This window comes from Hevea brasiliensis, chromosome 7 (assembly GCF_030052815.1).
Source record: "Hevea brasiliensis isolate MT/VB/25A 57/8 chromosome 7, ASM3005281v1, whole genome shotgun sequence".
In the NCBI taxonomy this organism is placed as follows: Eukaryota; Viridiplantae; Streptophyta; class Magnoliopsida; order Malpighiales; family Euphorbiaceae; genus Hevea; species Hevea brasiliensis.
The window spans coordinates 57740722-57884900 of NC_079499.1; the positions used below are offsets into that span (position 1 = coordinate 57740722).

Consider the following 144179-nt stretch of genomic DNA (forward strand, 5'->3'; position numbering starts at 1 on the left):
TGAAGTTGGCGAGAAGGTATTTCTCAAAGTATCACCGTGGAAGAAAGTGTTGAGATTCGGGAAAAAAGGAAAATTAAGCCCTAGGTTCATTGGCCCATATGAAGTTATTGAACGTGTGGGACCAGTAGCCTACCGATTAGACTTACCAACTGAGTTGGACAAGATACATAATGTGTTCCATGTCTCGATGCTCAGAAGATACAGATGAGATCCTTCACATGTCATCTCAGCAGAAGAAATTGTGATACAATCTGACTTGACATATAAAGAAGAACCAATTAAAATCTTGGCACGAGAGGTAAAAGAGCTCAGAAACAAGACAATTCCGCTAGTAAAAATCCTATGGAGACACCACAACAAGGAAGAGGCAACATGGGAGAGCGAGGAGACAATGAGGCAACAGTTCCCTCAGCTCTTCACATCAGGTAAATTTCGAGGACGAAATTTTAATTTAGAAGGGAAGAGTTGTAACATCCCCACTGTACGTATTCTGTACGTTCTATTCCTCCAGTGGCCAAATAACAATCCAGGCATGTCAAAATGTCTGGAACTACACTTCGGTGATAATGAACAGACATATAATGATGAAATAAATGAGAAGAAAATGCAAGAAAAATCAAAGACAAATGAAAGAGAGAAAATGAAGCTAAGTTAAACGAGCCAACACCGCAGCGATGGGTGACCGCACTGGGAAGGCCGTTGCCGACCCCAGGACCGCGGGGAACCCTCAGAATTTAATTCCGAGACGTAAGTAAAGGTCTATTGAAATATAATTGACACTAGAATTATTAAATAAAAAAATTAATAAATTAGAACAAAGAAAAATGAAAAATTAAGAAACAAACAAAAATCGGTATTACTGAAAAATCGGGAATATAGCTCGAAGTGGGGTATTTTGGTCATTTGACACCTAGAGTTGTCTTTTGACCTCAATTTCCATTAAAAATAAATGATATTACACTTTATAAATGTCATGAAAAATTAAATGGTGGTACATTATGTAAATAGTGAAGGAAATGAGATAAATGTGCAAATTAGGAAAATTGGAATAATTAAACATTAAGTTAAAGTGAGTGCTCCACTAACTCAAGTCTTGGGACACTTAATTAAGTCATTTTGGACAGAAATTCATTCCATCATCTTCCTCCCAAATGACCAGCCGAATTGACCTTCCCAAAACCTCCATGGAAGTCCACCATGGCCAAACTCCCTCCATCACCATGCAACCATGTTCAAGCCCTCATTTCACCATAGTTTCTTCATCAAAGCTTGCACACACACCTTGGGCAGTATGTTGGAAGCAAAAAAGAAGAGGATTTGATGAAGTTTTGGTGAAGCTCAAAAAAGGTTAGTGCTAGTTTTTCATCCCTTGCTTCATTAAAGTTGGTATTAAGGTTGAGATGAGTTGGATGGTGAAGAAATTTGAAGGATTCGATGAGTTATTGATATATTCAATTTTGGACAGCCATAAAGTTTATTGTAGTTGAGTTTTTCTTACCTGTAATGGATGGAAATTAAGGTTGATTAACTTAAATGGAAGTGGTAGTAAGTTAATATCCAATGATGTGCATGTTAGTGCTTGAATTAAGGGTTTAAATATGGGTCTTGATGCTTTGGCAAACTGTCATGTTTGGTAGCCTATTAAATCATGAATTTATGTGTGAATATGTAGTTTATTAATGAAATATGCGAGTATTAAATTGTGGGCAGTATGTGTAAGTGATATTGAAGTATGATTATGTTGAAGTGTATGTGTAATATTAACATTGAGATATGTTGAATTTTGGTGGAAGTGAATGTTGAACTTAATGGTGAATTGTGTGCATTGAGCACTTGAATATTCTGCCCAAAATTGTTGCTAGAATTGTGTACCATATATATATGGAAGTGTCATTGATTGAATATTGAAGTAATGAGGAGGAGAAGGAATATCAAATTGGAAGTGTATGTGCTTTATGCAGGTTGTGTATTGAAGGCAGTACTTAAATTAGGCCATAAGTGCCAAACTGTGAACCCAATTGGTATGAGGCCAATGGAGGGTGAAACTAGATACCAAATAGGCCAACTTTCATGTAGAAATGTTGCCAAAATTCTGCCTAGAAACTGACCTTAAAAATGACCAAATCTAGAAAAGCAACCTTGCAACCCAGATTTTTGACCATATGAATAGTAGTGCTTGGGATGACCATAACTCACTCAAAATAGGTCTAATTGACCTAAACTTTTTACCATTGTTAGTTTAGACATAGATCTACAATTCTTATGAAGACACCAAAGCCCAGAAATGGCCAGAACCAAGTAAAATGGCTTGCACAAGTTCAGGTACAAAAACTGCCGAACCAAAAGTGACCTAAAATTGACCAAAATTTGCACCAAAGGTGCAATCTGTCCAGCATTGGTAAATTGACCATATCTTGGTCTACACAACTTAGAATGACCTGAAATTTTGCCCCGCGTGCAATAAGACATAGACCTACAAGTTTATAGTTTGGACCAAAACCCAAAAACCGAGAAAACTAGGTCGTCCGGCTAGGTCAAAATAATACACCGAAATCCAGTAAATTGCAACAAAATGCAATACACTTGGAAATGAAATTGGTAACATATACCAACATTAAAGGGCTATAAAATGTGACATATTGGTAACATTAGAATTAGCTCACGTAGAGTGCATCAAAGTTCAACATTATAGGTTGACTAATGAAATGAATTGAAGGGAATAGTACCAAGAGAAATAGGACTTTAAGCTAGACAAATCTAGCACACAAAAAATTGAGAAATTGACCAAATTTTGCTCCAAAGGTGCAATCTGTCCAGCTTTAGTAAATTGACCATAACTTGGTCTATACAACTCGGAATGACCTGAAATTTTGCCTCGAGTGCAATAAAACATAGAGCTACAATTTTGCTTCTTTGAACAGAAGCTAAAAACCAAGGAAAATAGGACTTCAAGCTAGACCAATCTAGCATACTAAAATTGCAAATTGGTAATTACATAAAATGATGCTTGAAGTGATTTGGCAATGAATGCCAACTTGTGAAAAGGGTAAATTGCATTATATTGACAACATATTGAATTGTAAATTGTGACATGTTGATGCTAGAATCAACCTATCCTTGATGCATAAAAAGGTCAATGATTTTATTGACCAGTGAAAGGCATAAAGATGTATAAACCCTATGAATAAAGAATTAAATATGTAACATTGTAATATGCCCTAATTTGCCTAGTTGACTAGTTTGGATAGGTTGGCATGCCAATAGGATTCTGACAGCTGTTCTGTAAATGACTTTACATCATATTGTGTTTTATGGCTTATTATGCCATACTATGATTTTAATAGCCTATGGCTATACAGACTGTGTTATTATACTCGGCTTAATGACTGATTGATTATATGGCTTTTTAGCCACACTGTTTGCACACCGGGAGATACTTTGTGACCGATGGTGTGACGGCCCGAGGTACTAGGTTCCCAGTGCTAATATATCCGTTTATCTAGTCTAGTCAGTGTATAGGCTACATGGGCAGTCAATTAAAACATTATTCAATTCAGGCAGTTAAGTTAAGTATATGAAAATTTCAGTACAATTAAATTAAGCATTGAATGAAATGAGTAAAAGAGATTAGCAACAGAAACATAACAAAGATACAATTCGCAGAACCTTAGAGACTTAAAATACAATACAGTTAGAATAATTGATTCCTGGATATCCAAATTATGAGTTATTTCTTTCTTTATTTGTATATATTATTTCTTGTTATACTATTACACCACTAAGCAGAAATGCTTAGCGCGATGGAATTGCTTCCTCAGCAGTCTTGAAAGGTAAAACCGATGGTATCATTGAGATTTTTGGAGTCCAGATCTGCAGAAGTGTCAGAAGAGTTCAAGATTGTCACCTCCTCAACCATGCATGTATTTAGGGCACATAATTATACATGTTATGTATTTTGTTCATTTTAAGTATATTGTAATTTCATTTGTATATCCTGTACTTGACAAATTTATGTACTTAATTGGAAAATTATATAAGTTAATAAAATGTAAGAATTCTGAAGTCTGAATTGATTGTCTAATCATAATGATTCTGAATGAGATTGAGTTTAAGAAATTTTGAGAAACTGATGAGATATTATTGAGATAAATTGAGCTATGAATTTGAATATGTTGTGAATTGTCTTTGGCAGGTTCAAAAAAACTGTTAGTCCAAATTACAGCCGACTCTTTGTCGGATTATCATTAAAATTTTTGAAATTTTCAAATTAGTCAGATTTTGATAAACAGTAAAAATAGCCTAAACCTTAGATAAAGCTTTTAAATGAGTAATCAAGAACTATAATGAAATCAGATAAGATCAGGTGCTCCGGCACGCCGTGTAGCATGCCTTGCTCGGCTACACTGTAGACGGGTGAGGGGTGTTACATCCTGAATAAGTTACACAAGGAGATTTCCCTCCGTTAGTTCATATTCATGATGTAATGCACTGTATGTAACAATTATGGACATTGAGCAGTTGTACTTAACAAGAACAACACAAATTCTCAAGTTAAAACATACTTCAAAAATTTTGCTCTGATACCACTAAAACATGTCACACCTTACCCCTCTGTAAGGTGTCGCAAGGTGTTTTGCGGTCCGCCTTGAAACGAAGGACGCTTCGCTAAAATGCAATCGGGTCGAAATAATACCCGAGTTTAAATGAGGTTGAGCCTGGAAAATGGGAGTGGAACTAAAGAAAATAATGAGCTGAAAATGAGAGCACCACAGGATAATGAACAAACTGAAAATAGAGAGTTTCAGTATTCAAGAATCCCTTTTGCAAGAAAACAATTTAGAAAACTGGTTTCAAAAGTTTTTCTTATGAACGCTAAAAAAAATAGCAGAGTAATGAACTGAATTAAGTTTCAGAGTTCTTCCACTATAGTCACTGCCCTCTTTTTTTCGTCCCCCTTTGAACAGTTTTTCATGTAACACCCCTAAGTTCGGTAGTGCGTTCTGCTGTTCCAATGACCAGTGCTGTCCGGACAGCTAGGATGCCTAGAACTACACTTCAATATGAGTGAGGAGACATAAAATAATGAAATACAAGAAAAGAAAATATAAGAAAAAAAAAGGAAAAATAATAGCAAAGAAGAGTAACCAAGTTAAGCGAGCCGAGAATCCTAGCGATGGGTGACCGCACCGGGAAGTCGCGGCGTGGACCGTTGACTAGCCCTAGACTGTGGGGAACCCTAGAAAATATTTTTTGGACTTAAAGAGACATCAATTGAAGTATAAATATCATTAGAAATAACAAAGAAAAATTAAATAATTAGTACAAAGAAAAGTGAGAAATCGAAAAACAGACAAAACCCGGTGTTACCGAAAAATCAGGAATGCAACCCGAACAAGGGCATTATGGTCATTTGACATCTCGAATTGTCTTTTGACCTAAATGTCCATTAAAAATAAATAGTATTACACTTAGAAAATAAAATGAAAAATTAATTTGGTGGTACCTAAAGTAAATAACTAAAATCATGGGTTAATGTGGAATAAATGAACAATTAACTTATAATATGAATTAATTAAGTAAGTGGTCCACTAATGAATAAAATAAACATGAAGTGGGACATGTGTACACGTAATATGCAGCTGAATACTTCATCTTCTCCATTTCCATAAAACCAGCCGAATTGAAGGTGAGAGGAAACCTTCATGGGCGTGTTCATGCAACCTTCATCCACTCCCTCATTTCACCTCTAAACACTTAGATAGCTTCATGAAAAATTGTCTACACATCACAAGGAAGGGTTTGATACTAAAATCAAGAAGTTTGGTGAAGGTTTAGCAAGTTCCAACCATAAGGTAAGTTAGCATTTTTGAAGATAGCTTTGTTAAACCTTGTGTGCATGTTATGGGTGTTGAATTTGTGAAGAAAATTTTTAAGTTGAAGAGTTATTGAGATATCCATTTTTGGGCAGCCATGTAGTCATGTATTTGATGAGATAATTGTGCATATATTTGATGGGAAATGATGTTGGTTATGGTGATTTAATAACTTAGTGAATTACTTCATATGTATATGGTGATTTTGCATGTAGAATGGAAATTGATGAATTGTAGGACACTTTGGTGTTGAGGAACATTTTCGGCAGCCTTGGGACACTTGGATAAATGTGTGTGTTCATGAAGATGTTGGCAGAATATTGACATAGAGAATTGATGGATATGTGTATAGATTGATTGTGTAAGTGTATGTAAAAACTAGTAATGTTTATGTGTATATGTAATTGTATTTGGACTTTGGAAATTAGAATTATATTTGGTGTGTTGAGGATAATTGTAATCTGCCCAAAGTAATGTTAATGTAAAGTGGAATATGTTTTTGGTAATGTACCAAAACAGATTTGGTAGGGAAGTAAACATATTTGCAAGGTAAGTGTGTGATTGATGTGTGTTTAAGCAAGGTAACTAAGGGCAGTGTACATTTTAGCCAATAAGTTTAAATGTGTAACCTCAATTGGTATGAGACCAATTGGAGGTGGAACTAGGCACAAAATGTGCCAACTTTCATTGAGAAAACATACCAAAATTCTGCTTGCAAGGTGACCTAAGAAAATGACCAATTCGGATTAGGTACAATTAGGACCTGAAAAATAACCAATTGGGCAGCAGTACGTTTTTAGGCCATAACTCACTCAAAACAGGTCCAATTGACCTGAAATTTTAACCATGAATATTTAAGACCCATACCTACAAGTCTTATGAAGACACCAAAGCCCAAAAATGACCAGAAGTGAGTCAAAAAGCTTGCACAAGTTCGGGTCCAAAAACTGGCCGAACCAAAGTTGACCAAATTGACCTAAAATTGACCTAATTTGATGCCATTTGACCAGCAATAGTATAATGACCATAACTTGGTCTACTTAACTTGGATTGACCTAAAATTTTGCACCGCGTGCAATAAGACATAGATCTACAAGTTTGTAGTTTTGACCGAAACCCGAAAACCGAGGAAACTAGATCGTCCGGCTAGGTCAAACTAGTATCCCGAAATCCAGCAATTTGCAATGAAATGCAAGAAAACGCAATATACATAGAATTGAGTTTGGTAACACGTACCAATCCTAAAACATTATCGAATGTGACATATTAAGGACACAAAAACCTAATTTACCTAAAACGCATCGAGGGTCAGTATATTAGGTGATTGAGCAAATAATAGCCTCAGTGAATTACTTATCGAACATTATTGTTAGAGACAGTTTAATGTAGTACTGAAACACTTCAAATTGTGTTTCTCAGTTAACAAGGACTCAGCAAAAGGGAAAGAAATACTGAGTCAAGACCAGGAGATAAATATCAGAGGTTTGTGCACAACAACTATTTCTTTTGAATTATTTTCAATTGAAATAAATATTGACTATTTGTATATTATTGTTTTAAATTGTGGAAATGTATTTGAATGAATATTTATTGCTTGAAAAGCACTGTAAATGATTTGAAACTGTGAGAAATTGTTTGAATGACATTGATGGATACTTATTGATTTAAAAGCATTGGAAATGGTTTAAAACCACAGCTATCATATATATTGATTGTATTCCTCATTAGCTTGTCTAGTGGGACGAATTGAATTCCCTCTCTGGATGAAGTGTTGAGGTGTGTGCCTGTTGAGGACAAATTGGATGAGTACTCATATTTTTGCTAGCTAGCTATGTTATTCCTCATTAGTCATCGACTTTTGGGACGAATTGAATACCTCATTAGCCATTGGCTTTTGGGACGAATTGAACTATGGATCATGATTAAGCTGTGTGTGATTTATTGATATGTATTGTGAGATTGTGAAATGGATTTAAACTCTCATTGACATATATTGTCTTTTGAATTCAAACATGATCTAACTTATGAAAATTATTGTGATATTGACAAATGGAGTTTAAATTCTTGTTGACAATTACTGTCTTCAATTTAACTATGATTTTAAGTATCCACTATTTACATGACTTATGAATTGTGATTTAAATTGTATTTGGTTAATGTTGTGCACCACTGAGACATTGTCTCGGCGATAGCTTTTTATTGCTGTCGCAGATAGACAGACAGACAGGGCAGCAGACAAGGCTGCTAGTACCGCCAGCGAGAGATTTTTGGGTATAGTGAGTATACCACATTTGGCATTTTGTACTGTAATGTATATTCACTGTATGTATATTTTGTTTTCAATTTTGAGCAGTTATGAATTCAAATTGTACCTTGAAGTTGTAAATTAATTATGAGTTATTTGACTTGTAAAAATTATATTATATTTCCTTATCTCAGACTTTGAAAAATTTCTATGGAATTGAGTTGATAAATTGTTGTGTTGAGAAATGTATTGGAGTTGAGATTTGGAAAATTATTGAAGTTTCTTTTTACAGGTTTTCTGAAGAACTGTGTTATCCAAAATACAGATGGCACTCTGCCAAAATTTTTACAGAAATTCCAAATAATCCAAATGAGTTAGTTGTTTCACTTCAGTTCACAAAAGTTTTTAACACCTGTAAATAGTGCTCACCACTGTAAAAGAAGTAAGAAAAGTTTTTAAAATCCCTTGTAGTGTATTTAATGGATTATCAGTAGACGGAGTTGGTAATTCATTAGGTATACTACGGGATCATGTTATGCCTTACAGAGGGGTAGGGTGTGACATGTTTTAGTGGTATCAGAGCAAGGTTTTTAAATTTTGTTTTCACCTGTTATTTGATTATTCTTTCTTCATAGTACAACTGCTCAATATCATTGTTTGATACATACAGTACATTACATTATAAATATGCACTAACGGGAGGAAATCTCCTTGTGTTATTGGTTCAGGAGATCTAAAATCCTCACACTGACTATGGAAGAGGGTGATCGTTCAGTCGATCAATCTATTGAGGCTGAGGTGCAAGGGGATGCCCCAGGCCTACAAAATGTTAGTGGTTCACAAGACTGCCCTGCGCAGCATCGCAGCTTCGCTCGGCCACAGATGGTCGCAATGTTCCAACAAATGGCTGGTAATGTGCCTACTCAAGTCCCAATACAGATACCAGTGGTACAACCACAGTCTCCTACTAGGCAGTATGATAAATTGATGAAGTATGGGGCTACAGAGTTTAAGGGGACAGTAGATTCTCTAAAAGCTGAATAGTGGTTAGAAAGGATGGATAGGGTATTCAAGAAATTGCATTGCACGGAGGAGCTCAGATTCGAATACTCTGTATCTTTGTTACAGGGGGATGCTTATGACTGGTGGAAAACCATTCCCCACGGTCTGGTAGAACCAGCAGTATTAACATGGAATGACTTTCTTAGGGAATTCAGACAGAAATATGTCCCTGATGCTTATGTAGACCAGAAGCTGCAAGAGTTCCTAAGTTTGAAACAGGGGGGCAGATCAGTGGCTGAGTATGAAAGGGAATTTTCCCGCCTGAGCCATTATGCAGTAAGTTTGCTTGCTACCAGCAGGGAGAGATGCAAGAAGTTTGAAACTGGCTTGAAGCCCAGTATCAGAGTACAAGTGGTTGGCTTTAAACACACTAACTTCTCTGAACTTATTTCTCAAGCCCTAGAGTTGGAAAGAATTGAGATTGAGACTGCTCCTGAGAGAAAGAAATCAGAGAAGACAGAGAAAGAGGGAAAGTCAGTAGAACAGAGTTCCAGTGGTCATACTGGGAAGAGGAAGTACTATGGGGGACATGGCAGAGGTGGCAAGAAATCTGGTAGGGGAAGATATTCAGGACAGAAGCCTCCCCTATCTTGTCAGCAGAGTACCAGAGGTTCCTACCCTCCCCGCCGATGTGAAACTTGTGGAAAAAATCATGGTGGGATATGCTATAAGGCTATTGGAGCCTGTTATAATTGTGGAGGCACCGGACACTTTGCCAAGGACTGCACCAGTAGTCGTAGAGTTGGACCACCTCCTACTACTGCAGAAGGGTCAGTTCAGAGCCCTATCACCAGAAGTTCACAACCACCCAGCAGAGGTAGAGGCAGGGGTAGAGGTAACCCAGCAGGCAGCCAAGGCACAGTGAAACAATCGGAGCAAGACAGTGCTCCAATCAGAATGTATGCAATGAGACAGAGGGAAGAGGCCGAAACATCTGATGTTGTGGCTGGTACCTTCTCAACTTTTAACCAAAATGTATTTGTGTTATTTGATCCGGGCTCTACCCATTCTTATGTGAGTGCTAGCATCATTGATTGCATTGTTGTTCCATGTACAAAAATGGACTTTGAGGTGCTAGTAACAAGTCCACTAGGACAGGAAGTCAGGGTTAATAGGATGTATAGAGATTGTCCTTTGGTGATCCAAGGACACACTTTTCTGTCTGATTTCATTGAAATGCCCTTCAGAGATTATGATATCATCTTGGGCATGGATTGGTTAGCTAGGCATCATGCCATGATTGATCAGAGGCAAGACGATCACTTTTGGTCTCCTCGATGCAGTGATGTGGTAATACAAGGGAGAGGCGATTATTGCCATCAAACATCATTTCAATGCACTAGCGGAAAAATGATCGAAAAGGGTGTGAAGCCTACTTGGCATATGTGGTAGACACCCAAGTGGGAGTCCGGCATTGAAGGACATCCCTACGGATATGACTTTCGGATGTGTTTCTGATGAATTGCTAGGATTACCTCGGAAGAGAAGTGCGATTTGAAATTAATGTTATGCACAGTGTGGATCCAATCTCCATAACGCCATACAGAATGGCACCAGCGGAGTTGAAGGAGTTGAAGATACAGTTGCAAGAATTACTTGAAAAGGGCTTCATCCGCCTAGTGTGTCACCTTGGGGAGCACCAGTGTTGTTTATTAAGAAGAAGGATGGTACTTTCCGCTTATGCATTGACTACCGGCAGTTGAATAAGGTGACAATAAAGAACAGATATCCATTGCCTCGCATTGATGATCTGTTTGATCAGTTGAAGGGTGCAGCTATATTCTCCAAAATTGATTTGCGATCTGGTTATTATCAATTGAAGGTGCAAGAGCAGAGTATTCCAAAAACTGCTTTCAGAACTTGATATGGCCACTATGAGTTTCTAGTAATGCCATTCGGATTAACAAATGCTCCAGTTGCTTTTATGGATCTGATGAACACTATCTTCAGACCATATCTTGATCAATTTGTGGTGGTGTTTATTGATGACATTTTGATATATTCAAGGAATGCAGAGGAGCATGACAGACATCTGCGGATTGTACTGCAGACTTTAAGGGAGAAACAGTTATACGCCAAATTGTCGAAATGTGAATTTTGGCTGAAAGAAATCTCCTTTTTGGGACATGTTGTGTCAGCTGAAGGGATCAAGGTAGATTCCAGCAAGGTAGAAGCTATCCTTAATTGGAAACCGCCCAGGAACATCATAGAAATTCACAGTTTCTGGGTTTAGCTGGATATTACCGTCGGTTTGTGAAGGGATTTTCTATGTTATCTTCTCCACTGACTAAGCTGCTTTGAAAAGATGTAAAATTTCAGTGGACAGATAAATGTCAGCAGAGTTTTGATGAGTTGAAGAGGTGTTTGACTGAAGCTCTAGTTCTCACTTTACCTACTCCGGGTAAAGAATACACAGTTTATAGCGATGCTTCTCACAATGGGTTAAGCTGTGTACTGATGCAAGATCGAAATGTCATTGCTTATGCATCACGCCAGCTGAAACCGCATGAGAGGAACTACCCAACACATGATCTGGAGTTAGCAGCTATTGTTTTTGCTCTGAAGATCTAGAGACACTATTTGTATGGGGAGAAATACTACATTTACACAGATCACAAGAGCTTGAAGTACTTAGGTACCCAGAAGGAATTGAATTTGAGGCAGAGGAAATGGTTAGAACTCATCAAAGATTATGATTGCTTAATAGACTATCAGCCGGGGAAAGCAAATGTGGTGGCTGACGCCTTAAGTCACAAGACTATGGCAAGTCTTAGAGTTTCTCCTTTATCCATGGTATATGAATTGAAAGCCAAACATGCGGTTTAGAGATTGATGATGAGGGAATGACGGTAGTTGCATGGCATGTACGGCCGGTGTTGATTGATCAAATCGTAATGGTGCTCGAGTGATGAAAAGTATCGGAAGCTCTTGAAAGAAGTCAGCAGGCAAGAAACACGAATTCTCTGTGAGAGAGGATGGTTTATTGCTACATCGAAGCGAGAATGTGCGTTCCTAGTGATGTGGAATTGAGACAGATCATTATGAAAGAAGCACATGAGTCTCCATTTGCTATGCACCCTGGTGGAACTAAAATGTACAGAGGGATGAAAGAGCATTACTGGTGGATGGGCATGAAAAGAGATATAGCTGAATTTGTTTCCAAATGCCTAACTTGTCAGCAAGTAAAGGCAGAACATCAAGTTCCAGCTAGTTTGTTACATCCTTTGTCAGTACCAGAGTGGAAATAGGAACGAATAACTATGGATTTTGTTACAGGACTTCCAAGGACACAGAGTAGTCATGATGCAGTATGGGTTATAGTTGACAGATTGACCAAGTCTGCTCACTTTTGCGATTCGGATTGACTATAGCCTGGAAAGATTGGCCAGATTGTACATATATGAGATTGTAAAATTGCATGGAGTGCCAGTATCAATTGTGTCTGACAGAGATCCTAGGTTCACTTCTAGATTCTGGGGTAGTCTTCAGAGAGCCCTAGGAACTAGATTGAACTTCAGCATAGCATTCCACCCACAGACAGATGGCCAGTCTGAAAGGGTCATTCAGATATTGGAGGATATGCTACGGGCTTGTGTGATTGAATTTGAAGGTAGTTGGGATACACACTTGCCTTTGATTGAGTTTGCTTATAACAACAGCTACCAATCAAGCATTGGGATGCCTCCATATGAAGCTTTGTACGGCAGAAAGTGTAGAACTCCCCTATGTTGGGATGAGGTAGGTGAAAGGAAGATGATTGGGCCAGAAATTGTTCAGCAGACAGAGGAAAAGATCAGATTGATTTGAGATAGACTCAAGGCTGCATCAGACCGTCAGAAGTCCTATGTTGATTTGAAAAGAAAGATATTGAATATGCAGTGGGTGATAAGGTACTAATCAAAGTTTCTCCTTGGAAGAGGATTATGAGATTTGGCAGAAAGGGGAAACTGAGTCCTCGTTTCATCGGACCATATGAGGTTCTGGAAAGAGTGGGTCCTTTGGCATATCGGTTGGCATTACCTCAAGAGCTAGCAAGGATACACAGTGTCTTCCATGTGTCCATGTTAAGGAGGTACAGATCTGACCCATCTCATGTACTATCAGTTGAAGAGATTGAGGTAAATCCTGACCTCTCATATGAGGAAGAACCCATAAAAATTCTGCCATATGAGGTGAAGCAACTGAGGAACAAACAGATACACCTGGTTAAAGTGCTGTGGAACCATCATTCAAGCCAGGAGGCTACTTGGGAACGTGAAGAGGATATGAGGAGACAGCACCCACAGTTATTCAGAGGCTAATGCCTGGTAAAATTTCGAGACGAAATTTATTTAAGAGGGGGAGAATTGTAACACCCCTAAGTTCGGTAGTGCGTTCTGCTGTTCCGGTGACCAGTGCTGTCCGGACAGCTAGGATGCCTAGAACTACACTTCAATATGAGTCAGGAGACATAAAATAATGAAATACAAGAAAAGAAAATACAAGAAAAACAAAGGAAAAATAATAGCAAAGAAGAGTAACCAAGTTAAGCGAGCCGGGAATCCTAGCGATGGGTGACCGCACCGGGAAGTCGCGGCGTGGACCGTTGACTAGCCCTGGACTGCGGGGAACCCTAGAAAATATTTTTTGGACTTAAAGAGACATCAATTGAAGTATAAATATCATTAGAAATAACAAAGAAAAATTAAATAATTAGTACAAAGAAAAGTGAGAAATCGAAAAACAGACAAAACCCGGTGTTACCGAAAAATCAGGAATGCAACCCGAACAAGGGCATTATGGTCATTTGACATCCCGAATTGTCTTTTGACCTAAATTTCCATTAAAAATAAATAGTATTACACTTAGAAAATAAAATGAAAAATTAATTTGGTGGTACCTAAAGTAAATAGCTAAAATCATGGGTTAATGTGGAATAAATGAACAATTAACTTATAATATGAATTAATTAAGTAAGTGGTCCACTAATGAATAAAATAAACATGAAGTGGGACATGTGTACACCTAATATGCAGTTGAATACTTCATCTTCTCCATTTCCATAAAACCAGCCGAATTGAAGGTGAGAGGAAACCTCCATGGGCGTGTTCATGCAACCTTCATCCACTCCCTCATTTCACCTCTAAACACTTAGATAGCTTCATGAAAAATTGTCTACACATCACAAGGAAGGGTTTGATACTAAAATCAAGAAGTTTGGTGAAGGTTTAGCAAGTTCCAACCATAAGGTAAGTTAGCATTTTTGAAGATAGCTTTGTTAAACCTTGTGTGCATGTTATGGGTGTTGAATTTGTGAAGAAAATTTTTAAGTTGAAGAGTTATTGAGATATCCATTTTTGGGCAGCCATGTAGTCATGTATTTGATGAGATAATTGTGCATATATTTGACGGGAAATGATGTTGGTTATGGTGATTTAATAACTTAGTGAATTACTTCATATGTATATGGTGATTTTGCATTTAGAATGGAAATTGATGAATTGTAGGACACTTTGGTGTTGAGGAACATTTTTGGCAGCCTTGGGACACTTGGATAAATGTGTGTGTTCATGAAGATGTTGGCAGAACATTGACATAGAGAATTGATGGATATGTGTATAGATTGATTGTGTAAGTGTATGTAAAAACTAGTAATGTTTATGTGTATATGTAATTGTATTTGGACTTTGGAAATTAGAATTATATTTGGTGTGTTGAGGATAATTGTAATCTTCCCAAAGTAATGTAAATGTAAAGTGGAATATGTTTTTGGTAATGTACCAAAACAGATTTGGTAGGGAAGTAAACATATTTGCAAGGTAAGTGTGTGATTGATGTGTGTTTAAGCAAGGTAACTAAGGGCAGTGTACATTTTAGCCAATAAGTTTAAATGTGTAACCTCAATTGGTATGAGACCAATTGGAGGTGGAACTAGGCACAAAATGTGCCAACTTTCATTGAGAAAACATACCAAAATTCTGCTTGCAAGGTGACCTAAGAAAATGACCAATTCGGATTAGGTACAATTAGGACCTGAAAAATGACCAATTGGGCAGCAGTGAGTGTTTAGGCCATAACTCACTCAAAACAGGTCCAATTGACCTGAAATTTTAACCATGAATATTTAAGACCCATACCTACAAGTCTTATGAAGACACCAAAGCCCAAAAATGACCAGAAGTGAGTCAAAAAGCTTGCACAAGTTCGGGTCCAAAAACTGGCCGAACCAAAGTTGACCAAATTGACCTAAAATTGACCTAATTTGATGCCATTTGACCAGCAATAGTATAATGACCATAACTTGGTCTACTTAACTCGGATTGACCTAAAATTTTGCACCGCGTGCAATAAGACATAGATCTACAAGTTTGTAGTTTTGACCGAAACCCGAAAACCGAGGGAACTAGATCGTCCGGCTAGGTCAAACTAGTATCCCGAAATCCAGCAATTTGCAATGAAATGCAAGCATAATATACATAGAATTGAGTTTGGTAACACGTACCAATCCTAAAACATTATCGAATGTGACATATTAAGGACACCAAAACCTAATTTACCTAAAACGCATCGAGGGTCGGTATATTAGGTGATTGAGCAAATAATAGCCTCAGTGAATTACTTATCGAACATTATCGTTAGAGACAGTTTAATGTAGTACTGAAACACTTCAAATTGTGTTTCTCAGTTAACAAGGACTCAGCAAAAGGGAAAGAAATACTGAGTCAAGACCAGGAGACAAATATCAGAGGTTTGTGCACAACAACTATTTCTTTTGAATTATTTTTAATTGAAATAAATATTGACTATTTGTATATTATTGTTTTAAATTGTGGAAATGTATTTGAATGAATATTTATTGCTTGAAAAGCACTGTAAATGATTTGAAACTGTGAGAAATTGTTTGAATGACATTGATGGATACTTATTGATTTAAAAGCATTGGAAATGGTTTGAAATGTAACACCCCCGTTGTATAGCCTGGTATATTTCGCTGTTCCGGTGACCGGTGTCGGTCCGGACAAATAAAGAGATTAGAGTCACACCTAAGACAACTTGAGAAGCCATAAACATAAATAATTAGTAATGTTTAATTAGTTAACTACAAATAAGAAAAACAGAACATAAGAGGTTAAACGAGCCGAGAGTCACAGCGATGAGTGACCTCCTCGGGAACGACTGCGAAGTCGTTTTAAACTCAAATTTCGAACCGTAAAAAGTGACGCTGCGGTCCTTAGGACCCTTATGAACACAGTGAAAAAGAGAAAATCATGAAAAAGAACTATTAAGCCAGTCAAATAATTAGGTCCGGGAGCCGAAAGAAATATGGAATTATTTGCAAACCGGGATGAACCGGCGAGGGGCAATTTGGTCAATTGACCCCGAAAGCTGACTCCTGACCTAACTGTCAAATAAAATCGGAGAAAAGAAAATTTCGGAATCGAGAATTAAATTAAAGAACTAATAGAAAAAAAAAAGAGATGGAAAAAGTCAAAGGTGACGACATCATGAATGATGTCATAAACAAATTAATTAAATTATTTCTTTAAAATGAATTTTTGGTCTTCAAAAAGGGATAAGGATAAAAAGAAAACAAAAAAAAAAAAGAATTGTCTTCTTCTTCCTTCCATCTTGCCGCCCACCTTCTCCCTCTCATCTCTATGGAGGTCCACCATTAAAGCTTGCTTCAAGCTTTTAAACATCCATTTGATCTTACCTTACCCCAAATTCACCCATAAAAACTTGTTTTAGTCACTTGACAAGGAGATTGATCAACAAAGAAAGAAGGAAAGAGGAGAGAAACTAGAGAATTTAAATTCAAGTGAGGTAAGCACATTAATTTGTAAGTTTGAAATTTAGTAGTTGTGTTTATAGCTTGAATTACTTGTAATATGTTTAAAATGAAAAGAAATTAATTGTGGGAGGATTAAAGCAAAATTCATCCAGCTAGGGTTTTGATGTGTGTGCATGAATTTGATGGACTTAAAGGTGTGTATGAGTTTGATAGAGTTAAAGAAGCATGTATATAGCCATTGAATTGGTTAAATGCATGAAATTGATGAGTTAGGGTTTTGAATGCTAGGGTTTGGAACCAAATTTTTGAAAAATGCATAAATGATGACTTTGGTCTATTGTGAGATGAAAAATGGTAAATAATGACCAAAAGAGGTGTGTGGGAATTGTTGGAATGAAAACTAAATTCGTAGGTCCAGCAGCATGACCAAACCCACTTTGAAGGACCAAAACTCAAATTTTACAAGTCCAATTGATATGCCACAAATTGGGGATGAAAATAGACATAAAAGAGCACAATTTTCATTAAGGAACCATGCCCAAAAACTGACCAAAACTTGGTGAAACAATTGACCAAAGTGAGTTGATAGCAGGCTGCCACTGCACTAAACTGACTAAATGAACAGTAACTGTTCATTTGGTCATAACTTGAGCTAGGTAGGTCAAATTGACCTGAAATTTTACCAGAAATTAGATATGATATAGACCTAAAACTTTCATGAAGAACACCAACCCAAATTATGCCATTAACTCATTCAAATCATTGAACAAAGTTAAAATTTCTGTACTGAAATTCTGCAGATTTTTAGTTGAGCAGCAATGTTTGGATAGCTATAACTCTCTCTAAAAAACTCGGATTTAGGCGATTCTTGAACCGATGGAAACCTAAGACATAGTACAACATTTCATATGAAGAAAGTGAGACCAAATTATGAACTTAACTTGATCAAACAATTGACCAAAGTTGAACCAAAAATCTGACAGCACCTAAATTGCAGTATGAGCGATTGCACGTAAACAAGAAACTTATTTTGGCCATAACTTGAGCTACAAAACTCCGATTGAGGTGATCCAAAAATGAGAATACACTTAAGACAATAAGGAACATTTTCTATGAAGGAAGTTTTGTCAAATTCCAACAGTAGATCGACCAATGGAATAGTGCAACTTCGGAAAACCAAAACCGAAAATTGGCAATTTTGCCAAAATGACCTAAGCTTTAAACAAATGACCAAAACCAACAAGTTTGGTGACCAAAATGTGGTATGTGGGTGAAGTTGGAGTTCCCATACCTATTAAGCCTTAGAAAGTCAATAATTTGACTTGAATAGTGCAGTGAATAGTAACCAAACACAAAATTTCGAGAACGTCGAATTTAACACGTTAGAGTTAGGTAAATGTGAAGCTAAGTTTATTTTGAATTTATTTTAAGTTCTAGTACTAAAACATTGTAAAATTGTGTGTTTCAGTTGAAAAGAATATCGGAAGGAACTCGAGGAACCGAGTCGAGGCTAAAGGGCGACTCGTTTGAGGTTTGTGCACAATATTACTATGCTTTAAAAAATTCATTGATTAAATGAATGTAATATGCATTTTATTGTTGCTTTGAATTGTTGAAATTATTGTGACCTTACTTATGATGTTTTGATTCAAATTGTGAAATTTATTGTGTATATTTGAAATGACAATGTTTAGCAAATTGTTAAGATAAGTTTTAAAAACACAGATCATGACCATATGTTTGAACACCTCACTAGCACGACTTGTGGGGTAATTAGTTTCAATTTTGATTCCTTCTCCGGAGAAGTGTTGAGGTGTGCCAAGATGCAGAGGATGTGAATGGATATCCATATATTTGAGCTAGCTAGCCTTGTGACATGATTTCTCTTTAGCCTCCGGCTATCGAGATTCATGTGATTTCTCTTAGCCTGGCTATTGAGATTCTATTTGTTTGAATGGCATGATTTAACTTTTGGTTTTATGAAATGTTTTTTGATACTTTGAAATAAACTTTGTTTACATGTAAAATCTTACAATGCATGATTGTATTTAATTTTCATGTTTAGTCAAATTTTTGAATGAATGTGCTTTAAGTTTTGCATAAAGATTATTTTAGTATATTGTGCACCACTGAGTCTTAGTACTCAGCGATAGCTTTTATTGCTGTCGCAGATACAGAGATTAAAGGAGCAGCAGACTGAGCTGCTGAGGTGTGTGAAGTCATCAGCTTGAAGTCTTGGTATAATTTATACCCTAATCAGAATATTTCTTTTGATGTATATATTGCACATAAATGTATGGACATGTACATGGGTCTTGAGCTTTTGTACAAAGTTTGTATAAAAGTTGTAATAAATTTTAGTTTGGACTTCTGAATGTAAATTTTAGTATGATGAATATATAAATTGTTTATCTTGAATGGAATATGAATAAATGATATTGATGGACAGTATTTTGAAGAAATTATTGAACTTGTGAATTTGAGAAATTGTTTGAGATTGAGTTTGAAATTGAAGTAGTGGTTGAGAAAAACTTTTAGAAGTGCTTTTTACAGGTATTCGAAGAACGGTTTTCTCAAAATACAGAGGAAACTCTGTCAAAATTTTTATAAAATTTGCGGAAAACTAAAATGGCCAAAAATATTAATTAGTTTTAATTTCAACTAAATGTTTTAAATACTTATTTGAAATGCTCACCACTTGTCAAAGATAAGAAAATTGTTTTAAAATCCCTTGTAGGGTACTTAATGAGTTATCGGTAGGTGAAGTTCGGTAGTTCATTAGGTATTCTACGGGATCATGTTATGCCTTACAGAGGGGTAAGGTGTGACATGTTTTAGTGGTATCAGAGCAAGTTTTTGAATTATGTTTTCAATTGTGAATTTGTGTCTTTTCTTTGTTAAGTACAACTGCTCAATGTCCATATTTGTTACATACAGTGCATTACATCATGAATATGAACTAACGGAGGGAAATCTCCTTGTGTTACTTGTTCAGGAGATACCCTAACTTCAGCCTGAAATGGAAGAAGGGGATCGCTCAGTTGAGCAGTCTGTTGAAGCTGAGGCACAAGGGGAAGCCCCAGCTTTACCGAATGTCAGTGGGTCAGCAGCACCAGCCCCACAAATGCCGCAAATTCCTGCACAGTTCGCACAGCAGATAGCGGCAATGTTTCAACAAATGGCTGGGGGTATGCCTGCTCAAGCTCCACCCCAACCACCTGTGGCACAACCACTGCCTCCAGCCAGACAGTTTGATAAATTGCTAAAGTATGGGGCTGCAGAATTTAAGGGTACAGTGGACCCTTTAGAGGCAGAGCAATGGCTTGAAAGAATGGACAGAGTGTTTAAGAAACTGTACTGTCAAGATGAGCTGAAGTTGGAATATTCCGTGTCGCCATCGCAAGGGATGCGTATGATTGGTGGAAGACCATCCCCACGGCAGGTGAACCACGATCTTGACACAGGATGACTTCATCAGAGAGTTCAGACAGAAATACATCCCAGATGCATATGTTGACCAGAAATTGCAAGAATTTTTGAGTTTGAAACAAGGGAACCGAACTGTAGCAGAGTATGAAAGAGATTTCTCAAGGCTAAGCCACTATGCTGGAAGCTTAGTCTCCACCCCCAGAGACAGATGCAAGAGGTTTGAGTCCGGGCTAAGGCAGTCCGAGAATGCAAGTTGTGGGTTTCAGACATCAGAATTTTTTCGAATTGATCTCACAAGCCTTGGAATTAGAAAGGATAGAATCGAAGGGCAGTGAGGAAGGGTTCATAAGAGAAATCAGAAAAAGACAAGGGGGAAAAATCAGTTGAACAGAGTTCTGGTGCTACCTCTGGAAAGAGAAAGAAGTTTAGTGGACCCAGCAGGGGTCGGGGTGGAAGATTTAGTAGAGGCAGATTTTCCGGACAAAGACCCCCTAGGTCTGGCCAGCAGTCAAGCAGGGGTTCACAGTCTGCCCGCCCCTGTGAGACTTGTGGCAAGATTCATGGGGGGGAGTGTTATTGGGCCACTGGAGCCTGTTTTAACTGCGGAGGCAAGGGTCATTTAGCAAGAGACTGTACTAATGCTCCGAGATATGGTCCAGCTCCTACTACTGCCGAGGGATCTATTCAGAGTCCTGCTCCCAGAGGTTCACAGTCAGTTGGCAGAGGAAGAGGCAGAGGTAGAGGCACTGCTTGCAGCGATGGGCACAATTGGTCGATCGAGACAAGGAAGTGCTTCAACCAGAATCTACGCAATGAAACAGCGAGAAGAGGCTGAGACTTCTGATGTGGTAGCTGGTACATTCTCTATCTCTGATCAAGAAGTATTTGTATTGTTTGATCCGGGTTCAACCCATTCATATGTTAGTGCTAGCATAGTTTGTTCACTTGCTGTTCCATGTGTGCAAATGGGTTTTGAAGTGCTAGTAACTAGTCCGTTAGGACAAGAGGTCCGGGTCAACAGAATCTATAGAGACTGTCCTTTGGTGATCCAAGGACATATTTTCCTGTCAGACTTAATTGAAATGCCCTTGAGAGTATGATATTATCTTGGGCATGGATTGGTTAGCGGGCATCATGCTATGATTGACTGTAGATCAAGATCACTTTTGGTCTCCCTTTGTACGGTGATGTGGTAATACACGGGGAGAGGCATTTACTGCCATCAAACATCATTTCGGCTGCACTAGCCAGAAGGATGATTAAAAAGGGGTGTGAAGCATACTTGGCACATGTGATAGACACCCAGGTGGGGAGTCCAGCACTAAGGGACATCCCTACGGTATGTGACTTTCCGGATGTATTTCCTGATGAATTGCCAGGATTACCTCCAGAAAGAGAGGTGCAGTTTGAAATTGATGTTATGCCTGGTGTGGACCCAATCTCCATAACGCCATATAGAATGGCACCTGCAGAATTGAAAGAGTTGAAAGTGCAGTTGCAAGAGTTGCTTGACAAGGGCTTTATCCGCCTAGTGTGTCACCTTGGGGAGCGCCAAGATTGTTTGTAAAGAAGAAGGATGGCACTCTCCGGTTATGCATTGATTATCGGCAGTTGAATAAGGTGACAATAAAGAATAGATATCCATTACCCCGCATTGATGACTTGTTTGATCAGTTGAGGGGTGCAGCTGTGTTCTTCAAAATTGACATGAGATTAGGTTATTATCAGCTGAAAGTACAAGAGCAAAGTATTTCTAAAACTGCCTTCAGAACCCGCTATGGCCATTATGAGTTCTTGGTCATGCCATTCGGGTTAACTAATGCTCATTTGCTTTTATGGATCGATGAACACTATTTTCAGACCATACCTCGACCGGTTGTTGTGGTATTCATAGATGATATATTGGTCTATTCGAGGAATGCGAAGAGCATGATAGACATCTGCGGATTATCTGCAGACTTTGAGAGAGAAAGCGACTATATGCCAAATTGTCGAAGTGTGAATTTTGGCTGAAAGAAATATCTTTTTTGGGGCATGTAGTATCAGAAGAGGGCATTAAGGTAGATCCAAGTAAGATTGAAGCTGTCCTTAATTGGAGGCCACCCAGAAATGTCACAGAGATTCGTAGTTTTCTGGGTTTAGCTGGATACTATCGTAGATTTGTGAAGGGATTTTCCATGTTGGCATCTCCATTGACCAAGCTGCTTAGAAAAGATGTAAAATTTCATGGGACGGATAAATGCCAGTGAGTTTTGATGAATTGAAGAGATGTTTGGTGAAGCTCAGTCCTAACTTTACCTACTCCGGGTAAAGAGTACACAGTTTATAGCGATGCTTCTCACAATGGGTTAGGTTGTGTGTTGATGCAAGATCGAAATGTTATTGCCTATACATCACGCCAGCTAAAACCGCATGAGAGGAATTATCCGACACATGATTTGGAGCTTGCAGCCATTGTGTTTGCTCTTAAGATCTGGAGACATTATTTGTATGGGGAGAAGTGCTACATCTACACAGATCATAAGAGTTTAAAGTATTTGGGCTCCCGAAGAGCTGAATTTGAGACAGAGGAGATGGTTAGAGTTGATAAAAGACTATGATTGTGCGATAGACTATCGGCCGAGGAAGGCTAATGTTGTGGCTGATGCCTTAAGTCGCAAGACTATGGCAAGTCTACGGGTTACTCCTTTGTCTTTGGTACATGAGTTGAGATCATTGCATGCCAGCTTAGAGATTAACGATGATGGGCAGACAACGGTTGCATGGCATGTACAGCCAGTGTTGATTGATCAGATTAGAATGGCTGCTCAGAATGATCAGAAGTATCAGAAGTTGATGGAGGAAGTCCGACAGGGCAAGAAACCAGAATTCTCACTCAGAGATGATGGTCTATTGCTACACCAGGCGAATGTGTGTTCCTAATGATGTTGAATTGAGGAGGATCATTTTAAAGGAAGCACATGAGTCTCCTTTACCATGCACCACAGTGGTACAAAAATGTATAGAGGGCTAAAGGAGCATTACTTGTTGATGTGTATGAAAAGAGATGTGGCGGAATTTGTATCCAAATGCCTAACTTGTCAGCAAGTGAAGGCAGAGCATCAAGTACCCACTGGGTTGTTACATCCACTACCAGTACCAAAGTGGAAATGGGAGAGAATAACGATGGATTTTGTGATGGGACTTCCGAGGACACAGAAGAGTCATGATGCAGTATGGGTCATTATTGTGATTGACTAAATCGCTCATTTTCTGCCGATCGGATGGACTACGATTTAGAAAGATTGGCCAAGTTATACATCGATGAGATTGTGAGATTGCATGGAGTGCCGGTATCTATCGTATCGCAGAGATCCTAGGTTCACTTCTAGATTAGGGTAGTCTTGAGAGAGCCCTAGGAACTAAATTGAACTTGATGCGGCATTCCACCCACAGACAGATGGCCAATCTGAGAGGGTAATTCAGATCTTGGAGGATATGCTACGGGCTTGTGTGATTGAGTTTGAGGGCAGTTGGGATACACACTTGCCTTTGATTGAGTTTGCTTACAACAACAGCTACCAATCAAGCATTGGGATGCCTCCATATGAAGCTTTGTATGGCAGAAAATGTAGAAACCCGTTGTGTTGGGATGACGTGGGTGAAAGAAAGATGATTGGACTCGAAATTATTCAACAGACTGAAGAGAAAATCCGGGTGATCAGAGATCGACTTAAAGCTGCATCAGATCGTCAGAAGTCCTACATTGATTTGAAGAGAAGGGATATTGAGTATGCAGTGGGTGAGAAAGTTTTCCTCAAAGTTTCTCCTTGGAAGAGAATTATGAGATTCGGCAGAAAGGGGAAACTAAGTCCTCGTTTCATTGGGCCATATGAGGTTCTGGAGAGAGTGGGTCCTTTGGCATATCGGTTGGCACTACCTCCAGAGTTGGAGAAGATACATAATGTCTTCCATGTGTCTATGTTGAGGAGGTATCGATCAGACCCATCTCATGTACTACCAGTAGAGGAAGTTGAAGTAAATCCAGACCTCACATATGAAGAAGAACCCATAAAGATTCTGGCTTATGAGGTGAAGCAGCTACGGAATAAGCAGATACCGTTGGTAAAAGTGCTGTGGAACCATCATTCAGGCCAAGAAGCTACTTGGGAACGAGAGGAGGACATGAGGAGACAACACCCACAGCTATTCAGAGATTGATACCAGGTAAAATTTCGAGACGAAATTTATTTAAGGGGGGGAGAATTGTAACACCCCCGTTGTATAGCCTGGTATATTTCACTGTTCCAGTGACCAGTGTCGGTCCGGACAAATAAAGAGATTAGAGTCACACCTAAGACAACTTGAGAAGCCATAAACATAAATAATTAGTAATGTTTAATTAGTTAACTACAAATAAGAAAAACAGAACATAAGAGGTTAAACGAGCCGAGAGTCACAGCGATGAGTGACCTCCTCGGGAACGACTGCGAAGTCGTTTTATACTCAAATTTCGAACCGTAAAAAGTGACGCTGCGGTCCTTAGGACCCTTATGAACACAGTGAAAAAGAGAAAATCATGAAAAAGAACTGTTAAGCCAGTCAAATAATTAGGTCCGGGAGCCGAAAGAAATATGGAATTATTTGCAAACCGGGATGAACCGGCGAGGGGCAATTTGGTCAATTGACCCGGTGACTCACTCGACCTAATCACAAATAAAATCGGAGAAAAGAAAATTTCGGAATCGAGAATTAAATTAAAGAACTAATAGAAAAAAAAAAGAGATGGAAAAAGTCAAAGGTGACGACATCATGAATGATGTCATAAACAAATTAATTAAATTATTTTTTTAAAATGAATTTTTGGTCTTCAAAAGGGATAAGGATAAAAGAAAACAAAAAAAAAGAGAATAGTCTTCTTCTTCCTTCCATCTTGCCGCCCACCTTCTCCCTCTCATCTCTATGGAGGTCCACCATTAAAGCTTGCTTCAAGCTTTTAAACATCCATTTGATCTTACCTTACCCCAAATTCACCCATAAAAACTTGTTTTAGTCACTTGACAAGGAGATTGATCAACAAAGAAAGAAGGAAAGAGGAGAGAAACTAGAGAATTTAAATTCAAGTGAGGTAAGCACATTAATTTGTAAGTTTGAAATTTAGTAGTTGTGTTTATAGCTTGAATTACTTGTAATATGTTTAAAATGAAAAGAAATTAATTGTGGGAGGATTAAAGCAAAATTCATCCAGCTAGGGTTTTGATGTGTGTGCATGAATTTGATGGACTTAAAGGTGTGTATGAGTTTGATAGAGTTAAAGAAGCATGTATATAGCCATTGAATTGGTTAAATGCATGAAATTGATGAGTTAGGGTTTTGAATGCTAGGGTTTGGAACCAAATTTTTGAAAAATGCATAAATGATGACTTTGGTCTATTGTGAGATGAAAAATGGTAAATAATGACCAAAAGAGGTGTGTGGGAATTGTTGGAATGAAAACTAAATTCGTAGGTCCAGCAGCATGACCAAACCCACTTTGAAGGACCAAAACTCAAATTTTACAAGTCCAATTGATATGCCACAAATTGGGGATGAAAATAGACATAAAAGAGCACAATTTTCATTAAGGAACCATGCCCAAAAACTGACCAAAACTTGGTGAAACAATTGACCAAAGTGAGTTGATAGCAGGCTGCCACTGCACTAAACTGACCAAATGAACAGTAACTGTTCATTTGGTCATAACTTGAGCTAGGTAGGTCAAATTGACCTGAAATTTTACCAGCAATTAGATATGATATAGACCTAAAACTTTTATGAAGAACACCAACCCAAATTATGCCATTAACTCATTCAAATCATTGAGCAAAGTTAAAATTTCTGTACTGAAATTCTGCAGATTTTTAGTTGAGCAGCAATGTTTGGATAGCTATAACTCTCTCTAGAAAACTCGGATTTAGGCGATTCTTGAACCGATGGAAACCTAAGACATAGTACAACATTTCATATGAAGAAAGTGAGACCAAATTATGAACTTAACTTGATCAAACAATTGACCAAAGTTGAACCAAAAATCTGACAGCACCTAAATTGCAGTATGAGCGATTACGTGAACAGTAAACTTATTTTGGCCATAACTTGAGCTACAAAACTCCGATTGAGGTGATCCAAAAATGAGAATACACTTAAGACAATAAGGAACATTTTCTATGAAGGAAGTTTTATCAAATTCCAACAGTAGATCGACCAATGGAATAGTGAAACTTCGGAAAATCAAAACCGAAAATTGGCAATTTTGCCAAAATGACCTAAGCTTTAAACAAATGACCAAAACCAACAAGTTTGGTGACCAAAATGTGGTATGTGGGTGAAGTTGGAGTTCCCATACCTATTAAGCCTTAGAAAGTCAATAATTTGACTTGAATAGTGCAGTGAATAGTAACCCAAAACACAAAATTTCGAGAACGTCGAATTTAACATGTTAGAGTTAGGTAAATGTGAAGCTAAGTTTATTTTGAATTTATTTTAAGTTCTAGTACTGAAACATTGTAAAATTGTGTGTTTCAGTTGAAAAGAATATCGGGAAGGAACCCGAGGAACCGAGTCGAGGCTAAAGGATGACTCGTTTGAGGTTTGTGCACAACATTACTATGCTTTAAAAATTCATTGATTAAATGAATGAAATATGCATTTTATTGTTGCTTTGAATTGTTGAAAGTATTGTGACCTTACTTATGATGTTTTGATTCAAATTGTGAAATTTATTGTGTATATTTGAAATGACAATGTTTAGCAAATTGTTAAGATAAGTTTTAAAACCACAGTATCATGACCATATGTTTGAACACCTCACTAGCACGACTTGTGGGGTAATTAGTTTCAATTTTGATTCCTTCTCCGAGAAGTGTTGAGGTGTGCCAGTAGAAGAGGATGTGAATGGATATCCATATATTTGAGCTAGCTAGCCTTGTGACATGATTTCTCTTTAGCCTCCTGCTATGGAGATTCATTTGATTTCTCTTTGCCTCTGGGTATTTAGATTATATTTGTTTAGAATGGCATGATTTAACTGTGGGTTTTATGAAATGTGTTTTGATACTTTGAAATAAACTTTGTTTACATGTAAAATCTTACAATGCATGATTGTTTTTAATTTTCATGTTTAGTCAAATTTTTGAATGAATGTTCTTTAAGTTTTGCATAAATATTATTTTAGTATATTGTGCACCATCGAGTCTTAGTACTCGATAGCTTTATTCTTTGTCGCAGATACAGAGATTAGAGGAGCAGTGATGAAAGTCTTGAGGTGTGTGAAGTCATCGGCTTGAAGTCTTCGGTATAATTTATACCCTAGCGTAAATATTTCTTTTGATGTATATATTGCACATAAATGTATGGACATGTACATGGGTCTTGAAGAGCTTGTACAAAGTTTGTATAAAAGTTGTAATAAATTTTAGTTTGGACTTCCTGAATGTAAATTTTAGTATGATGAATATATAAATTGTTTATCTTGAATGGAATATGAATAAATGATATTGATGGACAGTATTTTGAAGAAATTATTGAACTTGTGAATTTGAGAAATTGTTTGAGATTGAGTTTGAAATTGAAGTAGTGGTTGAGAAAAACTTTTAGAAGTGCTTTTTACAGGTATTCGAAGAACGGTTTTCTCAAAATACAGAGGAAACTCTGTCAAAATTTTTATAAAATTTGCGGAAAACTAAAATGGCCAAAAATATTAATTAGTTTTAATTTCAACTAAATGTTTTAAATACTTATTTGAAATGCTCACCACTTGTCAAAGATAAGAAAATTGTTTTAAAATCCCTTGTAAGGTACTTAATGAGTTATCGGTAGGTGAAGTTCGGTAGTTCATTAGGTATTCTACGGGATCATGTTATGCCTTACAGAGGGGTAAGGTGTGACATGAAACCATAGCTATCATGTATATTGATTGTATTCCTCATTAGCTTGTCTAGTGGGACGAATTGAATTCCCTCTCTGGCTGAAGTGTTGAGGTGTGTGCCTGTTGAGGACGAATTGGATGAGTACTCATATTTTTGCTAGCTAGCTATGTTATTCCTCATTAGTCATCGACTTTTGGGACGAATTGAATACCTCATTAGCCATTGGCTTTTGGGACGAATTGAACTATGGATCATGATTAAGCTGTGTGTGATTTATTGATAAGTATTGTGAGATTGTGAAATGGATTTAAACTCTCATTGACATATATTGTCTTTTGAATTCAAACATGATCTAACTTATGAAAATTATTGTGATATTGACAAATGGAGTTTAAATTCTTGTTGACAATTATTGTCTTCAATTTAACTATGATTTTAAGTATCCACTATTTACATGACTTATGAATTATAATTTAAATTGTATTTGGTTAATGTTGTGCACCACTGAGACATTGTCTCAGCGATAGCTTTTTATTGCTGTCGCAGGTAGACAGACAAATAGGGCAGCAGACTAGGCTGCTAGTACCGCCAGCGAGAGATTTTTGGGTATAGTGAGTATACCACATTTGGCATTTTGTACTGTAATGTATATTCATTGTATGTATATTTTGTTTTTGGTTTTGAGCAGTTGTAAATTCAAATTGTACCTTGAAGTTGTAAATTAATTATGAGTTATTTGACTTGTAAAAATTGTATTATATTTCCTTATCTCAAACTTTGAAAAATTTCTATGGAATTGAGTTGATAAATTATTGTGTTGAGAAATGTATTGGAGTTGAGATTTGGAAAATTATTGAAGTGTCTTTTTACAGGTTTTCTGAAGAACTGTGTTATCCAAAATACAGATGGCACTGTGCCAAAATTTTTACAGAAATTCCAAATAATCCAAATGAGTTAGCTGTTTCACTTCAGTTCACAAAAGTTTTTAACACCTGTAAATAGTGCTCACCACTGTAAAAGAAGTAAGAAAAGTTTTTAAAATCCCTTATAGTGTATTTAATGGATTATCAGTAGACGGAGTTGGTAATTCATTAGGTATACTACGGGATCATGTTATGCCTTACAGAGGGGTAGGGTGTGACATTTCATGCAGGTATTTGTAGGAACCGGGTGCTCCCCATGGAGGGTCAGGATCTGTTTTGAGGGTGATGGAGGGTTAAGATTTTGAAGGACATGATTTAAGGGCTCGGGAATTAAAGAGAATCAGAACGGACTACTGGGATCTCTTCCGGAGTATTTGTCCTTTTCTCTCTTCTAATCTGACGGCCCAAAATTTCTTGTCAAGAGTGATCCGAGGGCTAGGAGTGAAAGGCGCTGATCTTGTCTTTTTCTTCTTCGATCCGAGGGCTCCGAGCTCGTCCTTACAAGTAAGATCAATGGTGGAGATTAGGATGTACAGCGTTGTCCTGACATACTCTGGCACATGTCGATGTCACGGCGATTCTGGGCGTGCGGTTGAGATTTCACCGCAACGCTTTAACTACCTCGGCTCGATTATGATGATAATCGGCGAGTCATCTTATTCTCTTTGTCTTCCGACCTCCCCTCCTTTCCGGTCTTTTCAATGTGATCCTTTTCCGATCTCTCATACCGGGTTCCTCTCTTCCGATCTCTCCTGACACGCTCTCTTTCGATCTTTCATGCCGGTCTCCCTTCTACCGATCTTTACCACACCAGTCTTCCTTTTTATCGGGTTTGGTCCAGTTAAAGCATTTATTTCCCTCAATTCTCGAGGCGTCCGCTTCGTTTTCTGCTTGCAATAAATGCTCAAATTTTCCTATATATATACCTTCAATCAGGAAGCCCTACCTCATTTGACTTTCTCCCCTATTCTCCTCATTTTCCTTGTTCTAACTGCTCTGGCAACAATCCCGGACAAAATGACCGCTTTTAATCTTTTTCCGGTTGTCCTCTTTGTTCCTTGCCTGAAAATTTATGATCCCGGTGATCGAAAAATCATGATGACCTTATCTGATGACAGTGAGAGAACTGGACTAATTAACCGATCTGGATCGAGGACCCCGATCGTGCCGATCTCGAATCGTTCGCCCGATATAATCGACGAACTGGTTTCGGGCGAGAAGACTGCTAATATTCCCCTCAACACCGATGACTGCTCTTTGGCTTTCATCTGGCTCCTCTCCACACTGGGTGTTTCGACAGCGGCTCAGTTTTGAGCGGTAACTTTGATGACGACCTCTCTCATTCTCATGAGAGTCATAGTCCCCCCAGCCGGTCTCCTGGTCAAACACATCTTCTGACTCAGCCACGAGACTAGGCTTTAACATAGGCCTTTTAGATAAGATGTTCCACCGGTCTCTAAAGATCGCCCTTATGATGTAATCAGACCTTTAATGTAATCCGATCTTTAGAGATCGCCCAAATGATGTAATTAGACCTTTAATGTAATCCGATCTCCAGAGATCGCCCGAATGATGTAATCAGATCTTTTCGGAAATAAAATTTATTTTGACAACTGTCATTTTATTATTATTGCATTGATTATTTTTCGATCTCTGAAGTATTTATCCGATCCGACTCTTAATTTGAATGACACTTATCCGATCCATAATTCAAAATACCTTAATCTGCCGCTCTATAGTTAACCGATCTCTTTATGGAATCTCCGGAATATTCGTGAAACGTGTCAGAACAGCTGGCGAGTCCCGCTATCCGATGCACTACCTGGAACATCGTGAGCATTAAATGTTCGGACGAGTATAAATAGGGGTGGGGTTAGCCAGTTGCTCCTTTATGTCATTTTCAGTCTCTCGCGAACAACTTCCAAATTCTCTCATTTTCTCAAGTTCCTCCGACACCGATCAAGCTCCGGTAAGGGATTTGATCTTTCTTTTAGTTTAAATTCTATGTTTCCTTTGAAAATGAGCGGTGCCGAGGGTCAGAAAGCAGTAAGCCCCCCTTCCATTCAGTTCTCGTGGTCGTCCGATAAGGTAGAGGTGGTCGGACCAAGCGCGCAGCCTGAACTTCCTAGGGTCTCCGTTCCAGCTCGGGGACAACCAGCACCATCAAGGCATGTGCCTTCTTCGGGGAGGGAAAATCTTCCCATGGACAAGCTGCCATCAATCTTGCAAGAAGCCGACCTGCAGTCGTTCAGCCAGGAGTACAACATCCGGCCTGATTCGTACGAACTCATCCGGTGTCATGGCGACCTTCGAGCAGATCACTTCTTTGAGAGGAACTGTGACACCCCTTACCCGTGTACAGTATATCCGAGTAAGCAATGTCACACGGTGTATCGGCACCCTCTATTTTAACTTAATCAATTTTTGTCATAGTTTTGAATATAGTTTATGAAATATAATTTATTTAAGCCATTTATCGAAATTATAATTTATTTGAGGTTCCGAATATTTTATAGAAAATCCAGCGGAGTACCGGCTAAAAATGGAGAAAACAGTTCTTCAGAACCTGTGAAAAACACTTCCAATATTCATATCTCATCACTCTCAAACTCCAATATCAGAATCTCAATATTTTTCAATTTCATTTCTCAATCATTCATCTCGTGTGATATCATGTATAATCACAGATAAACATTCTGTTTTCCATTCACAAACACAATTTTCATTATTTACATGAAAATCAAAATACATTACATAAGTTTCATTTACACAAAGGAAAATAAAAATCAATTACAAAATACCAAAATGAAGCCTAGTGTCCTACCAATGCACTGTAGGTGGTGAGGTGACACGGACACTGTGCAGAGTCAGCAGATGGACTCACCCATCTGCAGCTCATCGGGCTCACGATCAGTATCTCCAGAACCTACGCGTGGCAAAAGCAACGCGCTAAGCAATGATGCTTAGTGGCGCAATAATAAAATAAAAGAAAATAGCAGAAAATAAATATGTATTGAATGTATATGTCTTATTTGTTTTGTATTTGTTATATTCATTTATTTCTTTAACTTTGTCCATTTTCATTCATTTGGTTGCCCAAGTAACCTATCTTTGGACGATCGATGAATAAACGGGTAAACTGGCACTGGGTATCAAGTACCTCGTGCCGTCACACCATCGGTCACATATGTATCTCCCGATGTGCAACAGAATAGCTAACAAGCTGTAAATAATATTAGGCACGAGGCCAAGTCTCAACACAATATCGTAATGGCTAAAAGCCATAAAATCACAGAATGGCATAATTCCATGTGCAGTACTGCTAACCGAACCCTATTGGCATGCCAAACTATCCAAACCAATCTTGTTAGGTATACTAGGGCATTTGATACTTTTGAATTCTTCAAATTTTGAATTTCAAATTTTGGTGTCACTATTCACCTCATTGGTCAACAAAAATGTTGACTTTTTGATAGAAAATAAGTACATTGGTTTTGACACTCCCAACATACCACATTTTGCATTCAAAACTTGTTGGCATTAAGCATTAATACCATTTCTAAGTTTAAACCAAGGGAAGCAGAATTTTCAGTTTTTGTAACCCAACTTTATTGTTCCATTGGTGACTGTTACAGTGAAAATTTGAGGAAATGGTAAACATGAAAGTTGTTCCTTATTTTGTCTAGTTGAATTTATTTTTTTGAATCACTCCATTTGGAGTTTTGTAGCTCCAGATATGGTCCAAAAACCACAGCTGGCCGGATTGTAAAACTGTAGAATTTACCAAATCTATAGTACAATGAACAGTGACTGCCACTGCCTTGTTGGATAGGTTCTGGTCATAATTTGGGGTAGGTTTCTTCATAAAAGTTGTTTGTCTATGCCTTAACTTGTTTCTGTAAAAATTTCAGGTCAATTGACCATATCTACAGTGAGTTATGGCCAAATGAACAGTTACTGTTCATTTGGTCATTCTGCAGAACCTGTTTGCAGGGTATCCGGATTGGGGCCAATTTTTGGTCCACTTGCTTTGGTCTTTTGGACATGGTTTCTTCAGAAAAATTGTGCCATTATAAGTCTAGTTTCATGTCCAATTGGCCAAACACCAAATGGACCTACACAGCCAAAGGTATGGCAGTCCAAACAGGCTGGACTCACAGCCTCATTGCTGCTGTCTCTAGGCAGCCTTCCCATTTCAATTTGCCATGCATTAGCTCACTCCAAATTATGGTCAACTTACCTTAAATGGTCACTAATTGACCATTAGAATGTTCACTAATCATTTCATAAGCCAAGTCAAGTTTTCACTTCCAAAACCCTAATTTCCCATTTCAATTCACCCATACACCTTAGATACACACTTTCATTCATTATATATGTGTATATACACTTTAAACATAATCTCTAATTCATTCTAAGTCTATTAAAACAATCAAACTCATTCCTTCCTTAGGGCCGAAATTCATGGTATATATACACATGAGTTTTAATCCATTTAATTTACAATTTCATACTAAATTCAAGTCCCTAACATGGAAATAAAGGGTTTTAGGTATATAGGTGCACTAACCTCTTGTAGGGCAGATTTTTCCAAGCTTAAACTTCACTTCCTTTCCTTTTATTGGCTGTCAAAAGGTTATGCAAGGTGCAAGGATGAATTTTAGTGAAAGGAGTAGGAGGATTTCTAGTGAAACAAAGAGAGAAATGAAGCTTTTGAAGGTGCTAATGGAAGTTTGGTGCTAAGCAAGGTTTCGGCTGGTTGGGGAAGATGAAGATGGCTGCTGTTGCTTTTAATTTTTTTTTGGTCTCAATTATCTCTTTTTATTAATTAATTAAATAATTGTTTAAATGTGATTGGTAGAAGCTTTTAAATGACATCATCATATGTCATAAATGAGCCTTTTATCTCATTTTCTATTCTTTACTTCTCTACTTATTTTCAATTTAATTTTTAGCAATATTTATTCACATTTTATGTTATAATAATTATTTACTCAACTGGACAAGTCGTCCAAAAATCACCTCTGAAGGCGAAATGACCAAAATGCCCTCCATTTGGCTTAATGGGTCAAAATTGTCTGTACCGATTGAAAAATTTTTCTAAATATTTTCTTGGCATTCTAATGCCATAGGAACCTCAATGACCCTTCTTTGGAGTCCCAAAAATTATTTTATGAATTTTTACCCGGGTCTAGGGCTCCTAGTTGCGAGAACCGCAACTTCTTACTAGGTTACCCATCGCTTGGGCACCGACTCATTTAACTTGGTTGTATTTTATTTCTAAAATTTTTACTAAATTTTTCTTATTAATATTTGAGTTAATTATGGTTCCTGACTTTAGTTTAAATATTTTTTCGGACGTTCTAGCTATCCGGACCGACACCGGTCACCGGAACAGTAGAATGTACGGAGTTGCTACCGGGAGGGTGTTACAGGAACGATATGATCATGGTGCATGAAGAACAGTTAAAAGCCGGGCTGCGGTTCCCTCTTGACGACTTCTTTAAAGAAGTTTTAAAATATCACCAAGTGTGCATCGCCCAAGTTCACCCGGACCAGAGCGGATCTTAGTAGCCTTCGAGGCCTATGCCGAGCTAAGGGCTCCACCTACTGACTAAGGTGTTCACGAATCGCATAGGCTAACTCGTCGAAAGGACAACGAGTATTGGTTCTTCCAGGCGAAACCCCATTGTGGGCTTTTTACCGACCTGCCTTCCTCCTTGAAGAATTGGATGTCACACCCTACCCCTCTGTAAGGCATAACATGATCCCGTAGTATACCTAATGAATTACCAACTCCGTCTACTGATAACCCATTAAATATACTACAAGGGATTTTAAAAACTTTTCTTACTTCTTTTACAGTGGTGAGCACTATTTACAGGTGTTAAAAACTTTTGTGAACTGAAGTGAAACTGCCAACTCGTTTGGATTATTTGGAATTTCTGTAAAAATTTTGGCAGAGTGCCATCTGTATTTTGGATAAAACAGTTCTTCAGAAAACCTGTAAAAAGCACTTCAATAGATTTCCAAATCTCAACTCAAATCCACAGTGATTTTTTTCAAAGACTGAGGTAAAAGAAATATAATATAATTTTTACAAGCCAAAAAAACTCATAATTATTTTACAACTTCAATGTACAATTTTTATTTACAACTGCTCAAAACCAACAACAATATGTACATACAGTGAACATACATTACATTACAAAATACAAAATATTGGTATACTCATTATACCCGGTAGTCTCTCGCTGGAGGTACTAGCAAATTATTCTCACGCTCTGTCTGTCTGCCTACACTGCGACAAAGAATAAAGCTATCACGAGACAATGTCTCAGTGGTGCACAACATTAACCAAATACAAATTTAAATCACAATTCATAATTCAAATAAATAGTGGATATTTAAAAACCATAGTTAAATTCAAGACAATACTGTCATAAGGAATTTAACACAATATCACAATAAATCTCAGTAATCAAAACATAGTTAAATTCAAAAGACAGTAAATGTCAATAAGAATTTAAACTTCATTTCACAAATTATCAAATCGCATAACAACACAATTTAGTTGAATAATTTAAGAATACAGTGTTGCCAATTCATTCACAACTTAAGCCATGACACGAATTTCTGATCAATGCCGCGTTGTACACCACGATAAAGCAATCACAACCCCACTTATCGAAATCAATGAGGAAGGGAGCTAGCTATATAATGAGTACTCATCCGATCACCTCAACTGGTAAACCAGAGAGGGAGAACAATAAACGATCACGACTCCATAACTGGAGAAGGAAAATAAACGATCACAACCCCATAAATGGAGAAGGAATGATATGATACTGTCATGCTAAGTGTGAACATAAAATCAATTCCAAATATTTTATTCAAATGATTCGTGAGAATCCAATAAATTTCCAAAGTTATAATTTCATTCACAAAATGGCAACACAATTCATAATTATCTTTAATTTCCACAAAAACCATTTACAGTACTTTTCAATCAATAGTATCCATCAAATCATTTACAATGCTTTTCAAGCAATAAATATCCATTCAAACACATTTCCACAATTTAAAACAATAATGTACAAATAGTCATAATTCATTTCAATTGAAAAATTCAAAAGAAATACTATTGTGCACAAACACAATTTAAATCAATAACATACAATTAATCATATGAAATCTTATTCAGAGTAAAATCAGTTGAAAACTAGTTGTGCACAAACCTCCGATGGTGTCTCTGATCTGGACTCAGTGTTTCCTTCCCTTTTCCTGAGTCTTTGGTAACTGAGAAACACAATTTGAAGTGTTTCAGTACTAAATTAAATTGTCTCTAACAATAATGTTCGATAAGTAATTCACTGAAGGCTATTATTTGCTTAATCACCTAATATACCGTCCTTCGATGCGTTTTAGGTAAATTAGGTTTTTGTATCATTAATATGTCACATTCGATAGGGTTTTAGGGTTGGTACGTTTTACCAAACTCATTTCCTTGTTTAGTGCATTTTAATGCAACTTGCTGGATTCCGGGATACTAGTTTGACCTAGCCGGACGACCTAGTTCCCTCGGTTTTCGAGTTTCGATCAAAACTACAAACTTGTAGATCTATGTCTTATTGCACATGGGGCAAAATTTCAGGTCATTCTAAGTTATGTAGACCAAGTTATGGTCATTTTACTATTGCTGGTCAAATGGCATCAAATTAGGTCATTTTAGGTCAATTTGGTCAACTTTGGTTCGGCCAGTTTTTGAACCCGAACTTGTGCAAGCTGTTTGACTTACTTCTGGTCATTTCTGGGCTTTGGTGTCTTCATAAGACTTGTAGGTATGGGTCTTAACTATTCATGGTTAAAATTTCAGGTCAATTGAACCTGTTTTGAGTGAGTTATGGCCTAAACACTAACTGCTGCCCAAATGGTCAGTTTTCAGGCCTCACTTGCACTTAATCCGAATTGGTCATTTTTCATGTCACCTTGCAAGCAGAATTTTGGTATGCTTTCTCAATGAAAGTTGGCACATTTTGTGCCTAGTTTCACCTCCAATTGGTCTCATACCCATTGAGGTTACACATTTAAAGTTATAGGCTAAAATGCATACTGCCCTTAATTACCTTGCTTAAACATACCTCAATTACACACTTACATTACTATATGTCCACTTCCCTTACCAATTCTGTTTTGGTTCATTACCAAAACCATATTCCACTTTACATTAACATCACTTTGGGCAGATTACAAACATCCTTAATACACCAATTAAAACTCACATTTACAAAGTCTAAGTACAATCACATATACACCTAACATTACAAATTCTTACATACACTTTACACAATCACGCTATATACATATCCATCAATCCTCAATGTCAATATTCTGCCAATACCTTCATGAACACATACATTTATCCAAGAGTTCCAAGGCTGCCGAAAATGTTCCTCAATGCCAAAGTATCATACAATTCATCAATTTCCATCCCAAGTGCAAAATTCACCATATACATATGGAATAATTTACTAGGACATTAAATCACCATAACCAACATAATTTCTCATCAAATATATGCACAATTATTTCATCAAATACATAACTCCATGGCTGTCCAAAATGGACATCTCAATAACTCTTCAAACTTGAAAATTTTCTTCACAAAACCAACACCCATAACATGAACACAAAGTTTAACAAAGCAATCTTCCAAAATACAAACTTACCTTATGGTTGGAACTTGCCAAACCTTGATTAAACTTCTTGATTTTGGTATCAAGCTCTTCCTTATGATGTGTAGACAATCTTTAATGAAGGAACCTAAGTGTTTAGAAGTGAAGTGAGGGGTTAGATGAAGCTTGAATGAAAACGGCAATGGAGGTTTTCTTGGTTCTTCAATTCGGCATGGATGAGGAACCTTGAAGAAATGAGTTTGCAGATTGTATATTAGGTATACACCTGCCCCATTATGTTTTTATTTTATTCCTTTAGTGGCCCACTCACTCAATTAATCATATAATATGTTAAATTCTCACTTATTCCACATTAAACCCTTAATTCTTGTTATTTACTTTAGGTACCACCAAATTAATTTTTCATTTTATTTTCTAAGTGTAATATTATTTATTTTTAATGGACATTTAGGTCAAAAGACAATTTGGGATGTCAAATGACCATAATGCCCCTATTCGGGTTGCATTCCTGATTTTTCGGTAACACCGGGTTTTGTCTGTTTTTCGATTTCTCACTTTTCTTTGTACTAATTATTTAATTTTTCTTTGATCTTTCTAATAAGATTTATTCTTCAATAAGGGTCTATTTAAGTCCTAAAAATATTTTCCAGGGTTTCCCGCAATCCAGGGCCAGTCAACGGTCCACGCCGTGACTTCCCGGTGCGGTCACCCATCGCTAGGGTTCCCGGCTCACTTAACTTGATCACATTTCTTTGCTATTATTTTTCCTTTGTTTTTCTTGTATTTTCTTTTCTTGTATTTCATTATTTTATGTCTTCTCACTCATATTGAAGTGTAGTTCTAGGCATCCTAGCTGTCCGGACAACACTGGTCACCGGAACAGTAGAACGCACTACCAAACTTAGGGGTGTTACAATTCTCCCCCCTTAAAATAAATTTCGTCTCGAAATTTTACCCAATAGCCATCTTACAATAGTCATACGTTTATTTTCTCCTTTCTATATGATCGTATAATCTTTTTTTTTTCTCAAATTTGTATAAGACTTTTAATAATCTAATACAATGTTTAATTTGTTTGGATAACACCAATCTCCTCTTACTATTATGCTGTCTAATATTTTGGTTCACGTTGCTTCTTGAATGACCCTTGAGGTCATGTTAGAATCATTCATCAGTCATTGGTCCTCTGACCATTCTGGTCCATAGTCTTCCTCACATTCGTAATATTTCTTTGTTATATATGAATCAACTATTCAAATCTCTACTTCCATAACTCTTTTTATCTGTCAATATTTTATAACTTACTTTCTTTTGTACCGAACTATAACCTTTCGATATTCTAACTTTTGAGTTTTAGATCCCTAAGTAGGATTTTCAAACTTATTTTTAACAATTAAATTATGTCCTGGCATAACTATAAAAAAACAGATGCCGTTGGCAACTATCCTCATCTAAGTGTACTATCAGGTAGTACGTAGCTCTACACAATAATCTCAAGTTAGTACTATAATCCGCAGTTTACAGTATAAGCAATCAAGAACATTGCATAGTTACTACAATACATCCCAATAGATCAAACTTTCCTATCCTTTGTCCTTTTCGAATTCACTGATATCCGAACTTATTCTGATTACAATATCCATTAACAATTACTAACAGTAACATCTCTGCCTTCATCTAGAGCAATTCTATTATCAGAACTTACTTTTACGTCCTCTTGCTTTACATTAAATAGGCTCGCCAATTAGCTTTATAATTTATGGTGTGTCAGGAAATACTTTTCGCCGATAAACTCTTCCAAAACTAATTTCACTTATTATCACAATCCCTATCCTAAAGGACTAATCACTAATGCATCAAAATTTATTTCCCTGACCTCCTGTCCTAGCGGACTTGTTACTAGGACCTCAAAGTCCATTTTTGTACATGGAACAGCAATGCAATCAATGATGCTAGCACTCACATAAGAATGGGTAGAACCCGGATCAAATAACACAAACACATCTTGGTTAAAAGTTGAGATGGTACCAACCACAACGTTAGATGTCTCGGCCTCTTCCCTCTGTCTTATTGCATAGACTCTAACCGGAGCACTATCTTGCTCTGAATGTTTCATTGTACCTTGGCTGCCTGCTGGGCTACCTCTACCCCTGCCTCTACCTCTGCTGGGTGGTTGTGAACTTCTAGTGACAGGGCTCTGGACTGACCCTTCTGCAGTAGTAGGAGGTGGTCCAACTCTACGACTCATCGGTGCGCCCTTGGCAATGTGTCCTGTGCATCCACAGATATAAAAGGCTCAAATAGCCTGATAGAATATCCCACCATGATATCTTCCACAATTTTCACATTGGCGTGAATGGTAGGACCCTCCTACTCTGTGACTGATAGAGGAGGTTTCATCCCGAATGTCTTCCCTACTGCACTTCTTGCCACCTCTGCTGTGTCCCTCATAGTTCTTCCTCTTTCCAGTAGGACCACTGGAACTCTGTTCTACAGATTTTCCCTCTTTCTCTGTCTTCTCTAATCTCTTTTTCTCAGGAGCGGCTTCAAACTCAATTCTTTCCAACTCTAGGGCTTGAGAAACAAGTTCAGAGAAGTTAGTGTGTTTGAAGTCGACTACTTGTAATCTGATATTGGGCTTCAAGCTAGTTTCAAACCTCTGCATCTCTCCCTGCTGGTAGAGAGTAGACTCACTACATAATGGCTAAGGCGAGAAAATTCCCTTTCATACTCAGCCACTGATCTGTTCCCCTGTTTCAGACTTAGGAATTCTTATAACTTCTGGTCTACATAAGCATCAGGGACATATTTCTGTCTGAATTCCCTGAGAAAGTCATTCCATGTTAGCACTGCAGGTTCTACTAGACTGTGGGGAATGGTTTTCCACTAGTCATAAGCATCCCCCTGTAGTAAGGACACTAAGTATTCAAATCTGGGCTCCTCTGTACAATGTAGCTTCTTGAACACCCTATCCATCCTCTCTAACCATTGTTCAGCTTCTAGAGGATCTACTGTCCCCTTAAACTCTGTAGCCCCATACTTCATCAATTTGTCATACTGCCTAGTAGGAGACTGTGGTTGTACCACTGGTGTCTGTATTGGGACTTGAGTAGGTACATTACCAGCCATTTGTTAAAATATTGCAGCCATCTCACGAGAGAATCGAGCAGAAATCGCGCAGATCGCAAGGGCCGGTGTCTTGAACCATCGACATTTTGTAGGCCTAGGGCATCCCCTTGCACCTCAGCCTCAATAGATTGATCGACTAAAGGATCACCCTCTTCCACGACTCACGTCAGGTTTGTGCACAATAAACCTTATTTGAACCTTTTGTCATTGAAAATTTGATTTAGTGTGATTTATGAAAATTTGAAGTTAATTATGAATTGTGTTGCCATCTTGTGAATGAAATTATGACTTTGGAAATTTATTAGATTTCTCAGAAATCATTTGAATAAAATGTTTGAAACTGATTTTAGATTCACACTTAGCATGACAGTGCCTTATTATTCCTCCTCCATTTATGGGATGAGATCGATTATTTTCCTCCCTCTCTGGTTTACCAGTTGAGGTTGTAGATTGAATGAATACTCATTAGCTAGCTAGCCACCTTCCTCATTGATTTTGATTAGTGAGGTTGTAGATTGCTTTGTCGTGGTGTACAACGCAGCATTGTTCGAAAATTTTGTGTCATAGCCTAAGTTGTGTTATTGATTGGCAACACTATCTTTATTGAATTATTTGATCAAAGTTGTGTTGTGTTAAGCTTTGAAAATTATGATTTGTTATAAATGTGATTTGAAAATTTGAAATATGATTGTGAAATATTTGAATTATGAATTGTTCATGAATGTTTTAAATTATACATTTTATGTTTTATTGTGTACCACTGAGTATCTTTATACTCAGCGATAGCTTCAACTTGCTGTCACAGATAGAGAAAAGGACATAGCAGTAGAGTGAGCTGCTACAGTCAGAGAGGAGCACGGTTGAAGAAATTCTGTACGGGTATTGTCTATACCCTGGTAGTTTAGTTTGATGTAAATATGATAGTATGCATATGTATCTCTGTAGTTTGAGCAGTTGTACAGATAAAATTGTAATAATATTATTTTTGAGATTTTGTGTTTGTAAATTAAATAGTGAATGTAAATTAAATATTTAAAATGCAATGTGCATGAGTTTATGAAATGTTTTGAGTAATTAATTTTTGATTTGAAATTTGGATTTTGAGTTGAAGTGTTGCCAGGGTTGTTGATTTGAAGTTTGGTGGTTGCAAATGAAGTTGTGATTGAGTAATATATTGGAAGTGTTTTTATTTTCAGGTTTTGAAGAACTGTTTTCTCAAAATACAGACGGCACTCTGCCGAAATTTTTGTAAAAATTGCGGAGATTTTAAATATCCAAAAATTTGATTTGTGTTTGGACTTTAAATAAAGGTTTTTAATAATTGAAAAAAAATTTTACCCACCAATTCCATAATGAACGAAAATTGTTTTAAAAATCCCTTGTAGTATATTTAATGGGTTACCGGTAGGTGAAGTACGGTAATTCATTAGGTGTACTACGGGAACATGTTACATCTTACGAGGAGTAGGGTGTGACACTCCTAGGCGCATTTCAAAAATTTCAGTTTTTGTAACCTAAGTTCGCTGTTACATTAGGCTAATCTGCAGTAGAAATTTGGCCAACCTCTCTTCATCAAAGTTATTCCTTAAGGTCTTAACTTTAAATCCCTTTTTGAATCACTCAATTTGGAGTTTTGTAGCCCAATTTATGGTATTTTTACCTTAATTGGTTGGGTTAGTCAATGTCCAGAATTTTCTAGGTAGTTTTGATTCTGGTAGTTTTGTTAAGCTAACTTTGGTTAGCGATTTGACTAGGTTAAGGTCAGAATTAGGATTTCTATTCTTAATGAAAAATGTTCTACTATGTCTTACCTTTCCAATGGTTCAAGAATCAGATCATTCTGACCTCCCTAGAGTAAGTTATGGCCATTTGAACATTTACTGTTTATATGGTTATTTTTCCAAGTCCAGTATGTAGTTACCCAGAGTCAAGCCAATTTAAGTTACTTTGTGTTTAGTTTCTGGGCAGGGTCTCTTCATGAGAAATGTGGCATTATGTCCCTAGTTTCACCTCCGATTAGCCTCACACCAATTGAAGCTATACAACTTTACTTATGGCTACCCAAACCTACTGGACTCAAAGTCTAGAATTTTAGCACAAAGGAGCACTTCTCCTTTGAGCATTTCAATTCCACAGCTAACTCTATTTTAAGGTCAAACCACATCAAATAGTCATTAATTGACCTTAATAACATCAATTCAACAACAATTTAACAAACCCCCAATTTTTGGTTTAAAACCCTAACTTCCAATGTCTTAATTCCCTACCACACATGGAAATTAAAGTTCAAATCCATATATGCTTATCAAAGACCATCACTAAGCAATTTTAATTCAAATAAAATCATCAAATACTCCCCTTACTCATGGCTACCGAAATTCATGCATGGTCCTACATGTATGTTTTATTTCATTTTTCAATAAATTCTAACTCAAATCAATTTCCTAACAAAGAGTAAAGAGAGAAGTGAGTGAGTATTTGCACTAACCTCTCTTGCCCCAATTGTGACTTTGCCTAAACTTCACTTTCCTTCAATTTCTTAGCTACCAAACACTTCTTCAAGGCCTAATTACTAATTTTTGTGTTGGAGTTTATAGGTTTTGTGGTGAAATATGCTAGGAATTTAAGCTAGCATGAAGAAAAATGGAGGAGCTCTCTCTCTCTAATGGAGTTTCTGCCAAGGATGATGGGAGGTAGAAGATGAAGCAAATTTTGTTTTTATTTATTTTCTTTTATCCTTTTATAAGTGGTTGTCTTATGTTAATTGGTTAAAAAATTTTAATTGCATCATTATGACATCATGCACATGTCATAATTATAATTTAATTTAATTTGTTTTTAGTTTCTTTTTTTTTCTTTCTTTTACTCATTTCTAATTAAATTTTTTATCAATATTTCTTCATATTTTATTACATAGTTCTCACTTGATTAAATGGACATATTGATCAAAAATCATCTTTGAGGGTGAAATGACCAAAATGCCCTTTGTTGTGTTCATCGAGTTATAATTGTATTTATCGATTGACATAAATTTTTTCGTATTTTCTTGGCATTTTATTGTCATCTAAACCTCATAAATTCCTTCAATTACATCTCAAATAATTATTTCACAGGGTTCCTCACGGGTCTAGAGTTAACAACTGTATTCACAGTCGATTCCCATTAGGATCACCCATCGCCGGAGCTTCGGCTCATTTAACCTCTTGCATTTCTTTTTTTTAATTTCTCTTTAATTTTTCGTAGTCATTATTTAGGTTATTTATGGCTCCTCACTTTAGTTTAAGTCTAGTTCTAAACATTCTGACTGTTCGAACAAACGTTAGTCACCGGAATAGTAGAATGTACGGACTACCTAAAGTTGGGGCATTACAGTAACAACTCATATAATTGATTAGATGTGGAGATAACACTTGTAAAGGTCATCTTATTAGTGAGAGACAACTAATCTCCACTAACTATCTTTAAGAGTTAGAAATATCTAAAGTTTAGAGAATTCTGTCCACTTTAGAAATATGGAAATCTTTAAAGTATAAAAGCCATCATCCATATTCATTTGGGGATTTTTTTTTTTTTTTTTTAAAAAAGAAAGAAAGTTGCTTCCTTTTTCTCTTCATCTTTTCTCTCAAGTCAAACACCATAGACTAACTCTTTTCTTCTAAGAATTCAAGAGACCTTAAAAGTTTAACTCTTGAATTGAAATTGGAGAAATTGTTTCCCTAATTATCTAAAAAAGCAAAAATAATTTATTCTCTTGTTGCCAGCTTGGCCAAAGCTTAAGGAGTGCACCAAGAGGGTTTCAGCTCAAGGGTTGATTTGTCTTGATTGCTTGTTCATCTGGACGGACATGAGGATCGACATTTGGTGGTTTAAGCTTCCTGAATTGGAGGTTGAATGTGATTTTACGCCTATTCAAATAAGAAATCCTTAACCTAGTTTGGGAATTCTCTTTTTAAGTTTGCTAAAAGCAAAATAGGCTAAAATTTATGTTACAAGAGTTGTAACATATAGTTTGGCATTTTAATAGTTAACATGGAAATGAAAATTGTTGCATAAGTTGCATGAAACGTAGGATGTTAATAATTTTAAAAATTATCTGATTGCCCAACCCCATGCTTCCGCACCATCAAAAGGATGGTGCCATGCTAGTCAAACCATAGAAATGGTAAAACAGTGACTGATGAGTGCATGTATGGCAATAGTGAAGGTGTTGAGGTGAGCAAGGTTACAGCGCACAGCAAACCCAAGGACAATAACGATAAGCAATTGCCAGTCGAGAAATTAAGATACAAAAGAAAACTCAAAGTCAAAGTGTGAGGCAAAAGAATATTGAGAAGTGAGGTGAGAGAGAGAGGGATAGAGCCAAGGTGAGAATTTGAGGGGGCTCCACGTTTGAGTGGGTAGGGGCAGTCGACTAGGATTGAAGTGAGGCAGCAAATAAAAGACTTATTAAATGTTTAAATATTTATAAACAAATCTGAACAATGTAATATGTTATTTTCATTTAATTCAATTAATTTATTTATTTTATTGAATTTAACAGAATTGAAAAAATAATTTTTTTTTAAATGATAATAAATAATAAAATTAAATTAAATTGATTTAATTTGATTTTTCCATTAATATTAAAATATGACCAAGCCATGGTTTTTTTCCATAAAGACAAGTTGGCTTTAGTGCGCCTTCGGCTTGCTAAGCTCAATGTGACCCAATTAATTAATTAGCTGACCAGCAATGGGCCATGGCTAGTTCATTGAACACTGAAATTTACCATTTGTTGGTCGAATTTCGCTTATATTTGAGCATTTTCAGCTCCAAAACCGAAGGGGATTTCTGGGTTCTGATATCACACAAATCAATACTAAGCATCTCTCGCTTTTTGAGGGTTCATTTAATGGGCATATTCCTAGTTTTGTAACATAAAATTTATTTTTAGTGATTCAGGTATTAAATTCCCCGCCAAACCTACTAATTAATCAAATTAAACTACTAATCCCAAATATTAGCATCTCCACAATTTCATTTACTTACCCAACAAAACGAATATGGAATATATTCCACTTTCCCATTATAAAGCGGGTCACTAATCTTAGCAGTGAGGCTGCTAAATGCTCATGTTTGATTAGAAATGGATTCCTCTAAAATCCAGCACCATTGGGAAACCAGGAGGACTGCTGGGACATTACTACATTAGTAATATTTGCAGTCTATTTTGGAATCAACTGCTTAAATTATATACATTGGATTACCCATCTGAAATTAAATAAAAAATTATTTAAATTTGATTCATTATAAATAAATATGTAGGTTTTACGTATTTTACATAAAATCATTCTTATCATATATGTTTTATGTTTTAAGTATGATGAACTGATAAAATTTTCTTGAATTAAATATAATTATTTATGAGTAATTCAATAATATGATATTTGTGAATTCTCCCTTTACCTTTATTTAAAAAAAGTATACATTAATTATAAAACACACACATATATGGGCATGATCGAACTATTTGAAGTTCTGCCAAAAGTTGACACATGCAGATGCAGTACCTGTGGGTGGATCAGATTAAGCAATTCACATGCATCGGCAGTCGTGAGCCTGAGGAGAGTTCTGCAACCACAATCCAAGCTTGTCCTCTGCAAAGTTGACACTAGCCACCATTTTGCAGCACATGAACTAACTGTTCGTATCTTTTTTCTTTTATCACTGAACCTTCTGCATCTCTGTTGGCCTGACTTGGTATATAATTCAAGTCCTACGTTTTCACTACTCTTCACTCTTCACCCTCTTAACTCTCCTGGAACCTACGTCTTAATTAAGAGGCTTTCATTGACTCATATAGGTCTTACACTTTCAATGCAATAAAAAAGATTTCAAAAAAGAAAAAAATAAAAGAAATATGTGGTTAACTTTTGTGCTAGTATTTGGACCAAATGAGATTTGAAAGTCTCGTCTCGTTTACAGGGAAAAGGAGGTGAGAGACAGCGTGCAAGATTTTTGTTCGTTGGTGAAGATGTATTTCCAATTTTCAACTTGGTTGGTGGTGCAAATTTGTCTTTGAATTTTAACTAACATAATCATCTAGCTGTTGTGCTAAACTCTTTTTTATTTATGCCTGTTTATTCAACCATTTTTCATGTATTTCTCCTGCCTATGACACAATCACACCTAATTCTAACAAACTATGCATAAATTTCTAGTCTACCTTCATTGGATTCCAGTGACTAAAAGCCTACTAGTTGAGGCATTGAATCACAAGGCCTAGCTATAAGTGGTTGGCCACCGAATGCATGAAGATATACCAACGAATTATGTAAACTATGATAGTGCAAGCTATACTTATATAATTAAGTATCAACTATTGGTAGCTCAACTGTCAAGTTTTGAAATTTCTCTCGATGGTAAGTCCGTGAATTTTGATGTTATCCTTAAGGTGGGTTTTCTTATACCCTGTTACATAGATCTTTTTGTACTTAGAAAAATCGGATTAGATCTTAAAACTTTTTGATATGATTTATTCGGCATTCAATATCTACTTCTATGATAATTAGTTTCCCTTTAATTTAATTTTTGTTAGAAGAAAGGAAGAGGATGGTCCTTTCATGGAGAATCTTTTTTTTTTTTTAAATGCCATAGAATTGCAGAATCAAGCAGAAGCCCCCTGGGCATCATTACATGCATAGGAATAAGCTCACAGGGTAAATAAAACAACCTGTTACAAGGAAGAGAACCCCTAGAGCATAGTTTTGCAATATAATCAGCAGCTCTATTTGCAAGTCTCTTAACATGAACAAAAGCTATAGGAGGAACAAAGACAACAATGGCTTTAATAGCCAAAATAATGGATTTAATTTCCCACGGGGGACTAGCACCACTTTCATTCAGAGCTGAAATCACTACTTTTGAGTCAGATTGCCCAATGAAGGACTGAGCACCTATATCTTTTGCTAGCTTCATTGCTTCCAATGCAGTAAAAGCTTCACCTGCCAAAGGAGAGTCACACCTAAATTGCTTGGCACCACCATCTATTATCTTTCCACAAAAGTTCCTTACCACAACAGCTATTGCAGCAAGATTTTTATCCGCTTGCCAAGCAATATCTGTATTAAACTTCAAGACTCCTTGGGGAGGAGGGACCCAACTAACATGATTTTGAATTTGCTGCGTGCTCTGAGCAACGACTTGACTGACTTCCTCCAGCTGGAAGTTCTCATTCAGAAGAACTGCAATACGATTGCTAGTTTGCAAAGGATCAGGTTGACAGTGATCAAATATATCCCTATAACGTTCTTTCCAAATGACCCAACAAAAATGGCAATAACATCAAGCATTTTGGAATCACTTTTAAATTCTTGGTCATACATGCAGTCCTCGTATTTATAGGGGAAGCTTTTTGTTTAGGGTCACTCTTGTGGGTTGAGGACACAGGATCAAAAGGTAAAAGATGGGACGTATTTCAAGGGGTTTGATGATTATGCAATTGAAGTGATACTATAGATACATAAAAATATGTTCTTAAATATAAATGTTCCTTCAACCCTTTCAAGTACTTTAAAAGATATCCATAATTTCATGTTGCACTCTTGTGGGTAATACATGAGAGGCCATCTTGCAACCTTAGATGTAGCATATAAGGCCGCTTTGACAGGTTTTATCCATCTAGCGATTTATTCATCAGAATCAATGTTTGCCCCTCTACTGTACTGTAAAAAGCAAGACAACTGAATTAACTAGACATAATGCAACAGATAAAATAATACTACACTATCCTCTTAATTGGCCAATGTAAAAGTTGAATTCAACATGCTATTGAGAGGATCCCAATGAATTGATTAGCTGATCACGCTGGCTTTAGAGTTTCTCCATTAAGAACATTCAAGGAATCATGTGTCCGTAGAATGCATTCCATCGGAGCCACTATAAAGAAAGATCAAGAACAAGAGAATTGAGAGATTTCTTTGATTGTATCTACTAATAATATTTAAATATACCAGCCTTATCTTTCTTTTGAGACTTTCTGTTCTTGAATTAATAATTCAAAAACCAAAAACAAGAAAATACGTACTGTAGTGAAAATTCTCGAAGCAAAACCAAAACCAGCATATATATATATATATATATATATATATATATATATATATATATATATATATATACCTGCCATTAAATAAATTAATTTGCCCTTTTCTTTATGTTGGCAATAGACAACTAAATTAAACAAAACAGTCAATAAAAGGACAGTTTAATTAAAGCAGAGCAAAAAAGCTGGGTAGCCCAAATGGTCAACCTAAAGCCCTTTTTTTGGCATTCCATTTTGGCATGATTTGTTTATTTGGAATAATAATGTTTTTATTCTGAGGAATATTATTCACTTAGAACAAAATAATTCTCTAGGGGCCTTAGAGTAAAAAATTTGTCAAAAGTTACAAATAAGTAGTCATTTAAGTCGGTGTCATGGAATGATTCATGAAATTAATTAATCTCAACATATCCCATTCTTCAGACACAAAATCAGGCACTGTGTATTCCTCCTGCTTCATAACTTCTTTAACTATAGGGTAATTAGTAAAGCCTGTCGCTTGCAAGAAAAGCAGAACAGGTAAAGTAATCGTCAATATAGGTAATATCCGCTACGTCCCTTAATGTTCTGTCCCAGTGAGACCATACGCTGGGGACATAGAATCTTGCATAAATGAAGTGAAATGGGCACATATTGCGTACTTGCATGGTAAAAAGGGATCATATTCATGTATCACACACCAAACTCTCCTAAACTTGGATCTCCCAGCATTGAGCTATCAAAATTCTCATAAAATTGGCATCCATAATCGTGAAAATTAAAGATAATTAATCTCTATATCTTATTACCTACCCACGAAACTTATAATTAGTGCGGTAAGTTTGATGCACAAGTAAATCTATTTTGGATATTGCCAAATCTAGAAGTAGGAGATATATAGATGATAACCTATTTGTGGATGCTAAAGTTTCGATCAAAATAATGCAGTTAGGCATCTGCCTGTCTACAACTGGAAGGTCCTTTTGGCAGCACATATAGCTGCTACAACCACTAAGACAAGAAGATAGCGTGGGGGCAACTTTCATATGCGTGCTTGAAATTGCAATCATTCGTTTCATGATGCAATAAAGAATACCATGCATCCTTTTGAACTGTGAACAAAAAACTTAAATCAATACCAAAATTTTCGTTTTTTTTTTTCATTAAAGTTCCTCTAATCAGCTTTTCTATATAAGTAGTACTTCATTATCTCATATTTCTAATATTCTTTCATTGTTAATTTATGAAAAAAAATTATAGTCGCTATCACATGGAAAAGAAAGAATTATTTACATCATCATCACTCTATATTAGATAAATTAATTATTAAATATTAAATGATTTTTACTGTTTAAAATTTTAAAATTTAAATGATTTTATGTTATATTTTTAAATTAAAAAACATTATTATTACGATCCATAAAATTCAAGGGAAACTTTTAAAATTTATCTTCAGAAATTATTTTTAATACTCCCTCATTAAAGAAAATGACTTAATTTGCCATAAAAAAACGGTGACTATCCACTCATTAAAGAAAATGACTTAATTTGCCATAAAAAAAGGGTGACAATCCACTCATTTGCATTTTGAGCCAGTAATATCTACTTAAACTTTAATTTCAACAATCAGACGTCTCTGATTCTCTCTTCAGCATGATTCAAATTCCATGATGAAACTATATTTAAAGAAGATATTTTCTTGTTTCACGAATTTATTTTAAATTTTGTATTATGGTAATTTTATAATTATGATATGTTGGTCCATCAACTTTATTCAGACTAAATCTTTACGGTCTGTATCCTGTTATATGTGATATTTAAATATAAATTGTATAAATTAAGATTAAATATTAATAATAATTATCTTACTTATTTTCATGGTAAACTCTTCCATAAATTTTTCTAAAATTTTTTTGTCTCATTTCTCCTTCTAAAAGTTTCCCTCTTGGATGCTTTTACCCAAACAACAGCCTGACTATACTTACCCTATGTGGCAGGATTTCCAAGATCCAGTGGAAGAAGAAGAACAAGTTATTAAGAGTGTTGAAAAGAATAAATCAGCCTCAATTTGTTCAAATTGAGGCTGATCTAGTTTAAAAGAAACAAATACCATCTGATCATAACCTTCTTGCCTCTCCATGAAATTATAACTCATTTTCTTCCTTCTATCCACTCCAATAACTGGGGCTTGATAAAGCTGGAGCCATTTATAATCCTTGAGATGAATTAGTAAAACTCATTCCTATGGAATAGCTTACTAATTATGAAACTCGATTTTTTTATAAGTACAAAAATTATTAAGATTAAAAAGTATCCTAGAAAAATCTGCATAAACACGTCCATTTAAACTCTGGATAATAGAACTCCCTCATACAAGGGTAAAGTCAGAAAATTGACTCAATGGTGTTAAAAAAATTTTATTTTATTTACTGTATACAATAGTAAATTATCTACCAAATGAAAAAAAAATATATATATATAATTAATAAAAATAATAATTTATTGAAATAATAATTTATTGAAATAATAATATTTGTTATAATTTTAAATTTGCAATTATATTCCATGAGATTTTATTTTTTTATTAGTGTTGCATGATTCTTATTTGCTTCATTTTTAATACTATTGAAGATTTTATTTTTTTCAATATATGTAATCAAATAATCATTTCACAACTAATCTCACATTATATTTCAACAAGTCTTTATAATTTTCATTGCGGAAAATATCTTTTCAGTAGAATAATAGAATATGAATTATAAAATAAAAAAATAAAAATTTAACTTATAAAATTAAATTTGTCTACTATAGTTTTGTTAACATATATAAAAATGAAAAGGAAAAAATATAAAGTCAATTATTAGAGAATGAGAGAAAAATAATAATAATAATAATAATAATAATAATAATAATAATAGAAGGGAGAAGGAAGAAATTATGATTCTATAGATATAATATTTAAAGAGAAGACATAAAAGTTAAGAAAATTTAGGGTAAAAAAAATTATTTTAATGGCTCATATAAATAATTCTATACATAATATATGTGAAACAAATAATTTGTATTTTAAAAATTGAGTGGGTCAATTGACCCCACTTGACAACAAATGGATCCTCTCCTACTTAGGGCCTGTTTGGATTAACTGTTGAATACAATTCGATAGCGATAATGATGATATATATTAAGTGTTTGGTAAAATTATATTTAGCTGTTGCTGTTAACATGTGAAATGACTAATAAGGGTATATGTCATATAATTTATTTTATTATTTAAATAAATATAAAATTATAAATTTATTACATTATATTATTTATTTTATTATTAAATTAAATATATAATTATTAAATTAATATATTATATTATTTAAATAAATATATAAATATATAATTATTAATCTTTTATATTATATCATTTATTTTATTATTGAAATAAGAAAATAATTATTTTTTAAGATAATTAAATAATTTTAAAAATATAGATAAAATAATAAAATAATTATTATTGTTAATAGAAAAATTTATAATTAATTTTAAGTTTTTGGATATAAATAAATATTTTATATTTTATGTTATTAATAAAAAATATTTTAACAAAGTTGAAATATGTTAATTAAAATGTTAAAATTACAAATAAAGAAATAAAAATATTAATAATATTAATTTTCAAGTTAAATAAAAAATAATAATATGGTCAAAATAAAAAATAAAAACAGATCTAAAAATAGAGTGATACAAACTGCAGTGATGGGTATCATATCTGCCCATCCTATTTTTAAGCTTGCCAAACACCACAATTTATCTATTTGGGTGTCTATCAGCTATCAGCTGCACCCAACAGGTAAACCAAACACCCCCTTAAGACACAACATGCTAAGTAAAAAAACTTGAAAGACAAAAGCAAAATAGAAACCAACTCAAGAACCAAGCTGTACAAGACAATTAAATCAAGCAAAAACAGCAACAACCTAAACTCAAGCAAAAAGTGAAAATCAACAAAGCTTAAGCGCCAAGCATAAAAAACCCATAGACCAATAAAAACCCCACAAAATATAATCCTACCACAACCAATTCAAAACACGCGGTTAACATCCTCAAAACTAATCCAGAAGAGCATAGGTTGCCAGAGTAAGAGACCCCAACAGAAGTAACATGACAAAGCAGAAAAAAGGACCTCAAATGGCATGGTACCCAAGTCAACATGAATCAACGTAAAGCAGCACTCATGCAAAGGATACTTAAAGAATGCTTTTAGCCACACAAAAAGCACTAGATTTTATAGAAAAGCAACAAAATCTGAACTCATTCTTTTACTATGCAATCTATGTTGCCATTTGCATCTCACATAACATTATAACTCGATTTTATATGAGAATAAGTTTAATAACCATTAGATCATATATTTACATCTAGATTCATGAAATCATTAATTATTATCTAGTTCCTAAATTTTACCACTAATAACAATTTAGTCCCTATATTTTGAAAATTAAACTATTTAGTCTCTTAATTTTCACTCCGCTAAATTTCAAAGTCCTTTCGTCCAATGTAGCAATTAGTCTCATTAGTCCAAGGAGAGAGAAAACTTTAAATGACTATATTACCCTTCTTCATTATGTCTTTTCCTCTCCCCCTACCATTTCTATAACATCCCCACTGTACGTAGTCCACACATTCTGTTGCTCTGGTGACCTAATGTCAGTCCGGGCAAGTCAAGATGTCTGGAACTACACTTCGGTAATAGTGAACAGATATATAATGATGAAATAAATAAAAAGAAAATACAAAAAAAAATTTAAAAAAAATAAAAGAGAGAAAATAAAACTAAGTTAAACGAGCCGGTACTGTAGCGATGGGTGACCGCACCGAGAAGTTACAGCGAAGGCAATTGCAGACTTTAGGACCGCGAGAAACCCTCAAAATTAAATTTCGGGACATAATTAAAGGTTTATCGAAATGTAATTGACACTAGAAATATCAAAGAAAAATTAATAAATTAGTACAAAGAAAAACAAAAAATAAAGAAACCGACAAAAATCGGTGTTACCGAAAAATCGAAAATACAATCCACAAAAGGGTATTTTGGTCATTTGACACCTAGAGTTACCTTTTGACCTCAATGTCCATTAAAAATAAATGATATCACACTTTGAAAATGTCATAAAAAATTAAAATGAGGTACATTATATTAATAGTGAAAGAAATAAGGCATAAAATGTAAATTGTAAAACTTTGAATAATTAAACAATAAAAGTAACCTAAGTGCTCCACTAACTCATGATTTAGGACACATATATGGGACTTTGGGACAGCAGATCCCACTAACTTCATCTTCTTTTTCTTCATTCTTCTTCTTGCCGAATGGAGCTCTCAACCAAAACCTCTATGGCCGCACACCCTGTAAGCTTCATCAACCCATCATCAAGCCATGATTCTCACACTTCTCTTCACTAAACCTCGTCTACACACCTTGGGCAGCATACTTAGAGTAAAAAGAAGGAAGTTTAGTGAGGTTTGAGCAAGCTACAAAAATAGGTAAGTGTCCAAATCCCCTCCCTCTCTTTAGTAAACTTCATGTTTAGGTTGAGGTGAGTTGAATGGTGAAGAGAATGGAAGAATTTATTGAGTTATTGAATTGTTCAATTTCGGCAGCCATGAGAACCTATGTTGCTTGAGTTTTTGTTACCTCTAATGGATGGAAAGTAATATTGATTTAGTCAATTTAAAGTTGTAGTAAATTAGTTTCCATGTATATGTATATTGAGTACTTGAATTTAAGGGTTTGGAAAGCCATTTGAATACCTTAGCAAACTGTCACTTTTGGCAGCCTTTAAATTCATAAATTAGTGTTTGATTTCATGAATTTCATGGATGAATTATGGTGAAGATGAATTGTGGGCAGTTTATGTGAAGTAATAGTTGGGAAGTGTATGTAATAATTAAGTGATTTCATGTATATGTTATGTTGAATTTAACTTTGTGAATTAGGGTTGTATAATGTAAATGGAGCACTTGTATATTCTGCCCAAATGGACATGATTGAGATATGTTGAATGGTATAAAAGTATTATGAATGTATAATTGTAGTTTTGGGAGGAGGAGAAATGTCATTTAGGAGTGTTCTTTTATGTGCAGATTATGTATTGTGAAGGCAGTAGGCAAATTAAACCATAAGTGAAAATTGGTGACCCCAATTGTCACACCCTACTCCTCGTAAGATGTAACATGCTCTCGTAGTACACCTAATGAATTACCGTACTTCGCCTACTGGTAACCCAATAAATATACTACAAGGGATTTTAAAACAATTTCATATCATTTTTAAATTAGTGGGTAAAATTTTTTTCAGATATTAAAAACCTTTATTTAAAGTCCAAACATAAATCAAATTTTTAGATATTTAAAATCTCTATAATTTTTACAAAAATTTCGGCAGAGTGTTGTCTGTATTTTGAGAAAATAGTTCTTCAAAACCTGAAAATAAAGATACTCCTAATATATTTCTCAATCATAACTCCATTAATCAATTTCATTTCACAAATCAGCACAAGCAACTCAATACACAGTTTAAATTAAATCAAACATTGAAATATCTCATTAAGGTAATAAAATTAATATTTACATTCATGGGAGCATTAGAAATTTAGTAATACAAAACTTTATAAGTACATAAAATCTCAAAATAATATTTCAATAATTTGTATTTGATTACAGTCCAAAAATATATTACAAAAGAGTTGATACAACTGCTCAAATGAAATTACATACATAAAATTACAAAATTATATCAAAATCTAATGTACAAGGGTATACCTATGATATACCCGAAGATAGTTTCACAGTGTCTTTCAGTAATCTCGCTCAGCTGCTTTATATTTTCTTTCACCTGCGACAGTATACAAAGCTATCGCTGAGTGATGAACTCAGTGATGCACAAACTAATAATTTAAAACTTAATACAAGTTATGCTTGATAATTCATATGTCACACCCTACCCCCCTGTAAGGCATAACATGATCCCGTAGTATACCTAATGAATTACCAACTTCGTCTACTGATAACCCATTAAATACACTACAAGGGATTTTAAAACTTTTCTTACTTCTTTTTATAGTGGTGAGCACTATTTACAGGTGTTAAAAACCTTTTTGAACTGAAGTGAAATAGCTAACACATTTGGACTATTAATAATTTCTGTAAAAATTTTGGCAGAGTGCCATCTGTATTTTAGACAAAACAGTTCTTCAAAAACCTATAAAAAGCACTTCAATATGTTTCTCAATCTCAACTCCAAAATTTAATCAACACAATTTATTTTTTCAACTCAAATCCACAATAAATTTTCATAAACTGAGATAAAAGAAATATAATATAATTTTTTTTTTTACAAGTCAAAATACTCATAATTTACTTTACAACTTCAATGTACAATTTTAATTTACAACTGCTCAAGACAAAAAACAATATATACATACAGTGAACATACATTACAGTACAAAATGCAAAATGTGGTATACTCAAAATACCCGACGATCTCTCGCTGAATGCACTAGCAGCCTAATCTGCTGCCTTGTCAGTTTGTCTACCTGCGACAGCAATGAAAAGCTATCGTTGAGTAAAATTTACTCAGTGGTGCACAATAACAATTTGAAATGCGATACATAAATCTTTTATTGACAATTCACAAATCAAATAGTTCACAATTCCATTTCACAATTTACAAAATTCATATAACATAAATTTGATCAAATAATTGAGTAACACAGTTTTGCCAATCAATAACACAATTTGATCAAATAACTGAATAACACGATTTTGCCAATCCATAACACAATTTGATCAAATTACTGAATAATACGGTTTTGCCAATCCATAACACAATTTAATCAAATAACTGAATAATACAGTGTTGCCAATTAATAACACATTTTAGGCCATAACATAGTTTTTCCACACATGCTGTGTTGTACACCACGACAAGACACACTCACCCTAATAATCGAAATCAATGAGGGAGGAAGCTAACTATATAATGAGTACTCATCCACACTCACCTCAGACTGGCAAGTCAAAGAGGGAGGAACATAATCACACTCACCCCAGACTGATAAGTCAAAGAGGGAGGAATAATCACACTCACCCCATAAATGGAGGAGGAACATAGTAACAGTGTCATGCCAATTGTGAATCAAAACAATTCCAAATCACAATATTTCATACAATTCCCAAATAACATTTTATCTCAAAATTTCCATTTGCAAAGTAGGCAACACAATAATTTTCAAATAATATTCCCAAAGCCAAAATAATCAAAAACTATTCATAACTCATTTCTCCAAATAAATTTGCTAGTAAAAGCAGTTAATATAAAAGTATTGTGTACGGACACAATTTAAAACTATAATGTTCAATTAAATTTTTAAGTAGAAAATGAAAAGTCAAAATTATTTTGCACAAACATAATTTAAAATAATGACATACAAATAATCATAATTTATTTCAATTGAAAAATTCAAAAGAAATAGCTATTGTGCACAAACCTCTAATATATGCCTCTTGGCTCTGACTTAGTATTTCCTTCCCCTTCCCTGAGTCTTTGCTAACTAAGAAACATAATTTGAAGTGTTTCAGTACTCATTTAAACTGTTTCTAACAATAATGCTTAATAAGTAATTCACTGAATTCTATTATTTACTTAGTCAACCTAATATGTCGACCCTCGGTGCATTCTAGGTAATTTAGGTTTTAATGTTACTAATATGTCACATTCGATAGTCTTTTAGGGTTGGTACATGTTACCAAACTCATTTCCATATATATTGCATTTTCTTGTAATTTGCTGAATTCCGGGATACTAGTTTGACCTAGCCGGACTACCTAGTTCCCTCGGTTTTCGGGTTTCGGTCAAAACTATAAACTTGTAGATCTATGTCTTATTGCACGCGGGGAAAAATTTCAGGTCATTCTGAGTTATGTAGACCAAGTTATGGTCATTTTACTAGTGCTGGTCAAAGTGCATCAAAATTGGTCACTTTAGGTCATTTTAGGTCACTTTTGGTTCGGCCAGTTTTTGGACCCGAACTTGTGCAAGCTGTTTGACTTGTTTATGATCATTTCTGGGTTTTGGTGTCTTCATAAGACTTGTAGATATGGGTCTTAACTATTCATGGTCAAAATTTCAGGTCAATTGGACCTGTTTTGAGTGAGTTATGGCCTAAACACTAACTGCTGCACAAATGGTCAATTTTCAGGCCTTATTTGCACTTAATCCGGATTTGGTCATTTTTCAAGCTACCTTACAAGCAGAATTTTGGCAAGCTTCCTTCATGAAAGTTGGCACATTTTGTGCCTAATTTCACCTCCAATTGGTTTCATGCCAATTGGAGCCATACACTTAAGGTTCTAAGCCCAAAATGCAAACTGCCCTATTGCATTTCCTTCATACACATCAAGGATCACTTTTAACACTTACCAAACTCAACATTCAAGCCAATTCTGGTTGTACCATAACCTAAACATATTTTACCACATATTTTTTATCATTTTGGCAGCTTATAATCACATTCAACATACACCATAAAGTGCAGAATTTGTCAAATTTAATTACAATAATTTAACTACCTATTCATGCTCATTTACATGCCCAACTTCACACCATCACACATATACCCAAACTGCCATCACAACTAACACAATTCAACATTAATATTCCATCATCCAAACATGAAATAACATCCTTATGGTTCACCCAACCAAGCTGCCAATTCATGCATTACATTCCATTAATTCCCAAGCTTCAAATTTCAAATACTCATCCACATATACTAAGTATACATCACCCAAATAATTTCCCACACACATATACATTTAATCAATCCTTTAATCTACCATTTAGAAGCAAGAATAAACTATCCTCAAGGAGTTTCCATGGCTGCCAAAAATAAACATCTCCCTTAGAACATCAAACTCCAAAATTCTTTCCACAATTCAAGTACCCATAACCTCCTTACAAACTTTAATGAAACAATAATAAAAAACACAAACTTACCATTTTGGAAATTCTTCAAAACTCCACAAAAACTTTCTTTTCTTGCTGCCTATCTACTGCCCATGGTGTGAGGATCATTTTTCATGAAGACTCTTGCAAGAAATCAAGGCTTGATCATGGAGGACTTGAGCTCCATGCATGGTGCGGCCATGGAGTTTCTTTGGGAGAAATTCTTTACTTCGACAATGGTTTGAGAGGAGGTTGAAGATGAACTCATTTCTGCCCATTTTAGCTCTTAAGTGTCCCACAATTCTAAGTTAGTGGAGCACTAACCATTATTTAAGATTTAATAATACAAAGTTTCACAATTCACTCATTTTACCTCATTTCTTTTACTATTCCTATAATATACCTCAAATTTAATTTTCATGATATTTTCTGTGACACCCCTTACCCGTCTACAGTATATCCGAGTAAGATATGTCACACGGTGTACTGGAGCACTCTATTCTATCTCAATCATTTTTATTCTTCCTTAATTTATTTTTATCATAGTTTTGAATATAATTTATGAAATATAATTCATTTAAGTCATTTATTGAAATTATAATTTATTTGAGGTTCCGAAAATTTTATAGAAAATCCGACAGAGTACCGGCTAAAAATGGAGAAAACAGTTCTTCGGAACCTGTGAAAAACACTTCCAATAATCATATTCAATCATCTCAAACTCCAATATCAAAATCTCAATATCTTTTAATTTCATTTCTCAATCATTCATCTCATGCGATAATCATATACAAGTCACAGATAAATATTCACTTTTCCATTCACCAACACAATTTTCATTATTTACATGAAAATCAAAATACATTACATAAGTTCAATTACATATGAGAAAATAAAAGTTAGTTACAAAATACCAAAATGAATCCTAGTGTCCTACCAATGCACTGTGGATGGTGAGGTGACACGGACACTATACAGAGCTGCAAGACGGTCTCACCCAGTCTGCGGTCTACTGGGCTCTCGATCACTATCTCCAGAACCTACGCGTGGCAAAAGCAACGCGCTAAGCAATAATGCTTAGTGGTGCAATAATAAAATAACAGGAAATAGCAGAAAATAAATATGTATTGAATGTATGTCTTATTTGTTTGTTTTTGTTATATTCATTTATTTTGTTAACTTTGTCCACTTTCATTCTTTTGGTTGCCCAAGTAACCTATATCTTGAGCATCGGACTGGATAAAGCGGGTAAACCGCACCTTTGGGTATCTAGTACCTCGCCGTCACACCATCGGTCACATATGCATCTCCGGTGTGCAACAAAGCGACTAATAAGTGTAATAACATCGAGCACAAGGCCAAATCTCAACACAAGGTCGAATGGCTAAAAGCCATGAAATCACGAGAATGGCATAATGCCATGTGCGATCTTGCTAATCGAACCCTATTGGCATGCCAAACTATCCAAACCAATCTTGTTAGGTATACTAGGGCATTTGATACTTTTGAATTCTTCAATTTTTGAATTTCAAGTTTTGGTGTCACTATTCACTTCATTAGTCAACAAAAATGTTGACTTTTGGATAGAAAATAGGTGCATTGGTTTTAACACTCCCAATGTACCACATTTTGCATTTAAAACTTGTTGGAATTAATCACCAATACCATTTCTAAGCTTAGCACTAAGGGGGCAGAATTTTCAGTTTTTGTACCCCAACTTTACTGTCCCATTAGTGACTTTACAGTGGAAATTTGAGGAAATGGTAAACATGAAAGTTGTTTCTTATTTTGTTTAGTTGAATTTCTTTTTTTGAATCACTCCATTTGGAGTTTTGTATCTCCAGATATGGTCCAAAAACCACAGCTGGCTGGATTGCAAAACTGCAGAATTGACCATATCTACAGTGCAATGAACAGTGACTGCCACTACCTTGTTGGATAGGTTCTGGTCATAATTTGGGGTAGATTTCTTCATGAAAGTTGTTTGTCTATATCTTATCTTGTTGCTGTAAAAATTTCAGATCAATTGGACCATTCTACAGTGAGTTATGGCCAAATGAACAGTTACTGTTCATTTGGTCATTCTGCAGAATTTAATTGCAGGGTATCCGGATTGGGGCCAATTTTTGGTCTACTTGCTTTGGTCTTTTGAGCATGGTTTCTTCAGCAAAATTGTGCCATTATACGTCTAGTTTCATGTCCAATTGGCCAAACACCAATTGAACCTACACAGCCAAAGTTATGGCTGTCTAAGTGGGCTGGAATCACAGCCACCCTGCTGCACTCACTAGGCAGCATACCCATTTCAGTTTGCCATGCAATAGTTCACTCCAAATTATGGTCAACTTACCTTAAATGGTCACTAATTGACCATTAGAATGTTCTTTAACAATTTCATAAGCAAAGTCCAAGTTTCACTCCCAAACCCTAGCTCATATTTAAGGTTTACACAAATTACCTTAGTTAACTAACTAATTCATTATCCTTATGTTTATATACTTTAAACATGATTTCTAGTTCACTCCAAGTCCATCAAAAACACTCCATCTTGTTCCTTCCTTAGGGCTGCCGAATTCCATGGGGTATATACACATAAATTTCATTCATTTGATTCACAAATTCTTACTTATATTAAGTCTTTAACATGGAATAAAAGAGGTATAAGTGTAAATAGGCACTAACCTCTTGTAGGGCAGAATTTTCCCAAGCTTGACTTCACTTTCTTTCCTTTTTTTAGGCTGCCTAGAGTTTCCTTAGAGTGTGTGGATAAATTTTTGTGAAGGTGACTTAGGGTTTAGTAGTGGAATTTCATGGGAAATGGAAGTAATTAAAGGAAATTTTCATGGAGGGTTATGGAGGAGAGGTCACGGCTTGAGGAAGAAGAAGAAGAAGAGCAGAATTTTTTTGGTCTTCTTTTGTCTCTTTTATTAGTTAATTAGATGGTTGTTTAATTATGATTGGAGGGAGCTTTTAAATGACATCATAATATGTCATAAATGAGCCTTTTATCTCATTTTCTATTTTTTACTTCTCTACTTATTTTCAATTTAATTTTTAGCAATATTTATTCACATTTTATGTTATAATAATTATTTACTCAACTGGACAAGTCGGCCAAAAATCGTCTCTGAAGGCGAAATGACAAAAATGCCCTCCGTTTGGCTTAACGGGTCAAAATTGTCTGTACCGATTGAAAATTTTTTCTAAATATTTTCTTGGCATTCTAATGCTATATGAACCTCAATGACCCTTTTCTGGAGTCCCAAAAATTATTTTATGAATTTTTACCCGGGTCTAGGGCTCCTAGTTGCGAGAACCGCAACTTCCCTCTGGGTTACCCATCGCTTGGGCACCGGCTCATTTAACTTGATTGTATTTTATTTCTAAAATTTTTTCTAAATTTTTCTTATTAATATTTGAGTTAATTATGGTCCCTCACTTTAGTTTAAATATTTTTCTGGACGTTCTAGCTGTCCGGACCGACACTGGTCACCGGAACAGTAGCATGTACGGAGTTGCTACTGGGAGGGTGTTACATTTTCAAAGTGTAATATCATTTATTTTTAATGGACATTTAGGTCAAAAGACAACTCAGGGTGTCAAATGACCACAATGCCCCTGTTTGGGTTGCATTCTTGATTTTTCGGTAACACCGGGTTTTGTACATTTTTCGATTTCTCACTTTTCTTTGTACTAATTATTTAATTTTTATTTAATATTTCTTATGGTATTTATACTTCAATAGGGGTCTATTTAAGTCCTAAAAATATTTTCCAGGGTTCCCCGTGGTCCAGGGCTAGGCAACGGTCCACGCCGTGACTTTCCGGTACGGTCACGCATCGCTAGGGTTCTCGGCTCGCTTAACTTGGTTACATTTCTTTGCTTTTATTTTTCCTTTCTTTTTCTTGTATTTCATTATTTTATGTCTCCTCACTCATATCGAAGTGTAGTTCTAGGCTTCCTAGCTGTCCGGACAATACTGGTCACCGGAACAGTAGAACGCACTACCGAATATAGGGGTGTTACATCATAACAAATAAAAATTTAAAATTTCTAAATTCTTCAAAATTCATGACATTCAGAAATCAATATTTTTATTCATGCAAATTATTCATTTGAATAATATTTTAATCAAATCGTAACTATTTATCTACATTTCTTTTAAATCCTGAAACAATACAAAAAAGAAATTTGAAATCACTAACAAATTATTTATTTCAACCACAATTTATCAAACTATGCATAATTTAAAGGCGTTGCCAACAATTCACACAGTTGAACCCATGATCTAAAATTCATAATAGATGCCGTATTGTACACCACGACATTTCAAACTCTCTCAATAACCGAGGCTAAAAGGGAGGAACAAAAACTAGCTAGTATATATGAGTACTCATCCAAACTCTTCCCCAACTGGTAAGCCAGAGAGGAAGGAACTCACCCCATCTAGTGGATGAGATATCTCACTAAACAAGCTAATGAGAATTCAAAACATATTGCTATATCAACTGTGGTTTCAAATCATATTCAAAACAATTTCTATTTACAAAAGTATTTACAAACCATTAACATATTTAATCATTATAAATTCATGCTCAAGGTTGGCAATACATCAAACTTAAAATTTACAATCCTCAAACCCATGCAATAAATCCTTAAATGCATAAGAAAATTTACATTTAATTTGTACAATTTCATTCAACAAGTTAAAATTCTCAACACAAAAAAAAATCATAAATCATACAATAAATTTATTCAAATCAATTTGGAAGTAAAAAAAACAACAAAAGAGTTAGTTGTGTACAAACCTCTTATCTAGACTTGTCTTGGCTCTATTTCTCCTCCTTCCTTGAAGGGCTCCTTTCCAACTAAAGCACATAACTAGAGTATTTCAATTTCTATTCAATTTATTTCTAATTAATAAATTCAATAATTAAATTTTATACACTTAATTTACCCCATAAAATTGAGTCTTTTGTACTTAGTGTAATTGTGGTTACTATTCATTTGACCATTTGATCAAAATATTGACTTTTTACATACTAATTAGATATGCTAATTCTAATTACACCCACATATCACATTTTGAGTCATATTTTTGTTGGCATTGATTGCCAAATTCAATTCAAAGCCTATTAGAGTTAAATCTCAAAATTTCAGTTTTAGGTTACTTGTTTATACTATTCCATTGGTCTATCTACAGTAGGAATTTGGCTAAATGTCATTTATCAAAGTTGTTCCTTATTGTCTTATCTTTAATTCTCTTTTTGAATCACTCCATTTGGAGTTTTGTAGCCCAAGATATGGCCATTTTCTTAAGGCTGGCCGGATTAGTTCAAATCCAGAATTTTGGGCACTTTCTTGGTTCTGGCAGTTTTGGTATGTTAATTGCAGGTGGATTTTCAAACAGGTTATGGTCAAAATTTGAGTTTATTTTCTTCATGAAAGTTATAGGGCTATGTCTCAGCTTTCTACTGATAAAAATTTAGGTCATTTGGACCTTCTTAGACCAAGTTATGGTCATTTATGTAACTACTGTTCATTTGGTTATTTTTGTACAGGTCAGTGTGCTCTAATATGGATTTAGCCTAATTGTTCACTAAGTTATGGTCCTTTTCTGGGCATGATTCCTAAATGAAAAATGTGTCATTTTGTGTCTAGTTTCATTCCCAATTAGCCTATCACCAATTGGGTTGGTAAATTTTCAGTTTTAGTCTCTGAAAGAGACCTAGGTCAAGCTGCCTGCAGATTAACCCTCACCAATCTGAATTGGAACTTAGTTCCAACAATTCATACACACCACAAATGGTCACAATTGACCATTTCTCAACTAAAATAAGGTCATTTATATCCATTGACCATTTTCTACAATTTTTCTCCCAAACTCTAAGTGCCAAGAACCCTAACTTACACAATTCATTCAATTAATGAATTTAAAGTACATAATCAACATCTATATACTTAATTCATCTCAAATAATCATTCAAAACTATCAAACTCATTCATTTCAAACCCTAATCCTAGCTGGCTGAAATTTATATTTGGTCTCCCATAATAGTTTTCTTTTGAATTTAAGTTAAAATCGAAGTTACATTAACTCAAAACATATGTTTTAAACTAAAAATTTCAATTTAAATTCTTACCTCACTTGAGCTTTCTAATCTTCTTAATTCTTCAATTTTTCTCTAATTTCTTTCTTCTACACTTCTTTTCAATACTCAAAATCAAGGTTTAACTTGAGAAACTAGGAAATTTATGGTGAAATTTAGGGTTTTGAAAGCTTAAATTTAAGCTATCATGGAGGAACTTAGGGAGAGAAATGAGAGAGGTGAGTGCCATGGCAAAACATGGAGAAGATGATAAAAAAATTAGCTTTTTAATTTTGTTTTTATGTATAATTATCCTTTTCTTGACTTGGTCAAAATTTCAAATAATTAGAATTTAATTATGAGGTCATGTGTGATGTCACACACATGATATCATAAGGCAATTTTCTTTTCTTTTTTCTTTTTCCTTTATTTTTTCATGGTTCTTTAATTTAATTTGCTATTCCAAAATTTTCATTTTCTCTAATTTTATTGGACAGTTAGGTCAGGAATCACCTCTAGGGGTAAATTGACCAAATTGCCCCTTGCCGGTCTAATCCGATTTGCAAGTTATTCGATATTTCTTTCGGATCCCTAACCTAATTATTTGACCTGCTTAAAAATTATTTTCTGTGATTTTCTCTTTTTCACTGTGTTCGCAATAGTCTTAAGGACCGCAGTGTCACATTTTACAGTTCAAAATTTGAGTTTAGATTGACCTCACAGTCATTCCCGAGAAGGTCACCCATCGCTGTGACTCCTGGCTCATTTAACATTTTATGTTCTGTTTTTCTTATTTTTACTTTTTCATCTGGTAATCACTATTTATTTTCGATCAGGGCTTTTCTACGTGTCTTAAACATAGTTCTAATCCTCTTAATTATCTGGACCGATACCGATCATCGGAACAGTAACATATACCAAGCTGTGCAAATAGGGGTGTTACACCAATTGGTATGAGGCCAATGGGAGGTGAAACTAGACACAAAATAGGCCAACATTCATGTAGAAAATGTTGCCAAAATTCTGCCTAAAAACTAACCTTAAAAATGACCTAATTCGAAATTGGCAATGTGCAAGCCCAGATTTTTGACTATATGAACAGTAGTTACTAAAATGACCATAACTCACTCAAAACAGGTCCAAATGACTTGAAATTCATACCATGGAAAGCTTAGACATAGAGCTACAATTCTTATGAAGGCACCAAAGCCCAAAAATGGCCAGAACCAAGTCAAATTGCTGGCCCAAGTTAGGGTACCAAAACTGCTAAAACTGAATTTGACCTAAAATTGACCAAATTTTACGCTAAAGATGCAATCTGTCCAGTTTTAGTAAATTGACCATATCTTGGTCTATATAATCCAGAATGACCTGAAATTTGTGCCAAAAGTTCAATAAGACATAGAGCTACAATTTTACTTCTTTGACCAGAAGCTAAAAACCAAGAAAAATAGGACATTAAGCTAGACCAATCTAACACACTAAAACTGAAAATTTGACATTAACATACAATGAAGCTTTGGAGTGATTTGGCAATAAATGCCAACTTGTAAAAATGGTAAATTGCACTATATTGGCAGCATATTGAATTACAAATTGTAACATGTTGATACTAGAATCAACTTATCCATGACATCTAAAAAGGTCAACATTTACATTGACTTGTGAATTACATAATAACTAGTAAACTCTAAAAAATGAAGAATTAAATAATTAATTTGTAATGTGCCCTAGTTTGCCTAGTTGACTAGTTTGAATAGGTTGGCATGATAATAGGATTCTGACAGCTATTCTGTAAATGGCTTTATGCCATATTGTGTTTTTACGGCATATTATGCCGCACTGTGACTTTAATAGCTTATGGTTATACAAATTGTGTTATTATACTTGGCTTATCACCGAATTGACTATATGGCTTTTTAGCCACATTGTTTGCACACCAGGAGATACTTTGTGACCGATGGTGTGACGGCCCGAGACACTAGGTACCCAGTGCTAGTATATCCGTTTATCCAGTCTGATCAGTGTATAGGCTACACGGGCAGTTAATTTAACCATTATTAAATTCAAATAGCTAAATTCAGTTTATTGATATAAAACACCACCAAAATTAGCAAAAATGAAAGGTTAGCAAATAAAAGTAGAATCAGCAACTGCAAAGAATATCGATGTCATAAATTCATAAATAATTCATTTATTTTATTTTAGTGTATATTTCTTTATATTTGGCACCACTAAGCAGAATTGCTTAGCGAGTTGCTTTTGCTACGCGTAGGTATTGGAGACACAGCTAGAGAGCCCAACAGACCTACGACTGGGTGAGACATCATATCTGCACAGGAATCCAGTGTCATCTACACTACACTGCATACATGGTAGGACTTAAGATTTTGTGTAATGGCTATCAGTTGTATTTTGACATTTTGTTATGTAATATGTATATCATAAAACTTTAAGATTTGTAATAATTTGTACATAGAGTGTTTGGATGAATGTAAATTATGATGGATTGTATTTTGAAACTATGAAATTTTGAGACTGAAAAATTAGTTGGAAGGTTGAGATTATCATATTGAACTGTTTTTAACAGGTTTAGAAGGACAGTTTGTCCGAAATACAGATGGCACCTTGCCAAATTTTTATTATCATTTTTGAAACACTGATTTTATTAAAATATGAAAATAGAACCAGTATGTTATGAATATCACATAAAGACTTCTTAAATCAAATTGAGTTCAGAAAATGAGATAATCATAGACTAGGTGCTCCGACATGCCGTGTAGCACGCCTTGCTCGGCTACACTGTAGACGGGTGAGGGGTGTTATAATTTCCCTCTCTCCCTACTGTTTCTTTCTTTCCCTTATTCTCTCCCTCTCCCACCAACACCACCCCCCCCCCCCCCCCCCCCCCGCTCAGCTTTCTCTCGTTCCTCTGTTTTTTTGCTTTACCATCTCAATCTCTTTATTCTCCCATTTCTGTTTCATCATCATGTTATAGAATATACCAAATTTTAAATAAAATTGTAATTTCACTATTTTGAATACAATCCAAGTGTATTAGCAAAAAATTAGTCTCATAGATTCATGCCTACAAGTTAGGCAATTTCAATTTCAATCAACATATTAAAACTAAAGAGATAGAGTGAATTATAGCAAAACCTAGAATATACTAAGACATTATCTTCGATAAATAACAAGAAAATCTAGACATTGACTTTAGTAAATAAAAGGAAAACCTAGAAGTATACCCAAACATTGTCTTCAGCTGTGAGAAGAGTAGAAGAAACCCCTTTTATAGGCAAAAACTTGATGAAAATATTTCAACTACTAAAACAATGATAAAGAATGGTTTCATCTAGGTCCCTTTTCAATTTTCTTTTTCTCTAATTGATTCTCTCTTTTAGCTTTCTAAGTTTATTTGCTTTGATGGTGGTTTAGCGTGATCAATAAATCCCCGATGTTAACCGTAGTGGCAAAGGATACAAGCTTCGAAGACAACTAGCTTGCATCTATGACTATTGAGGACATCCTTAGAGCCTTTTGTCTTCTCGATAATGAGATCCATATCCTCAAGGTCCAATTTGGCAAGTGCAATGACAAGGTGAGGTTTCTAGTTCAGGGGCAAAGAGTGAACCTCCTTCATCTTAATTCCATCCTCTGATGGTGAGTAGCAGTTTTGGCATGGTATGGCTGCAGCGTGGTTTTGTTTGAGGGATGAGGGCAAGAAGGATGTGCTACGTTATGTGTTTCGTGTTCTATGTGGGTCAAGACAAGGATTTGGAGGTGGAAAGCGAGCTGGGTATGGTGGGTTGATGGTAATTTAGGTAGAGGAAGGTGACTGAATTGTTGTGTTTGGGGAAGTGGAAAGTTATAAAGAAAATGAGAGAAAATTATAAGGTAAGGAAAAATAAAGAAAAGCTGAAGTGAGTGGCATTTTTGCTTTTTCACTTAACATTAATGGCAACATAAATGGAAGAATTTCTAATTTTGATAAAGTGAAAAAATGAAGAACTAAATAATTTAATTTAAAAAATATAGGGATTAAATCATTATTAATAATATAATTTAGAGATTAAATAATAAATTTTTTTACTATAATTAATCTTATACAAATCTCAATACACACAGTTAATTTAATAATTATTATAATATAAAATCAAATTTATATTAGAGATACACTTATGAAAAGGAGTTTATATCTCTTAATAATATTCCATATAGTCAATATCTTTTTTTAGAATGGATTAAATTGGAGATGCCTCTTCTGATAGGTGATTCGCGTTGAATGAATGAATGATTAATATACATATAGTATTTTTTTTCCTTATTAATCTTGTGATTTTGATATAAGTTAATTAAAAAATAAATTTAATACGATCTGAAAAAGTAATCTGCATAATAAGAAGGGCCAACAAGAGAATGTTGCTTTGTTCTCCAAAGTTGGTCATCACAAAGTAGTTGCTTTCTGATAAATATATAAAAATCATGGGCCAAGGAAAATAAAGATTTAAAAACAAATTAAATATAAGCATGTCTATGTTATTATATGTTATAATGATTTGATCATTGTCTTTTGTCAGACACATACACAAAAATTATTGTTTTCTTGTCCTAATGAGGACCATAATGAAGGCTAACTTTGATATAAAGCAAGAGCGTTTATTCGTTGCCTCAGCTTCTTCTCAATAATGCTCTTTATATTAAAGCTATCCATTATTCCTTGATAAAATTATTTATGAATATCTTCGCAATCTTAATAAGGGCACACTGCTCGTTCTGCCTCATATTCAGCTTTTTTAGTCTGTGTAATGTGGGCTATATAAATATACCTTTATTTTTTTAATTTATTGACAACCTTACTCTTTTTTTTTTCAGCGTTAAAAAGTATTCTCAATTTAATTTTTACATATTAAATTAAATTATATTTTGTTTAAAAAATTATTTTTTATTTTTGAGTAATATTAAAAATATTTTTTTATCAATTTAATGTATTTATAACCAGGATGCTATTTTTTAATCAGTTTTGAAATTTATTCAAAAGAAATCATTGGAAAGCAAAAAAATTGAACAAATGTGGTAGGTTTTGATTCTGACGTTTTTCTTTTTTTTTTTTTTAATTTTAAATCTCCATTTATCTAAATGTTTCTTATATTAATATATACGCACAATGACAATTGACAATGCGGAAATTAGTATGGCTGAAACAACAGTTACAAAAATTATCATTTATAATGAAACTAATTAACTATTGTAATTACGGCACCGTTTTCAGACCACTAAACTCCTTTTCGTCATTATTGTTCAACCGTTGGTTTGTACAAATTCATTGCCAAAACGGGTACGGCAAACCCAGTTTGTCCCCATCTTATAACTTATCTTACTTTTTTTTTTCTCCTATTATTTTTCTGAGCAGACTTTGAGGGAAAACAAAGAATTGAAAAGTATGTCACAAGCAAATCCATTGGACACACGATTTCCATATCAATTATAATACACAGAAAACGTACATATTCACATATAAAAGAATAATCAAAGGATCTGGTCCCATTGAAAATACGAGTCAATTATCAAACTTCTTAAGCCCTAGTTTAAATCCATTTCCTTTTTGCCAGAAGATCAGGAAATGTGGTTGCTCATTATGCGCCACCTTGTACTTGGCTAGACTCAGTGTCTAATTCTTTGTATTTTAATTTTTGCTCTGATGCCTCGTGGGGTCGTGTCACGCTTTAAGCAAATTAAAAAAATACTATAAATTAAATATCTAATGGTAATATAATATTATTTTTAAATTATGAAATCTTATAATTTTATTTTTATTTAAATAAATAAAAAAACAGAAGTAATCTAGGTAGGGACTTTTGACTTATTTTTGAGCAACCGAGTCATACACCTAACGTTGAGGCTGGTAAAAGCAGAAAATTTTTAGTTTTTTTACCCATCAACATAAACATGCCACAGCTGTTCATAATGACTAGCCTCCCAACGATAACCATTGTTATCATTTTACAGTTACCGTGACCATTGGGGGTACTGACTATTCTTTTGCTGGGAGATTACTTCACCGCTCGCAGTAAAAAATGAGAGCAAAAGAAGCAGAGTGAACGCTTTTGAATACCAAGTGGATATGAGTTATTTATATAAAATAAAAACCTCGTCTCTTTCCTATGAGTGGGATTTTTCCCATAAGCCAATAGCCCTGGCCCCTAAAGCACATCCCTACCCCTCTCTCTCTCTCTCTCTCTCTCCCCTTCTGCTTTCGCTTTCTCTCTCATCTAATTTCTCTCTCGTGTCATGTCATGCAGCAACTAGCAATGTGTAACACCCCAACATAAAAAGGCTTTTAACCCCTTTCTTTTCTCTATCGCACCCAACGACGTTTGTTTCTCTTAGCCAGCTCATTCTTTCTCTCTCTATATCTCTCCTAAACATTACCTTCTTTGTCTGTCTCTCTAGTGACACTTTCAACGTTTTCTCCACCAGATCTCTAGGAGATGCGGGCTTCATGAGAGACTCCCTATTTCTCTTGTTTTAACCCGTTTGTGGTTTTCTGGGTTTTTCCTCTTATACAATACCCACAAACCAAAATCCTTTTTTTTTTTTTTTCTCGTTTTGGTGCTCTTGGCTCGAAGATCTCGCTGTGGGTTTTTGGGTTTGCCATAACAGAGCGAGCGAGATGGCGAATGGGTTAGAGAAAGAGATATTGTTTAGCGATGAAGAGTTGAGAGAGATGAGTGGCGTCAAGAGAGGTGGAGATTACATAGAGGTGACATGTGGGTGTACTAGCCATAGATATGGTGATGCTGTTGGTAGGCTTAGGGTTTTTATCAATGGTGACCTTGAAATTACCTGTGAATGCACCCCTGGTTGCAATGAAGGTCTCTCTCTTTCTCGCTCTCTCTCGACCTTTCTCTTGCTTTCTCTCACCTGTTCTCCGTTTTTAATAAATGTAATTTGATTTTTATGCATGTTGAATGTGTCTTATGTATCTTAACGTTGATGGGTGTCGCTTTCTGTTGTTTAATCAAGTGATATGGAGCTCTGCAAGTTGCTGCGTTGAATTTGTTTCATATACAGTCTAAGTGTATGTTGTTTTGTCTCAGAGACTCAGCTCTGCTTGCCTTCACGCCAGAAGATAATGCACTTATATCTGTGGACTTCTCTAACTTAATATCTTCTGATTCAGATATCTAACTTTTCAGCTTGTGGGTTCGCTAAAGAACTGATCTTTGGGCGGACTTTTTAAGAATGAAACTGCATTACTGTTATTGTTTGTGATTGCAATACTCTTTTCTTCGTTTAGCAAGGTTTCAGATTTGTCTTTTGATATCAGAGTTCTAAGATTCTTGTTAGGCAGAGTAAGCCTTTATCTAGTATCATTTAGCACTCTATCTATAAAATGTATAGCACCCGCTCAAGTCCTCTAGCTATATGGCAGCCTCCCATCTTTCATTGTCCTTATATTTTATCATGTAAAAATTCGCACTTTACTGTATGAAAGAACTATTAGTTTAGGCCAAGGACGTTCGCTGGCTGGGATCAAACTATGTTTTGAATTCTAATGGACCAACATGCACACGGCTTCTTAAGTCGAGATATATTTTTGTCTTCATTTTTTGTGCGTGTATATCTGGCTACGTAGGCTGAGCCTTAGCTTGAAGTTTCGTAGGATACATCTTCTGACAACTCAGGTTCCTTTCTCCTTCACTTTGTTATATATTTTTATTTTTTGCAACAGTGCAACAAGTGTGCCTGACTCACTAGTGTCTAAACTCCTGAGGATTGCTTCAACTATTAATGTCATATCACATTAATTACATGTGCACTTCTCAAAGTGAAACTTCCATCTGCATGGTCAACCTGGGAACTTTTTTGACTCAAGTTTTATGTAACTGTTTGTGTAAACTGTCCATTTTGTGACTTATGCAAAATTATGTGGTGTATTTGCTGGCAGGACCTTCCAGTTGTAAGTTTGTAACAGCTCTCACCAAAGGGTTGCCGGTGACCCTTTAACGTGCAGTTTTTTCTAATATGATGTTTTTGTACTCTGCCTCAAATATTTATAACTATCATATGTTCTGTTCCTGTGAATATAGCGGATTAGGATGCTGCAGGATCATTTTTGTGATTGCATTATATGCCGGTGATTTATATCACATATTACTTTATTTGTTGAAAAATTGCAAGTGGTCTCCATTTTTAATTATGGTAATGGTGATTTTGATGACTAGACAAGCTGACTCCAGCTGCATTTGAGAAGCATTCTGGAAGAGAGACAGCAAGAAAATGGAAGAACAATGTCTGGGTCATAGTTAATGGGGAAAAGGTTCCATTGTCAAAGACAGTATTGCTCAAGTACTACAGCCAAGCATCAAAAAATGCCAATGGCTCCCACAGATCCTGTAATGGACGAGTTTGTCATCGCGATGAGTTTGTTTGCTGTAGTAAGTGTAAAAAGGAAAGGAGGTTCCGATTACGGACCAAAGAAGAGTGTCGAATTCACCATGATGCTTTGGCTGATGTGAACTGGAAATGTGCTGATCTGCCATTTGACAAGTATGTTTCTTCCTTTTACTGAATGATTGTTGATGATTTTTGTCAGATTTTGATCCTTACAAAGGAAAGGTCATTTGCCATCCTATTGCATTCTCCTGATTTATGATTTATGTCATATTTTGATCCTTACAACGTAAAGGTCATTTTCTATCCTATTGCATTCGTCTGATTTATTTATTTATTTTTTTTTATTGCTTTTTAAATTGCAAAGTTGAACTCCTAGAATGTAACAATTTATTGATGACCATGATCAGATTGATTTTCAAATTACTAAATTCACATTTAGTGAAAGAAGAAATTTATAGTCATTTAGAAAACATAAATAAGTTTTCCTTGTTTTTTCTGCTCATAAACCTTTTGATTAGTTCTCACGCCTTTTATATAGTCAAAAGAAGCCATCTTACTTTTGTCTCCATTGATTCACTGGCTGTGTATGCCTTCGTCACTTGTATCATATGTTAAGGAGTTTTTTCCTGCATGTTATGCATTAAGTTCTTTATTACAGCAAATAACATGTAGCATTGGATGTTTATATTAAGAATAAAACCTTGAAGTGGACTCCATCTCCTTAGACCTTCGAAATGAAATGTTCATATGCAGACTTATATTAGTGCTACCAACCACTAAATTGTTATTTTTGTTTATGTGGCAATGAACTTGGCATTGAGTAATGATGAGTGGCCAAAAAACAAAAAAAATCTCACGGCTAATATTTTTTGTATTATGCATTGTGCTTGGATGGTAATAGGAACATGCATTGAGTCTACCAAAAAAAAAAAGAAAAAAAAAACCAACTTTGAATGGAAGAATATGAGTAAGATAAAGGATGCTATAGAAACAAAACCTTATATAATGTACCTTTAAATGAGTGTAGGCAATAGCAGAGTGGAAGCTGCTATTGAAGTGTATGATATTCTGAAGTATAATAAAGAGTGATATTGCCTTGTTGACATGTGAACAATATAATGTGCATTCTGAGTTATTGACTACTGAAGGTGTTTTAGTAATGTACAATATTTTACTTCTATGTTTTCCTTTTTTATTTTTTTTGTCAGTTGCTTTTATGATGGAATTGACAAGAGTCTATTTTTGGTAATGCGTTGGACCAAGTAAATAAGTTGTAGCTGTCAATATTTGCTTAAATTATTCCTTGAGGAACCTTGTCCTCATTATTATAGTTTTTATTTTTTATTTTTATAATGTAATTGAATTAATATAATTGAGGGTTAATAAAGAGAATCTTTATGGTGAAACTAATTATAAGAGTTCTTAATTGCCTCAAGAAAGAATTAATTTGTGCAGAATAGAAGTAAAATATTTTAGCTTTGTTGGGTATATAGCTTGATGGTAAATACAAAACCTTAAATGAAACAATGTAACTTCAAATGTTAAGATCATTCCTGACATGGTCAAATTCTTTTTTGTACGAGAGGGATGCTGTAGTTGTGTACATTCATAGATCTATAGATTTTGCTTTTATAATGCATGTTTCTTGTCCATCTTGTGTGTCTGTTGTGAAGAATGTGTTTTGATTAACCATACCATACTCTTTTTGTGGTTGAGTTGATGACTAGTCTGATCGAGTGTAACAAGTTAATGTAAACAAGCATCATCCAACACAATAGTGTAGTCAATTATACTGCTATCATTCTAGGTCCATAATCATAAGTATCCATAATGAAATGCATGAAGAAACCACTGGAATTTTTTTTACTAGATGTGTTCCATCAGATTATATCTTCAGATTCTATATGGTTTCATTTATCCATTAACATTTTTCGTACACGCTCATTCTTCTATTTCCTCCTTTGTGGCCTTTAAGGAAGCGAATGCACCTCCTGTTTCTTTGTGGAGTTTCTGATCCTCTTCCTTGCATTGTATATTTGTTTTTGGTTGGAAGATGAAAATTTGAATAAGTTGCATGAATTATAAAATTACTGACAGTTTGCAGGAAGACACAGATGTGCAAGCACTCAAATTGTGTTTTTTAGATAAGTTACTATGTGGTGTTTGCTTGCATTTTTATGTTCCAACAAAGAAAAATGCAAATTCATTGCTTTGAAATTTCAGAATCACATGCGACGATGAAGAAGAACGCGCAAGTCGTAGGGTATACAGAGGCTGCACCCGGTCCCCAACATGCAAAGGTTGCACTTCCTGCGTGTGCTTTGGGTGTGAAATCTGTCGTTTCTCAGATTGCAGTTGCCAGACTTGCATCGACTTCACAAGGAATGCAAAAGCTTAAGTCCAATGATGCTTTTAGCACTGATGAAGATATTACCCTTTTTTTGGTGGTCCTTTTATGGTCATCATTTACTTCCATCTGATCCCATGTCCCACATTTAAGAAAGCCTCCACTGACATTCTCTCATGTTAAAACTTGAAAAATTCCAGACTCTGGGTTCAGCATTCATCCCATTGGCTGTTATATAACATTGAAATTAGTTATTTATCCTTCATCAATTTTTTTGGCTTGTATATATCCGTAATTATTTACTTTCTCCTGGCTTTATCATTTCCGATTTCATTAATTATTTGGGAAATCAAATTTCGCATAAATTTTCTACTTTTGTTTGGAGAGCCGGCCCTGGACGCCTGCATCTGTTTGGTAGCGTGGGTATAACCAAGAGCAAACCCTAAAGGTTAGGCTAGTTGATGCCATGCGTAAAGGGTGGTATCTGCAATTGGGATGAGCTTATTGAAAGGGTGGTTGAAGGTTTTAGTTTTAGTTATTGAGGGATTGTGGCGTCGAGGTACATTGCAAAGGACATGAAGGCAAAATTAGAAAGTGCATAATAGCATCCATAATGTAGACTAGTAAGAATTCAATGAAGTCTAATGTCTGATTGTTGGCAAGTGATTATTTACGCCTTTAGAGCTCTTCCATGTAAAAGCATAAAATTTTGATCTCTAATTTTATTATTTTTATGATTTTTGGGTTGTAAAATTTCTGTTCCATTCATTGGATGTGCAGTGTTGTATTGCACTGTTAAAGTAATGAATCAAAATTTAATTCTGTTATTTTTTTTTTTTTTTAGAAAAAAAAAAAAGGAAAGTTGCCCAGTTTCAGACACAGAATTTCAAAAGCTTTATCATCCTCAATCTCAAGTAGTTGAAACTGATAAAGATTAGCAGAACAAGCCATACAGCAAAATATCATACCAAAATATCGCACAAAAAGCAGGCAAATTCACAAAGCCCCACCTATTTTAAGAGACATTCAAAATGCTACACTACAGCTAATTAACTTAATTTTGAAGACGCTGACCTCTCCCACCTGCAAAACGACTACCTCCTCGATGATGATATGGTTTCCTACCACGGCTTGAAGATGCACCCAAATTAAATTGCTGAGGTGATTGAACAGCAGGAATGACAGAAGGTGGTTGCAAGTTACTGTTCTGTTCCGCGTGCAGTCCATTAGACATCATTCCTTGGCTTCCAATATTCATAGTATTTATGGTTGGACGAGCAGGTTGAATCTGGAAGCCCATCCCAAATGCTGCTAGGTTAAAGGAATTTTGACCAGGCCAATGTAAAGGTCCGGCAGAAAGATTAATCTGCCCACCTGGTAGGAGACCATTAGGAAGTGACCCTTGACTAGGATTGAACTGTTGCTGAAATGGCATCTGACAGGGATGCAGTAGTTGATTCTGTCCAGGCCACGATATATTATTAGCTGTAATTCCACCAGGAATGACTGCATTCTGTGACTGAGAACAAGGCAATCCATTTACCCAGACTCCATCTGTAGACGGGAAAACACCCTTGGTTGGTGCCATTGATGAAAATGGTGGGAAAAAGCCACTTCCACTATGAAAATCATGTCCTATGGTAGAAGATGAACACTTATTCATTGATGCTCCTATTGAAGATTTATTATGCTGGTTCTGATTTGGTATTGACTGACCCACACCCATCAATGTTTGCTGCCCTGAAGGTGTATTATTCCTCCAATTGCTATTCCTATGATTAACCTTCTTTCTATTGGTTTTCTTGTTTCCAAATGTCTGGTAATTCATGCCCCTCTTTGACATTTTTTGCATTCTCCTGTACTCTGCCTCCTTTTCATCATCTGAGAACTCTGCATCATCTGACAACTCTTCATCATTCTCACCAGACGCATCATAACCTTTCTTGTAAAGATTCTTATCGCCGAGAATATGATTGGCAAACTCGGAAACAAAAGAAATCAAAGTTCCTTGACAGATTCCAGCAGGGACTTCACTTTCAGAATTGTATCTCACCATGTAGTAGGGGTACTGAACTGGACCAAATATCTCATCTAAAATCCCTAATGGAGATCTATTTTCAGTTATCCAAAGGATTGAACCCTCATTAAGAGGGTTGTGCTTCTCCACCCCTTCCACAATGACTTGGGCACTTATAATCTGAAAAAGTGGTGAACGTAAAATCAAGCTAAAGCATGTGAATGTATATCAGACAAATCCAAAAACTATGAAATAATTGAACTTAATAGAAAAGGCGTTACATAGACATACCGACAAAACAGCTCCAACGGGCTGCATCTGATGATGCGGTTGCAATGTGGCATCCACTGATGGAACAGGAGGGAGAACCTGCAAATTTTGGCATAATACATCAATTCAGCAATATGACGTATATAAAACATATACTCAACTGCACATTTAGTTTAGTAATAGCTCTCCAAACACTACACAGCAAAAAGGAGGTAAAAAGGCCAACATATAGCCACACCAACATTAGAAACACAGGAAAGTCTTGATTAGTTATTCCAATCAAGACGAAAAAGAAGAAATGGCATGCCAATGCACAACGATTGTCTCCTTACTAGTTTGGGTATCATATCAGTTGAAACAATTAAAACCCTTGTTCCACGGCATCAGATAATATACAAAATATGAAATATCATAGAAAACTAACCATATGCGATTAATAACTACATCTAGACCATAATCTGCACACCATCTTCATAAATCACAACTAGTAACTGAAGCACTGGCACATGTGCACAGAAGAGGAATCCAAGTATATCAAGTCTAAGCTACCCACTACTCAGCTAAGAATGTAAACTGACAGCAGTCTGATTAAGCATACGCGTGTTTGACCAAGGAAATCACAGGCATTATAAGATTTTGTTTAAACGTGTTCTCAAACAACATAATAAATTCAGCCATAGGACCAAAACCTCCTCAAAGAGGAAGTTAATGAAACAATTTATAATTTTGTTCTTAAAATAATAGCATTGTGAGAGCAGTCATTATTCTTATGCATATCCCTTTGACCTTTTTGGGCGGGTGAAGGTCAGGATATCGTCAGCAACTGGTAATAGCTTTTCAATGGCACTTAATCACCATATTTGACAAGTTCTAAAACCAATCAGCCACAATAAGTATTATATTTTTGCATTAACTAAACAACTGGAACAAAAAATCAATGTTAGACTCGCCAACAAACCGTTTCATGAACTATGGCATATCAGCCTAGAATAGAAGGAAAAGGAAAATCGCATGAGAATTGCATGTTGCCAACATACATTTTTTTTTCAGACTATGATGACATCAGAAAAAATCTATATATTATACAATAAGGTAGGCAAACTTGATGGTTTATGGTTTGCACCAGCTTGGCCTATTAGTTCCTTGAGACTCCAAGGAAGTGCAACCTCGCAGTAAGGAAAATGTTAGCATGTTTTGTGAATCTATCCAGTTCAGAAAATTCCAATCAAGCCTCCCAAATCTTCACTTCAAATTGCATAATTACATGCTAAATAGAAATACCAAAAAAAATATTACTTGAAACAGAAAGTTACCATTATGAGAAGATCAAAAAGCTGCAGCTATCACATGATTTTGCAGTTAATAGAATTGTTTAATATACAACTTATTTTACTCTGAAATTGCATATGACACACCACAATGTTCTCCAATAAATTCTAATTCAAACCTGCATCAGAGTATCATCACAAATCTTTTTTACGCAGTTTTATTAGTTTACATAAAACTCCGCCTAATTAGTTTGCGCTTAGCCGGTCCAAAACTCGGATAAAGGAGGAGGGTTGCGGTAGGTGACAACCAGCGTAAAAATTTCGTCACACCTTTATGATATGGATTCAAATGATATAAACGTTGGGGCGTCCTCTACTATAACGCGCTACATTGGAGCCCGAGTGTAGTGAGAAATATGCAAGGGTGTAGGGCGTTCACCGAAAGCGACGCGCCATGCCGGCGCCTGGGTGTGGTGTTAAATGAGCAAGAGTTCCCACATCATGGACGGGTGTGGGTAAAGAAGTTAGTCTATAGGACAAATAGTGGAAGAGAACACAAAATAAACATAGAAAACAATAGAAGATATCATAGAAGGAGACCAATTAGGAAGGAGACCAATTAGGAAGGAGCAGGATAGGAGGAGGATCAGAGTTGGTACTTGGAATGTTGGATCACTTACAGGAAAATTAATGTAGCTTGTGGATACCTTGGAAAGGAGAAGGGTGAATATTGCTTGCATTCAAAAGACTAATGGGTAGGAGAGAAAAGTAAGGAAGTGGGTAATTCAGGGTACAAACTGTGGTTTACCGGAAAGGAGAGAAACAAGAACGGAGTGGGCATAATCATAAACAGGACATTGAAAGACGCAGTAATAGCTGTGAAAAGAGTAGGAGAAAAAATTATACTAGTAAAGCTAGTACTAGAAGGAGAATGCCCTACAAATAGGACTAAACAGAGAGAGTAAACAAAGGTTTTGGGAAGATATGGATGATTTAATGCAAAGCATACCGAATGAAGAGAATATTTTCATTAGTGGAGATTTGAATGGACATGTAGAAAGTGATAGACAAGGGTATGAGAATGTTCATGAAGGTTTTGGTTTTGGCAGTCGTAATGAGGGAAAAAGCATCATGGATTTTGCTATGGCATACGACCTACTACTAGCAAATACCTATTTTATAAAAAGAGAGTAACATTTAGTGACTTTCAAAAGTAGGCAACATAGAAGCCAAATCGACTTTCTCTTAACCAGGAAGACAAATAGAGCTCTATGCAAGGATTGCAAGGTCATTCCAGGAGAGGCTTTAACAAGTCAACATCGGTTGGTGGTCTTGAATGTCAATTTTAGGAACAATTCAAGTAAGGTCAGAAGAAATAGTGTAGCTCGAACAAAGTGGTGAGAATTTAAAGGAGTAAAGCAAGTAAAGTTCAAAAATGAGCTTCTCGAGTCTGAAGTATGGAAGCTGAATATGGAGGCCAATGATATATGGATATAGATGGCATCAAAGATTAGAGAAGTAGCTAGAAAAGTACTTGGAGAGTCTAAAGGACATGGATCACCCTCAAAAGAGAGATGGTGGTGGAATGAGAAAGTACAAAAAGCAGTGAAAAGAAAAAGGAAATGGTATAAGAAATTACATAAATGTGATAATAATGAGACATATGAACAGTACAAAACTCCGCCTAAGTAGTTTGTGCTTAGCCGGTCCCAAGCTCGGATAAAGGAGGAGGGTTGCGGTAGGTGACAACCAGCGTAAAAATTTCGTCACACCCTATGATATGGATTCAAATGATATAAACGTTGGGACGCCCTCTACTAACGACGCTACGCCGGGCCGGGTGTAGTGATAAATATGCAAGGGTGTAGGGCGTTCACCGAAAGCGACGCGCCATGCCGGCGCCCGAGTGTGGTGTTAAGTGAGCAAGGGTTCCCACATTATGGACGGGTGTGGGTAAAGAAGTTAGTCCATAGGACAGATAGTAGAACAAATAGTGGAACAGAACACAAGATATACATAGAAAACAATAGAAGATATCATAGAATGAGACCAATTAGGAAGGAACAGGATAGGAGGAGGATCAGGGTTGGTACTTGGAATGTTGGATCACTTACAGGAAAATTAATGGAGCTTGTGGATACCTTGGAAAGGAGAAGGGTGAATATTGCTTGCATTCAGGAGACTAAATGGGTAGGAGAGAAAAGTAAGGAAGTGGGTAATTCAAGGTACAAACTATGGTTTACCGGAAAGGAGATAAATAAGAACGGAGTGGGTATAATCATAGACAGAACATTGAAAGGCACAGTAGTAGCTGTGAAAAGAGTAGGAGATAAAATTATACTAGTAAAGCTAGTACTAGAAGGAGAAATAATAAATATAGTTAGTGCTTATGCCCCACAAATAGGACTAGACAGTGAGAGTAAACAAAGGTTTTGGGAAGATATGGATGATTTAATGCAAAGCATACCGAATGAAGAGAATGTTTTCATTGGTGGAGATTTGAATGGACATATAGGAAGTGATAGGCAATGTTATGAGAATGTTCATGGAGGTTTTGGTTTTGGCAGTCGAAATGAGGAGGGAAAAAGCATCCTAGATTTTGCTATGGCATACGACCTAATACTAGCAAATAACTACTTTATAAAAAGAGAGTCACATTTAGTGACTTTCAAAAGTGGGCAACATAGAAGCCAAATCGACTTCTTCTTAACCAGGAAGACAAATAGAGCTCTATGCAAGGATTGCAAGGTCATTCCAGGAGAAGCTTTAACAAGTCAACATAAGTTGGTGGTCTTGGATGTCAAGTTTAGGAACAATTCAAGTAAGGTCAGAAGAAATAGTGTAGCTCGAACAAAGTGGTGGGAGTTCAAAGGAGTAAAGCAAGTGAAGTTCAAAAAATGAGCTTCTTGAGTTCGAAGTATGGAAGCTAGATATGGAGGCCAATGATATGTGGATACAGATGGCATTAAAGATTAGAGAAGTAGCTAGAAAAGTACTTGGAGAGTCTAAAGGACATGGACCACCCTCAAAAGAGAGATGGTGGTGGAATGAGGAAGTACAAAAGGCAGTGAAGAGAAAAAGGGAATGGTATAAGAAATTACCTAAATGTGATAATAATGAGGCATATGAACAGTACAAGATAGCAAAGAAAGAGGCAAAAAAGACAGTTAGTCAAGCAAGAGCACAGGCCTTTGAAAAGTTATATGAGAAACTTGAAACTAAAGAAGGGGAGAAAGATATTTATAGATTAGCAAGGAGTAGAGAAAGGAAATGTCAAGATCTCAATCAAGTTAGGTGCATTAAGGATAAAGAAGGAAAAGTGTTGGTGAAAGATGAGGACATTAAAGAAAGATGGAGAAATTATTTTAATGATCTCTTTAATAATAGTCAAAATGGAAATAGCGTGAATATAGATTATAGAACAATAAAAAAGAATGTAAATTATACTAGAAGGATTAGATTTTTAGAAGTAAATGAAGCACTTAAGAGAATGAAAGTGGGTAAAGCCTGTGGACCCGATGAAATACCAATCGAAGTGTGGAAGTATTTGGGAGATATGGGAGTGGCATGGTTAACTAAATTATTTAATAAGATTCTAAACTCAAAGAAAATGCCTGATGAATGGAGGAAGAGTATTTTAGTACCTATTTTTAAAAATAAGGGAGACACACAGAGTTGCTCAAACTATAGGGGAATTAAACTCATAAGCCATACTATGAAGTTGTGGGAGAGAGTTGTGGAGCATCGACTACGTCATGATACTTCTATCTCTCTCAATCAATTTGGTTTCATGCCCGGTCGTTCAACTATGGAAGCGATCTTTCTCATTAGAAGCTTGATGGAGAAATATAGAGATGGGCAGAAAGATCTACACATGGTTTTTATTGATTTGGAGAAGGCTTATGATAGTGTTCCAAGAGAGGTCTTATGGAATGTGTTAGAACAAAAGAGGGTATCTATTAGGTACATACAAGTATTGAAAGATATCTATGAAGGAGCAACTACTATTGTGCGCACAGTGGGAGGGGACACAAGAGATTTTCCGATCTCAATTGGATTACACCAACGATCAGCCATAAGACCTTACCTTTTCACATTAGTTTTAGATGAACTGACGAAACATATACAAGAGAGTATTCCTTGGTGCATAATGTTTGCGGATGATATTGTTCTGATAGATGAGACACAAGAAAGAGTCAATAGGAAGCTAGAACTTTGGAGAAGTACTCCAGAGTCAAAGAGTTTTAAGTTAAGTAGAACGAAGACAGAATATATGCATTGCAAGTTCAGTGAATGCCAAACTGGTGATAGGGAAGGAGTTAGTTTGAATGGAGTGGTACTGTCCCAAAGTAATCACTTTAAATATCTAGGCTCAGTCCTTCAAGTAGATAGAGGATGTGAGGAGGATATTAGTCATAGGATTAAAGCCGGATGGTTGAAGTGGAGACGTGCCACGGGAGTTTTATGTGATCGTAAGATTCCCAATAAATTAAAAGGAAAGTTTTACCGTACAGCCATACGATCGGCTATGTTATATGGTAGTGAGTGTTGGGTACTGAAAGACTCGTATGCATCTAAGATAAGAGTTGCAGAGATGATAATGTTAAGGTGGATGAGTGGCCATACTAGACTAGATAAAGTCCGTAATGAAAGTATTAAAGAAAAGGTAGGAGTGGTGCCAATTGAAGATAAGTTGAGAGAAGGGAGATTGAGGTGGTTTGGTCATGTGAAGCGTAGACATACGGAGGCTCCAGTTAAACAAGTAGAGCACATTAGGTTAGAGGATAGAAAGAAAAAAATGAGTAGACCTAAATTGACTTGGAGGAGGGTAGTACAACATGTCCTAGAAGCATTACACATTTCTGATGAGGATTTAACCCAAAATCGTTTAGAGTAGAGAAAGCGAATCCATATAGCTGACCCCAAATTTTTGAAATATAGACTTAATTGAGTTGAGTTTTATTAGTTTACATAACTTGTCAAAATCAAATAAATAAGTAATGATGGACTAGATGTGCAAATTTGTCGTATTGCAAGGCTTGGGGTAAAAACCACCCCAGCATACCAAAGAGGCTCCAAGGAATGATAAATTCTTCATTTGCATCCCAACCTCCAAACCTAAGTCACTTCCAAAAATATCTGTTATTAATGAACCAAAATGAAAATTTGACAAGAACTTAATATGGCAACATATATGCCTTCATTAAATACGCAATAACTTAGTTAATGAGCTAATATACTACTAATTCAAACTCATCAGACATGAAACAATGTAAACAGAAATTAATTCTTACAAAAATATAGCATCAAAGCTGCAATTATTTACCGTAAGCTCATTCTTTGACCTAATAGGTCCTCTCAAAACAACGGCATCCCCTTCCTCTTCCTCATCAATATCATCAAATTCAGTCTCGCTCCATTCAACCATCTTGTTTCCATCGTCCTCTTCCTCTTCATAATCATCATTCTTACCAACCATCTCCTCTCCATTAACATTCCTTATCTCACCTTCTTCAATCTCACCCTCCACTTCTTCCTCCTCATTCTCTTCCTCATCGCTCATCTTTCCCTCCTCTTCCTCATCGCCATCGCTACTGCTATCAGAGGATGAACTGCTTTCACTAGCAGATTCAGAATCACTTCCCCTATCATCCTTGTCACTGTTTACCACATTATTCACATGGCTTCCAGTACCAGCATCTGTGCTCAACCCAGTGGGCAAATTAACATTGCCAATATCCATCTCATCACTTGCTACGCCACTGTTGACAACACTCCCATCAGGAAACACAGAGCTCGACCCGGCAACTAAACTTACCTTTCCCATCTCTGTTTCATTACCCACTGTTTTCTCATCACTACAAATGGGACTTGACACACCAACCAAACTAACCCTGCCCATCTCCTCTTCAATACAGCCAGAGCCATCTACAATTGCCTTCGAGCTATTGACAATTTGCCTCAACTCTTCAAAACTTGGGTTCGACTGTGGTTCAATAGACAACCCATTATCACCCATCTCCATACCCTTGTCAATCTTCCCGAAATCACTCTTATCTAAACTATCTACAATTGGCTTAGAGCAACTGACAATTTGCCTCAGCTCTTCAAAACTTGGATTGGACTGTGGTTCAATAGACAAGCCATTATTACCAATCTCCATGCCCTTGTCAATATTCACGAAATCACTCTTATCTAAACTAACTGTATCTGAGACTGAGCTCTCTTCAAAAAACTCCTTTATGGAGTCAAAATCGAGAAACGAATCAGCAAACGATAAATCAGTCAATTTTGAATCTTCAAGTGGGTCTTTCAAGTTTTTAGACTTTGAAGCTTGATTGTGGCGGTCTTCTTCAACAATGGTGGGTTCAGGCATACACTCGACCATGTCTGAGAAAAGAAAGATTGGAGCTTTGGGGGTTAGAATATAGGTTGCAGAGAGCAAAATTAAATTTCATCGCTGCAAAAAGGATACGTAAAGTACATATATATACGGCTGTTTTCTTTTAGAATGTTTTGCATCTTAAACCCTAGCGGGAAGAAGGGGACGCTAGGGTTTGGCGGTGGATTCGGCGATATTATAAAAACAAAAGAAATCGAAAATTGTTTTACTTTATCTATTTATGTTTATTTTTTATTATTAAATTAAATTTATTTAATAAAATTTGTAAAACAACTCTCAAAAACTATAGATGCATCAATTTTTCCATAACGGAATCATTTTATCAATGAACCCCAAGCTATGCTCTTTTTATTTTTATTTTTATTTTTTTTAATAAAAGAAATTTCATTCGAGAATTAAATGTTAAAAAATATCCACATAAATAAGGTGGGCTTGTAATACTCTCACTGTAGTAATTTCATACATTCTACTATTTTAGTGACCAATTTCGGTCTGGACAGTTAGAACGTCTGGAAAAATATTTAGACTAGAGTAAGGAATCATAAATAACTTAAATATTAATAAGAAAAATTTAGGAAAAATTTTAGAAATAAAATACAATCAAGTTAAATTAGCCGGTGCCCTAGCGATAGGTAACCCAGTAGGAAGTTGCTGTTTTCACAGCTAGAAGCTCTAAACCCAGGAGAAAATTCATGAAATAATTTTTGAGACTCTAGAAAAGAGTCATTGAGGTTTCTATGGCATTAGAATGCCAAAAAAAGGCTTAGAAAAAATTTCCAATTGATACATACTATTTTGGCTCAATAAGCCAAACGGAGGGCATTTTGATCATTTCGTCTTTGAAGATGATTTTTGACCGACTTGTTCAGTTAAGTTAATAATTATTATGACATAAAATATGAATAAATATTGCTAAAAAATAAATTGAAAATGAGTAGAAAAGAAAAGAAGAGAAAATGAGTTAAATTTGGAATTATGACCTTATGCTCATGTCATTACAATGCCTCCACCCAATCACCACTTGAAAAATAAATTAAAGGGACAAAAATGACATAATAATGGGACAAAAATAAAACAAATTCCAGCAGCTTCTTCCTCATTTCAGCCAAACCTCATCTCTCTCTATCACCACCATTTTTGTTCTTCCTTCTCTCTAAATTTTCCTTACTAACACACCATAAAATTACTTGTTGGCTTCATAAAAATTTGTCATCACCACTAGAGCAAGACTTGGGCAATAAAAAGAAGTGAAAATAAAGGAGTTTGTCAAGCTTGGATTGGTACACAATAAGGTTAGTGCCAATTCATCCTTAAAACTTTGTGTATACATCATGTGGAGTATGAAATGAGTGTGAAATTAAGAGAATTGAAACAAATTTTGCACGAATAAATTGTAACACCCCCGTTGTCTAGCCTGGTATATTTCACTGTTCCGGTGACCGGTGTCGATCCGGACAATTAATGGGATTAGGGCCACACTTAAGACAATTTGAGAAGCCATAAACACAAATAATTAGTAATGTTTAATTAGTTAACTATAAATAAGAAAAATAGAACATAAGAGGTTAAACGAGCCGAGAGTCACAACGATGAGTGACCTCCTCGGGAATGACTGCGAAGTCATTCTAAACTCAAATTTCGAACCGTAAAAAGTGACGCTGCGGTCCTTAGGACCCTTATGAACACAGTGGAAAAGAGAAAACCATGAAAAAGAACTGTTAAGCCAGTCAAATAATTAGGTCAGGGAGCCGGAAGAAATATTAGATTATTTGCAAACCGGGATGAATCGGCGAGGGGCAATTTGGTCAATTGACCCCGAGAGCTGACTCATGACCTAACTGTCAAATAAAATCGAAGAAAAGAAAATTTCGGAATCGAGAATAAAATTAAAGAACTAATAGAGAAATAAATAGAAAAAAAAAAAAAGAAAAGGAAAGAGGTTGGAAAAGTCAAAGTTGATGACATCATTAATGATGTCATAAACAAATTTATTAAATATTTATTAAATTTGATATTTATGGTCTTCCATAGCAAAATAAATAAAAGAAACAAAAGAAAAAAAAAATAAATTCATCATCTTCAAAAGGAAAAACGTGACTCACTCTTCCCTCTCACTTATTTCATCTTCCACCATGGATAAGTCTAACCAAGCTTTTGAAACCCTAAATTAAACATGCTTTCCCTAAAATTCTCCACATGAATTTCATTATTGCATCTTGAAGAGTATAGAAGAAGCATAAGAAAGCAAGAAGAAGAAGGAAGAAGAAGAACAAAAAGTGAAGATTTAAGGTTCACCTAAGGTTAGTATGCTAAACTCTTCATTTATCCATTCAAATGCACATGTGATGGTTGAAAGTGAGCTTAGAACTTGATTTAAATGAAACAAATATGGGGGAAGAATTAAACTGAAATTTTGGGCAGCTTGAGAGGAATATGATTTGCATGGATATGATACATTTGAATGAGTTTAGAAACCTTTCTTGGTTGAATGATTAGTATTAAAACCATTAAGTGTGATTAATTGCAACAAAGTAGTGAAATTGATGAGTTAGGGTTTTAAATGCTAGGGTTGTGAACCAAATTTTGGGAAAAATGCATAAATGGCATGTTGGACTTATTGTGAAGTGAAATAATGGTCAATTATGACCAAATAAGTTGTGTGGGAATTGTTGGAATAAAAAATCAAATTCGTAGGTCAATGGTCATGCTGCTGGCAGCATGACCAAACCCACTTTGAAGGACCAAAACTCAAATTTTACAAGTCCAATTGATATGCCACCAATTAGAGATGAAAATAGACATAAAAGAGCACAATTTTCATTAAGGAACCATGGCCAAAAACTGACCAAAACTTGGTGAAACAATTGACCAAAGTGGATTGATTGCAGTCGCCATCAAGACTAAACTGACCAAATGAATGGTAACTGTTCATTTGGTCATAACTCGAGCTAGGTAGGTCAAATTGACCTGAAATTTTACCAGCAATTAGATATGATATAGACCTAAAACTTTTATGAAGAACACCAACCCAAATTAGGCCATTAACCCTTTCAAAATCATTGAGCAAAATTAAATTACTCAGATCGAGATTCTCAGAATTTTCATTGAGCAGCAATGTTTGGATGGCTATAACTCTCTCTAGAAAACTCGGATTTAGGCGATTCTTGAACCGATGGAAACCTAAGACATAGTAAAACATTTCATATGAAGAAAGTGAGACCAAATTATGAACTTAACTTGGTCAAATTATTAACCAAAGTTGGACCAAAAATCACAAAGACTAAAATCTCAGTATGAACAGTACATGTGAACAGTAAACTTATTTTGGCCATAAGTTGAGCTACAAAACTCCGATTGGGGTGATCCAAAAATGAGAATACACTTAAGACAATAAGGAACATTTTCTATGAAGGAAGTTTTGTCAAATTCCAACAGTAGATCGACCAATGGAACAGTACAACTTCGGAGAACCAAAACCGAAAATTGGCAATTTTGCCAAAATGACCTAAGCTTTAAACAAATGACCAAAACCAACAAGTTTGGTGACCAAAATGTGGTATGTGGGTGAAGTTGGAGTTTCCATACCCATTAAGCCTTAGAAAGTCAATAATTTGACTTGAATAGTGTAGTGAATAGTAACCCAAAATACAAAATTTCGAGAACGTCGAATTTAACACGTTAGAGCTAGGTAAATGTGAAGTTAAGTTTATTTTGGATTTATTTTAAGTTTTAGTACTGAAATATTGGAAAATTTCGTGTTTCAGTGGAAAAGAATACCGGGACAGAACCCGAGGAGTCGAGTCAAGGCCAACAGGCGACTCGTTTGAGGTTTGTGCACAACATATACTTTTATAATCATCTTTTGCATAATGTTTTGAATAATGTGAAATATTGGATTATAGCATTTTTATGATGTTTGATTTAAATTGTGAAAGTTATTGTGTATATTTGAAATGACAATGTTTAGCAATTTGTTAAGATAAGTTTTGAAACCACAATGTCATGACCATATATTTGAACACCTCACTAGCACGACTAGTGGGGGTAATTAGTTTCGAATTTTGATTCCTTCTCTGGAGAAGTGTTGAGGTGTGCCAGTAGAAGAGGATGTGAATGGATATCCATATATTTGAGCTAGCTAGCCTTGTGATATGATTTCTCTTTAGCCTCCGGCTATTGAGATTCATGTGATTTCTCTTTAGCCTCTGGCTATTGAGATTCTATTTGTTTCGAATGGCGTGATCTAACTGTGGGTTTTATGAAATGTGTTTTGATACTTTGAAATGAACTTGGTTTACATGTAAAATCTCACAATGCATGATTGTATTTAATTTTCATGTTTAGCCAAATTTTTGAATGAATGTGCTTTAAGTTTTGCATAAAGATTATTTTAGTATATTGTGCACCATCGAGTCCTAGTACTCGTGATAGCTTTATTGCCGCAGATACAGAGACTAGAGGAGCGTGCAGAAAGTCTTGAGGTGTGTGAAGTCATCACTTGAAGCCTTCGTATAATTTATACCCTAATCAGAATACTTCTTTTGATGTATATATTGCACATAAATGTATGGACATGTAAAAATGGGTCTTGAGCAGCTTGTACACAAATTTGTATGAAGTTTGTAATAAAGTTTAGTTTGTGTTTCTTTTGATATAAATTTGTAAGGTTGTGCACAAATTGTTTTGTTTTTAATGAAATATGAATGATATTGATTGACAGTATTTTGAGAATTATTGAACTTGTGAATCTTGAGAAATTGATTGAGTTTGATTGTGAAACTGAAGTAGTGGTTGAGAAAAACTTTTAGAAGTGCTTTTACAGTATTCAAGAACGGTTTTCTCAAAATACAGAGGAAACTCTGTCAAAATTTTTATAAAATTTATGAAAACTAAAATGGCCAAAAATATTAATTAGTTTTAATTTCAACTAAATGTTTTAAACACTTATTAGAAATGCTCACCACTTATCAAAAATAGGAAAATTGTTTTAAAATCCCTTGTAGGGTACTTAATGAGTTATCGGTAAGTGAAGTGCGGTAGTTTATTAGGTATTCTACGGGATCATGTGATGCCTTACAGAGGGGTAAGGTGTGACATGTTTTAGTGGTATCAGAGCAAATTTTTGAAGTATGTTTTAACATATAAATTTGTGTCTTTCTTGTTAAGTACAACTGCTCAATGTCCATAATTGTTACATACAGTGCATTACATCATAAATATGAACTAACGGAGGGAAATCTCCATGTGTTACTTGTTCAGGAGATACCCTAACTTCAGACTGAAATGGAAGAAGGGGATCGCTCAGTTGAGCAGTCTGTTGAAGCTGAGGCACAAGGGGAAGCCCCAGCTTTGCAGAATGTGAGTGGGTCAGCAGCACCAACCCCACAAATGCCGCAGTTTCCTGCACAGTTCGCACAGCAGATGGCTGCGATGTTTCAACAAATGGTCAGTATGCCCTGCTCAAGCGCCACCCCAACCACCTGTGGCACAACCACTGCCTCCAGCCAGACAATATGATAAATTATTGAAGTATGTGGCTGCAGAATTTAAGGGTACTGTGGACCCTTTAGAGGCAGAGCAATGGCTTGAAAGAATGGACAGAGTGTTTAAGAAATTGCACTGCCCAGATGAGTTGAAGTTTGAATATTCTGCGTCGCTACTGCAAGGGGATGCATATGATTGGTGGAAGACCATCCCCACGGCAAGCGTAACCACGGTCTTGACACAGGATGACTTCATCGAGAGTTTAGACAAATACATCCCGGATGCATATGTTGATCGAAGCGCAAGAATTTTTGAGCTTAAAACAAGGAAATCGATCAGTGGCGGAGTATGAGAGGGAGTTCTCCCGCCTGAGTCACTATGCGGAGAGTCTCCTTACTACCAGTAAGGCAAGGTACAAGAGATTTGAAACGGGTTTGAAGCCCAGCATACGGATGCAAGTTGTAGGATTTCGACACAGCAACTTCTCAGAGCTTATGTCTCAAGCAGTTGAACTAGAGAGAGTTGAAGCAGAAGCAAACCCAGTGAAGGAAAAAGTCGAGAAATTAGAAAAAGACAAGGGGGAAAAATCAGTTGAGCAGAGTTCTGGTGCTACCTCCGGAAAGAAAAAGAAGTTTAGTGGACCCAGCAGGGGTCGAGGTGGCAGATTTGGCAGAGGCAGATTTTCTGGTCAGAGACCCCCTAGGTCTAGTCAGCAGTCAAGCAGGGGTTCACATTCTGCCCGCCCCTGTGAGACTTGTGGCAAGATTCATGGGGGGGAATGCTATTGGGCCACTGGAGCCTGTTTTAACTGTGGAGGCAAAGGCCATATGGCTAAAGATTGTACTAGTGCTCCGAGATATGGTCCAGCTCCTACTACTGCCGAGGCATCTATTCAGAGTCCTGCTCCTAGAGGTTCACAGTCTGTTGGCAGAGGAAGAGGCAGAGGTAGGCACCGCTTCAGCCAGTGTGGCACGCTGGTCAGTCTGCACAAGGAAGTGCGTCAGTCAGAATCTACGCAATGAGACAGCGTGAAGAGGCTGAGACTTCTGATGTGGTAGCTGGTACATTCTCTATCTCTGATCAAGAAGTATTTGTATTGTTTGATCCGGGTTCAACCCATTCATATGTTAGTGCTAGCATAGTCAGTTCACTTGCTGTTCCATGTGTGCAAATGGATTTTGAAGTGCTAGTAACTAGTCCGTTAGGACAAGAAGTCCGGGTCAACAGAATTTATAGAGATTGTCCTTTGGTGATCCAAGGACATGTTTTCCTGTCAGACTTGATTGAAATGCCCTTCAGAGAGTATGATATTATCTTGGGCATGGATTGGTTAGCCAGGCATCACGCTATGATTGACTGTAGACTGAAGACAGTCACTTTTGGTCTCCATTTGTACGGTGATGTGGTAATACACGAGGAGAGGCAATTACTGCCATCAAACATCATTTCGGCTGCACTAGCCAGAAGAATGATTAGAAAGGGGTGTGAAGCATATTTGGCACATGTGATAGACACCCAAGTGGGGAGTCCAGCACTAAGGGACATCCCTACTGTATGTGATTTTCCGGATGTATTTCCTGATGAATTACCAGGATTACCTCCAGAAAGAGAGGTGCAGTTTGAAATTGATGTTATGCCTGGTGTGGATCCAATCTCCATAACGCCATATAGAATGGCACCTGCAGAATTGAAAGAGTTGAAAGTGCAGTTGCAAGAATTGCTTGACAAGGGCTTTATCCGCCCTAGTGTGTCACCTTGGGGAGCGCCGGTATTGTTTGTAAAGAAGAAGGATGGCACTCTCCGCTTGTGTATTGATTATCGGCAGTTGAATAAGGTGACAATAAAGAATAGATATCCATTACCCCGCATTGATGACTTGTTTGATCAGTTGAGGGGTGCAGCTGTGTTCTCCAAAATTGACCTGAGATCAGGTTATTATCAGCTGAAGGTACAAGAGCAGAGTATTTCTAAAACTGCCTTTAGAACCCGCTATGGCCATTATGAGTTTTTGGTTATGCCATTTGGGTTAACTAATGCTCCGGCTGCTTTTATGGATCTGATGAACACTATTTTCAGACCATACCTCGACCAGTTTGTTGTGGTATTCATAGATGATATATTGGTCTATTCGAGGAATGCAGAAGAGCATGATAGATATCTGCGGATTGTACTGCAGACTTTGAGGGAGAAACAGCTATATGCCAAATTGTCGAATTGTGAATTTTGGCTGAAGGAAATATCTTTCTTGGGGCATGTAGTATCAGAAGAGGGCATTAAGGTAGATCCAAGTAAGATTGAAGCTGTCCTTAATTGGAGGCCACCCAGAAATGTCACAGAGATTCGTAGTTTTCTGGGTTTAGCTGGATACTACCGTAGATTTGTGAAGGGATTTTCCATGTTGGCATCTCCATTGACCAAGCTGCTTAGAAAAGATGTAAAATTTCAGTGGACGGATAAATGCCAGCAGAGTTTTGATGAATTGAAGAGATGTTTGATCAAGCTCAGCCCTAACTTTACCCACACCGTAAAGAATATACTGATTCTGATGCTTCTCACAATGGGTTAGGTTGTGTGTTGATGCAAGATCGAAATGTCATTGCCTATGCATCACGCCAGCTGAAACCGCATGAGAGGAATTATCCAACACATGATTTGGAGCTTGCAGCCATTGTGTTTGCTCTTAAGATCTGGAGACATTATTTGTATGGGGAAAAGTGTTACATTTACACAGATCATAAGAGTTTGAAGTATTTGGGCACCCAGAAAGAGCTGAATTTGAGACAGAGGAGATGGTTAGAGTTGATAAAAGACTACGATTGTCTGATAGACTATCAGCCAGGGAAAGCTAATGTTGTAGCTGATGCCTTAAGTCGCAAGACTATGGCAAGTCTACGGATTACTCCTTTGTCTTTGGTACATGAGTTAAGATCATTGCATGCCAGCTTAGAGATTAATGATGAGAGGCGACATGCAGCTTGCATGGCATGTACACGGTGTTGATTGATCATATTAGAATGGCTGCTCAGAATGATCAGAAGTATCAGAAGTTGATGGAAGAAGTCCGACAGGGCAAGAAACCAGAATTCTCAATCAGAGATGATGGTCTATTGCTACACCAGGGCAGAATGTGTGTTCCTAATGATGTTGATTTGAGGCAGATCATTTTGAAGGAAGCACATGAGTCTCCTTTTGCCATGCACCCTGGTGGAACAAAAATGTATAGAGGGCTAAAGGAGCATTACTGGTGGATGGGTATGAAAAGGGATGTGGCAGAATTTGTATCCAAATGCCTAACTTGTCAGCAAGTAAAGGCAGAGCATCAAGTACCCGCTGGGTTGTTACATCCACTACCAGTACCAGAGTGGAAATGGGAGAGAATAACGATGGATTTTGTGATGGGACTTCCGAGGACACAGAAGAGTCATGATGCAGTTTGGGTCATTGTTGACAGATTGACTAAATCTGCCCATTTTCTGCCAGTCCGGATGGATTACAGTTTAGAAAGATTGGCCAAGTTATACATCGATGAGATTGTGAGACTGCATGGAGTGCCAGTATCTATTGTGTCAGACAGAGATCCTAGGTTCACTTCTAGATTCTGGGGTAGTCTTCAGAGAGCCCTAGGAACTAGATTGAACTTTAGTACTGCATTCCACCCACGCATGCATGGCCACCCGAGAGGGTAATTGATTTTGGAGGATATGGTAGGGGATTGTGTGATTGAGTTTGAGGGTAGTTGGGATACACACTTGCCTTTGATTGAGTTTGCTTACAACAATAGCTACCAATCAAGCATTGGGATGCCTCCATATGAAGGTTTGTATGGCAGGAAATGTAGAACCCCGTTATGTTGGGATGACGTGGGTGAAAGAAAAATGATTGGACCCAAAATTGTTCAACAAACTGAAGAGAAAATCAGGGTGATTCGAGATCGACTTAAGACTGCATCAGAAAGTCATAAGTCCTACATTGATCTGAAGAGAAGGGATATTGAGTATGCAGTGGGTGAGAAAGTTTTCCTCAAAGTTTCTCCTTGGAAGAGAATTATGAGATTCGGCAGAAAGGGGAAACTGAGTCCTCGTTTTATCGGGTCATATGAGGTTCTAGAAAGAGTGGGTCCTTTGGCATATCGGTTGGCACTACCTCCAGAGTTGGAGAAGATACATAATGTCTTCCATGTGTCCATGTTGAGGAGGTACCGATCAGAACCATCTCATGTACTACCAAGAGAAGAAATAGAAGTGAATCGGACCTCACATATGAAGAAGAACCCATAAAGATTCTCGCTTATGAGGTGAAGCGACTACGGAATAAGCGGTCTGATTGGTAAAAGTCTTTGTGGAACCATCATTCGGGCCAAGAAGCTACTTGGGAACGAGAGGAGGACATGAGGAGACAACACCCACAATTGTTGAGAGATTGATACGAGTAAAAATTTGAGACGAAATTTATTTAAGGGGAGAATTGTAACACCCCGTTGTATAGCTGGTATATTTCATCATTCCATGGCCGGTGTCAGTCGGACAATTAATGGGATTAGGGCCACACTTAAGACAATTTGAGAAGCCATAAACACAAATAATTAGTAATGTTTAATTAGTTAACTATAAATAAGAAAAAGCAGAACATAAGAGGTTAAAGCAGCCGAGAGTCACAAAGATGAGTGACCTCCTGGGAATTATCTGAAGTCATTCTAAACTCAAATTTCGAACCGTAAAAAGTGACGCTGCGGTCCTTAGGACCCTTATGAACACAAATGGAAAAGAAAACCATGAAAAAGAAGCGTTAAGCGGTCAAATAATTAGGTAAGGAGCGGAAGAAATATTGGATTATTTGCAAACGGGATGAACCGCGAGGGCAATTTGGTCAATTGACCCGAGTGACTCTGACCTAATCACAAATAAAATCGGAGAAAAGAAAATTTGGAATCGAGAATAAAATTAAAGAACTAATAGAAAAATAAATAGAAAAAAAAGAAAAGGAAAGAGGTTGGAAAAGTCAAAGTTGATGACATCATTAATGATGTCATAAACAAATTTATTAAATATTTATTAAATTTGATATTTATGGTCTTCCATAGAAAATAAATAAAAGAAACAAAAGAAAAAAAAATAAATTCATCATCTTCAAAAGGAAAAACGTGACTCACTCTTCCCTCTCACTTATTTCATCTTCCACCATGGATAAGTCTAACCAAGCTTTTGAAACCCTAAATTAAACATGCTTTCCCTAAAATTCTCCACATGAATTTCATTATTGCATCTTGAAGAGTATAGAAGAAGCATAAGAAAGCAAGAAGAAGAAGGAAGAAGAAGAACAAAAAGTGAAGATTTAAGGTTCACCTAAGGTTAGTATGCTAAACTCTTCATTTATCCATTCAAATGCACATGTGATGGTTGAAAGTGAGCTTAGAACTTGATTTAAATGAAACAAATATGGGGGAAGAATTAAACTGAAATTTTGGGCAGCTTGAGAGGAATATGATTTGCATGGATATGATACATTTGAATGAGTTTAGAAACCTTTCTTGGTTGAATGATTAGTATTAAAACCATTAAGTGTGATTAATTGCAACAAAGTAGTGAAATTGATGAGTTAGGGTTTTAAATGCTAGGGTTGTGAACCAAATTTTGGGAAAAATGCATAAATGGCATGTTGGACTTATTGTGAAGTGAAATAATGGTCAATTATGACCAAATAAGTTGTGTGGGAATTGTTGGAATAAAAATCAAATTCGTAGGTCAATGGTCATCTTCTTGTGACATGACCAAACCCACTTTGAAGGACCAAAACTCAAATTTTACAAGTCCAATTGATATGCCACCAATTAGAGATGAAAATAGACATAAAGAGCACAATTTTCATTAAGGAACCATGGCCAAAAACTGACCAAAACTTGGTGAAACAATTGACCAAAGTGGATTGATTGCGGTCACATTGCACTAAAGCGACCAAATGAATGGTAACTGTTCATTTGGTCATAACTCGAGCTAGGTAGGTCAAATTGACCTGAAATTTTACCAGCAATTAGATATGATATAGACCTAAAACTTTTATGAAGAACACCAACCCAAATTAGGCCATTAACCCTTTCAAAATCATTGAGCAAAATTAAATTACTGTACTGAGATTCTGCAGAATTTTCATTGAGCAGCAATGTTTGGATGGCTATAACTCTCTCTAGAAAACTCGGATTTAGGCGATTCTTGAACCGATGGAAACCTAAGACATAGTAAAACATTTCATATGAAGAAAGTGAGACCAAATTATGAACTTAACTTGGTCAAATTATTAACCAAAGTTGGACCAAAAATCACAAAGACTAAAATCTCAGTATGAACAGTACATGTGAACAGTAAACTTATTTTGGCCATAAGTTGAGCTACAAAACTCCGATTGGGGTGATCCAAAAATGAGAATACACTTAAGACAATAAGGAACATTTTCTATGAAGGAAGTTTTGTCAAATTCCAACAGTAGATCGACCAATGGAACAGTACAACTTCGGAGAACCAAAACCGAAAATTGGCAATTTTGCCAAAATGACCTAAGCTTTAAACAAATGACCAAAACCAACAAGTTTGGTGACCAAAATGTGGTATGTGGGTGAAGTTGGAGTTTCCATACCCATTAACAAAATTTCGAGAACGTCGAATTTAACACGTTAGAGCTAGGTAAATGTGAAGTTAAGTTTATTTTGGATTTATTTTAAGTTTTAGTACTGAAACATTGGAAAATTTCGTGTTTCAGTGGAAAAAATCTGGGACAGAACCCGAGGAGTCGAGTCAAGGCCAACAGGCGACTCGTTTGAGGTTTGTGCACAACATATACTTTTATAATCATCTTTTGCATAATGTTTTGAATAATGTGAAATATTGGATTATAGCATTTTTATGATGTTTGATTTAAATTGTGAAAGTTATTGTGTATATTTGAAATGACAATGTTTAGCAAATTGTTAAGATAAGTTTTGAAACCACAGTGTCATGACCATATATTTGAACACCTCACTAGCACGACTAGTGGGGGTAATTAGTTTCGAATTTTGATTCCTTCTCTGGAGAAGTGTTGAGGTGTGCCAGTAGAAGAGGATGTGAATGGATATCCATATATTTGAGCTAGCTAGCCTTGTGATATGATTTCTCTTTAGCCTCTGGCTATTGAGATTCTATTTGTTTCGAATGGCGTGATCTAACTGTGGGTTTTATGAAATGTGTTTTGATACTTTGAAATGAACTTGGTTTACATGTAAAATCTCACAATGCATGATTGTATTTAATTTTCATGTTTAGCCAAATTTTTGAATGAATGTGCTTTAAGTTTTGCATAAAGATTATTTTAGTATATTGTGCACCACTGAGTCCTAGTACTCAGCGATAGCTTTTATTCTTTGCAGATCTGAGAGACTAGAGGAGCAGCAGATGAGTCTTGAGGTGTGTGAAGTCATCGACTTGAAGCCTTGGGTATAATTTATACCCTAATCAGAAATACTTCTTTTGATGTATATATTGCACATAAATGTATGGACATGTAAAAATGGGTCTTGAGCAGCTTGTACACAAATTTGTATGAAGTTTGTAATAAAGTTTAGTTTGTGTTTCTTTTGATATAAATTTGTAAGGTTGTGTACAAATTGTTTTGTTTTTAATGAAATATGAATGATTTTGATTGTGATTTTGAGAATTATTGAACTTGTGAATCTTGAGAAATTGATTGAGTTTGATTATGAAACTGAAGTAGTGGTTGAGAAAAACTTTTAGAAGTGCTTTTTACAGGTATTCGAAGAACGGTTTTCTCAAAATACAAAGGAAACTCTGTCAAAATTTTTATAAAATTTGCGGAAAACTAAAATGGCCAAAAATATTAATTAGTTTTAATTTCAACTAAATGTTTTAAACACTTATTAGAAATGCTCACCACTTATCAAAAATAGGAAAATTGTTTTAAAACCCCTTGTAGGGTACTTAATGAGTTATCGGTAGGTGAAGTGCGGTAGTTCATTAGGTATTCTACGGGATCATGTGATGCCTTACAGAGGGGTAAGGTGTGACATAAATTCCACCAATTTTGGCAGCCTTAGGGTACATTAGGGTTTCATTAATTAGATTGAATTATAGTTGTACATGGCTGCCATTGAACATAAATTTGATGCTTTAATTCATTGTTGCATGTATATGGAGAATTGAAGTTGTTGGAGTTAGGGTTTGGACAAGAAATTTATGATTTTGCTCATGTATTAGTGAAAAGAAATTCTAATGGTCAATTAGTGACCATTTGGTTGTGTTTGAGTAGGAAATGAAGTGAATTGTGCCATGGGAATTGAGGTTAGAGGTGCTGCCTTGAGTGACCTGCAAGGTTTGGTGTGAGACTAGCAAGGTTGGACAGCTTTAACTTGAGTTGTTTAGGTTCAATTGGTACAAGGCCAATTGGACATGAATTAGACACATAATGGCACAACTTTGATGAAGGAATCCTGTCCAGAAAACAAAATTAGGATGCCCTAAAAATTGACCAAATTCGAGTAACACACATTCTGCTTGGGCAAAATGACCAAATGAACAGTGTTTATTCATTTGATCATAACTCAGTGTAGAAAGGTCCAATTGACCTGAAATTTATATCAATGAAAAGCTTAGACAATTTAGAACAACTTTTATATTGAATACAAACTCTAATTGTAGACTTAACCAAATAAAATTATTGGCCAAAATTGAGCTACCAAATCTGGCAGAATAGGATTCTACACAAAAATTCTGGGCAGATACCAATCTGGCCAGCCCTGCTCAAAGTGGCATATCTTGAATTACAAAACTCCAAATGGAGTGATTCAAAAAGGGAATTAAATAACACACATAAAGGAACAACTTTCATGAAGACAATATTGCCAAATTCCTACTGTACAATTAACCAATGGAACAGTAAACAAAGTACTTGAAATCTGAAAATTTTAAATAACCAACCCTAAGCTTTGAAATGGAATTGGCAACCAATGCCAACAATTTTAGAATGCAAAATGTGGTATGTTGGTGATATTAGAACCAATATACCTATTGTCCATAAAAAAAGTCAACATTTTAGTTGACTAATAAAATAAATAGTAGCCATAAAATTTCAATTTCAAAGAATTACATAATTAAATAGTGTAATTGCCCTAGTAAGCCTAGAGTGATTGGTTTGGATAGGTTGACATGCCAATAGGATTTTGTTAGCAGTACTGCATATGGCATCATGCCATTCTGTGATTCATGGCTTAAATGGCCATTCTATGATTTTATGGCTTTTAGCCATTCTGACATCATTATGATACTTGGTATTGTGCCTAATATTTATTACAGCTTATTAGCTGTTCTGTTATATACCAGGAGACACTTTGTGACCGATAGTATGACAGCCCGAGATACTTGGTACCTAGTGCTAATTTACCCGTTATCCAGTCCAGTCAACTGTTATCGGTTACTTGGGCAACTAAAAATAAATATTAAAAAATCTTAATCAATTATTGACCAAATAAATAATGTTACAAAAAATTATCAAAAAAATTTGTCTGTATGAGAAATTAACATATACACTGTATGTTTATTTCTTTTAAGCTCTTTTTATTTTATTATTGGTACCACTAAGTAGTATTGCTTAGCACGTTACTTTTTGCCACGCATAGGTTCTCGAGAGACTGATAGAGAGCCCAGCAGACCACAGACTGGGTGAGGCCTGTTCACATATCTGCATAGTGTCCGTGTTACTTCATAGGCTATAGTGCATTGGTAGGATACTAGGTCTATTTTGGTATTTTATACTGTTTGTAATTAAATTTTTATTTTCTCTTGTATAAATTGAAACTTATGTAATATAATTTTGTATGAATGTCAGTATTTATAAATTTGTGTTTATAAATGAAATGTACATAATTATGATGTTAAATGAATGAATGACAAATGAAAGAATTTTTTAGAATTGATGAAAAAAAAAATTGGGAGTTGTGGAATAGAATGACTATTGGAAGTGTTTTTCACAGGTTTCGAAGAACTGTTTTCTCCATTTTTAGCCGGTACTCTACCGGATTTTCTATAAATTTTTTGGAACCTCAAATGAATTTATAATTTGAATAAATGATATAAATGAAACCAATTTCATAAATTGCACTTCATAACCATGAATAAATAAATTAAGAACAGATAAAAATAAATGAGATAAAATATAGTGTTCCAGCACACTGTGTGGCATATCTTACTCGTTTACACTGTAGACGGGTAAGAAGGGTCACATTTAGTGGTATCAGAACATGGTTTAGTGCGATTCTTGTACTACAAGAAATTTAGTTTGTTATGACAAAATAAATTTTGATAAATTATATTTTATCACAATATATAGATGTATTGTGACAAAATTATAATTAGTCATATTAAACATAAAAAGATGATAATTTAGTGATAAAATACAAATTTGTCACAACATTTTGTCATAATAAAAAAATGTGTAAGACATGTAGTGTCAAATAAATATTTTGTTATAATGTTTTGTCACAAAATCATTGGCGCCAATAAATTAGATGTGGTGACAAACATATTTGGTGAAGGAAAAAACTAGTCACTATATTTTATTATATAAGATTTTGATACAAAAGATTTTGTTACTATATGTAATATTTACTGTTATAAAAATATTTGTCACAATAAATAATTAATTGAAAATAATAGTTACAAAAAAATGTTTATCAATTTATGTATTATATATTGTGACAATATTTTTAAAATAAAACAGAAAAATATGGTGATAACATAATTTTGTCAAATATATTTAAATATTTACCGCTAAAAACTTTTATCGCAACAAATAAATTATCAGTAATAATAGTAAAATATGTTTTTCAATGATGTTTATTTTCCATTCAATTTATCAATAATATTTGAAGTTAAAATATTATTATGAAAAATTAAATATAATAGAATAAATTCTAGTTCACAATAAAATAAGTGGTTTACAATATGTTTTGAGTATAAAAAAAATAAAAAAGAAATATGCAGTAACAAATATTAAAAATCATCATCATCTTCCTCATCATAATTGTCTTCATTGTTGTCATCTTCTTCCTTGTCATCAGCATTACTAACACAATAATCAATAATCGTATCATCTTCTTCATCAGTAGAATCATCACTAATTGTATCTTCACTTGATTTTCGGCTATTCCTTGAGAGTATAGTGGTAGCATCAATTTCTTCTAAAATTTCATCATCATGATGCAATGATTCTATATCTTGATTATCAATTTGTTCAATCACATTTCCATCATTTATCTCATATTGCTGATAGGGCTCATCATTAAAGTCAAATCTTTCATTATCTATTCTTTCATTTTCTAGAACATCATATACATTTCTAGGATAAGATTTCTGCACAATTTTCCAACCACTGCCATTTTTTATATCATTTATATAAAATGCTTGCGATGCTTGATTTACCAACACAAAAGGGTCATCTACATACCATTTTTGATTCACATTAACACTCATTAATTGGCCATATGTTCTTGATTCATTCTTTTTATCGCCGATATTCCACCAGTTACATTTAAACACATAAACACAATTCCCATGACAATACTCAAGCTCAATGATATCAGTTAACTCACCATAAAAATCAATTTCTTCTGAATTATGTTCTCCTTTTACCACAATACCACTATTTTGAGTATGACGATACTTGTCATGTTCAATATTGTGAAATCTAATTCCATTCACAATTATACCACTGTACTTTGCAACACGCATATCAGGCCCTAAACCCAACACATATAAATGATTTATTGATTCAAGTGAGCCTCTTAGATTCTTTTGTACCACCTAATAAATAATATTCATAAAAAATCTAGTAAGTATCTTGTTTGATAATATATATTTAATCAATAATAAAAAAAAAAACTTACATATTGCTTAAACCAAGATGGAAATTCATCCTGATGTCTATGTTGCACATTAGCAATACTTTGTCTTTGAAGTTCTTCCTTGTCCAAACTATACATGTGAAACAACATATTAGTTATATATATATATATATATATATATATATATATATATATATATATATATATATATATATATATAATGACTTGTAATTACAACTGAATTAAACGCAAAACTTTTAAATGATATCATAACTTACTTTAAATAAGATTCTATCATCTCGTAATTATTAAGTATGTACCATTGAATTTTCTTGAAATCAGACAAGGATAGCATATCATATACAGCTGCTCCTAAAGTTCTTGCCTTTTGTGCAAAAATTAAAAACCCATTGGTTATCAACATTTGAGGCCTATCAAAATTCCTTTCCACTCGATTGTGCCTAGTTTCAACACCAAGTTCTATTTTCACGTGGTAAGTGAATTGATAAATGTGTCATAATCACAAAAAATGATGGTGGATATATGGTTTCAAGTTTACATAATATTAGAGCTATATCATTTTGTAACTTATGTAAAGTAGCTCTTTCCATTGTCTTCGAGCATAAGTCTTTGAAGAAAGAACTCAACTCAGACAACACAATGTAAATATCCTTTCTCAAAAAACCATGAGCTACAGCTGGAAGTAATCGTTGTAAAAATACATGATAGTCATGGCTTTTCATTCCTGATAATCTACAATCATCAACATTTATGCATCGAGACAAGTTAGAGGCGTAACCATCAGGTAACTTAATTAATTTTAACCATTCACAAAACTTCTTCCTTTCTGATAATGGTAAAGTGTAACATGCTAATGGCATTAAAATCCTATCACCATCTCTTTGCAAGTGCAATTCTTTTCTTATACCCATTTCTTCCAAATCCAAACGAGTCTTGACATTGTCTTTTGTCTTCCCATCTATTGCCAACAACGTCCCTATAATGGTTTCACTTATATTTTTCTCAATGTGCATCACATCCAAATTGTGGCGTAACTTCAATGTTTTCCAATAAGGAAGTTCAAAAAATATACTCCTTTTAGTCCAATTCAGCTCTTGTTCTGTACGCTTACGCTTCCTTTTATTACATGGCTTTCCAAATTTCACATCTTGTGGAATATAAGATGTTTGGATAAGTATGTCGTCTCCTGATAATTCTTTGGGTTTTTCTTGATACTCTATCTTACCATTAAACTTTTTACTTTTCCTCCATGGATGTTGTTTATCCAAATATCTACGATGACCCATATAACATTGCTTCTGCCCATTCTTTTAAAGTAAGTGAATATGTCCATTTGTTGCAAACTGGACATGCTAATTTTCCCTTTGTACTCCACCCAGATAACATTCCATAAGCAGGAAAATCATTTATAGTCCATAACAATGCAGCATGTAATTGAAAATTTTCATTACTATATGAATCAAATGTCTCCACACCAATTTTCCCATAATGCTTTTAGTTCATTTATTAATGGCCGTAAATAAACATCAATATCATTACCAGGAGAATCCTTACCTGGTATAAGCATGGATAAAAATAAAAATGGCTCCTTCATACATTTCCAAGGTGGCAAATTGTAAGGAAGTAAAATGACCGGCCACATACTATAACTGGTACTCATATTGCCAAATGGGTTAAATCCATCACTTGCAAGCCCAAGTCGCACATTGCGAGGATCTCGAGCAAACCAATCATTTTCCTTATCAAACTCTTTCCATGCCTCAGCATCAGCTGGATGCCTAATAACATCATCATTTACCCGCTTTTCTTTATGCCACCTCATATCCTTAGCAATTTCCTTCGACATAAATAATCTTTGAAGTCTAGGTTTCAAAGGAAAATATCTAACTACCTTTTGAGCAATCTTCTTACATTTACCCAAACCATACTTCCATCGAGGGGCTCTGCACATCGGATTAAGGCATGTATCTAAATGCTCATACTCCTTCCAATATAGTGTGCAATCATTCACACATGCATCTATGGTGATATAACCAAGGCCAAGATCATGCATCAATTTTTTCACCTCATAATAAGATTTGGGAAGTGTTTCACCTTCTGGGAGAGCATCCTTGAATAACTCTAAGTTCATACTGAAGGACTTATTGCTAGAATTAGTAATTGTTTTGTTATAAATCATCTTGATAAGAAATGATAATTTGGAATACTTCTTACAACCTGGGTATAGTTCGCATTGAGCATCATTCAACAATCTAGCAAATTTCTCTATTTCCTTTTCAGATGAGGTTGTTTCATGATTGCTTGAGGGTCGTTCAGCACTAAATTCTGTGAAATTAGAATTGCGCATGTCTTTTAACATTTCAAAAGTATTGTCATGTCGATCTTCAACTTGATCACTAAGATTATCATCATCATGTGAATCACCCAAATGAATACCAACATCTGATTCAAAAGACTCACCATGATGTGTCCATTGAGTATAATCCTCAACAAACCCATGAAGAAACAAGTCTTGTTTCACCTCTGCCACTTTTTTCAAGTAACAATTGTTACAATTTTTGCAAGGACATTGAATCCTACCACTGGAGTCAACATGTTGTTTTGCAACATCTAAGAAACTACGCACCCCTTTAATATATTCTGAACTAAATTTATTCTTATTTAGCATCCAACTTCTATCCATTATGTTAACCTGTAATAAATAAATAAAGTAAAAAGCATAAGTTTGGGATTTAAACCTACATTTGGCAAGGGAAAGGAGAGAAGTTTCAAACTTAAAAGGCTAAGTTTCTAATATCATATTGGGCAATTTAATATAATTTTTTCTTGAAAATCATATTCAAAGAATTATTATAATTATTTATATATTTATTAAAAATATTACTATAAATAGAATTTTTTTTTTTACAAAATTTACCCATAAAAAAGAATTAAAATCACTAATTTAGCTCATTGGTGTGATATCATTCAAATTAAAAAATTAATGAGGAATATATATATATATATAATTCAAATTTCAAAATATTCAAGGCAACTTAATCAACTTATAAGAAAATTTTTTAAGTATTTATAATATAACATAATTAAGAAAATTTGACTCAATGAACTAAGGAAAAATATATTTCTTTTTTAATTTAATTGGCTCCAATTATGAAATAATCTTTATGATATAATTAATTTTCGACTATAATTAAAGAAAACTTACATAATTATCACGTTGAAGATTTTGATTAAATCTCCACAAAAGAGTTAACTTATTCAAATAAAATCAACAACAATTGCACTAACAGATTTTACGGTATCAATTCTCTTGCCAAATGGTAGTAATTAGCCTATGATCTCTTTATTTTATTTGACAGATGACGATATTTACAAGGACTCCATTTGCACTAGTTACACTGTGTCTTCTATTTATTATGTATATTTGTGGAGCAAAAATTTTAAAAAAAATAATACAAAAGACGAAAGTATAAATTTTATGGACGAAGGGCTAAAGAATGTAACTAATTAATTTAAAAAATTACTAAAAAGAAATTGGGGTTTTAGTTATTTGTACCTTAATTGGCAATTATAACTTGTGAAAAATTGAGATGGGCAAGAACCAACTGAACTAAATCCAATGATCAAACCTAATTATAACATAAATTTGAATCTTTAATTACAATCCAATCAATACAATTAAAAAGTTACCAAGATTAATCTTATAGTGAAATTAAGAGGATATATACACACAAATATATAGCTCAAATATAATTCAATAAAGTTACTCATAAAAAAAAATTTATATCAATAACAAAATCTGATCAAAAATTCAATTGTACAGTGTACTTCAATTTAATTCATGCACCATAAAGACTAGAATACAGGAATTAGAGTGTTAGATTACAAAAATAATGAAAATAGGTAAAGAAATTATGATAGCCATAAATAAAATGTTAAAATAAATATAAATATAATTGAACCTGTTATTCGAAATAATGTTGATGTGCTTGATACTTTATAAATTTTGGTGATGGAGAATGACTTGCGCAAGGTTGAGTAAAATTTCAATTTTTTTTTCTCTTTTTTATATATATATACATCTTATTAAAGTTCATATAAGATTCAATTTTTTACTTTTGCATTCCAATATTGTTTAGGATTTCTAATTCTTATATTTTATTCGGACTCATATTATATTATTTAAATTGATCATTTAGTTAAAGTCTTTTTTATTTTTAATTAAAGCTTGGATATTTTAATTCCTACTTGGACTTGAAGTCCATCAATCCTTATCAAATAAGGATCTGACGAGGTTAAAATAAATAAAGCCAAAATATATAACACAAGACATGCATTATTAAGTGTTATTAATTAATAATGAACCTGTTATTAATAAAAAATTAAACTTGAATCCTAATATTGAATGTTGTTTATGCTCTTTTCATTATTATATATAAATCATTAGACTTCATATTGTAATTAAAATAAGTAAATTCTTCGTGGCCGAAATAAGTGATGGCTGTAATTTTATTTTCTTTTATTCCATTGCTCTCTTATGTATGGATTTTGCACTTTATAATAGGACACCAATCCTACTAATAAAAGGACTTTAGAAGTTTAAAACTAATTATTATAAATTTTATATTTACTAAAAAGTAAATATAAAAACTTTAATAATTTAATTCTATTTTAACTCTAGTTATATTTAAATATGAAATGTTAAAAATATCATTCTCCCTATCTATATATTTATCACAGTATTCAAATATTAACATATTAATATTTTTTCTCAGATAATAAAAAAATAAAATTAAATGAAATAAAATAACAGTTAAATTTCGAAACTCACCGCTTCAATAGTTGTTCCAGCAATCATAATTGAAATTTAAGTATTAATTAAATTATATATAATAAAATTAAATTAAAAATAAAAAGTTTCATAAGATTCCAATATGTACTTACAGTCAAGGCGGCGTAACTTGATTTTAAAACTGCAATTCCTCAATTCTGTGGCACGCCACCCCACTCCCTACAAAAATATGGCCTTTACTTTATTGCTTCTTTTTACAAGCCTTAACCAATGGCCAAAGAAATGAAGTCTAATATGGACTTGTTTCATACTCCTAGACTAACTCGGTTAGACCAAATTGAACAGACAATTCTTTTTTTCTTTGTTTCTTTCTTTCTTTTTTAATTCTTGCTAAATAAAATTCTACCCCTAAACTTCCTAATTAAATTTAACTTCTAATTCAATTTGAACTTATATTTCTAACAATGTTATTCAATTGTGTTTTATAATTTTTTTTTTATATTTCAAGTAATATTATTAAAAATAAATCATCAGGGATCCAAAAATTACAAATATAATAAGAAAGACTCATAAAAATTATAATACTCAGGAAAAAAAAGCCCAATAACCAACATGTATACTAATAAAGACAACAATTGATGCTTCAGAAGAATTCTTAATATTATATCAATTCTACAATACAATTATAGGTATGAAAATAATTTAGAATATTAGAACAATTTGACATTAAAAATAAAGTTTTGCCTAAAATTTTCTTTATTAAAATCTAATCATATTATATTAATTTATTCCAAATTTTAAAAGATAACTACAATTGATAATGAAAATATGTAAAAAAAAAAATATGATGACATAATAAAAGGTTAAAATAATTATAAATACTCTAAAAATAATGAACCTGTTATTCGTGCCTTCAGAAGTTTAAAAGATTGATTATGTAATTTTAGGCAAATAGTGGATAGAAAGCTCGCATAAATAGAAATTTCAATAGTTTTTTGTTTATACTCCTTTAATATATAGATGAATCCAACTATATCTATATATTAAAGTCCATATAGGATTCAGTTTTGAAATTTTTGCATTCCAATATTATTTAGGATTTCTAATTCTTATTTGATTAGGACTTATATTAAATTATTTAAATTCATAATTAGTTTAAGACTTTCATTAATGTTGGACTTTTAATTAAATTCCTAATTATTTTAGTTTATTCAAATTAAAATATTTCTTCATAATTCAAGATATTGGTTAGACGACTTGTAATCATTATTTTGATTGTTGTTGCAAAAGGAACATATAATTAATTTAAATTTTTCATAATAAATTCTTAAATGTCGATGATAAAAAAAATTTTATTTGTACCTAAACTTACAATATATCATATTTACATTATTTTATTAAACAATTAATATCATTTTTTTATTTTTTTCCTCTTAACGTACTTAAACCATTAAAAATAAATGAGCTTTCGACAAGTCATTAATTAATTAATTAAAAATATTATCTCATTAAATTCTGTAAAACTAAAAATTTGATACTATTTTTTTCACTTAATAAATAAATCAGAATTTGCTTTCAAATCATATAATAGAATATAATATCTTTTCAATTAAAAAAAAGTAATAAAATATAGGATAAAAATATGTTTTAATTAGTTAATATAAAAGAATATCAATTTGTTTAAAGTGATAAAAAATTCACGGATAATGACAAGTTTAGCCAATTTAATTAGAAAGAAACAATTCTAATCAATTGCTACGTTCTACCGCCATATTTTTATTTATTAGAAAGAAAACCAGCAGTTTTTTTTCTTATTCCCTCCAAAAACAATAATAATAATAATACCCTAATATATAAGAAGTGTACTTCAACCTTCCATCTCTTCCTTATATTTTTATGCATCGCAATACTCCTTTGTCTTCTTAGCTATTTTCTTTTCATTATTTTTGCTCTAAACGGTGGTTGCGCTCATCACTTGTAAGTGCCTTGCCTTTTATTTATATATTCCTTTTTTTTAATGATTCTCTATGGATATTGCATGGATATAAATTTTAGGGTTTTATTGTTTGTGAAATTTTAAAACCTTTGTTTCAATGGCTCTCTACATATGGTTACGAATATTAATTTTAGGTTTTTATTATTTATGAAATTTGTGATAATAAATCAATATAATTATTTGACCATTGGATTTGATATATAATAATTTTAGGTTTTTATATTAAAAAAAGGTTGTATGATTTATATTTGCTTTCAAATTTTATGAAATTCAACATTTTAATGATCATTCAAATATATTACATTATAGTTACAATGCTTTATATTAATCATTGTTTGATTGTGTATTTGTATTTGGGTTTTTTACAATTTCGTTCCATCCTAATATCAGTGATAATATATTTTTTTACTGAATTATTATTGCCTTGTATTTGCATAATTGTTGATCACTAGATTTTTATTGATATTAGAATGAAAACAGTTGAATCTCCCAATAAGTGACACATTACAGTGCCAAATGATAAAAAAAATAAAAAATTAAAGAAAAAAATTGGGCATTGAAACTGTGTAAATGATTGAATTTTAGACTTTTAGTATATATATAATATTTTTAAAAAGTAAATAATCTCAAAAAAATTGAAAAAGGTAAAAAGACAAAAAAAAAAAAATTATTGACAGAGCAATGAAAATAATTTTAGTATATTTATATTGTAGAAAACTAAATAATCTAAAAAAATCAAAAATAAAAAAATCGTAACAATGAACGTGAAAAGTTAAAAAAAATATATGGCACTATTCATAGATTTAAAGGATTGAGTGCTAATATATATATAAAATAATGAAAAATAAATAATCTAAAAAATAATTTTTAAGAAATAAAACATAAAAATAAAGAATATTGTTCATATGAAGAACAAAAACATTTTTTCTAAATGACAAAAAAAAGATTTTAGTATATTTATATTGTGAAAAGTAAATACCCGAAAAAAAAAAAAACAGAAACACTACTCTCTCTCTCTCTCTATATATATATATATATATATATAAAATTAATGTAGATTGACTTTATTTCAACCTATTAAATTAAGTAAATTAATTTATTATATTATATAAAATCTGAACCATAATAGTAAACTTTTAAAATATTTATTGAAATCACTACTATTATTGCTAAAATCTGCGGCATATAAGTTTTTTTTTAATTGAAATGATTGTGAATTTAAAATTATAAATTGTATAAAAATAAATATATAAAATAAAAAAAAATAAAAATAATTATTAACTAAAAATATTAAAAGTATTCTTAAACTTTTATCCATAGGTTGGATTTTTTTAGATAAATTATTTTGTATATGATATCAAAATATTTTTAACTAAAAGGTTTGGACACTTCAATGTAAATTTATTTTATTAATCAATATATTAAAATAAAATAAATTAAACAAGTATTTATCTATACTTCAAGCTTTACAAAATTTTGGATAGTTAAATAATGAACTTTTAAGATTAGGGAGTTAGATATATTATTGATACTATAATGTCTTCCTGTTATTGCCATTATTATTTATTTCTTTTACTAAAAACTTCAATGTGTTCAGTTTTATTTTTAGATCTTAATGTGTTATTTTTCTTATAATTTATTTTTTCTATTATTGATATTGATGACTTTTGGATAAATATTAAATAATCAGTCTTGAATTGAACAACCATGGCACCAAGTTGCAAGAAAAGAGTAACTGCAGGTGGACAACACCCTTCACAAGGTCAACATGGCTGTACACCAACAAATTCTTCATTATCTAGAACAATAAGCAATCCACCAAATAGGTCAAATGTGATTGGTAATGAGTCTACACCATCAAATTCATTATTACCCAACACAATTAGCAATCCATCAATGATCTCAAATGTGATTGATAATATATCAACCACACCAAATGAATTAACGACTGTTGAACCAGTAAATAGTGAAGGTAATTTTTTTTTTTCCTTTTAGCTTTCATAAGGGTTTAATACTAACATTTTTTTTTATCATAATGCAGCTTGTCTAATAAAAAAGAGAGGTCGCGGTATAGCTAGAGGTTTCGAGGTGAAAAAGCGTATGAAAAAGGGACAAAAAATAAAGGGTGTCATGATAAAAAAAGGAATGCATCTACCAGTTGGTCCAGCTAAAAAATTATTTAAAATGGAAATAGGTGTGATAATTCGATTGTTTGCACCACTCGGAGTTTTTTATTGAAAAAAAATGACTGATGATCTTAAAAAACCATTGTTCACAAAACTTGAGGTTAGATTATTATTATTATTATTATTATTATTATTATTATTCTTTTCTTTTTAGAAGTTATATTTTTTACTTACGTATTAGCAGGGTGAATTTGATATATGCTTAAGCGATCCTCACACAAAGAAGGTGGTTGATAAAATTATGGCAAAACGTTTTCTGACTTACAAACATCGATGTCATAAACATTATTTAAAATTTCAAACTCCAGAGGAAGCACATAAAAATCCTCCTGAGCATATGAAAGCAGAAGATTGGGTTAAATTGTGTGGACATTTTGAAAGTAAGGAGTTTAAGGTACGTAAAGTACTATTATATTATCATCAATTAATATTGTTAATTGTGTAACACACTGAAAAGTTAAAGTTGAATATTCTATACAGGTTCGAAGTGTAGCAAACAAAAATAATAGAAACAAGTTAGAAGTTTCACATACATCTGGTTCAAAGTCTTATTGTCAGCGCATTTTTGAAATGATATGAATATTTGACCTTGTAGGTTACATTTAAATCATTTCAATGAGCTTATTTACTATTAAATGTATTAACTTTAAATTGAAATTTTCATATCTTTCAAATATAGGAACTTTTGGAGGAAGATTTAGAGAAAGATTTGAATGAAAATATAGAAGCAAATTTAGATGAAAATTCTGAGCAAATGTATGAAGACCCTATTGAGCTGAAACTTTATTTTGACACTCACCATAAGAAAGATGGCACATGGACCCACCCACAAGCTCAAGAGAATTATGTAAGTGATTTTAATATTTTTTTATCACAATTTATATAGTTCTTGCAATATTTGAATTAAATTATAATGTTTGTAGGAGCAAATGAAAGCTCTTTGTAAGCAAGCAATAGATGAAGGCACTGAAATCAGTGGGCGTCAAATTCTAGAGAAAGTACTAAAGTCAAAATCTGGTTATGCTCGTGGACTTGGTTATGGGGTGAAGCCAATTAGTTCTAAAGATTTGGAATTTGAAGCTATTCTATAAGCTGAAAAGATGGCAGCTGAAAAACGAACTAATGAATTAACAAAGCAAATTAAAAATCAAGAACAACAAATAAAAAGTCAGCAGGCTACTATCAATGATTTGCGAGAATCACAAAATCAACTTAAGGCTTTGTTTGAAGAATTCGTATACAAATGAAGGAGTGAAGGGAATGCAAGTACTATTGTTTGACTTAATTTAAGCATTAATAGTTGAAATTTCTTTAGGATTATTTATACAATTTATTCTTTTTTTTTTGACATTTTTTTTAACTTAATTTAAGCATTTGTAGTAGAATTTTTTATGGAATAATTTTATGCACTGTTTCTATGTCATTTTTGTGATACTTTTCAATGTAATAAAGATATTATTTTAAAAAATTATTTAGTAATTTTCAATTAGTTTTTTTTCATTATTATTTGTTATTATAGTAACTATGATAAGAAGGTTTTTGTCACATTTTAAATTAATGTCAAAAACAACTTTATCACTATAAAGATTTTGAAAAAATAAAATGACACCATTAAAAATTTTGACATATTTATTTAGCCAATAGTTAAAAAACTTTTTGTCACATCAAATAAAATATGATGAAAATAATTTTCACAATAATTATTTTGACAAATAAAAATTAGTTACTTTTTAATTTGTGAAAAACAAGTTCGTTAGTATTACAAAATAGTATTTGTTCTAATTGAATGCATAAAACCTATATTTTGTCACCCTTATAAAATTTTGATGTAATATATTTTGTTACGAAATACTAATTGTGATAAAATATTTTGTCATTCCCCCAGCTTTATGACAATTATATTTTTGTCAGAATTTCAATTGTGATGCACTAAGTTCATCACATTAATTATTTTTTGATAAATTTTTTGTTGTCACTATAAATATTACAACAAAATAATTTTGTCACATTAAATCACAAGTGATAAAATTTATTTTGTCAAAATAACTATCATGACAATTAATATTTTGTCATAATTACATTTATGAGAAATTTATTTGTCATTATTAAAATTTTGGCAAAATATTATTTGTCACAATATAAAATTTTGTTAGTATAAAGGTCAATAATTTTACCTTAAACATAAAAATATTGTGACAAAAGTTGGCTTATTGTGATAAACTTATCTTCTTTTGAGACAAAGTATTTTGTCAAAATATTATAGTTTTAGTGACATGTTACCTTTGTCACTATAATTGCTAATTTATTTTCACAAAATTAAATTTGTAACCGTTTACTTATTAAGACGAGCTTATTTTGACAAACAAGATGACAAAATAAATTTGTCACAACAGAATTATTGTGATAAAAGAGGTATTTATAATGACAAAATATATTATTAGTATAAACTAAAATTCTTGTAGAGTCCATACTATGCATTGTATTTGTAAGAGTCGAGGTAACACTAATGCAGATATGTTTGTTTTTCTTATCTTGATTAGGATATGGACCCTACGTCACAGAGAGTAGTAGATGAGGAAGTGGAGAATCATGCTTCACCTACAGCTGAGACTGGAGGCAGGGGAGAACCTGCTCCACCAGCACCAAAGGTGCCTGCACAGCCTTTGTCGGCTATGTTTAAGCACATGGCAGATTTCTTCAGACAAATGGCTGGGGTTATGCCACCACCACCACCTCCACAGCAGAAATCTCACCTGGAAAAACTGAGAAAATTCGGAGCTACGGACTTTTTGGGTAAGAGAGAAGAAGACTCAGTGGCAGCTGAAAATTGGATAGACAGAACCATTCGGGTATTGAAGCAACTGCATTGCACCCCAAGGAAAAACTTAGAGGGTGATGTGTCCCTACTCCAAAACGATGCCTATCAGTGGTGGGACATGGTATCTAATGAGGTGCAGCCCGAGCAGATCACTTGGGAATTCTTCCTTACTGAGTTCAAGAAGAAATATGTAGGCAGTGTGTACTTGGAAGACTGAAGAAGAGAGTTTATTAGTCTGAGGCAGAGGCAGCTATTAGTAGCAGAATATGAACAGGAAATTGTGAGATTAAGTAGGTATGGGAGAGAGATAGTCCCTACAGAAGTAGAGAAGTGCAGAAGGTTTAAAGAGGGACTCAATGATAACATTAAAATAATGATTACAGCCTTGGGGATTTTTGATTTTGCCAAGTTAGTTGAAGCTGCTTTAAAGGTTGAAAAAGTCAGGATAAGTGTGTAAACCAAAAGGGAGAGACAGTAGAAGAGGGGTCCAGGTCAGTCCAGTTCATCCTCTGCACCTGTGAAGAAATTTAAAGGTCCACCTACTCAGAGTTCTAGTCAACCTTAAGGTCAGGGTCAGTCCCAGAGGCCCAGACCATAGTTCACAGCTAGGAGAGGCCAGTCCACACCATAAATGGGTAGCTCTCTAGGGACGGTGTTCAGGGGACTACCCCCAGCATCTTCTGCCTGCCTATACTGCCTGAAGTGGCATAAGGGGGAGTGTTGGAGAGTGACGGGAGCCTGCCTAAGGTGTGGGTCTACAGAGCATCAGTTAAGGAACTGTCCATGCAGAACTACTACAGCTGCTCCAGCACAAGTAGATAGACCTACCCCTGCACCTCAAAGGGGTAGGAAGTCCAATAAATCTGAGGCAACTAGTCCATCACAGAAACCTGCATATGAGACAGCCAAGAGGCCAGAGGCCAGAGTACCTACCAAGATGCCCCGGACGTCATCAGGGGTACGTTATCCCTCTACAATACATTTGTGCATGCATTGGTGGATCCAGGATCCACTAATTCATACATCTACATTAACCTACCCGTAGAAAGGAGGATACCAGTAGGGGAGAATAACCAAGACATTCTGGTCACTAATCCATTGGGCCATAGTGTGGTGGTGAATAAGGTCTACAAAGGTTGCCCGTTAAGGATTCAGGAGTATGAATTCTCGGCAGACCTGATTGAATTGCCTTTCCACGAGTTACACATGATTTTGGGAATAGACTGGTTGTCACGTCATCAAGCAATGGTTGATTGTAAATTGAATAGGATATCCTTGAAAACTCCTGATGGTAATAAGATCATAGTTGTGGGGGAAAAGACAGGTTTCTTGTCCAATGTCATCTCAGCCACAGTTGCAAGAAAACTGATAAGAAAGGGCTGTGAAGCCTACTTAGCACATGTGGTTGATACTAGATAGGCTAAGCCAAACCTATGTGATATAACCATAGTAAGAGACTTCCCAGATGTGTTTTCTGAAGAATTGCCTGGTTTGCCACCAGAAAGAGAAGTCGAATTTGCTATTGAGATACTGTCGAGTACAGCATCAATTTCCATTGCTCCTTATAGGATGGCACCCACAGAATTGAAGGAACTGAAAATCCAGTTGCAAGAGTTACTGGACAAGGGGTTTATACGCCCTAGTGTGTCACCATGGGGAGCTCCAGTGCTGTTTGTGAAGAAGAAGGATGGGACTTTAAGGCTATGCATTGATTACCAGTAATTGAATAAAGTGACTGTGAAGAATAAGTATCCGTTGCCTAGAATAGATGATTTGTTTGATCAGTTGAAAGAAGCTAGAGTATTTTCCAAAATTGATATCAGATCAGGGTATCATCAGCTGAGGGTAAAGGATGCAGATGTGCCAAAGACTGCATTTAGAACCCGATATGGGCATTATGAGTTTCTAGTGATGCCCTTTGGCCTAACAAATGCATCAGCGGCATTCATGGACCTTATGAACTGTATCTTCCATTCATATCTAGATCAGTTCGTAGTGGTCTTTATTGATGATATTTTGGTGTATTCCAAGACCAGGGAGGAACATGATGAGCATTTGAGGATTGTACTGCAAACCCTGAGGGAAAAGAAGCTGTATGCTAAGTTGTCCAAATGTGACTTCTGGTTGAGTGAAATTGCATTCCTTGGACACATAGTATCAGTTGATAGGATTAGAGTGGATCCCAAGAAGATAGAAGCAGTGATGGAGTGGTAGCCTCCCAGAAATACAAATGAGGTCAGAAGTTTCTTGGGGCTAGCTGGGTATTATAGAAGATTTGTGAATGGGTTCTCTTTAATAACTGCTTCAATGACCAAGTTGTTACACAAGAATGTTAGATTTGACTAGAACAACAACTTTCAAGCCAGTTTTGAGAGGCTGAAGGCTATGTTGACAGAGGCACCAATGTTGACACAGCCAGTATCTGGGAAAGACTTTGTGGTCTATAGTGATGCCTCACATAATGGGCTAGGGTGTGTATTGATGCAAGAAGGGAAGGTGGTCGCCTATGTTTCTAGGCAGTTGAGGCCATATGAACAAAACTGCCCTACCCATGATTTGGAACTTGCAGCAATTATTTTTGCACTGAAGATATGGAGGCACTACCTGTATGGGGAAAAATGCTATATTTACACGGACCACAAAAGTCTGAAATACTTGCCAACCCAGAAGGAGCTCAACTGTAACAACCCTCACTCGTCTACAATATAGCCGAGCAAGGCGTGTTACATGGTGTGCCGAATCACCTAGTCTGTAATAAACTCATTTCCTAAACTTGATTTGATTTTAAGAAGTCTTTTATGTAATATTTATATCATGCTGATACTATTTTCATACTTTAATAAAATCAATGTTTCAAAAATGGTAATAGAAATCCGGCATGGTGCTGTCTGTATTTCGGACGAAATGTACTTCTAAACCTGTTAAAAACAGTTCAATATGATAATCTCAACCATCCAACTAATTTTTCAGTCTCACAATTTCATAATTTCAAAATACAGTCCATCATATTTTACGTTCATCAAAACACTATCCATAGGAGTTTAATATATACAAATTATTACAAACTTTCAAGTTTTATGATATCTATACATATTACATAACAAAATGTCAAAATACAACTGATAGTCATTACACAAGATCCTAAGTCCTACCATGTATGCAGTGTAGTGTAGATGACTCTGGACGCCTGTGCAGATCTGATGTCTCACCCGGTCGTAGGTCTGCTGGGCTCCCCAACTGCATCTCCAATACCTACGCGTTACAAAAGCAACGCGCTAAGCAATTTTGCTTAGTGGTGCTAAATATAAAGAAATATACACTAAAATAAAGTAAATGAATTGTTTATGAATTTATGACATCTATATTCTTTACAGTTGTTGATTCTACTTTTATTTGCTAACCTTTCATTTTTGCTAATTTTGGTGGTGCTGTATGTCAGAAGATTGGATTTAGCTATTTGAATTTAATAGTGCTTAAATTAACTGCCCGTGTAGCCTATATACTGACCAGACTGGATAAACGGATATACTGGCATTGGGTACTTAGTACCTCGAGCCGTTACACCATCGGTCACAAAGTGTCTCCCGGTGTGCAAACAGCGTGGCTAAAAAGCCATATAGTCAATCTGGCGATAAGCCAAGTATAATAACACAATACGTATAGCCGTAGGCTATTAAAGTCACAATGCAGTATAATAAGTCGAAAAACACAGTATGGCATATAGCCATTTACAGAACAGCTGTCAGAATCCTATTGGCATACCAATATATCCAAACTAGTCAACTAGGTAAACTAGGGCACATTACAAATTAATTGTTTAATTTTTCATTTTTTTTTATTTTACTAGTTATCATGTAATTCACAAGTCAATGTAAATATTGACCTTTCTAGGTACTATGGATAAGTTGATTCTAGCATCAACATGTCACAATTTGTAATTCAATATGCTGCCAATATAGTGCAATTTACCCTTTTCACAAGTTGGCATTCATAGCCAAATTACCTCAGGTATCATTTTATGTAATTACCAAATTTTCAGTTTTAGTGTGCTAGATTGGTCTAGCTTATTATCCTATTTTTCTTGGTTTTTAGCTTTTTGTCAAAGAAGCAAAATTGTAGCTCTATGTCTTATTGAACCTTTGGTAAAATTTCAGGTCATTTTGAGTTGTATAGACCAAGATATGGTCAATCTAGTAAAGCTGGACAGATTGCACTTTTAGTGCAAAATTTGATCAATTTTAGGTCACATTTAGTTCTGGCAGTTTTGGTACCGGAACTTGTGCAAGCTATTTGACTTGGTTCTGGCCATTTCTGAGCTTTGGTGTCTTCATAAGAATTGTAGCTCTATGTCTAAGCTATCCATGGTAAAAATTTCAGGTTATTTTGGACATGTTTTGAGTGAGTTATGGTCATCTTAGTGACTATTGTTCATATGGTAAAAAATCTGGGTTTGCAAGGTTGCTATTCCGGATTTGGTCATTTTTAAGGTCAGTTTCTAGGCAGAATTTTGGCAATATTTCTACATAAAAGTTGGCCTATTTGGTGTCTAGTTTCACCCCCCATTAGCCTCATACCAATTGGGTTCACAGTTTTGCACTTATGACTTAATTTAGGTGCTGCCAACACACACAACCTGCATTTGAAAATCACACTTCTAATTTTGACAATCCTCCTCCTCCCAATACTTCAATATTCAATCATGGCACTTCTATATATATTGGACACAATTCTAGCAAGCATTTTGGGTAGAACACTCAAGTGCTCAATGCACATAATACACCATTAAAGTTCAATATTTACTTCAACCCAAATTCAATGTACATCAACATTTATATTACACATACACTTCCATGGCAATTACACAAACTGCCCACAATTCAACACCATCATATTTCATTAATAAATTTCATAAACTCACACACAAATTCATGATATTTAAGGCTACCCAACATGGTAGTTTACTAAAGCATCAAAGTCCCACTTTTAAACCCTTAATTCAAGCACTAACATACACATACTTAGACATTAACCTACTACAACTTCCATTTGAGTTAATCAACCTTAAATCTCATCTATTAGAGGTAAGAAATACTCAACCACAACAAACTTTCATGGCTGCCAAAAATGGACAAGTTCATATCTCAATATTTCCTTCCTTTCTCTTCACCAAATTACTCACCTCAACCTAAACACAAGGTTTACTAAAGCAAGGGAGAGGATTTGGACACTTACCACTTTTGTAGCTTGTTAAAAACTTGATACTTTCTCTCCTTTTTTCTGCCTAGGTATTGCTCATGAAGTGTAGACCAAGTTTAATGAAGAAACTTGCAAGAAATCATGGCTTGATCATGCATCAATGGAGCTTTGCATGGGCGGCAATGGTGCTTTCATGGAGGTTCCATTTCGGCAAGTGAGAGTGAGGTTGAAGATGAAGTAGTTAGTGGGAAGGAAAATCTGTCCTTAAGTGGTTTATATGGTCCCATATTTTAATGTTAGTGGAGCACTAAGATATCTTTATTGTTTAATTATTCCAAGTTTCCTAATTTGCACATTTGTCTCAATTCTTTTACTATTTACATAATGTATTTCATTTTAATTTTTCATGACATTTTCAAAGTGCAATGCCATTTATTTTTAATGGACATTGAGGTCAAAAGGCAACTCTAGGTGTCAAATGACGAAAATGCCCCTCTTCGAGTTGTATTGCCGATTTTTCAGTAACACCAATTTTTATCTGTTTTTCGATTTTTTATTTTTTTTGTACTAATTTATTAATTTTTCTTTGATATTTCTAGTGTCAATTACATTTTAATAAACCTTTACTTATGTCCCGAAATTTAATTCCGAGGGTTCCTCGTGGTCCTGGGGTCGGCAACGGCCTTCCCGGTGCGGTCACCCATCGCTGCGGTGCTGGCTCGTTTAACTTAGTTTCATTTTCTCTCTTTTATTTTTCTTTAATTTTTCTTATATTTTCTTTTTATTTATTTCATAATTATATGTCTGTTCACTATCACCGAAGTGTAGTTCCAGACATCCTGACTTGCCCGAACTAACATTAGGTCATCGGAGCAACAAAATGTACAGAACACGTATAATGGGGATGTTACATCAACCTTAGACAGAGGCGATAGATTGAGTTCCTGAAGGATTACGACTGTCTGATCGACTACCACCCTGGGAAGGTAAATATAGTTACTGATGCTTTGAGCAGAAAATCCATTATAGCCTTGAGATCTTTGAATGCCCGTCTATCCTTAGCCCGAGATGGAGCTATTTTGGCTGAGTTGCAAGTGAGGCTAAACCTGCTACAATAGATTCTAGATGGGCAGAAGTTAGATGAGAAGCTAATGGCTATTATGGGCAAAATCCCAGAAGTGAAGGAAAATGACTATGTAATAAAAGTAGACGGGTGCTTGTACTACAAAGGAAGAGTATGTGTACCAGATGATGGGGAATTGAAAGCCAGTATCCTGAAAGAGGCACACACTAGCATTTATGCTATACACCCAGGAAGCACAAAAATGTATCATGACTTGAAGCTTCATTATTGGTGGCCTGGTATGAAGAAGGACATAGCTGATTATGTGACTAAATGCCTGACATGTTAGCAAGTCAAGGCAAAACATCAAGTTCCATTAGGTTTGCTACATCCTATAAGCATACCTGAATGGAAATGGGATCAGGTCACTATGGATTTTGTAAGTGGTCTACCTCTCACCCAAAAGAAACATGATATAGTATGGGTGATAGTGGATAGATTGACGAAGTTAACACATTTTCTGCCAGTTAGGACTGACTACTCACTAGAGAAGCTAGCAGAATTATATATTACTGAGATAGTTAGACTGCATGGAATTCCACTTTCCATTATATCTGATCGAGACCCAAGATTTACATCAAGATTTTGGAAAAAGTTACAAGAATCATTGGGCACAGAACTTCACTTTAGTACAGCTTTTCATCCTCAGACGGATGGGCAATCAGAAAGAGTAATCCAGGTAAACATTAAAACTTATTGAATTAGTACAAATATTAAACTAAAATGATAATAATAACATGAAACATATGATAGGTTCTTAAGGATATGCTAAGGAGTTGTGTCATTGAGTTTGAGGGAAGTTGGGATAGATACCTCCCACTAGCAGAATTTGCATACAATAATAGCTATCAAGTTAGCATCCAAATGGCCCCGTATGAAGCACTGTATGGAAGGAAATATAGAACCCCAGTGTGTTGGACTGAATTGAGCGAAGCTAACTTGGTAGGGCCAGACCTGGTGAAACAGACTGAGGAGAAAGTAAAGTTAATCAAAGCATATCTGAAGGTTGCCTCAGACAGACAAAAATACTATGCCGACCTGAAGAGAAAAGAGATAGAATATGCAGTTAGCAACAAAGTGTTCCTCAAAGTGTCACCATGAAAGAAAGTACTAAGGTTTGGAAGAAAGGGTAAGTTGATCCCTAAGTTCATTGGCCCATATGAAATCATTGAATGTGTGGGTCCAGTGGCCTACAGGCTAGCTTTACCACCAGAGCTGGATAAGATCCACAATGTGTTCCACGTATCTATGCTAAGAAGATACTGCTCAGATCCTTCACATGTCATTTCCATGGAAGAAATTGAAATTCAACCAGACTTGACATATGAAGAAGAACCCATACGGATCCTGGCTCGAGAAGTGAAGGAATTGAGGAACAAACAAATTCCACTGGTGAAAGTGCTTTAGAGGCACCACAACACCGCAGAGGCAACCTGGGAAAGTGAAGAGATGATGAGGCAACAGTTCCCTCAATTGTTTGCATCAGGTAAATTTCGGGGACAAAATTTAAAATTAGAGGGGAAGAGTTGTAACACCCTCTCTGCATATTCTACTGTTCCATTGATTGGTGAAAGTCCGGATAGCTAGAACGTCTGGAAAAATATTTAAACTAGAGTGAGGAATCATAAATAACTCAAATATTAATAAGAAAAATTTAGGAAAAATGTTAGAAATAAAATACAATCAAGTTAAATGAGCCGGTGCCCTAGCGATGGGTAACCCAGTGGGAAGTTGCTGTTTTCATAGCTAGAAGCCCTAAACCCAGGGGAAAATTCATGAAATAATTTTTGGGACTCCAGAAAAGAGTAAATGAGGTTTCTATGGCATTAGAATGCCAAGAAAAGGCTTAAAAATTTTTTTCGATTGGTGCAGACAATTTTGGCTCAATAAGCCAAATGGAGAGCATTTTGGTCATTTCGTCTTTGGAGATGATTTTTGACTGACTTGTCCAGTTAAATAAATAATTATTATGATATAAAATATGAATAAATATTGCTAAAAATTAAATTGAAAATAAGTAGAAAAGAAAAAAAGAGAAAATGAGTTAAATTTGGAATTATGACCTCATGCTTATGTTATTACAATGCCTCCACCCAATCACCACTTGACAAATAAATTAAAGGGACGAGAATGATATAAAAATGGGACAAAAATGAAACAAATTCTAGTAGCTTCTTCCTCATTTCAGCCGAACCTCATCTCTCTCTATCACCACCATTTTTGTTCTTCCTTCTCTCCAAATTTTCCTTGCTAACACACCATAAAATTACTTGTTGGCTTCATAAAAATTTGTCATCACCACTAGAACAAGACTTGGGTAGTAAAAAGAAGTGAAAATAAAGGAGTTTGTCAAGCTTGGATTGGTACACAATAAGGTTAGTGCTAATTCATCCTTAAAACTTTGTGTGTACATCATGTGGAGTATGAAATGAGTGGGAAATTAAGAGAATTGAAACAAATTTTGCATGAATAAATTCCACCAATTTTGGCAGCCTTAGGGTACATTAGGGTTTCATTGATTAGATTGAATTATAGTTGTACATGGCTGCCATTGAACATAAATTTGATGCTTTGATTCATTGATTGCATGTATATGGAGAATTGAAGTTGTTGGAGTTAGGGTTTAGATAACAAATTTATGATTTTGATAATGTATTGGTGAAAGGAAATTCTAATGGTCAATTAGTGACCATTTGGTTGTGTTTGAGTAGGAAAATGAAGTGAATTGTGCCATGGAAATTGAGGTTAAAGGTGTTGCCTTGAGTGACCTACAGGGCTGGGTGTGAGACCAGCAAGGTTGGACAGCTTTAACTTGAGTTGTGTAGGTTCAATTGGTACAAGGCCAATTGGACATGAAATTAAACACATAATAGCACAACATTAATGAAGGAACCCTGTCCAGAAAACAGACTTAAGATGCCCTAAAAATTGACCAAATCTGGGTAACACACATTCTGCCTGGGCAAAATGACTAAATAAACAGTGTTCATTCATTTGGTCATAACTCAGTGTAGAAAGGTCCAATTGACCTGAAATTTATATTAATGAAAAGCTTAGACAATTTAGAACAACTTTTATGTTGAACACAAACTCTAATTGTGGACTTAACCAAATAAAATTATTGGCCAAATTTGAGCTGCCAAATCTGGCAGAATGGAATTCTGCCCAGAAATTCTGGGCAGATATCAATCCGGCCAGCCCTGCTCAAAGTGGCATATCTTGAACTACAAACTCCAAATGGAGTGATTCAAAAAGGAAATTAAAGAACACACATAAAGGAATAACTTTCATGAAGACAATATTGTCAAATTCCTACTTTATAATTGACCAATGGAACAGTAAACCAAGTACTTGAAATCTAAAAATTTTAAATAATCAACCCTAAGCTTTGAAATGGAATTGGCAACCAATGCCAACAATTTTAGAATACAAAATGTGGCATGTTGGTGATATTAGAACCAATATACCTATTGTCTATGAAAAAGTCAACATTTTAGTTGACTAATGAAATGAATAGTAGCCATAAAATTTCAATTTCAAAGAATTACATAATCAAAGAGTGTAATTGCCCTAGTAAGCCTAGTGTGATTGATTTGTATAGGTTGGCATGCCAATAGGGTTTTGTTAGCAGTACTGCACATGGCATCATGCCATTTTGTGATTCATGGCTTAAATGGCCATTCTGTGATTTTATGGCTTTTAGCCATTCTGACATCGTTATGATAGTTGGCCTTGTGCCTAATATTGATTACAGCTTATTAGCTATTCTGTTGCACACCGGGAGACACTTTGTGACAGATGGTATGACGGCCCGAGGTATTTGGTACCCAGTGCTAGTTTACCCGTTATCCAGTCCAGTCAACTGGTATAGGTTATTTGTGCAACTAAAAATAAATATTGAAAAATCTTAATCAATTATTGACCAAATAAATAATGTTACAAATAAGTATCAAAAAAATTTGTCTGTATGAGAAATTAATATATACACTGCATGTTTATTTCTTTTAAGCTCTTTTTATTTTATTATTGACACCACTAAGCAGTATTGCTTAGCGCATTGCTTTTTGCCATGCGTAGGTTTTGAAGAGACTGATAGAGAGCCTAGCAGACTGCAGACTGAGTGAGGCCTGTTCACATATCTGCATAGTGTCCGTGTCACCTCATAGGCTACAGTGCATTGGTAGGACACTAGGTCCATTTTGGTATTTTATACTGTTTGTACTGTTTGTAATTAAACTTTTATTTTCTCATGTATAAATTGAAACTTATGTAATATAATTTGGTATGAATGTCAGTATTTATAAATTTGTGTTTATAAATGAAATGTACATGATTATGATGTTAAATGAATGAATGACAAATGGAAGAATTTTTGAGAATTGATGAAAAAAAAATTGGGAGTTGTGGAATAGAATGACTATTGGAAGTGTTTTTCACAGGTTTCGAAGAACTGTTTTCTCCATTTTTAGCCGATACTCTGCCAGATTTTCTATAAATTTTTCAGAACCTTAAATGAATTTATAATTTGAATAAATGACTTAAATGAAGCCAATTTCATAAATTGCACTTCATAACCATGAATAAATAAATTAAGAACGGATAAAAATAAATGAGATGAAATATGGTGTTCCAGCATACTTTGTGGCATATCTTGCTCGTTTACACTGTAGATAGGTAAGGGGTGTCACAGGGCTAATGTAGGAGAGAAATTTTCTACTCGGATAAGTTTTCCATTAAAGTTCAAATTTACCCTTATACTTAGGTAAGCTATGGGATATATATAAGCAAAATATATATCTAGACATCTGAATTATTGCATCTTTTTTTCTAATAGACATATAAATATTTTTTTTTACCCATCTCACACCCCAAGTCAATAAAAACATATCACTTGAACACAAATTTGCATGGTCAACAGGAAGGTGAACCTCATGCGTTAGCAAGCAAGTGAAGGTGAAATTCTTTGCTGAATTGGCACTTGTAATAGCTAATTAGGACATATGAATAAAAAGATATTTATTTGCAAAAATCCCCATCATTCTCTTGTATGCAGACCTGAAGTTCATCTTCTTCCTCTTTTCTTAATTTTTCCTTTCGCGGTTGATTCCTTCTCTTACAGTGCAACTATATGCTCAAAATCTTCTAGTGCCATTAACCATTTGGTTGTTTGTTAAATTTGAAGGATTGGAAAAAAAAAAAAAACTAGTTATTTGAGATTAGGGATTTTCTGAATTTCATGGAGTCTTACCAAGATTTCATCTATCCAATGTGTTATTGTGGAGAAATAGAAACATTGAAAGTTTCTTAGGTTCACATGAATCATGGGATCATGGGGTGAGTATACGATTATTCTTTTGTGTAATAATTTTGTAATTGATTTGTTCTTTTTAATTTTTTTTTTCATATTTGAGAGATAAAGACATTCATTGCCTCAACATTTGATGTGTGTTATTTTGGGTTTGCTATCAAAGTTGAAAGAGCTTGAAGCCTATAAGAAGAGAGGATTCAGTAGATGGAAGTTCTGTGGCAAAAATCTAGTGTTTGCAGCAGCAATGTTGTTTGTGTTGATTGCTTTGTTGCTGTACGAATTGGGCACATTTTACTTGTTGTGTAATTAGTGTTCAATTTGCTAGGATAGCTGGGTATGAAATTGTAAGAATGGGATAATGATGCATTATAACTCATTTTAACATATTTGTGATTAAGTTTAAATTAATTATAATGAACAACTTGTTTTTTAAAATAATTATCTGTAGTTTGGTTTGATAAATTAGTAGAAAGTGCAAAAGGTGCAGATAATTGGGCAATGAATTTAACCATTATGCAAAACATGTGCAGATGACCATATGTGAACTATGAAAAGAGACAAAGCCTAACACAACAAGCAAGTCAATTACACAAAACAACAATGAAGATATCAATTTGTAGGTAGTACAAGTAGCAGTGTAGGATTTTGAATAAAGACAATTTACAACATTTGCACCACAATCTACATAAGTGCTGAATTCCCCCTACGAAAACTTGTTGAGGGAAAATCAAACATAAATAAAACGAATAATATAATTGGACTAGATGGTTTATCTGCTCTTTCCTTCTTATGTTCTGTTGTGAACCAAAACTATTAGTTGCAACCAAGAACATTGTCAATAGTGCTTGAGTGGGCAGAGCATAACATCATATGGATACATTTGAACATGTAGCTTTTCCAATAATGAGAATTTAGTGATTATTGCAATTTAACAAGCTCAAGATTTATGGCACAATCATATATTTACAACTTCACTACAATAAAATCAAATGCAATAAGAAATAAATAAATAAATAAATAAAGTGAAAAAAATGTAATGCCCCAAATTTATAGACTGTAGTCAGTATATTTTAGTAAGAAATTCAAATATTGAATATGGTATGTAAATTAGATTAAATGAGGGGTCAAATTAAAAGTTTATAAAAGACACCTATGGACTTTGTTGCAAAGTTAATGAAGTTTGGGGAAAATTTTGAAATTTTCCAACTTAGCATCTGTGATGCCCCTTACCCGATCTACAGTGTAGCCGAGCAAGGCGTACCACATTCGGTGCCAGAGCACCCTATCTTGTCTTGTCATATACATTATTAATTTAAATTCCATTTATTCATATTATCCTATGTGTTGAAAATTTTTTTTCACTACATTTTATTTTTATGAATACTCGGACAGAGTCTCCTTTGTTTTATTAGCGTTTGGTGAGTTTCTCTATTTACCTATTAAAAACAGTTTTATATCCATCTCATTCTTTTCATGTATCAGATCATATCATCATTTACTTATATAATCTCTCATATGCATTTCAAGTAAATACATTTCATTTCATTCATATAAAATCATGTACAATATTTACAAACTATTATATAATCTCAAAATTTAATTATATCACTCACTTATGCACAATGATCAAAACACAAAAGCTAAATACACATAAGCCCTACCAAAAATAGATTGTTGAGGTGATACGTCACACACTACTACAAATCTGCTCTAACTCATTATCTGGACTGGTACTGCTTACCAGTACCTACGCGTGGAAAAACCAACACGCTAAGCGAATTACTTAGTAGTGGATAATTTAAAGTAAAAATAACTAAATAATTAAGGATAATTATTCAATGTATAATTTCATAAAGAAATGCAGATTTCATGAATTTTAAGTCAATTATATGTTTATTGAACTTTAGGAGCAAATAAGTTTATCGGGATCTTTTCTGCTCATTTATTCCATATTCAGTCTTATTAAATTCATATCAGTGCCCAAGTAACCTATAACTGACTATTAAGACTGGATACACGAGAGTATACTAGTTAGACACCCTGTGTGTCTACCAAGTATACATCATGTCATGTGAGGCATAAAGCCAGAAAGTATGTCAGGCATAAAAGCTAGTAATCATATCATGTCAAGCATAAAGCTAGAAGAATAATCATATCAGATAAATGTTGTCTATCAATGATCATTCATATAAGCAGTACTATAATCATTGGTCCCTAATTGGTATACTAATCCATCCAACTTTTACACATAAGTCTAGGCATACCTTAGGCAATTTAGTGTCATTATCTTATTTTATGTACTATTCATAGGTACTATTCATTGTGCATATCATGGTCATTCCATTTGTGGTGGGAACATAGGTCCCAATCTCATTTTCAAGTGAGTTATGTGGTTAACAAATCATTTTGGTTAATTCCATATCATATAACAAGTTATTTCATAAACATTTCTCAAGGTCCAGATTTAGTGTTGCAATTTTTCCTAACAAATTGGTTATGATGCAACATCTGTTGGATCACACTACCTTCATGGAAGTTGTTTCTATATGTCTTATCTTTATTTTCGTTTTTGAATCATATCATTTGCAATTTTAGAACTCAAGTTATGATCAAATTTCCAAGACTGGTCCTTTGACTCATTACTGCTCCAGAACCAGGCAGATTCTGGAATCTCAAATTTGTCCAACCATTTGGATATGTTACAGTCATATTTAGGCCTGATGTCCTTCATATGAGTTGTTACCCTATGTCTTAGAGTCACTCAAGTTCAAGAATCACAATTTTTAAGGTTATGTAAGGTGAGTTATGGCCAATTAACTGACCTAGACTCCTAAACCTTGTGCCTTCAGGATTTCAGGTTCAGGTCAGTGTATTTGATTCCCATTTTAGGGTCCTTACACTCACAATTTGAGGAAAATTCCTAAACCAAAGTTGGATTCCTATTTCTTAGGTTTCCAGAACAGTTTGGCTCATCTCAATTGGAGTTTCCTAGTGGGAAATATGATATAAATACTGTTATGGGGTCAAGTGGCTATGTAGTTCAATTTCAGAATTTGAAATACTGAATTTTCTTAGCAAATTGACCAAGTTTCATTAGGTTTTGGATTTTGGTCAAAACACAAAAATTGTAGTTCTAGGTCTTATGGAGATTTTGGATTAGATTCACTGCATTTTCAATTTTGTGGACTAAGTTATGGCATTTTTGCCAAAACTGGTCGGGTAGGTCAAAGTCTAGAATTTTAGGTCAGGTTCTGGTTCTGGTAAGAATTGTTGACCTAAATTATTCTAGCAAATTGGTTGGGTTAGAGTCAGAATTGAGTTCTGTGTTCTTCACAAAAAATGTGCTCCTATATCTAACCTTTTCATTGGTTTAAGAATAATGTCATTCTGACCTTCCTAGAGTGAGTTATGCCCATTTGAACATTTACCGTTCATATGGTCATTTTTCCAGGTCCAATAGGTGGTTACCCGGATTCAAACCAATTTTAGGTCATTTTAGGTTCAGTTTCTGTGCAGTGTCTCTTCATAAAAAAAGTGACATTATGTATTAGGTTCAATGTCCAATTGGCCTCACACTAATTGGAGCAATGTGGCTTTACTTATGGCCACATAAGGACACTGGACTTAAGGTCCAGAATCCCGCACAAGAAATTTAGCACTTCCAATCTTAATTCCTCCCAACTATCAAACTTCAATCACATTCATTGCACTTCAAATGGTCAATAATCAACCTCAACAATGTCAATTTCAAGCCACAACACAAAATCCCCAATTTTAGATCCAAACCCTAACTATCAAAATCACATCTCATGCAATACCATGCAATTCACTCAAACTTCTATTACAAATCATGTGTATACACCATCAACACACATAAACAAGCTTAAAGCCATCAAACACATCAATCCATCCCACCATTAATGTGGACCGAAATTTTAGGGTTTCAATTGTGCATCAATTCCTTCAAATTTTAATCAATTCTGACATACTTCAACCTAGTTTCAAGAACTTAAAAAGAGGGAAGCTAGAAATTTACACTAACCTCACTTGTGACCAAGCTTTGACTGACTAAAACTTCACTATTTCTACTCCTTGTTGCTGCTAACTTCTTCCCCAAGGTGTAGAATCAAGATTTATTAAAGGAAAATATAGGTTTTAGGGTGAGAAGCATGAGAAAATAAAGCTTGAAAGCTTGAAAAAAAAATGGTGGATGAAGAGCTATGGTGGTTCGGCCAAGATGTTTCCAAGGAAGAAGAAGATGAATTTGATTCTTAATTAAATTTGTCTCTATTTATATTTAGTTGTCTAATTAGAATTGGTCATAATTTTAAAGAGGTCACTATGACATCATGCTTATGTCATAATTAAACTTAATTTCTTATTTCTTTTATTTTCTTCTTTCCATCACTTATTTCATTTTAAATTTTCATTAAAAATTCTTTCATAATTTATTTTATTAATTTCACTTATTTTAATTGACATTTTAGTAAAAAATCAACTCTTCATGTAAAATGACGAAAATGCCCTTCATCGGGTCATGATTTGTCTTTATTGATTGGCATAAATTTTCTTATATTTCTTTGACATTTTTATTGTCATTCAAACCTCATAAATCCTCCAATTAAGTCCCAAATATTTATCTCACAGGGTTCCCCACGAGTCTGGGGTTCACAATTGTATTCACAGCCGCTTCCCGTTAGGGTTAACCATCGCCGGAACCTCGGCTCCTTTAACCTATTGGCATTTCTTTTCTTTTTATTTTTCCTTAATTTTACTTGGTCTTTATTCAATTAATTTATGTCTCTTCACTCTAGTTTAAGTGTAATTCCAGACATCCTGACTATCCGAACAGACGTTAGTCATTGGAACAGTAGAATGTATGGACTACCTAAAGTGAGGGCATTACAGCATCTAATTGAATTTAATTAAGGTGATTAAGTGTGATTAATTAATTAATCACCAATTAAATAAGTGGAAATGAGACAAATGGCAAAGTGACACATGGCAAGATGGATAAATATCTTAAAGCACTTAAATTGACCAAAAAATTGTGTCTTCTCCTTCTTTCTTCAGCTGACCCATATCTCTCTCCCTTTTTTTCCATTTTCTTTCATCCAAGCTCATATATAAACCCTAATTCATGAATCTAAGATGATGTTTTGTGATGGAATTGAAGGAATTGATGATCAAAACATGAAATCAAAGTGAAAGAGAAAGAAGAATTAAGAATTGGTGAGCTGAATTCAAGTGGATAGAATTGTTGGTGTGGATAACCAAGACCATACACTAAATTGGCTTGGGATTTTTAATGAAAAGTTATTGTAATTGAGAGTAAATTGCTGGAACTTGGTTCAGGTAAGTGCTTGTCTAAGCTTGTTAGCAAAATTGTTACTTTATGAATCATTGAATGGTGACTGCAAGGATTAGTGAATCCAATGAGTAGTCTCTACTAAATTATCTATAAGTTGAGTTATACAGCTCCAATTGAGATATAATTAAACCAAAATTTTCTTAAGACATAAGCCTACAATTTTTGTGTTTTGACCTAGACCTAATTTTTAGGGTAAAGTGGTTGAAATTTTAGAGAAATTTGATATTGCAAAACTGAAATTTCAGGAATTTAAGCAAATCCAATCCTGTGACCTTTATATAGTAAATAGGACATAACTCCCTCCGTACACCTCCTGTGACGCCCCTCACCCTTCTACAGTGTAGCCGAGTAAAGGGTGCCATATTCGGTGCTGGAACACCCTATCTTATGCTGTCATGTTCACTGTTAATTTTAAACTTCATTTAAAACATGTGGAGATTTTTTTTTATCACAAATTATTTCTGTGGATACCCGGGTAGAGCCTCTTCTATTTTATTAGCATCTGGCGAGTTTCACTATTTACCTGTTGAAAACCATTTCATATTTACATATGCATCATGTCATATCATATCATTTCTACTTATACAATTTCAAGAAAATATATTTTTCATTCATTCATTCATATGGAATTTCATATACAAAAATTCACAACTTTATTTACAGTCCAAAATATATAAATTACAACTTATTTACATCACAACTATAATTACATAATGTTCTTATACAATGAATCAAAATACTAGTCTATACATGGGTCCCACCAAAATACTATAATTGATGAGATGAACTCTAGACTGTGGCAGATCTGGTCAACTGTAGTCAGAACACTACTGTGGCGGCTGCTGGTGTAACACCCTCACTTTAGCTAGTCCGTGCATTCGACTGTTTCGGTGACCAATGTTTGTCCCGACATGACTGAAACTATATGTAGACTAGAGTGAGGAGTCATAAATAATTGAAATAATGGTAAGAAAAATGTAGAAAAAATTTTAGAAATAAAATACAACAAAGTTAAATGAGCAGGTGCCCTAGCGATGGATAACCTAATGGGAAATTGCTGTCTTCATAGCTAGTAGCCCTAAACCCCAGGGAAACCCAGTGAAATAATTTTTGGAACTCCAGAGAAGAGTCATTAAGGTTTCGATGACATTAGAATGTCAAGGAAATGCTTAGAAAAATTTTTAGATTGGTACAGATAATTTTAGTCTGTTAAGCAAAACGAAGGGCATTTTGGTCATTTCATCTTCAGAGATGATTTTTTGCCAACTTGTCCAGTTAAATAAATAATTAATATGACATAAAATATGAATAAATATGTCACATCCTACTCCCCCGTAAGATGTAACATGATCCCGTAGTACACCTAATGAATTACCGTACTTCGCCCACCGATAACCCATTAGATATACTACAAAGGATTTTAAAATAATTTTCTTGAAATTTAAATCATTGATTAAAATCTGGTGTTATAAAATTTTTTTCGAAATTTCGACAAAGTGCCGGCTGTGTTTTGAGAAAGCAGTTCTTCAAACTTGAAAAGGAAAACACTCCCAATATGTTTTCTCAAATACAACTCCAATAACTTCATTTCAGCTCACAATTCAAATCTTAATAATCAAATCAATTCATTTTCAAACCAATCTCATCATAAAGAACATTTCATTGATTACAAGACTCAACATTTATATCACAATAATTTACATTTAATTACATACCAAAATATTTTACAAGTGTTTTTATACAACTGCTCAAATAATTTACATACATATTATTACATGCATACATCAAAACCTGTGTACATGGGTAAACCTGGAGCTGATCTGAATGTGTCTTCAAAGAAGCTTACTCAATTGCTCTATGCTCTTTTCACCAGCGACAGCATACAAAGCTATCGTTGAGTGGTGAACTCAGTGGTGCACAACTATAATTTAAAACATAGTACAATATACCTTGACAAAAATTACAGCAAATAATTTAGAAATCTAGATACTCATCAAATTCCAAAACTCAAAATATTCATTGCCAATAATATAAATATTTGTATAAAATGACTTTGATCATGAAATTTAATTTATCAAATCATAACTAACCATTTAAGGTAATTCCAACAATTTATTAGAAATAAAGATTAATTCCAATAAAATCAATTATACATAAATCCCATTTGAAATCGAAATTCTTTACTATTCAATAACCATTCTTTATCTCGAAAACCATTCTTTATCTCAAAAGCCATTCTTTATCTCAAAAACCATTCTTTATCTCACTAACTATGCAAGACTAATATGAAAGGGCTATCTTCGGGGTGATTCTAACTCCCTATGGTCGGGGAGGTCGAATCGTATTCTAACTCCCTATGGTCAGGAAGGTCGAATCATCGTGCACAGTACACACCACAATAATGAATCTTCCAAAAGGGCCATAACATAAAAAACTTAGATCTAACCTCTAATAAGAGGAGAATCTAAGCCTGTGGACGTACCATGGTAATCAAAACACAACTAACTCCATTGTCTTCTAAACAAATGAGAGAGACGGGTAATAACCTAGTCAAGTATCTATAGTGAGATATAAAACAATATCACAATCCTTTTAGTGAGCATAAATCACAATACAATTCGATTGAAAGTCAATTCCAATATCCAATAATTTTTATGCTCATCACAATTCAAATCATAAATTTGCATTTTTCCATGCAAATTGCCCATCACAGTTCAAAACATGTTCTATCACAATTTTCCAAAACATAATTTATTCAATCCACAACAATGCTTAATACTTGTGGAAATACCATTTCACAAAGCTAAATTCATACATATTATAACAATTTCAATAATCATTGAATTAAATCTAATGCTTGTTAAACACAATACATAAGAAAAATATGTCATTTAGTCATATGAAATATTCAGAACAAAATCAGTTAAAAACTAGTTGTGCACAAACCTAATTTTAAGTCGCTCCTAGGCCTTGACTCAATGTTCTTTATGCTTCTTAATATCCTTATCAACTGAAACACACAATTTAAAGTGGTTCAGTACTCAATGAATTTGTTTTTAACCATAAAATCTAATATCTAAATTTTTTTTATACTATTCCTTTCAATTCATTTCATTAGTCAACTTATAATGTTGACCCTTGATGCACTCTAAGTGAGTCAATTCCAATGTTACCAATATGTCACATTTTATAGCCCTTTAGTGCTAGTATATGTTACCAAATTCATTTTCAAGTGTATTGCATTTTATTGCAATTTACCAAATTTCGGTACACTATTTTGACCTAGCCGGATGACCTAGTTCCCTCAGTTTTTGGGTTCCGGTCTAAACTACAAACTTGTGGGTTTATGTCTTATTGCACGTAGGGCAAAATTTCAGGTCATTCTGAGTTGTGTAGACCATGATATGGTCAATTTACCAATGCTGGATAGAATGCACTAAACTAGTAGGCTTAGGTCATCTTTAGGTCACTTTTAGTTTGGCCAGTTTTGGTACCTGAACTTTTGCAAGCTATTTGGCTTGGATCTGGCCATTATTGGGTTTGGTGTCTTCATAAGAATTGTAGATCTATGTCTAAACTATTCATGGTAAAAATTTCAGGTCATTTGGACCTGTTTTGAGTGAGTTATGGCCAAAACACTAACTACTGCCCAAATGGTCAATTTTCAGGCTTTCAAGTCACTAATCCGGATTTGATCATTTTTCAAGTCACTTTCTGGACAGAATTTAGGTAGACTTTCTTCATGAAAGTTGGCACATTTTGTGCCTAGTTTCACCTCCAACTGGCCTCATACCAATTGAAGCCACACACTTAGGGTTATAGGTCTATTTGCACACTGCCCTCTACATCCTTTTCAAACACCAAACCAAACACAAGTTTACTAATTACATCCTCATTTCCCCACCATATTCTGCATTTGGCACTAACTAAAACCATTCCATTCTCTACATTATAGGTCAACTTGGACAGAATATAACCACTTCAAATACACCAAATGCAGTCACCATTCACAAAGTTCAATCCCAATAATGTATACACATAAATACTTCTAATCATCACACAAACTTCTATCATCAAATTACATAGCTATCACTACTATTCCACACACATATGTGCTGCCAAATTTTTGTACAATATTTCAACAACATTTCATGAATTTGAACATTACAAATTTCCATTTTGAGGCTACCCAAAAATTATACATACACATCAACTTCCATTTTCACTTTTCAAGCTTACCATTCAACTTCACACATGGAATTCAACTTCAATACAATTAAACATTTAATTCAACATCTCAAACTACCATCTACATGCACAAGCAAGCTATACAATCTGAAGTTCCATGGCTTCCAAAACTAAGGTTCACCAATACTCAATCATTTCCTCAATTTTTCTCAGCAATTCAACTTACCCAAAGCTCAACACAAGGATTAGTGAAGGAAAATGGACAGATTAAGCACTAACCTTTATTTGGTGCTTGTTAAACCTCACCAAAACTTCTTCATTTTGCTTCCTACATGCTGCCCATGAGGTAAGGACAAGTTCTTGTGAAGCCACCTTGTGGTTTTATGTGGAAAAATGGTGAGGATTGAGAGCTTTAATTGAAACCTTCCATGGAGATTTTGAGAGAATATGTTTCGGCCATAGTTGTGCAAAATGAAGAAATGAATGTTGAAGTGGTCATTGCTATCCACTTATGGGTATTTATATGGTCCACTAATCCTCCACTAAGTCCCACTAATTATGATTAACATTATAATAATTCAAAGTTATCATAATTGCCATAATGCCCTCATAATTCTTTTAATTACATGTTGAATTTTATTTTTCATTAAATTTTCAAAATATAATACCACATATTTTTCATGGACATTTAGGTCAAAAGTCAACTCTAAGTGTCAAATGACCAAAATGCCCCTCTTCGGGTCAAATCCAGACTTTTCGGTACCACCGATTTACTCCTTGTACCACCGATTATCTTACATTTTCGTTTTTATTTGTACTGACTTACTAATTTTTCTTTGACATTTCCAATGTCAATTACACCTCAGTAGACCTTTAATTAGGTCCCGAAAATATTTTTCTGAGTTTCCCGCGGTCCAAGGCTAGTCAACGGTCCTCGCCATAACTTTCCGGTGCGGTCACCCATCGCTACGGGTTTGGCTCGTTTAATTTAGTCACATTTTATCTCTTTTATTTTTCCTTAATTTTTCTCATCACATATTTCATTATTTTATGCTTGTTTACTATCACTGGAGTGTAGTTTTAGACATTTTGACTTTTCGGGGCAGACATTAGCCATCGGAACAGTAGAACGTACGGACTACGAAAATGAGGGTGTTACAAAAAATTGCTAAAAATTAGATTGAAAATGAGTAAAGGAGAAAAGAAAAGAAAATGAAGTAAATGGGACTTATGATATCACCATGATGCAATTAAAACCTCTTCCACCTATCACCATTCACCAAATACACTTAAAACACAAAAAGGGGCTAAAAATGAAATTAAAAATCTGCACATCTTCTTCCACAAAGAGCCTAGCCGAAAATCTCTCATCTCTTTCTCCATGAAAATTTTCTTTCTTCTCTCTTCCATTCCCATGAATTCTCACCATTAAAACCTAAATTGCCTTCATTAAAAATTGTCTTCACTTCTTGGGGAAGTGTTTAGTTACTAAGAAAAGTTAAGAAAGTGAAGGAAAATTTAAGATTTAATGAGGAAAAATTCTGCTCACTAAGAGGTTAGTGCTAGCTTCTCTCTTCTTTTCCTTTCAAATGTTGAAATCAACGTTAAGTATGAGTGAATTACATGGGAAAAGTTGAAATCCATGTATGAAAAGAAAGTCCTAGATTTCAGCAGCCATGGGGAAAGGTTAGGATTTGATAAATTGTTTGAATTAAATTGCTTAGAAGTAGTTTATGATGAGTATATTTGAGTTGGATGTTAGTTAGCACGTGTTACATGAGATCACCAAATTAATAAGCTAGGGTTTGATATAAAAATTAGGAATTTAATGATATGTTGATAAATTATTGATGTTGAGACTAATTGTCACACCTTACCCCTCTATAAGGCATAACATGATCCCATAGAATACCTAATGAACTACCGAACTTCACCTACCGATAACTTATTAAGTACCCTACAAGGGATTTTAAAACAATTTTCTTATTTTTGATAAGTGGTGAGTATTTTCTAATAGGTATTTAAAACATTTAATTGAAATTAAAACTAGTTAATATTTTTGGTCCATTTTATTTTTCCGTAAATTTTATAAAAATTTTGCCAGAGTTTCGTCTGTATTTTGAGAAAGCAGTTCTTCAAATACCTGAAATAAAAGCACTTCCAAAAATTTTCTCAACCACTACTTCAATTTCACAATCAAACTTAATCAATTTCAACAACTCCACAATCATTTCAATCAATTTCTCAAGTTCAAAATTCAATATGTAACACCCTCCCGATAACCACTCCGTACATCCTACTGTTCCGGTGACCGGTGTCGGTCCGGACAGCTAGAATGCCCGCAAAAATATTTAAACTAAAGTCAGGAACCATAATTAACTCAAAAATTAATAAGAAAAATTTAGTAAAAATTTTAGAAATAAAATACAACCAAGTTAAACGAGCCGGTGCCCTAGCGATGGGTAACCAGAGGGAAGTTGCGGTTCTCGCAACGAGGAGCCCTAGACCCGGGGGAAAAATTATAAAATAATTTTTGGGACTCCAGAGAAGGGTTATTGAGGTTCCTATGGCATTAGAATGCCAAGAAAATACCTAGAAAAAATTTTCAATCAGTACAGACAATTTTGACCCGTTAAGCCAAACGGAGGGCATTTTGGTCATTTCGCCTTCAGAGGTGATTTTTGGCCGACTTGTCCAGTTAAGTAAATAATTAATATGAAATAAAATATGAAGAAATATTACTAGAAATTAAATTGAAATTGAGTAGTGATGAAAAGAAAAGAAAAATCAAGAAAAGCTCATTTATGACATCTTGATGATGTCATTTATAAACTATGACCAATCACAATTAATCTACCATTTGACTAAACTATTAAAAGACATAAAAGAAAACCAAAATGAGAAAGAAATTGCAGCAGCCACCCTCCCCAAAAGACCAGCCGAAACTCACCTCCATAGCCACCTCCATTCAAGCTTTTTCAAGCTTTAGATTTCCATCATTTCCACCATATTTCCCTAACCCCTCTTCATTAAAACTTTACCCCACACCTTAAACAAGCTCTTGGCAGCCAACAAGAGGAAGGAAATTGAAGTTTGGGGCTTGGAAAAATTCTGCCACTTGAGGTTAGTGCACCTATATTCATTAAACTCTTTATTTTCATGGTTTGGGACTTGAAACTTAGTGAGAATTGTGATTTAAATGAACATAAACCTATGTGTTTGAGCTTGTGAATTTCGGCTGCCCTAGCTATGGAATAGGAGGGAGTGTTTTTATGAGCTTGAAGTGAATTAGAGTTATGTTGGAAGTTTATAAATACAAGAACAATGATTAAAAAGTTAACTAAGACATATTGTATAAAAACATGGATTTGAATTAGGGTTTTGTGAGCAAAATGTAAACTTGGTTTAGGAAATTATTAGAGAGCATTTTAATGGTCAATTAGTGACTATTTTAGGTAATTTGACCAACAAATGGACAGAAAAATGAGGTTGCAAAGTGAGGCTGCAGGCTGCCCTAGGACAGCAGCATAGGGACTGAAAATTCAGTCCATTTGCACTGCCATAACTTGGGCTGTGTTAGTCCAATTGGTGTTTGGCCAATTTGACATGAAATTAGGCTTATAATGGCACATTTTTGCTGAAGAAACCATGCCCAAAAGACCAAAGCAAGAGGACCAAAACTTGGCCCCAATCCGGATACCCTGCAACTAGTTCTGCAGAATTGACCAAATGAACAGTGTAACTGTTCATTTGGCCATAACTCACTGTAGATATGGTCAATTGACCTGAAATTTTTACAGCAATAAGTTAAGACATAGACAAACAACTTTCATGAAGGAACCTACCCCAAATTATGGCCAGAACCTAACCCAAATGGTAGTGGAAGTTACTATTCCTGTTATTGTAGATATGGTATTTTCTGCAGAATGGGAATCCGGCCAGCTGTGGTTGTTGGACCATATCTGGAGCTAAAAAACTCCAAATGGAGTGATTCAAAAAAGGAAATTCAACTAGACAAAGTAAGGAACAACTTTCATGTTTTACATTTCTTCAAATTCCCACAGCAACAGTGTCCAATGGAACAGTGAAGTTGACTCACAAAAACTGAAAATTCTGCTTGTGTTGGTTTAAACTTTGAAATGGTATAAATGCTTAATGCCAACAAGTTTGGAATGCCAAATGTGGTATGTAGGGAGTGCCAAAGTCAATGTACATATTTTTATTCTAAAAGTCAACATTTTTGTTAACCAATAAGATGAATAGTGACACTAAAAATTTGAAATTCACAAATTGAAGAATTTAAAAGTTTCAAATGCCCTAGTATACCTAACATGATTGGTTTGGATAGTTTAGCATGCCAATAGGGTTCAGTTAGCAGTACTGCACATGGCAATATGCCATTCTGTGATTTTATGGCTTTTAGCCACTCTGACTTTGTATTGAGCTTTGGCCTTGTGCCTGATATATTTACAGCTTGTTAGCTGTTCTGTTGCACACCGGGAGATGCATATGTGACCGATGGTGTGACGGCCCGAGGTACTTAATACCCAGTGCCAGTTTACCCGTTATCCAGTCCAGTCGTCTAGTGTAGGTTACTTGGGCAACCAAATGAATAAAAGTGAACAACGTTAATGAAACAAAGAATATATCTATACCAAACAAAGAAAGCATACACATTCTATACACATTCATTTTCTTGCTATTTTCTTCTATTATATTATTGCACCACTAAGCATTATTGCTTAGCGCGTTGCTTTTGCCACGCGTAGGTACTGGAGATCCCGATCGTAAGCCCAGTAGACCACATACTGGGTGAGTCCATCCGGCAGCTTCGCTGTCCGTGTCACCTCGTCACCTGCAGTGCATTGGTAGGACACTAGGTGTCATTTTGTCATTTTGTAATTAAATTTTTATTTTCTCATATGTATTTGGGATTATGTAATGTATTTTGAGGTTCATGTAAATAATAAAGATTTATGGTTATGTATGGAAGTAATTTGAGCTTTTAATTGTTATTTATATATATGAGAATCCTGAGAAATGGATGTTTGAGAAATGAAAAGGCTATTGAGAACTGAAATTGAGAAATATTGTTGAGTTTTTGATATTGAGACTCTGTTGATGAATTGAAGTTGGGTTTGTTTGAAAATTATTTGGAAGTGTTTTCACAGGTTCCGAAGAACGGTTTTCTCCATTTTTAGCCAGTACTCCGCCGGATTTTCTTTAAAATTTTTGGAACCTTAAATGAATAATACTTTTGATAAATGGCTTAAATAAATTGTATTTCATAAATTATATGCAAAAGCATGATATAAATTAATTGAGGAATATTAGAGTGTGCCGGTACACCGTGTGGCATTACTTACTCGGGTATACTGTACACTGGTAAGGGGTGTCACATTTAGTGGTATCAGAGCACGGTTTAGGCGTTTCTGGTCCTAGATTGAGTCCATACCATGCATTGCATTTGTAAGAGTCAAGGTGACACTAATGCAGATCTGTTTGTTTTTCTTATTTTGAATAGGATATGGACCCTTCATCTCAGAGGGCAGTTGAGGAGGAAGTGGAGAGTCATGCTCTACCGGTAGCAGCTGAGACTGGGGGTAGGGGAGAACCTACTCCGCCAGCTCAGGCAGAGCCTGCTCAGCCCCCATAGGCCATGTTCCAACAAATGGCCGACTTCTTTAGACAAATGGTCGGGGTAATGCCTGCACCACCACCACCACCAGCTCCACAGCAGAAATCACACCTGGAAAGGCTAAGGAAGTTTGGAGCTATGGACTTCTATGGCAAGAGAGAAGATGACTCATTGCGGTAGAATTGATTGGAATGTAGCAGGCAGAGTACTAAAACAACTTCACTGCACTCCAGAGCAAAACCTGGAAGCTGCCATCTCTTTACTGCAAGATGATGCATATGAGTGGTGGGACACCGTGTCCAGTGAAGTGCAGATAGAAGCTGTAACTTGGGACTTCTTTCTTTCAGAATTTAAGAAGAAATATGTGGGTACTGTATATCTGGAAGAGAGAAGAAAAGAGTTTATTAACCTGAGGCAGAGACAGCTGTCAGTGGCCGAATATGAGAAGGAGTTTGTTCGATTAAGCCGCTACGGAAGGGAGATAGTCCCTAATGAAGCTGAAAGGTGCAAGAGATTTGAAGAGGGATTGAATGACAATATTAAGATACAGCTCACTGCCTTGGGAATCACAGAATTTAGCAAACTAGTGGAAGCGGTAATAAGGGTTGAAAAAGTGAGAATCAGTGAGCAGACCAGAAGGGAGAGACAGTAGAAGAGGGGACCCGGTCAGTCTAGCTCAGCTCTTGCATTTGGGAAGAAGTTCAAGGGTCCTCCTGCACAGAGTTCAGCTCAGCCACATGGTTAGGGTCAGTCTCAGGGGCCCAGGCCACAGTTCACCCCTAGGAGAGGTCAGTCCACACCATCAGTGGGCGCCTCCGAGGATGGGGTTCAGGGACCAGCCCAACATCTTCTCGCATGTCCACACCGCCTTAAATGGCACAAGGGGAGTGTTGGAGAGTAACTGGTGCCTGCTTGAGATGTGGGTCGACAGAGCATTAGCTGAGAAATTGTCCACGCAGAACCACTACAACTGCTCCAACACAAGCGCATGCACCGCCTCCGCACTACGCAGAGGTAGAAAACTGCAGATCTGACGCAGTGGGACCATCACAGAGGCCTACATCTGAGCCAGCAGAGAGGCCAGATAACAGACCACCTGCCAGAAATTATGCCCTGAGAGCTCAGGAGGAGCAAGATGCCCCGGATGTCATCAGGGGTACGTTCTCCCTCTACAATACTCCTGTGCATGCATTGGTGGATCCAGGATCCACTCATTCCTACATCTGCATCAATATACCCGTAGAAAGGGGGATACTGGTAGGGGAGAGTGACCAAGACATTCTGGTCACTAATCCATTAGGCCACAGTGTAGTGGTGAACAAAGTATACAAGGGTTGCCCGTTAAGGATTCAGGGGTATGAATTCTTGGCCGACCTGATTGAGTTACCCTTCCACGAGTTTGACGTGATTTTGGGAATGGACTGGTTGTCACGTCATCAGGCAATAGTTGACTGCAAATTGAAGAGAATTTCTTTAAAAACTTCAGAGAGTAATGAGATCACTGTTGTGGGTGAAAGGACAGATTTCTTGTCCAATGTCATCTCAGCCACAGTTGCAAGAAGAATGATGAGAAAAGGCTGTGAAGCCTACCTAGCACATGTGGTGGATACTAGGCAGGCTAAGCCAAACCTTAGTGATATACCCACAGTAAGAGACTTCCCAGAAGTATTTCCTGAAGAATTGCCTGGTTTGCCACCAGAAAGGGAAGTTGAATTTGCTATTGAGACACTGCCGGGTATAGCACCCATTTCCATTGCTCCTTATAGGATGGCACCCACTGAATTGAGAGAGTTGAAAACTCAGTTGCAAGAGTTATTAGATAAGGGGTTCATACGCCCCAGTGTGTCACCATGGGGAGCTCCAGTGCTGTTTGTAAAGAAGAAGGATGGGACTTTGAGGCTATGCATTGATTACCGGCAATTGAATAAAGTGACGGTGAAGAACAAATATCCGTTGCCTAGAATTGATGATCTGTTTGATCAGCTGAAGGGAGCAGGAGTATTTTCTAAGATTGATCTCAGATCAGGGTATCATCAGTTGAGGGTGAAGGATGTGGATGTGCCCAAGACTGCATTCAGGACACGATATGGGCATTATGAGTTTCTGGTAATGCCCTTTGGCCTAACAAATGCACCAGCGACATTCATGGACCTTATGAACCATATCTTTCATCCACACTTAGATCGGTTCGTAGTGGTCTTTATTGATGATATTTTGGTGTATTCCAAGACCAGGGAAGAACATGATGAGCATTTGAGGATTGTTCTGCAAACCCTGAGAGAAAAGAAACTGTATGCTAAGTTGTCCAAGTGTGAC

At 34.9% G+C, this 144179-nt stretch overlaps 4 protein-coding genes across 4 annotated transcripts; 1 reads left to right on the forward strand and 3 right to left on the reverse strand.

Moving 5' to 3' along the window:
• Positions 1–47614: 47614 nt before the first annotated feature.
• LOC131181360 (uncharacterized) lies at positions 47615–49178 on the reverse strand. Its single transcript, XM_058149412.1, has 2 exons — positions 49172–49178; positions 47615–48303 (listed from the first exon to the last, which is right to left on the reverse strand). The coding sequence occupies exons 1-2, from the start codon at positions 49176–49178 to the stop codon at positions 47615–47617; spliced, it is 696 nt and encodes a 231-aa protein (XP_058005395.1).
• A 22247-nt stretch (positions 49179–71425) lies between these two features.
• LOC110651291 (protein ULTRAPETALA 1) lies at positions 71426–76187 on the forward strand. Its single transcript, XM_021806618.2, has 3 exons — positions 71426–72031; positions 73385–73709; positions 75780–76187. Exons 1-3 carry the CDS (start codon positions 71830–71832, stop codon positions 75952–75954), a joined length of 702 nt encoding a protein of 233 aa, XP_021662310.1. The 5' UTR covers positions 71426–71829; the 3' UTR covers positions 75955–76187.
• A 586-nt stretch (positions 76188–76773) lies between these two features.
• On the reverse strand, positions 76774–86044 carry LOC110651219 (H/ACA ribonucleoprotein complex non-core subunit NAF1). The gene is made up of 3 exons (XM_021806517.2): positions 84785–86044; positions 78212–78289; positions 76774–78100 (listed from the first exon to the last, which is right to left on the reverse strand). The coding sequence occupies exons 1-3, from the start codon at positions 85844–85846 to the stop codon at positions 76958–76960; spliced, it is 2283 nt and encodes a 760-aa protein (XP_021662209.2). The 5' UTR covers positions 85847–86044; the 3' UTR covers positions 76774–76957.
• An 18662-nt stretch (positions 86045–104706) lies between these two features.
• On the reverse strand, positions 104707–105930 carry LOC131181361 (uncharacterized). Its single transcript, XM_058149413.1, has one exon. It carries the CDS (start codon positions 105928–105930, stop codon positions 104707–104709), a length of 1224 nt encoding a protein of 407 aa, XP_058005396.1.
• Between the last annotated feature and the right edge of the window lie 38249 nt (positions 105931–144179).

What these genes read in the sequence shown, in the direction of transcription:
- LOC131181361 (XM_058149413.1), bottom strand. Translation starts at nt 105,930, where the DNA reads ATGGATAGAAGTTGGATGCTAAATAAGAATAAATTTAGTTCAGAATAT.
- LOC110651291 (XM_021806618.2), top strand. Translation starts at nt 71,830, where the DNA reads ATGGCGAATGGGTTAGAGAAAGAGATATTGTTTAGCGATGAAGAGTTG. An exon ending in CACCCCTGGTTGCAATGAAG is followed by an intron (nt 72,032 to 73,384) that starts GTCTCTCTCTTT and finishes TTTGATGACTAG; the next exon opens with ACAAGCTGACTCCAGCTGCA. An exon ending in GCTGATCTGCCATTTGACAA is followed by an intron (nt 73,710 to 75,779) that starts GTATGTTTCTTC and finishes TTGAAATTTCAG; the next exon opens with AATCACATGCGACGATGAAG.
- LOC110651219 (XM_021806517.2), bottom strand. Translation starts at nt 85,846, where the DNA reads ATGGTCGAGTGTATGCCTGAACCCACCATTGTTGAAGAAGACCGCCAC. An exon ending in GGTCAAAGAATGAGCTTACG is followed by an intron (nt 78,290 to 84,784) that starts GTAAATAATTGC and finishes CAAAATTTGCAG; the next exon opens with GTTCTCCCTCCTGTTCCATC. An exon ending in CCGTTGGAGCTGTTTTGTCG is followed by an intron (nt 78,101 to 78,211) that starts GTATGTCTATGT and finishes CCACTTTTTCAG; the next exon opens with ATTATAAGTGCCCAAGTCAT.